Below are 144179 nucleotides of genomic sequence, written 5' to 3' on the forward strand. Positions count from 1 at the left end.
ACTTGAGAAAAGCATTGTGACAACTGCACCAGCCTTGCAACAACCTCAAATGGAAAGTAGGCTCAGGTTTTCTGACATGAGAATTGGGTCACCTCAGAGTTTACGAGGTGCAGAGCTGAAAGCTGCAAGATCTTACCTTCTGGCTTCTTGCGCTGCCGGAGTGGTCAGCCTGAGGAAGTGGCAGACTTTAAGCACATAGGGTAACGTACTTCCTTCCTTTTCACATGTACATGTACAGCTTCAACCTGAAGGAGACTTGAAGAGCAACTGCTGCTTCCCTCGCTCTACATGACGCTGTAAATTCAATCGTGTGAAACGAAAGTGATTTGTGCACCTTGAATCTTGGCTGATAAAAGGTCATAAACAAAAGGAAACAAGTCACAAGCTCAATGTGGAAGTTTGTTTTTTATATGAAATTTTTCATGTGTGAAAAACTGCAGCAACCAATAGAAAAGGCTTGGTATACATGAAATCTATATGACTTCATATACGAGCAGTACGCGAAGATGAAAAATCATAGACTGAATAATGATTTTGCTGATCCACACATTCAGATGCACACAGTCACGGACGGATTAATGAGCTGAGCTCAAACAGCTTCTCTTCATCTCCAACTAAACGCTGAAGTTTAGCGGCTGCCTGAAAATTCATCTTCCCAGGAAAAAGTCACCAAATGGCCGCGGAGGAACAAAATGACAACAGAGATGTAAAATCACTCCAATGAGGTTACAAAATGGAACGAAAGACACAAAACAACCAGAAAGAGTCCGAAAAAAGACAGAATAGAAACAAAATCTTAAATAATTCTCCAGATCTGAATTTTTCTTATCTGTGAAGAAGAAAAAACATCAGTAATTTCTGTTTACCACCAACACCGAGCATCAGAATAATAATAAAAAGCAGTTTACTCGAATGATCCTTAAACATTACAGCTTTCACCAGACTTGCTTTACCCCCGTGAGGTGTAAGTTACGCTCATGATCTTCAAGGACTTTTTTAGGAGATCAATTTTCTGAAGTCTTGATTGTTCAGGGTTACAGCTGCCTCACGTGATCAACAGTTATTACAGCTTCACATCTGCTGCTTCTAGAAGAAGGTACATCAGGCTGCTCTCTTATAAAAGCCTCGCCAGGGTGGATGGATCACCGTGTTGAATTTGGCAAAGATTTTATGCTGGATACCCTTTATCTGGGCTTGGGACCGGTGCTAGCTTGTGACTATGCGAATGTGTTAACCACAAGACCGCACACTACACAGTTCACATGACCTATGATATATTTAGCAGCTATTTTAGTATAAAACACCAGGGATCCTTGCTAAATGTAAACTTTGCTTTCAGTGTTCTTTGCAGTTGCTTTATGTCTCTCTGTGTTGGAGAAAGAAAAGGCTTTTACGTGTCTGAGCCCAGACTGGCTCAAACGTGTCTCATACAGTAATCCTTCCAAGCATACAGCATAGGCGCACATTTAAAAGCTGAATAATTCATTCATTTTACAAAAAATACCAATGGGTGTAAAAAGAAAAGAAACACATACAAAAAAGAAGGGCAAAACATATTCATGCTAGATGTTTTTCCAGCTGCTGCAGACAGCTCCCCTGATGTGTGGCAAGCTTCACTCAACATAAACAGTTCTTCCATCAATAAAAACTCTCTTTTCCCTTTAGTTTTATTCCAGTTTTCCAATCTGGAAATGGGAACCCGGAAATACTTTGGAATCATTTTATTAGATGTGATGGTGTCTTTAAGCTCCATTCATTATTTACTTTTTTTTTTTTGTACACAATCAAAATCAATAAAAATTTATTTTAAAAATGTCACTTCAAATAATGGATGGAGCTTAAGAATGAGTTCAGTCTGAAATGAGGGAAGTCTATAAGTAAAGCATCTGTTAAACCCACAGTTATTGGGTTAACTGTTTGTCCATGTGGGCAGACATCTGCACACCAATATGGCTTCCTCTGCCAGTTAAAGCTTCACTCGATAAAGTCTGTGAGTTTAATAAGTGTGTAGAAATGTCTTCATCCGCAGTGTCTCTTCCACTGATAACCTGTCGTGGTAGAAGCTGAGTCCGGTAAGGAGCTCGATGTCTCGCACTCGAGCGGTGTGGAGCTTCAGCCAGTCTTCCACCCACGTCAAGTCTGTCCCATTCTGAAGAAAAGCAGAAAGTGGGGGAGGCGTATATTAAAATTATGCAGTATTAAGAAGGGTCTGACAGCAGGTTTCCACAGAGGCAGACTGAAATAGACAGTGCAGAAACATGTGGGACGAATGGTGTTACTCACAGCGCAGCTCTCTGTGTGGTCGGGCCTGTGGGGCATGATGAAGGACCTGGCCTGGAGTGGACCTGCACAGTTCAGAGGGCCAAAGGTCGAATCCCCGCAGCTGGTCAGGATCACAAAGAAATGTGTCGGGATGGGAGCCTCGTTCCTGCAGAGATGAGAGATCACACGTAATCAAAGTGCTGCAATGGAAAAATTGAATACCTCAGTTATAAAGCCTCAGGTTAAAAAATAACCATCGGGTGTATTTTAAGTCCGATTTCTCTCATTTTACATCTGAATAGATTTTGGCATAAAAAACATGGAAGGATGGGTCCATCTTACTTCATTTCAAGAGTTCAGTGTCTTGGCGGTGTAATGATGAAGGGGATATTTTTTGGCACACTTTGAGTATCAACTGACAGAAGTTCTCACTCCCAAAGCATAACATTTTACGCTAGGTGACAAATCGTTGGTATATTATGCTTTCGGCCACCCAATGCGTCCTTATATTACGAGTTCGGAAATATTAGAAATAGGAGAACCGTTTGGAATGAATCTACACATGTACGTGTATTTGACTTTAATCTAACACGATTAAGGTGGTGGTGAACGTTAGGGATAAGGTTATGATTAGGGCTGGAATACACGGCTGGAACGTGTGTTACTGCGGGAGCGTCGTTCTATTCAGTTTCATCCACAATCCGGCGCGTAGCATAGGAATGCGGAAGGTCACCTTTCGCGTTCCCATGGAACGCCTCGGGACGTGACAATTCGTCAGTATATTACGCGTTGCGCAAAACGAGCTGCAACTGAGCAATGTTTAAACACCACAGCCTACCCGAGTATTGTTGCAGACCATAGCCATACTTTATGATCACAGTGTACTATCTTCTGTTGGCTGCTTCCAGCAGATCAACTCAAACTGGTTTCCTGATCATCACCTTGAGTTCACTATACTCAAATGGCCTCCACAGTCATCAGATTTCAATGCAGTAAAGCACCTTTATGATGTGGTGGAACGGGAGATTCACATCTCTGACCTTTTTAGGTTCTGAAGGACATTTCACCTTTTATTTGAAAACTGAAGGAATCTTTCTCAAGAAGCCTTTTTGGATGAACTGGCTTCAACTCAAGTGCTCAAGACTTCTTAAGAATTGTCTGCATGTTGTATAACAAACAGTCACAAAGCAACCCACCAAACGTCATTCAACTCTCATTGTTTCCAAATCTTGATCTGAGTATAGGAGTATATGACATCACATGTTCCAGCCAGCATGAAGTATTTAAGCAAAAACCGAGAGCTATTAAAGGGGAATAGCCAAATTTAGTTCGGCTGCAATGTGTGCTACTGCGTGAGCTATGAGTAACCCTCAATGTAACCCATGGGTTTCTCAAACACTTTCTCAAGGTCTTTTGAGTTTTTGGACAATTGTGCATGTGAAGGCTGCATCAATTCTTTAATTCAAACAAAAACGATGCAATGAGTTCATTTATGCACTTAAATTAACATCACTGGGGGGTTGGGTGGAGTGAGGGTGGGGTGTATTGAACCAGTGCACTAAGCTAATGTGCAAAATGAGCGCGTCAGCCTTTAGGCACATTAGGTATAATATGCATATACTGAGACATACAGATAAAATATATTATAAAAATTCAGTAACTTAAGCATATGGCCAACACAATGCATATACATATTTTGTTATATATATAAAAAACACAACTTTTAAGAGTCTACACTGTTTCTTCATTTTCTGAAACTCTACAACTATTTCTTAGTTTGGAAGAGAAAAAACTGGAGACGTTTGAAACCCACGTTTGCTTATCAGTCACTACATGTCCTCCTCCGAAATTATCATTCTCTTATCACAAACCCTTCTGCAGAAGAAAAAGGATACCTGATTAGTTTACCATTAAATAACAGCTCAGAGGGATTACTGACATTGTGTTCAATGCTAACAGCTAATGCACCATTACATGCAGGAGGCATTCCTGGTGTACACAAACAGTCATGCAATCTTCATTTTCAGATGCGTTCCAATGGACATATAAGCTAGGATATTTTGTTTGGCCTTCCTTTGGACAGGAGGCAGGAAGGGCAGAGCTTGAGTTAAGCCATGTGCAAATGTTCTACCAAAACTACCAGGGATGTTTATGTAATACATTGCATTTTAACATCAAAAATTTAGTCTGGATAAAGCCTGAATGTAGTTTGTAAACCCTGGAAATTAATGTCTACAGCAGCACAGGTATTGCATCACTTTAGAATTCCCCATCAGATCTCATCTAATTGAGTGTGCTCAGCTGCCTGGACACTGATAGTCAGTTTTACACATGAACTATGTGCTGTGTTTCTTAGATTTTATCTGAGTACCGGTTTATCTTACGATGGCTTTCTGACATTTTATTTAATTATTTGTTAATACTTTTGCTGTGTGGATCCATATAAACATTAAATGTCTGGTGAATGTTCTCAGTTTGAGGACACAACAGTGAGACTCAGTTTGGTTTGGGAGAGGGAGCTGCCTCAGGCAGAAAACAGAATGACCATTTTTTAGTAGGAAGCTGGAAAATGACTAATTAGTGGTGTTGGGTGTAACTCATTCTAAAGTAGAGCACTAATCTGCAATTAATCTGTAATCAAATTACATTTTTCTGCTTTGTTTGCTTGCTTGTTCTTCATATGTCTGCATGACTGGTGAAAAAAGTAGAAAAAAACAAAACAGAAATAGGAAAAAAAGGCCAAAAACAAACCAAAGGTGTCCTTTTCCTGCACGTCAGCTACCTGAACCTGACCTAAATTGCTTGGAGGGTGAAGTAAAAATAAATAGTGGGCTCTCCAACTTCTGATTAGTGGTGATTAATTTAATTTTTATTATGCAGAAGGACAAGAACATGATGGTAAAGTGCAAACTGTGTCCAGAAGCATCCACAGTTAAATAACATAACACACTTTATGTGTGTGCCCTCATTAGAATATGGATTTGTAACACATTGCTCACATGCACCTCACTCAGGAAATACAAAAATCAAAATTGTTGTTCATGTGTGAAGATGAATATTGTACTAATGTTCTCACTATTAGAAATCCTTCTTGATTTGCTTCAGACCTGCTGTGTCTGCTAGAGGAATAAATGAAAATGTCTACATAAGCATTTTTGCAACACAGTTACTTTCTTAAGAACTAACTTCAAAACGAAACTGAAGTTGCAGTTTTCTTTGGAAATCTTTCTTCATTGGATTTACGTCAAGGCCAAATGGAGACTCTTAAAAGTGAGTCACCACTTAAGTCTTTTTTTAATAACACCTAATAAGCAGTTGTAAAGCACAATAAATGAAAAAGGCTGAATTTAATCAGACCATTAAACTGTCAACATAAAAATATGCAGCTTCTGACAACCAAATGACTGAACTGCACAGTGTAGCAACAGTAAATGTTATTTTGCTTCTGTCTTACCCTGATATCTTTTTTAATTCATCGACGTGTCCATCATAGTCTTTATCGAATATTGGCCCGCTCATGACGTTGACTCCGTTCAGCTGCTGTGAATATTTTGGGAGGAAGACGTCATGGAAATGCGTCCAAACGGCTGGGAAAATACACACAAAAAAAGCTTTAAGTGCTCCACTGTGTTGTACAGAAACATCACTTTATTTTGCTTTTTTCCCCTGCATGCAACACATGCTAAAGTAGGGTTGCCAACTCCCTGAAAAATAAATAAGGGACACCTCGTGGCCAGGGCCGGGCGACCCAGTTGTCTTCACCCTTCCCAGTGTGGTGAATTTTCTAGCTCTTTTTTTGTGTGTGAAATTCTTTTTTTAACCATTTGACTTGAAGTTGATTTAAGTAGATGCATATTCTATTCTTTGTGATATGAACACATGTGAAACAAATGATCATTTAGCCATTTATTTTTAGCTCAAAATGACAACATTAACACAGTAAAACAGGTCTCTTTCTTAAACAGAAGCCTGTCATGCTTAACTTTTGAGAATATAAGTAAATCTTTCTTTAAAAGAACTCTGTCCTGCTTAACTTAAAATAATAGAAAGCAATAGAACAATAGTTCTATTTAGTACAATAGGCTTCAGTTGAGGTATTATTTCAGCTTTTCTAATGCTAATCAGCTTTTCAGCTTTTCTAATGCTAATCAGCTGCTCCCGTTTGAAAACCCGCTTGTTGCCATGATTACGCATCATAACTCATCATCATTATTCATCTTTGTATTACTTTTATGTATTAGTCATCAATTTGTTGTAATCATCTATCCTTGCAGTCGTTTATTACACAAAATAAGTTATATTATCACACTTCTGGCCACATAGCGCTGATATTCACTGCACATGCCCATATTACCTTTTTCCAGCCAGGTGTTTTCCTTTTCCCATTCTTCCCTTTCTCTGACGGGAACAAACATTGCTGCTCTAATGCTGGGCTCACACTGTGCGATTTTTGGCCCATTTTGAGACGATTTTTGAGTGATTTTGGCCTTCATCGTGCGTCGTGTAGTATACGTGGGGTAACGAGAAGTGATTAACACCTCACGACCAGCTCCCGATCATCAATCGCTCGTGAGTGTGTCACCGCAGCCGCTCACACTGCTCACGCGCAAACACGTAAACGTCGGTGAAATAGACGGAGCAGCACGGCTGTGCAGCGTGTGATCTGGACACAAGCGATGGAGGCACAACTTGTAGAACTTTGGAAAGCTCATCCGAGCCTTTTCCATGTGGCATCACAAAATTATCACGACCACAACAACCGTGAAAACAGTTGGATTTATACTGCTGCTCAATCACAGCTGCCTGATCAATGTTTTTCATTAGCAATTTAGCAAAGTTGATGGTGGTGGTGTGTCTGTGTGAGTGAAAGACAGAGAGAGAGAGCGACAGATTTTCTGCTATAACCTTAATTTTATGGAGGCACAGTGTGAGCTCTCAGGTCGCATCAGAGCATCGGGCCGTATAGTGTGAGAGTACATCGTGACCTATGAACTTCTAACCCCTGCGAGTCAATCGTGCAGTTTGAGCAGGAGCTGAATAACGCGACTGAAAAAAATCGCACAGTGTCTGCCCAGCTTTAGGTGTACTGTCATCCGAGACTTGCACCGCAGTGTCGGCGTTTGTTTCACTGTTGGCCATGCTTCTTGTTTTGGTCATCTGTTGTCTTCCGGTATTTTCTCCGTAAGCGACCTTTCCTCGACCAATGAGATGAGCGGTAATCTGAATTGTCATACTCGAATTGTCATAAGTGTGCTGTCAGCTCATTGGTCACAAAGCAGGAGAGGGGCTGGGAATTATGTTTTCAAACAAAGTGTTAATTCCATAAACATTTATAGACTACGTTTGATTCTCACTGTATTACGGGACAAAGTGCGTCCCTTATTAGCTCAATACGGGACGTGTACTTTTGTTTCTAAATACGGGACGATTCCGTTTTTTAAGGGACGGTTGGCAACCCTATGCTAAAGTGTTTGTCTGGTCTTCCTTCGTGTTTTCCTCCCTTCTCACTCGTGCAAAGCCACCAGGGGGCAGCATCTCCCAGCTGATAAACATTCTGCAGCTTGTTGTCAGGATAAAACTCAGTTCTGCAATATCTTAATCACCCAGCACGATCTACAGGTTTCAACAGTTCTGGGTTGGCTAACTAACCACAGAGTGAAATTACCAGACCACCATGGAGGTACATATTCTTTCACATATGACAGATGATTTTGTAATGCTGTAAAGTACACTGAGAGCAAGTTCAGGCTTCATAATCATGTAATCCAGCCCATTTAAGTCATCTCTACATAAAGGATGAAGTATGAAAAGCAGCAAGCACTGCTCCCACTAGGTTATATCTGGGACTCTCCACCATTTGTCCTTAGAACTGAAGAAGCTTCTCGGATGAGAGGTGAAACGTCTTCAAGCAACTTAAAGAAGTCCAGACGCTTTTCTTTGCAAGCTCCTTTGACTACGATGACCTGGATGACTGAGAACCTTCAAAGACATATGAGAGCAAACCTGCACAGATCCTTGACTGAAGAACCTACATGCGCTCCTTTGTGGAGCACAGTGTGGTGAGTCACTTTACAAACATACTGACTTTCTGCTGAATCCTGCTGTAAGGGAAACACACAGCATGCAAGCAGGGAAACTAACCCTGGAACTGTTCCACTAACTAAACCTTCGATTGCGTTTTACAGAACAAGCTCAAGTAAATTAGGGCGGCGAAGTCCCACATAATTACATCAGTTAGATCTCTGGACTTGGGATGGGATAAAGTATAGCTTGCTGTCAGCTTTCAAGCAACTCAGGATAATTTGAAGCAATGGAAACTGGCAAACCGCAATACCTGCTGTCTGAAAACTTGAGTGCTTGACCCATTTAACAAAATCGAGCCTGTCTCAAAGATCCAGAGAGCTGTTAAGCTGACTCATTCAGTTGTGACAGATCTTTTAAGAAATGTTGAACTTGTGAATCACTGCTGGTCTTTTTACCAGTCTGGGTGCAGCTGGAAAGTTAGAAACAAATAAGCAACTGACTCACCTTTAAATGCAGGGAACATCGGTGCCATGTTGCTCGTGATTAGAGAGTCTGAAACATTGGCACTCAGATCTATAGAGGAAATGAGAGGTTAGGACAAACTGAATTTGCTGGGCATGGAATTTGGCTATGGATTAAAACTTAGATTACATGTTGTGAAGACTGATGCGTCTACTGTGAAACTAAAGCATAGCGATTTACTGGCTGAGAAAAACATTTACAAATTAGTGGAGTTGAATGCAGGCAGATTTAGGGCTTCTTTATTACATCTCCTGTGACTTATTTTAATTTTAATAATCACATTGATGTGGTGTCAGAAGAATCGGAAATTGTTTTTTCTCATGCTTGGAAAGCTGGCGTAAAAGTCGGCAGGAGCTTCCAGGATCGCTGACTCAGACACATGGCAATGAAAGTTGGTATTTGGTTAATTGTAGGATTTTAGCCCTGCGACAGACTGGTGACCTGTTCAGGGTGTACCATGGCAGCTATGATAGGCTCCAGCCCACCTACAAAGTAGGCCTGGGGGAAAGGATTAGCTAGGCTGGCTAAGCGTTCGACCTTGACCTTCATTGTTAGCATTCAAGGTCAAAGTTGAGCTTGGAAAATTTCTTAAAACTTTTCAAATTTTCCACTAATATTTCTTAAAATCTCAAGGTTTCAGACAATTCTGCTCCAATCATATGGCTACAGATAATAAAATACACAATTTTGGTTTGTAATGCTGCAAAGTCATAGTTGAAAGGTCCCACCCCTCCTCGTGAAAAACAACAAAATACAAAAAACCAAGAAGCAAAAAAACAGACTGATCACTCAGCATGTAAGAAGAACATCATAAAACATCAAAGTTTTGGTATAGCCCTTGCCCTTTGGGGGGAGCTGTACCCTCTTGTGTGCTCTTGTTTGTACTGGTATTGGTTTGCCCGGATTACAACAGAGCTAAAACAGATTGTGTTTAAGACTTGTTTAAGCACTGATCAGTAAAATACTACACGTCACCTTTCTAACATCCACATTGATTCCACATTCCAAACACTTAAACACACCACGAAGGGTCATGTAGGAGCTGCAAAAGGCAATAGCACCCTGAATGGTTACCAGCCTGTTACAGTGCTAATGCAGAAAGCGAGACAACCACACACTGACAAACATACAGCCAATTTAGAACCACCAATTAGCCTAATGAGCAGGTCTTTAGACTGTAGTGGAAAACTGGAGGACCAGGAGGTCTGAACTGTGGTGAGGCGACAGTGCTAATGACTGCGTCTTACCTCCAGAAAAAGTGAAAGTTGTTCACATTAAAAAGTTGCTACATTAATTCACTCAAGAGAAATTAATTGATTAATTAATCTGCTATCACTGCTATCGCTGTGCTCACTTTCTACCAGAACCAGAGGCAGATCAAAGGTTTCATGTTGGCCAGCTTTTTCTGTTAACCCTGGAAAATCTACCACAAACTTTGTGTATTCTTGTCTCTGAACATCCAAAAGACAGATATACAGAAACAGATAAATAAACATTCAATCCGCAGAGTGTCACTCAAGAGGAAGTGGATGCTTTTCTCTCACGCAGCTGTGAAGCATATGTTTGCTCTGTACGTGAAAATGTGCTCTGAAACATCTCGACCTGACTTCAACACAGGCTGAGAGGGATGAACTGTCTCCCTCAATACCACACACATGCAGGTTCACAAACACAAACACTCACTGGGGGGATGCAGCAGGCCATAGGCAAGATCAGAGTTGTCTTTGTAGCGCAGACACTGCTGGCTGTTGTTTGCTGGGATGCGTACGTCAGCACGGACACACGCCTCCAACTCTGGGCTCAGAGGTTGCACTCTGGTCTGAGAGAGAGAGTAAGAGGTAGAGAGAGCGAGGATCAGTCAGTGTTGACAGTATAAGTGGGAGTCCAGACTAAAACGCGAGTGTTGTGTAAGATGGTTTGGCTTGGTTTTTGCTCTCCATGTGTGTATAGGTCAGCAAGGGCATTGCTCTGATTCTGTGCGCACAGCTCCCAAAAAAACCCCCAAACCAATAAATCACTTCCATCCTCTGTCACAGAGGGGAAAAAAAGACACATTTGTTTCCTCTTAAATTCTTGGTAGCACCAAGGGTTATATCATTTTGGAACCAGCTATGCAAAACATTTATATAATTTCAAAGAATAGAGTGCTAAATAGAAACAATGAAAGAAAGACATTTTTGGGTATTTCCATTTCCCAGAAAAAAGAGCAGCTTTAAAATATCCATCCTCTTCCACCTTTTCAATTCAGTGTCGCAGGTGATGACACGATTCACTCTGGACAGGTTGCCAGAGAGACAGTAAACCATTGGCACTCACATCTGCATGTCTTTGGACTGTGCGAGGAAGCTGGAACACCCGGAGAGAACCCACCAAGCATGGGAGATCATGCAAACTCCACACAAACTCGGCACCTTCTTGCTGTAAGGCAACAGCACTAACCACTGCTCCACCGTGCTGCCCCGCTTTGAATCACATACCGTTTACACCATGTCTACATAAAGATGCACTTTTGTGTTTTTAAACCGCATACAAAAAATCTGGGCAATCCCCCAAAGCGGTTTGGCCTCGCCCCAAAGACAAATCAGCACGAGTACAATGAAAAGATTTTCTATTTTCTTAAGAAGGCAGCCCATCTAAGATGTAAGAATTATTAGACATAAAACGGGCAATAAGTCAATCAAATCAAAGTGCCAAAAAGAACTAAACTGTGGAGATGTTTTAGACAGACGATGGTGTCGGGAAATTGTTAAAAGAAATCTGCAGTTTTTCACTGGTAAATTTTACAGTGGAGCCATAGTTTTACTCTTTACTGAGATTAAAGTAACACATAGTGTCAGCGCCTGTATGAACAGCTCGTGGGTTACAACATATACAATATACTTGTGGAAAAGGGGTTTTTTTTGAAAGGAATTTTAAATGAGATCTTGCATTAAGCTAGAGGCCAGGGCCACAGATGTGAACTTGTGTAAGTATCTATAATAAATGAACAGCAAATTAATATTTAATTGCATGTAAAACCATTTTTTTTTTACCCTTTACTTTTTTACTATTATTCCTCTTTGTCATAAAATACTAAACATTACGACTCTGTCCAGGAAACATCTTGGATGATATCTTAGTCACATTGTCCTTTTTTTTTTATAATAGGCAAACTAGCTCAAAACTAGCTTTTCATGGAAATGCTCAGCTTTGACAAGCTGCAAACTGAAGTTCTGTGTGGGTTTACAAGTGTGATGAAGATAATAGTGCTCAGTCACAAACAATCTGCAGTATGAGGGAAAAAATACAGATGGTACAATAAGATTCTCTGTTTTACTTCTATTGTTTAGATAGAGCTTCAATGGCTACTTCCTCTCTTGCACCATGATTCAGACAGTACAGTAATAGTCTCAAGTCTCCCGGGAATGCATCACTCTGCTTGAGGTCATAATTTACACTAGAGCTCAACCACATAGTGACAAAGACAAGAGAGACTTGAACCAACATGAGCAGAGAAGATGAGTAACAGCTGCTCAGAAAAGAAATTCAGATACTAAACAGCTCTGTGCAATCTGCTGCCAAACCATAACCACAGAAGAAATATAGCCGGAACGACTCAACTTTACAGGCTATGTTTAGAGATAAAAGCTCCAGCCAGCGGACTCACCAGAGGCTGAATGGTATAGGATACCCAGAGGGGCATGAGCCGGTCTTTGCTGTATCCGCTGAGGTAGTTTAAGTGGTGCAGCAGACAAAATGTGGCACCTGATTGGATGACTCGAGGGATGCCAAAAGGTTCGTGGAGGCGACGCAAGCTGGATTTCTCACCTGAAGAGAAGATGTGTAATGTGTATCAGACAGAAGCATCTCTAAAACCACCACATGTGCAAAGAAAAGTGAAATGATTCTCACTTGAGCTCAATGCCAAGAGATTTCCGTTCATTTGTTCCACCTGAAAAGAAATTCATCTTGTTAGCATGATTGTGTTAGAAATAGCTAACACAATTTAACCACGTATTCAGTATATAAAGCTCTGATGTCAATGAATTTTTTAAAGCTCATTTTTTGTACATATCCCAGCTTCTCTAGTTTGAGAGTAGGATAGTAGTACTTCTATTACTCCATGCACTTCACTATGTGTTAATGAACTTCATCAGAAGAGACCAAGTAGTAACCACTGCCACTAACTACGAATCAAAAACCATAAATCCGGCGTACACCAGAGGCCTGTATTATTGATCATGATATGGGGCTTAGTGAAGTAAATTCAAGGCTAACTCTGGGTTTTCCAGCCAACATCTACACACCAATCAATACACTGGAAAATAGTTTGTCCATTGCTGGAAAAGTCTAGTATTAGGAGGGCTAGATACTTTTTATTTCTCTGATGACCTTCAATCCAGCTTTTTTCAATTTTTCTGCAAGCAGGTTTAAAACAATTCTATTGCTCTAAAAGCTGTTATACAGCAATATAATCCAAACACAAGACTTCATTTAGCACAGTCAAAGATGAAAGAATAGGGGTTAAACACACCAAACAACATCATATGTTAGCTTCAGAACATGCAAATGCAGTTATAGTCAGATCCCCGAGCTCTGCTGTGTTCTCTCCTGGAGAATTCTCATTTTTCGCTGTGCACACAAAGAATGATTAAGTGAAGCACCAAATATAACCACCTAAAAGTCCACAGCAATGCCACTGTGGATAGAAACTAGTCCCAAAATAAGCCTGAATGTGTGTTACATGATCTTGTGATGTAGGAGTGATGAGCTGTTCTGTTTATTTACAAAACTCTTTGAAATTATGACTCTAGCAAAAGGCCCACATGTCCCAGTTATCTACCACCACAAAGCACTCATAAGCTGAAAAAACGGAGAAGAGCCTCAAATCTAACCAATGCATATGCATGTAACTGCACGCAACTACGATCTGTAAAAAGAGAACGCCTCTAATAGTTTTATATATACAGAAAGCTCTTGTATTTTATTAATGTGCCCATAAATAAACTTGCATTTGAGACACAACCTAATGTGCACATTTGTGGAGCTTAGTTGTCATGTATAACTGTGTAATACACATTTGTGACACTCAGACAAATATGCAGTGGGTATATATGTTGCTTTAAGCTAAAACCTAATGCTAGCATTAGCAATAAAATCCTTTAAAAACATAGATGTTTGGCAGATCTTTGTATAGTTTAATGGGAGTTTACTGACAGAAAGAATATTTCATATAAAAATAAGTTCTAGACTAATTTAAATGTTGGCCAGGCACTGGTCCATAGCTGTCTAGTCAAAGAAAATTTTGTGCCCATCCATCTAGTAGGTTGACAATAATCTTAGGGTCTTTAAACCTATTAGAAAACATTCAGTGGGTCCCATAAATGGCTTTAAAAAATTCACAACATTTCACTCTAGTTGTAAATATATTTCATTCTTGACATTTGCATCCAGAGGCCAAAAATAAATCTGGTTAGCACATACCATTTCTGTGGTTTGGGATTCACAAGTGCACTGCAGGTTGTCAGAGGGGAAGAGCACATTAGAGTTACAGAGGATGTCGTGGGAGAGCTGTGCTGGGAGAACTGGATTATGGACGGGGTGCTTCAGGAGGTGGTTCAGACTACCGTGGGTCCCGTTGTTTGGAGAAGGACGAATGCCAAGAAGATCTGTTTGATAAGAGAAGAAAATGATTAATTAAATGAATGAATAGGACACATCAAATAAGACAACATGTCAGTGTATTTGAAATTAAAAGAAGAGTCATGGTTTCAAGAACAACAAATCTTTACCAAAGTTATCACACAGTACAATTATAAGAGTTCAGCGACTTATACAAATTTGCTTTGTTTCAAAGAGAGTGAGCCTTAATAGTCAGTTTATTATGTATGTTAAAAAAATACACCAGCAAAGAGTAAATCTGCCTAAATTCTACTTTTTTAAAATTGATACTGCCTGAATTAATGGAAGATGAACACACACCTATTCTATTTTGACCTAAAGAGCCACTACTGTAGCCGGCATACACCGTATGGTTGTGTGTTCAGTTTGATTCTGACTTAGAGTACTGAAATATCCGGGTTACTCTATCTTGTCTTCAGTCTGGTAGATATGGTTTCCTTTTTCTAACACTTCTTTATTTTGGAAGTAAAACACAGACCTAAAACTCAGTGCAGACGAAGCATACCTGCTTCCTCTTCTCAAGTGTGTTAACTTATCTTTTAAAAATAAGCAGCTGTTTTTATCAATTTGATGAATTATGGGGTTAGTAAACTATGTTAGGCAAAGTAATAAAAATGAAATCAGATGACTTCTTGTAGACTTGCTGACTTGACTGTGTCTTGTGGACATGATTCATATGATGAAGCGATGGAAACTAATTATGTCACTGCAGAAATAGTTACACGTTCAGCAAATGCCCCGAGCTCAAGCCATTGCTGCTAGTGTCACATTTATCTGCTAAATACGTAGCTGCAGCATGCTTACCTTAGACAGAAAGTCAGCCTATGAGCATGTTTAGAGCTCACTGATTGAAACATTATATCTCCTGCAGTTTAAGACTATGGCATCAATTTAGAAGGTTTGTGAGGTGGACTAGTTCTCGGCTTTGATCGGTAATTCTTGTAGTCTCCTCAGCTCGCCTGGCAACCTCAAAGGGCTAACAAAACTTCAGGGTACAAGAGTAAAATAGATGTTCTCATTTAGCTCTCAGCATGAAAGTCAATGAGCGAATATGTCTAACGAAAAAGAAACGATAAAGAAAAAATATTAGGCTTCGTTGCAGGACAGGAGAAGAATGTGCAGTGAGCAGTGTGAAGGAACAATATAACTTACCACACATGAGGTTATATAATTCAATGTTCTCAAAAGTTGGCACAACTGTGCTGTGTTTAAATGCTGGACCGTAGCCAATGAAGATTGCCTGATGGAGACAAGCAAACAAACAAAAAACCAGGTAAGACTTTCATTAATTTCTCTTCAACCTGTAAAATAAACAAGTGCGTATATTGAACTATATGATCTACAGTTTGACAGTTTATCAACTTAAAACCTTTAAATTGTTTTTGTACAACAAAAAGAAATCACTGAACACTTTAATTAGATAACGCATAAATATTTGAAAGGAACTAAAACAGTAAAATGACCTTACGTAACCTCAGAAGTGAAGGGCTTCAATTCTAGGAAAGCCTTGGATGGATTCACAGATATTTGCCTATGATCTATTTCAAGGGCAGTTTGCAACTTTCCCTAGCTGTGTGCAGGCAGGCTGGCAACCGCTTACACAAAAGTTGACTTTTCTCGACCCTTTTTTTAGATCGGTCTGCAGTCTTGTAAGCTAATTATACTGAGTCAAATTCCAGTGTAAACCACGGCCGGAAGCATAGACAAAAATACCATAAAGACTGACATTAAGGTGGCAGACAGAAACACCTTTCTCAATTAAAACAAACTCAGTCAAAAGTTGATTGTGTAGGTGGAGAGAAATCCACACAAAATGTAATTACGGTACTTAGGTCCGGGTCTAGACATACCTAATGCATATGTTTCCTTTAGATTTGTTTCACTACAAGTACAAGCCTAATTCCAAAATCTGTGAGAAAACATGCTAGGGCAGGGCCGTGTTTACCGCTGTGTAGCATCTGCTCTTCTTTTAACAACAGTTCATAAACATCTGGAAACTGAGGACACCAGCTGTTGGACTTTGGGGAGAAAAACATTGTCCATTTCTTGACTGATATAGGATTCTAGCTGCTCAACAGTCGCGATTCTTCTTTGTCGTATATTTGTCTCACGATGTGCCCAAGTTTTTTTTAACCGGTGAAGTTCTGGACTACAGGCAGATCAGTTTAGCACCAAGAGTTTTTTTTAAAGCTCATCTATTAAGACATTACATCGTGCTTTATTCTGTAATAGCTGTGGTATGTAATTCAAAACCATCTTTCTGAAATATAGAAGCCCTTCCTTGAAAAAGATGTCATGGGAATGAGAGCAGATGTTGGTCTAAAACCTGTATATAACTTTCAGGACTGATGGTGCTTTTCCAGATGTACAAGCTTTGAAGCGAGCACACATAGCAAGCTGAATGGTCCATCTTCAAAGATGACAGTGCTTTAAACCTGCCTTCTGTTCAAAAATCCGTCTATATGCATATTTAAAGCTCACTGATTAAAATAATATATCCTATTTTTTTATTTCCATAAACAAACTACAGTATAAAGATCATGTTGGACTAATTCTTAGCTGTGATCAGTATATGTAGTCACCAAAGCTCGAACATTACTTAAAAAAGAAATCCAGAACAAATCTAATATTTTTGAGCAAACAGCAGAATATAACAAGATAGTTTCTTTTTCTACAATTGCAAACTCATAGCACGACTTGATTATCCAAACATGTGTGTCAAAACATTGTAAGATATGTGTGAGGTATTATGCGATGATTAAAATGGGAAAACCCACTGTTACAAGGACATCTCTGACACAACTCTTTCTGGGTATTGTGGCAAAGTGATCGTACAAAATGATCTGACTGGTGCTGTTAACACTGATCTATCACAGACAAAACGTGTATCACACACACACACACACACACACACACACACACACACACACACACACACACACACACACACACACACACACACACACACACACACACACACACCTTTAAATTAAATTCCCCTGACCTGCATGTTGGTGAAGAGGTTATCAGAGCCGTGGAATCCGCCAGTGCAATACTTGATATCGCTGCGTTTACTGAGGAGAGAAAATAAAATTTATCTGAGGGAAAAAACACAGAACAAAATAAACTCTGGAAGTCACTAAACATACTTCCCTTTTAGGTGTAACTGTATATTGTGTCTGCCAACATTTTTGGATGATTGCACAAATTACATTCAAGGAAGCATCAGCAAAAAATAAAAATAAAGATATATAATATATGTCAGCTTGTTTCTTAAAAAACAGCTCTGCTAAGCTAAAAAGGGAAACAATAAAAAACATTCTGTTTTATAAAACAATATAATAATAATAATACGAGTCAAAACATCACACCTACATATTGAGGCTGCATGTAAGCGAATATACACAAAGGTAGTCCAGAGATGTTTAGTAGAGACATGAACGTTGTAGTTACAGCTTAACATATATGCTTGTATTCTCAGACTCATCGACAGCAGAATGATCTAGATGCAGGTCAGCATGACGTGTTGCTTTACGACAGGAGGTTTACACGGCCATGAGATTTCTATGATTTAATTTTACATACAGTTTGTTGTTTAAGTTAAGTTGTTAAACCAAAATGCACAAATTACATGCCTGTAAACAAAAATGTTAACTTAATTAGGTTAGAATTTAGCACTAAACTAAGCCTTTAATAGGACTAATAAAAAGTTTTCATGCAGCCCGACCTGATGAACTAACACATTAAAAATTAAAGAGAGTATCACTAATTGTTTACTTACAGTGCTGCTTGCCAGCCTGACTTCATGTAGAGGTGACCCCTCTCTATGCGGATGTTTTTAGCGAAGTGCATTCTTTTGGGAAGGTTTTCTTTGAGGTACGGCCTCATTGGCTGGTCAACGGTCCTGCACTTCAAAATGGACACAGACAAGGGGAATCAACACACAACAGAGAGAGAATGGGACTGTTTGACTTTCCAAGCAAGCAGATAATCTTTCATTCTTCTTATGAATACAAGAGTCCGATCTGGAATATTTCGCATACCGACAAGTTCTTCACCAGGCCCTCATAGTCAACTGAAAAAAGAAACACAGTACCAAGTAAGGCATGCTAATCTCCTACAAAGTGGCACAGAGTAATGATATAAATCTGGGAACAAGGGAATTCTGGTGTTTTTAAACAGGAACTCACAGGAAGAGTAATCCTGTGGGAGGCGACTTGGTCTGATGCGAGCAGCTGGGCCTTGGATTACAGTGAAACCAGAGGTGTCTTTCTGGAAATCTGACACATATGATGCCCTTTCACATGAAGCACTCTCCATGCCTGTTGAAAAGAAGTCATTTCACTAGGTTGTCTTCAGCAGGGCAACAAATGACACAGAGAAAGGCACCAGAAGAAGTTCTTAAACAAAACCTTATAATGTTTAAGAACTGTTTAATGTTGTATAAAAGCTACAAAAGTTTGTAATTCCTCTGAAATACAAAGTTTAAAGCTTTCCTCAATAAAAGGGGAAGATTTGTGGCGTACTTTCCATTCATTTCTAGGGATTCACAGAGCTTAAGTTTGCATTGCATGCAGGACGTGACATTCAAAATGACAGTGTAACATGTGTTGGCAATGTCTTTGGGTGTGACATGAGCACTCCAGCTAATTGCTTGTTTCTTGCCTTGCCAAGCTAGGGACTACCAAATACTAAAGTTAAAATTAACATCTTCTCTTGTAAATGATATGAAGCTAAACCTTTAATGAAGAACAAAATCTGTTCATGGATTTTAGAAAATGTACTTCTTCTCTTGGAAGTAATGTCTTAGATGAGGATATCTGGGCATCGCCCTGAGCCACATCCACTCCAACACACTGATCTTGAGTGTGTAATTACTAGAGATGGCACGATACCACTTTTTTATGTCCGATACCGATACCGATATCATAAATTTGGATATCTGCCGATACCGATATGAATCCGATATAGTGTTTTTTAATCAACAAAACTGTTTTTTAAAATATCTTGCTGCATTTTGCAAGTCTGCAAGTTCATACTCAAGTTTAAAACAACAACTACACTAAAGCTATTCTGTTATACCTGTATACAAAAAAAATATTTCATAGTTCAGCAATACTGATCAATCTAATAAACTTAGACCTACACCATCCTCCCTATTCTGGTATTTTAAAGAGTACTTAGCGTAAATATTAAGCAACCTAACTAATAGGGTTCCAACTCCCAGCAACAACAAAAATAAATAAATAAAAAATAGGGAACCACCCCTCACGCGCCACCTCATGATGCTTAATCGACGTAATCAACCTTAATTTGATGCAGTGTGAAAAAAAAATGCACAGAAATCAATTCTTTTTCAAGAAATATTAAATAGATTCAACATCTTTCTTCAACAAAATTGCAGACTGCACAGATGGTACCTTCCCAAAGGAAAAAGTACTATAGCTTACTAGGGTATATATATTAGACTTAATAGTCACTATATACAGTAATTGACTTCTATTCATTTTACATCAAATTAAAACTTTGGGTGTCAGATAATTATTTATTAAAAGCTCGACATTTTAAATGAGAATAAGAAAGAAAAGTATGTCTTTGTGCCCCCTTTTCCCAGTTAATGCCCTATCGGCCCCCCTGGCTAAACTTTGCTAGATCCGCCCCTGCACAGTTACCAGCCGTCAGCTACGTAGAAAAAGATCCTGGAGTAGAAAGTAATATTAAATAAATTCTAACAACAGCTTATCAAGCTTAAACGTGCTGCTGTTGTTCAGCCGCTGGTTTCCTCTTTCTGGTGCAAAGTGGACCAAAAACAAACAAGAGAGACAGACTCGCGACAGAAAAGCCGATCAGCTGATCATTTAAGCAGTTTCACGATTGAAGTAGCAGCCGGAGAGCGAGAGGCAGTCGCTCGTTAAGCTTAACGTGGGAATGCTTTACAAACATTCAGAGATGGACTTACACACGTGCTTTACTTCTCTCGGGGATAACTTTGTCGGAGATGAAATGCCAGGTTGCTAGCGAAGCTCCAAATGCTATCCAGACCACCGACAGGTCCCGCATGCCACAGCCGCTCTATCATGTGACGCATACTGCTCCGACTGCTAACGTTCTGAGGTGAGTTACGGTGTGTTGCAAGTTTTGTGAGGTGCTTTCGTGATATTTAATGGATCGGATTACATTTTTTATTTTTCTCCGATATCCGATCCAGTAATTTAGGTCAGTATCGGACCGATACCGATACGTAATATCGGATCGGTCCATCTCTAGTAATTACAGGGCTAAACATCTGGTCTCCAGCCATCCAAAGAAACCTCTTTCTCTAATACTGAGAACATTTTACTTAGTTAACATGCACATGACTTCTTTATTCAGTTCTTCAGTGGCAGCGGTCTCCATTCTTACCGACAGCAGGTACACTAACTGACAAACTGACATCAAGACTCAAAATAATTTCACTTTGAACTGCCAACAAATTAAAACAATTTCCAAGTCTCCTTATTATGGTGTGTAACAGTAACATTTAATGTTTTAAGGTATCCAGTTTAAGGTTTCAGAGCTCTAATGTGCCTCATTCATCTTAGAAATGAACAGGAACACCGAGGATGCTCTCAGTGATAAAATAATTAACTGGAATCAAAATGTTTGACTATTTTGTGTTTCAAATCCTAAGATTTATGATTTCTTGCAGGATTAATTGCTTGTCAAATTGCAGAAGTGTTCCATTTCTGCTATATTTCGGTCTCCATGTTATCATCATCAGCTGAGGACGTCACTAACTGGAATAAGAAGCATGTGGAATGCCCCTTTATGTGAGCGAATGGAAAGAAAGCCTGGCTATTTTGAATTCCATTTGCAATATACTGCTCAGTTCCTCAAAAATGCTCAAAATATGTCCATTTGTATTTTAGTTAACACTTCAGTGAATCAGTCGTTTTCAGTATTTCCATCAGAAATTAAGCCACCTGCTAGCTTTCATAAGACAATGCTTCTTTTCTTTTAAAGTGTATTTCAGTTTAAACTGGTAATTTTCGGTCTCAGTCATCCCATGTAAACTGTATCCCAGCTGTGGAGAGTTGATATTTATCTCACCGTGGTCAGATGCGACTATTATGTTGACACAATTGTGCAGGTTTTTTGCTTTTAGGCCATCCATCAGCATGCCCAGAATCCTGTCCACCCTTTGCAAGGCCGGAACGATCTAAATGAATAACAGAAGTTCTAACAGAGTTAAAATGTTACCACGACTGGAACAACAACACTGAGAATCACTGTGCTTTTGCCATTCAAACGCCCTATCAACAATGTGTTTTAGATAAATATTTACCCAGCAAAATGAACTAACAGATTTGTTACCATAAGAGACGATCTTGACTATTTGAAGAGGTTGGACTTAATACTTTCAGTGGAATAAAATAACTATAAATAAATGAAAATAGAAAAACAGCATTACAGGTCCTTCGTTGTGCAGGCCGCAGTAAGCAGAGCTGAGTAGACCTCCCTTTCACCAACCACCACTTCCATCTCACCAGAGAGCTGCTAAAAAGGTTTTAATTCAGCTGAGAGACTCATAATCACTTCACAGCATCCTGATTTTATCCCAAGGGCCTACGTTCCAAAAACACCACACTTAAAAGGCATCAAGGAGTCATTCAGGACAGATGCCAGAATCAGGTGGTTGGTCAGCTAGCAACTTAGCTTCTCTTTAAACTGTTGAACAAGACAAGACATACAGTTCCAAAAAAAACAAAACCAAATGCAATCAGCACACTCACTAACACCCTTCTGCTCAAACAGTTTGTTATGGACAAACTCCCTTTAGTGCAGATGTCCTACCAAACAATCCATTGTTCACATCAGCGTCGAGTTCCCTCAGTTGAGGAACAGTTTTCAGTTGGTGCCCTAATCCTGAGCTTGGCCGGATTTCATGGATACAATGTGGTAAAATCTGTATATTTGTTCATCTGTATATCTGCCCGTCTGTATAGCAATATACAGCATCTGTATGCTATACAGATCATCTGTATATCTGTATACAACAGTACATTTGTCTGTAGTTCATCTGTATATTTGGTCTCTCTGTACATAGTCTGTTCATAACTATTCCACCATTTATACTACCCTTATCTGTATATATCACTATATCCATACATTTAGTAGCCCTCTGCTTATCTGTATATAATTGCTCTTATTGCACTTACTACTCTTGCACTTAGATGCAAACTGTATTTTCTTATCCTGCATTTATACATGTGTAATGACCATAAAGTTGAATCCTAATCCTAAAATGTGTTTATCCTAGTTAAAGCAGTTAAACACATTTTTCTTCTTCATTTTGTGCTTAATTTGCCGCTCACCAGGACCAATTTACACTAGCAGGAGCATATTAACTGAAACCCCAGGCATACATTACACAACTGAGTGAACCTGTGATTGTAAGGCATGCTCAGTCAGCTGACGAACACTGTCAGCACACAAATTTTCCATACAGAGCTTTCCTCTAATGATGTTCCCTTCTTTTACCTAGTTATTCTTTTAGGTAATCAATAACCGGCTTATTAATACAGGCAAATAACTCACCTGCGTACTTTCTGGCCCATAGTAATGTCCTGTTGAATCAGGTTCATCCAGGTATAAAGTGTAGAAGTCAGGTCTAAAGACAGAAAGCCAACAGTTACGAGTGATATAGAGAGTTTCCTTATGGGAACTTACAACATCATCTTTGTTATCATAAAGATGAACATGAACCTTTCTCCCTCAGGTAAATTGAGCCAGTCAAGCAGTGTTGACACTCTCTTCTCAAATGCAACAGACCTGTGGGACAAATGTAATTTATGAAAGCATCGATACAGCACTGCATTGAGCTACATTTTACACTTCATTGGCATTGAATCAGAAGCTTGCATGGCATTGCTCTTACTTGTCATACATCTTGTAAAAACTTGGGAGGGTGCCATTGATGGCTACATCAGAGCCTGGCCAGAAGAAAGTTGCTGATTTCAGCTTCTGATAGATGGCCGTGAGCCAGACCTGACGAGAGAAGTTAGGTGAGATAGAGAAATGAAAAAATGTATGAAATTAATAGAAACGAGGAGGAGAAAAGAGTGCCATCTAGACTCTATTCTGAGTGAGTTGCAGTAGAAAATTGGATAATTAATTTTCAGTACATTGCGGCACCAGTGTTTAGTACATCAAGCTAAAAGCGTAATCCCTCACAGCCCTGTCAAGTCAGAAGGCAACCTAAGAGTAGGATTTTATTCTAAATGAATACCCATTAGATCTGCAGGTAGATGTATTAGTTATGCAGCTGTCTCCTAAACATTTGGCTGATGCACTTAGCTGTATTGGTTCAAAAGTCATTATGAAAGAATTCATTCCTATAGACTAAATTGCTTGACAGGGGTCATCCATCTCTTCTTCCCTCCTGAAAAGCCATATTGCAGCTGAATTGTGTAATTTCAAGAAGAGCACTTTGTCACACACTTGAGAAATGAGATTTAAGAGGCCTCTCATTTAAATGAAAACCACAAAGCATCTAAACAAGCACCACACGCAGCCCTCACAAGCTGTCACTTATTACGAGCTCAATCCATAATTATAATCAAGAAACTCCTTACAGGGAGAACTGATTCTCAACAATCAAACTTGCTGACTGACTTGTGTCGTTCATAGAAAGCAAATTACATTGTGATGAACACAGTATTTCTATTTCTAACACATGACTAGTGCGCTGACTTTTGCAGGACTATGAACAACACTGTCTAACTGGGATTCTCAGATGTGTGAAATAAACAGTATTCCCGAGAGCTACATTTTTGTGGCCATATTCAACAGAACCTAAATTTCCTTAAAAGGATTTGTTATTAGCAGGTTTTACTTTTGGCCTCTATGAGCCTGAGCTTTGCTGTACTAATTTACCACCTTTCTACACAACAGATTCACTTACTGGTTCTCCTTGATACCACTGGGGGTTCAATTTCTCATCCGTTTTCAAGCTGAAGAAAGCATTTTGTTTCACATCGTACATCTTGTTGTCCACAATCCCATGAGACTCGGGATAAAGACCCTGCAGGAATAGAGATAAGATAAACCAAGTCACAATGAGCTGCTTTGATTCTGTGGCTGCAGGGATTTAAAGGTGATTACCTCTTCTCTCACCATCTTTCAACCCCAAATATTACAAGTAACCACAGCAGTTTATCTTAATTGCAGTGTCTGATTTCAACCAATAAAGGTGGAGTCAACGTTATAAGCGTCTTGCTGGAGTTGTTCTCCGTACGAATGTAAGCCATTAGGTCTCAACCATTCCTACCATCCTGTGGAAGTGTCATTTTAGAAAAAGCAGGATGTTTACACTTCTTTACAAACAGATTTAGAGTTTGAGCTTCTCTTACTCTAAATGTCTGTTCTGTCTGTAACAATTGAAAATAAAATAAAATAGATACATAATAATAATAAAGGTCAATTAAATGGACCAATATGGCAAGGCCATGATGATGCACTTGGTAAAGTAAATCTGCTAGGCATCTTTCTTGGCCTTCAGACAATAATTCTGATGGCTAAAGATCCAAATGGGACAGGCAACCCTCCCCCCCCCCCAAAAAAAACAAACAAGCAAACAAACAAAAAAAAATTTATGTTTTGCTACTTTATTCTCAGTCACATCTGCTAGCAACCAAACTAAACAGAGAGGGGGTGTCACTGACCGGTGTCCAGGCTTCTGTGAGTGGGGCCCTAAGTACTTGGCTTCAAGCACAACTGAAAAAAGTTTAATAACAATAACTACTTAGTCACGGTTTCCGCGTTCACAAACAAGTATAATCCTGGAATAAGTCTATTAACTAAACCAGTTATTTTTATAGCTTTAAAGTGGACATGAAACACTTCATTTATAAAGGCTAATTTACATCATTATCAATTTACATCATCATCTCAAAAACTGACACAGATGTAAAACTGTCTGTGAAGCAAGATTTAAGAAATCCTATTTTTAAGACATGTTTATAATCTTTCAGTACAGAGCGTAACGTCACCGGATTGGTTGGTTTCTTGTAGTCAATAGACTTACATTAGTTTATGTTAGCTAACTAGTTACAGAACCGATAACTCAATGGAAAGCAAGGTGACTAAAACTAAAAATCTGTTTCAAGTGATCACTTTTGTGCTGCCTCTGACTGCAACAAAGAGTTTTATGTTAAAACTAAATTTATACTTTTCACTTTCACTGCCTCTTTGTTGTTTGGCTAGCTGGACTCAAATGGGAAAATCCAGCTGTTAGCTGTAATGTTTGGGTTTGTAAAGCATTTTATGAATGAGCACTGTGTGGAGGAGAGCCTTCAGATCAATCAGCCGTATTTTATGCATTAAACTAGTCTGTCTTTTCCCAACACATCCAGACATTTTCCAACATCACAGGTTTCTTAAATCCAGCTACACATACAGTGTTACATCTTTTCAGTTTTTGAGAGCAGGGGTAGTGTAAATTAACCTTTATACATCAAGTGTTTCATGCCCACTTTACATATATAGAGAATAATCCCTTTCAGTTCACTGACCACTGAAACCGAGGCATACTAAAGGCACATTCACACCTTTATTCAGGACTCTAAGGCTACGTTCACACTGCAGGTCGTAATGCTCAGATCCGATTTTTGGATCAAATCCGATTTTTTTGTCTGCTTGTTCACACTACAAATAAAATGCGACAGCAAACGTGCTCTAGTGTGAACGCTCAAAGCGGCCCGCATGCGCAAAAGAAGACGTCACAAACAACGTGTTCCGTTTAGATCTAGACCAAACAGTATTGTTTGACTGATGGCCCTTAATATAAAGACTTCGGGCTTCACGTTTCCCAATTTTTGCTTTAAGTTATTTTGTTATTTACATAATAATGTAAATAACCTAATAATGATCCTTATTGCTCTTTTAGATAGGAGCGGTGCTTCAAAGGATAGTTGCAGATTTCTGTCAGAATCTGCAGATTATACAGTACAAATAAAATGTTCACGTTGTCTTCCCAACAGTTTCACTGACATCTACACTGGATGGCCAGGAAGCGTTCGCGTTGTCTTCTCGGGCGCTTCTCGGGCGCTGATAATTGGCGTCTGTCTTGTGTCAGTGACGTAAAAGATGGATTTAATGCGACATGACCGTTCACAGCAGTCGCTTTCTAAAACATCGGATTCAGTACCACATACGAAAGTGACCCAGATCGGATTTGAAAATATCGGATTTGTGCCGTTCACACTGTCATACCATGATCGGATATGGGTCGCATAGGGTCAAAAAAATCAGATTTGATGCGCTTTTGCCTGCAGTGTGAACGTAGCCTAACTGTAACTACTAGGTGCTTTTCCTATCATGCTGACTTACATGCTGCTGGCTTTGGCTGTGTAGTTTTCTCTTAGTAAAATATGCCATCTGCTCCCAGTAGACTTGTCATATGCTACAAAAACCATGTCTTATATGACCATATACTGGGTTTCTTAATCACTGCTAGATTATTGGCAGATTAAGAAATCCTGGGAAATGAATAACCAGTAATGTCATGTGGGTATGTTGAACGTGCTTTGTAGTAAGTGCCCCAGGTAATTGGGTTGGTCAGATCACATTCAAACTGCACACAAAACTGCTCTAAAGTTCATTGGAACAGTTACAAATTACAAATACATCCTTACACAACATGAGTTATTCATCATCACTGACCAAACACTGTTGCCCAGCAAACCTGTTTGTATTTCTCAATGAACAAAAAACACTCACAGTCACAATGGTGTAGTGGTTGGGAAAGGTCTTTGTGGGATAAACAGGCCTCAGGTATGGTGTTGTAGTTCCATTATTTCCTGCAATGTAACAAAGTCACATTGTTACCTTGAGCTGTAAATCGTAAAGAACTGTGAGACAGGCGATGTTTTTGACTTACGTAACTTGCTGATAACAGGCATGTGACTCGCATGTTCTTTCAGATACGCTGCCCGGAAACCGTCCAAAGACACCAGGATGAGAGGAGGCTTTGAAAATCTGGACAGGAAAAACATCTGATAAATACATTCTCTAAGGGGACGCTGACCTGTGTTTATCATTAATAATCTGGAGTCATCTTTCCGCTCCTTCTAGTGCCAAGTTTTTCTATAAGCAAGTCTAATCACACAACAGCATCTTGAAATGGCTACAGTCAGTCATTCCGAAGCATTTTTTAAATCAACTTTCATATCATAGCTCACTGAAACATAAAAACTGAACCAAATTTAAGACAAATGAAAATTTAACTGACTTTACTTTTCCATCTGTGACATTTCAATCATCTTCTGTCCTCCTATCGGTTTCCTTTCAGTTCAGAAGTCTTTCAACATCATGTCCCTTTCTTAGAATGTCTGCCCTTTAACATTGCTTTGGTGTCAAGCCACTGAGAGCAAGAATTAGACCTGTGGCTGAATGCGCTGTACTATGTAGCAGCGCTGGCATTAAACCAAAACAAGCTAAAAGTTGTGAAACAGACCTGGAGAAGGAAGAGTTGGTTATGATTTTCTGTAGAGTTGCAAATATGAAAATGTCTTTCATTTTTTATTGTAAATGTAGAATAAAATCATCAATAGAATTCAGAAAATCATATAAAAATAGATACAATTAAAGCAGTTTATTGAGGGTTCTCATGTGACATCATGCGGACATAGTTTAAAATTTGTCTGCCTCTGATTTATAAAGCATGTTTCACAGATAAAAATCACAGAGTGCTTCACAATAAAGCCAGAAAACTCCCCTGAAAAACATAACACTGGCCAGTTTGCGTACTGGTCGTCTATTACTGGTATTAGCTGTGTAGTTGTAAAATGTGTAAAAGTGACGCTAAGTGGAAATAGGGAAGGTTCAACTTCAAAGTAAAATATGTGCTTTTTGAAACTGCAGCACTATGGTAGAACTTTTATGCTGAAGGCAAACTTTCTCCATTTCCGGTTTGCATGTCACTTTTAAAAGTTTTACAATAGCTCCGAGAGCAAGCCCATCACACCCATTCAAACTAGCAGCAATATGCTAGTAACCAAAATAATCATAAGAAAGATTTTGCCAACCTGTCAGGAAAGTAAAAGTGTGGTGTATCCATAGAAACAATAAAAAACAACACTCATATAAATAGACATTTGTGTGTCTTATTGTATTTTTCAAACTAAAATAGCTTCATCTGGAGCCGCAGGACCATTTTTCCACAGTCTGACGCGTCTGTCTGAGGTTACTCCCTCGCCAAGACAGAAACACAAACATGTGACCACGCTCTCGTGCAAACACACAGACACAACTCATCAACACATGCCTGATTACTCGGCCATTACCCCAGTTTCCATAGAGACAGTTACTTTTTCCCCAATAAAGCAACACCACTGGGAGAAAACAAGCCGTGATTCAGCTATTTACAAGATAAAAAATATGGACGTTAGCTGGGTAAGCAACCAGAGGGTGACAGAAAGGAAACTCTAGCCTGCTTTGTATGTTGATAATGTTTGCTAACAGTGAACAATGGTTTCTTCTCAGGGAAAATGTGGGTGATATGATTAAATAGTTCCACTTTCAGATCTGTGATATGTTACAACTTAGGATTCAGACAGAGGAGGACCAGAGCTGATGTAATCCAAAGGAGTCCAGGTGGAATTTGTGCATTCAATTTTATGAAAAGTAAATCTGTTTTCACATTGCTGAAGCCAAACAAAAGTATTATATTACCCAGAAGGACACTGTGGCTGACTGACTTCCTGAAAGGGCCCTTCCATCCAGACTTCCCCTCCTGTGAGAAAAGAACTGTGTTACTAAGGAAAATTGAGGTTTTCTATTTAATTTCAGCACACTTTTTGGGTTAAAGCAAATGTCAATAAATAATATATATTAACATGACACAGTGACCTTGGAAGGTAAGTTACTAGAACTGTTTTGACAACCACTTAGATCCTCAGTTTAAACTCTTACAGATTTTAAAACCTTTCATATAAATAACGGAATCTATGTTAAACCACAAAAGGACATCACCTGACAAGCTTTGAGGATATAATATGATCCCATTTGGTGGACAGCAACTAAAGCAATCTGTCAAGTTCACCCTTTAAATGGCACTGTTGAATAATTTGACTACCAGTGAAGAGGATGTGTAAGTGCAAAGTGACATTACTTTTTCATCCACATTTACAAGAAGACCGGAAGCATTTCGAGACAGAACACATGCTACGCTTTCATTTTGCCTCGGAGAAGATGAGATCACCATAGAAACAATCTTGGAAACAAAGAAGTGAAACATAACACGTTGTAACCTGATGTATCCACACATGCACTGAAACCCCTCCCCCCCAAAAAAACGTCATTATTTCACTTTATCTGATAAGTGAAATATATACAATGATGTTTTAAGAATGCATTAATTGGTTTGTTACATCAGGGAACTACATAACCTGTGAACACAACAGTACAGACTGCATTCAGTGCAACCTTTTTAGCCCTCAGCTGTTTCCTTACATAACAGGGCTTTCATGATATCACAGTTTCACTTCATGTCTGTCGTGTTGGATAATGACACCAGTCAGGAAAAAGACTCCAGGTTTGAATCTTGCTGTTGGCTGTTTAAGTGTTCTGCAGGAGCCTGCATGGGTTTCCACCAACTGATCGAAGTCATGCATGTTAATTTGATTTTAAATGGGCTGTAGGATGGGAATGTAAGACTGTTTTCCTCTCTGTGTTAGCCTTGTGACAGACTGGTGACGGCGTTTATCCCGTCTCGTTATCCTCAATTCATGGTTATTATGACACCCCAGAAGAAATGAGCCTCATTTTCATTAGAGCTCTTATTGTGCCTACTTGATGCATTTACTAATGAGAGGGTCTGTATCAAAGACACACAACTATTAGGTTATTCTTTTGATGGGTGGATTTGGGTTTTACATATTTTTACATGTTCCATTTGTTGCTGTTCTTTTAACTCTCTCAAGCCTAACCTGTCGCTGGCATCAGACAGGTGTTTTGTAACCCTCTTTTCAATATCTGCAACTCCCGTAACTCCTGAACCATTTGCTTGATTGAAATAATTGCAACGGTTCCTGAAAACAGCGACTCTGCGCTTTTCAGTGATATTAGGGTTATTACGGTAATCCCAGGCACGGTGTCTTAGCAGCTCCGTGAAGAGGAAGGTTGGTCCTCCCAAAACAACAAAAAACACAAAGGAAAAAAGCCGTCACTTGCTCTTTCTGCTGTGAGAGAGGCTAATACAATACTGTTGTTTATGCATCAGTAATATATGATTATCTAAGAGAGAGCTGCAAGAACAGCACTTCCTTCCTGTGTTATGTAGAGACATGTATGACAGAAAAAACCAAATATAAGTGCTGCTTCCTGGAGCTGTTAGAAAACAAAAGCAGCACTTAGTTTGGGAAAGACAATAGACAGTAAAACAATCATAACATTTATTCTAGTTGTTGTAATCAAATGCGAACTGAGAATATGCCCTCAAATGTTGTAACGGTCTGCACAGGTTGATAAGAAACCTTCCTTACTCAAGGACTTTCCCGCAGGCAAGGCATCACCAAGCAGGATATTTTGAGTCACCTCTTTAACCTTTTAAACATCTGCCTTCCTTATGCATCCATCAAGTTTCCTGCTGTACTGACAGGGCATACGACAGAGGGAGCCTTAGCACATGGGTGAAAAATCCTCTCCTCGCTGCGTCGGGGCCAGCTATGTGGTTTGGACTTAACACGGGGATGCTCTGTCTCAGGAGACGGCTTTCTATGGTGAGTAATCGACAAGTAATCGAAAGGTTTTATGTTAACTGAGGAGAAAATAGAGTGCAAGTTAAAGGGAAATGCCACAAGAGAGAGAGGACCCCACCCAGGCTGGGGACTGCTGCCCACAGTCATCGCCGCTGCCCCCTAAATTGGAGGAGCGTTTTGGCATGGTGGTTTTCAACAAAGAGCGTACTGACACTGCTGCCCACGTCTAACTGGGGCGAATCTATAGCTGCAGAAAACATTCCTCTGTCACTTAAGAGGGTATTTACGACTTGTTTTGCAACCATGGACAGAAAAAACTAGCCTGCACCACCCTGACAAAAACATACGCTCAACCTATGCGGCGTCTTGGGGGTTAACTTTCACCTCTCTGTCTCTCTTTTGCTGCCTGGTTGGTAACTTTATCCTTCTCTACTGCTCCTCTAAATACTTCAAGTCTCAAGTTTCTGGAGGATCTGCAGCGGGATGTTAGGTGCTATACACAAGAGTGTGGAGCCTTGATTGTTATTTTACCAAGTGACAACCGCACCAAATGAGTTCTCGCTGAATAAATGCCAGAAATGTAACCTGAGATAATCTGTCTCACGCTCTTGTAGCCAAAGCACTCTATTCACTGTCCATGAGGAGTGAAAACCATGACTTAGACAAAGCTCAGACAGAAAATGTATTAATGTGGTACTACACAGATTTACATGTGAGTGAAAGAAAAAGCAGGTCAGCACTTTGACAGCTGCATTTCGAAGGTCAACTCTGAGAATTCATTAGGAAAAGCAATTGAAATCCTCGTGAATACAGGGCGCTGAGGTCTGTATTGACATTCTTCACATTTCCAACACCAGCACTTCACAGACTATATATCTACTAAAGTAAAATTCAAAGATATCCTGCAGTAACAGACTTATGCGGATTGTTGTTTTGTTTCCTGCGCAGAAGGATGCACATGTGTGTTGCAGTGACACGAAGTCCCGCTAATATTTTCATCTTGTACCACTTATTGACAGCTGCAGCAGCAATATGTCTGGATATGCACCAACCAAAGGAAGAGGGACTGCAAGCAATCAAACGTGGCAGTGAAGAAATGTAGCTTTTCTTAAAACTGTTTTTGCTGTTTTGAGGAAGAAGATACACTTAACTTGTTTATTAAACCACAAGAACATGCATAAAGCTGTTTGATGAGAAACAGGGGTGTTAAATAAATACATTCTATTAGTACTATGGAATATAGCCAGTCCCAGGCTCACTTGGCGCAATCCAAGGTGACCAGGCCAACATTATACCAGAGGCAAAACAGTTTCTTTAAAATTAAAATGTAATCCAAGCTGAATGAAAAATATGCTATAAATGAAGCACAAATCATGAAGGGGGAAGAGGGATGGGGGAGGGGGATTGGGGACTTTTCCAACAGCCATTGGGCAAGAATTATGAAAATGAGGAGGTGAAATGTACATTAATTTAATGCTGGTTAATTAAAACAGTCAATCTTACCTGATCCTTTCTCCTTTCTCAGAAAAATCACCACAGCCAGGATAACCACCAGTAAACACAGCAGCAGAACCTATAACCCAGAAGATAAAATGGCAAGATGTTTGTTAAAGCTGTTAGAGATAGCAGCCACTAATTTCACATTGTTTATTTTGAACTATTTGAACTTTGAGAAAAGAAAAAGGTTCAAGCACTACAAAATCTCGTCTCTCTCAAGAGAAGACACAAATTAACAAAACTAAATCACGTCCACACTCAAAGCTTCAGCTCTAGAGAGAGCAGTGTTGGCTGTTGTACAGCAAGTATTAGATGGGATCCTCTTCACTTAATGACTAAATCATGCTGTTATTTTGCCTCTTAGCATCACTAACACGAGGCTGACATTACAGGCTCTTAAAATAATATTAATGGACCGATCATGAATAAATTTGTTGTATCCACAGTTCGCAGAGGAACCCAGCTGACTCGCATGATCCTCTTAAATTTCCAAGTTTTCTTTTCAAAAAATGTGATGCAGCTGCAGATGCAGACTGAGAATCACAAAAACAGCCAAGCTACGAGACGGTCAAGAACAAACGGGCTCAGTGTTTCTCTGTACTTCACTGTCTTCAATTCCGTTTAAAAACTGTGTCTGGAAAAAATTATTTTATTGAATCGTTTATTTACACTTTACGCACCAGAGACAGCATGCTATTTTTCCCCAGATCCTCGTCCAACAGGGGGAAAACCCCTGATCGGATTACAACTCTGTGTGCATTGTTACTAAACTACAATCATGTAAAAAAAAGAAAAGAAAAAAAGAAAAAACATACAGAGTTTGACGTCTCCAAGTTAAAATAAAAATGTACATGTCTTATGCAACTTTGTTACTTTTTTACTGTTAAGAATTGGCATTTGGGACCTGTTGAATTACACTAGGGTGGCAAACACTACTCGATCACCATGCTGTTGTTTTCTGTATACTTCTAATTATGCTTACATTAGCTTTTAGCTCAAAGCCCTACTCCATTACTGCAGCTGAAGAGGTTTAGATACGTTGCTTTATTCAGTTATCCTTCTACCGTCCACCGAGACTTCCATCTGTATCCTCACAGGCTCAACTGTTGATTTTAACAATTTCCACACCATCTCCATCTGTCTATATATTAGTCTCAGCTCTCTGCTGTTGGAAGTAGTGATCCAGAATTGTTTTTGTTTGTTTTTTTTAAAAATCACAACCTTTCTGCCCCAGGACAGCAGCTCCCTGGGGGCGAGTGGTTTGTAATTAGATGGGTGTTTCAAAGATTACTTTACTTAGAAATGACAGTGTTTACCAGGGTTATCACGGATGCTGATTTTGAACCGTCTGCAATGCCCCAAACCAGGCCAGTTACTCATTATGGCATTACAAATCTTCATTTTAAATGTGTCGCCAGATTTTAATATTTATTATTCTGGTAAAATTGTGCCTTGCAATCACAGTTTTTAAAGAGTATAATATGTAAGTGCGTTATGGCTCATCTCCTTTTATTCCTATGACCATCTTATCACCTCTCTGCTGGGAACGCAGCTGCAAATATTTCCTTAGCACAACACAAGTCATAGTTTAAAGCAAGTCTCTTGTTCTCTGGTGTCACTTTTTGCTGGCACAAAGAGTCTAATTTCCTCTCAGAACTGATACGTTTTTAATCTTTTCACACTGTTTCTGTAGTCTATTACTTTTAACTGAAAGGGGGAAAAAGCTAAACTAAAAAGTTCAAAAAAACAGGCTTAAAGTGGAAAAACATAAATTCTTCCTGGAGGAAAGATTTTACAGAGGATTTACAGTTTAAACAAACAAATCCTCAAGCCAAAACTAGTCCGATCCTCCCAAGCTAGAAAGCTACAGCAGTACAGCAGGAGTAATCTACTTAGTGTGATTCACAAGAGCTGGAATTCCTATACAGGTATGAAAACGCACTGCTGTATTTGGTGTCTGGGTACGTGCACTTATTTTCCCCAGCTATAGGTGAAAAAAACTGTAAACTTGGATGGGCTTCACAGAAATGCTTAAAGACGGGGTCTCTGTGGGTTGTGAAAGTAAACAGACTGTCTGGTGGAAACCTACTGGGCTGCCTGAAACACGCTTTAATATTTATTCAGACCCCCCACCATGACCACCACTCATTTTCCATTGTCTACAAGAGAATGATGTAAAGGTTCTGAAATTAAACTACAGATGAAAGTCATCTTCGAAGTGGACATCAAAAAAAGGCTATCCAAAGACACAAAAACTCTTTCTAGGGAAGTGTCATTCTAGTTCAGGGGTGGACTTAGACACAAAAGCTAAGGGCTACACATCAAACTGCCATCATGTGTGGCCTTATGACATGCACAAAGCTGAAAGATATGGTAGATATGACAAGCTGCTCTCGCATAAGCCTGGATCCTTGATCCCAAAAAAAATAACAACAACTCTGCTACTTTTCTGTGTTAATCAGGTGCACAACTGCACAACTGAAGCAATCTAGCTTCTCAGGCAGCAGGGCAAAAGAGGAACTACCATAGAAAAAACAGTTTAAGGTGGGTGGAGTTTGAACAGATCTATCTGGTGAAGGAGTGGTAGACATTCACTTTATTATTCATTGTCATAAAGTGTTAGTGGGTACTCAAGATTGAGCTTTTACTTATTTTTGAGTTATTTTGGGGTTTTAAGACATTAGGGATGTATTGCAAAGTAGTTACTGCACCATTTTCTGGTAAACCCATTGAACTAAAGCTTACAATCTGCACTTAAAACACATCTTGATTGGTTTAATTTAAAATCCACTGTGGTAGTGTACAGAGGCGAAACTACAAAGTCATGCTATTGTCCGAATTGTCGTGGACCTTAAAAATGAGACCTTGTGTGTGTCTAATTGGTACAAAGCAGACAGCATCTGGTTATTGTGGTGTCGAGCTGAAGGTCGCAAGTGAATAGCTGAAAGGATGCGCACATTCTCAAATGACTTCTTTGACATGCAGTTTATGCCTCAGTGATGAAGGAGATCACGAACATTCCAGACATGTTTAACTTTCCACTTCCAACTTAAAAAAAATCACAATTTATTTCACTATATTACAGCAAGAAACATGTTTTTCTGATATGACTATGACCGCAACAATATAAAACAAGTCCATAAAACATAACGGTATTTTTCTTTACAATTGCTTCAATTATATTTTTTTCTGTAAAGACTGAAACACACTCCAGATTTAGCCTCCACAAAGACTAAGTGTGGTTAGTTTCAATGCCCCGAGGAGCTGTGAACAATAAAAGCTGCTGTTGTTTTCTGAGACGTTCCTTCTGTGATAAAAATACTGTTCTGGAGAAAACAAAGAACAGACCCAGCAGATTAAAATGTCCATTCCTGCCAGTGATGGAGATAGCCAAGTATTGCGTCAAAGTTCGCACAGCCTGTCTTTTGGTCGACATATTTTTAAACCTTTAAGTTATTATTTTTCAGATTTAGACTAATAATTCAATATACATATTTACCAATGCTACATTATTACAGATTACACCTTAAAGCGCTACCAAAGTTTTGATCTACTGGCCCAGATGTGGGGATGTTACTGGACACTGAAGATTATTGATCAAGTCAGAATCTTAAAATTAACAATGTGTTTTGTAAGAGAGTCCAGGGTCAAGATGGGCCGGTTTAAATGAGTCTGTTCTTGATGGTAGCACAAGAAGAACAGGCCAAGCCGTGACAAACGTCCACATCCACCTTCTTTCACTGTTTAATTCAGGTTCTTGGGCGGGGTGCTGGAGCCTACCACACATTTCATAAAAGTTAGAGGTATGTTACACTTTGCACAGATAGCTAGTTTATCTCAGGAACTGCCAATCAACCCAACACACATCTTCATCAGTGCTGACTATCACAGCACTGTGCCTGTCTGTTTGTTGAACAGTCTTGCATTAGAGTAAAACAAATATTGCTCAATTATGTGAGAAACTAATTGCCCAATTAGTCAACGTTATAAATAATTATAGTTATAAACAACTTCAGCTACTACCTGTGCCTCTGCACGGTAACATCTAGAACCACTAAAACTACATCAAAACAAAGCGCTGGCAGGACGACTCATTTTCCAGCTGCCTGAATACACCCAGTATTTTGCTGAAACGACACTTTGGATCAGAGTCAACGTTGTGGGGTCAGAGCTCCACCCAGCCCTGCTTCACACTAACAACTGCCGGTCTTGTCCACCTGCAGAGAGCCTGCTGGCCTGTGTCTGTTTGCAGTGGAGTGAAAACATTTAGTTTCCACGTTCACGCTGGCAACACTGACAGTCTCGTCTGTGTGGCAGCTGTGAATTAATGACAGTGTGAGTAAACAGTGCAGAAATGCTGACCCGAGGATGTGGTTTTTGATCCCTGACGATGGTTCTCTTCCCCTAGTTAAACATCACACAGTGCCAGTTGGGTTAACTGTCTAATGTTTGACAAAAATTATACATTAAAAAAAAAAAAAAGGACTACTCAACAGGGCCCAAAATGACGCCTTCAAATGTTTTTTAAACCCCAGAATCCAGTTTGCAATTATGAGACAAAAGAAAAAAGATGGACATCTCTTCATTTCAAACAGGGACAGATGATTTTTTCCCCCCAGTATTTCTTCTAGAGGACAAAAGACAGCAGCTACTTATTAATCAATAATATCATCTATAATAATAGTGTCCCTGACACTTTAAGGGCTTCCCAATTTAAAAGTCACATTTAAGACCATGCAGTAATATGAGTGGCAGGAGCTCAGACAAATACATTAACTATAATGTGTGACTTTCACACAGCGAAGTCAATCGCTCAAAGTTGCCCTCCATGCTGCCAAAGTGCAACTGAACATACCCCAATAATGATTTTACGGCGGGTACTCCTTTTATTCTCATTCATGCTCCTCTGACTCTCCACCTCTCGTGTCCCAAATAAAGACGCTGCCTGTTTCGCCGACCCGTCCTCTCCTTTGGTCACTTCCATGCTGCTAAGCGCAAAAAAACAAAAACAAAAAAAGGACGCCTGCCAGTGCTTTCCAGGTTGAACTGAGTAGCAGGATGGGATGCAGCTCTGAGGAATATATAGAGGGGAAATGCCCGCCTTTCTGACGTCTTCAAGTTTTTGCAAAGTGGCTACATGTGTTAGATCTAAGGGAGGAGGAGGAGGATCCAAGACTAATAAAAGCAGAGCAGAAAGCAGAAACTCCCCCTTATTCTGACTTATTTTCCTCTAATGTGGCGATGAAATAGTACTTTACCCACTTTAAAGCCAATCAGAGTCACTTTAAAAGAAAATAAAACCCAGACACATTCAGAATACGCATGCCTCAGACGTATTATCACGTCTAATTTCTTTGATTTAGGACATTGACTCGAAATAAAAAGCAAACACAGATACAGTAATTACGGACTTTCTATGAAATCCATTATAAGGTCGTGGAGCTGCCACCATCTTGTGGCCAGACTTAAGTGGTGCATTAGGTTCCAGTTCGAGGGTTGCGTCCCATGCAAATATTTAAATTAATTTTTTAAAAAACCCAGTTCAACACATTTTCCTTTCCTTAAATAAGAATCTAAGGCTTTTGGCTTGACTATAGTCTTATTTAATTTCACTTACCGTTGGCAAATTTGAGCTTGGCGTTAGTGACTGCTTGCTAAAAATTATCCACTGAAGGAGAAATAATCCACTAGAGGGCGCTGCTCCACCTCTTCTATTCTTTCTTCTATTCAAAAATAATTTGGTCAACAAAAAGAAATAACAGCCGATTACAAAAGATATTCGGCCTCATATGAAAACATAAATAAAATTTGTATTTTAATAAATTGTAGTCCTGCTAGAAAAAGGTTTGCATGTAGCATAACAGCATTAAACTCCTTTAATATAAACCTCAGGCAACCAGAGCTATTTTCAGAGTTCCTTCCATGAGCTCTGTAAGCTCTACTTGGCTGGTTTAGAAGCGATGTATGGTAAATGGCCTGTATTTGTATAGCGCTTTACGTAGTCCCTATGGACCCCAAAGCGCTTTACACTACATTCAGTCATTCACCCATTTGGACACACATTCACACACTGGTGATGACAAGCTACGTTGTAGCCACAGCTGCCCTGGGGCGCACTGACAGAGGCGAGGCGACCTGTCTCTGAAAGGTACCTGGTGTTCATCCGCCCCATATGCCCACCCCTATGAAAAAATTCTGGAGACACCATTGCATACAGATCAGTCTTATGAAGTATTTGGGTTTTTCTGGCAAAAAGTATTTGCCAGAAAAAAATATTACAATGGAAAATATTACAGTGGAAAATATTACAATGTAGTAATTAGACATGGAAAATTGTAATAAAAGTAATAAAATAGTGACAATTTCAGAGTTTTTCCAGCCTTTCCTGTTGAAAATTTCATACATAACACTGTGTGACCTGGACTTTACCTATACAATATTTACAATAACATCTTTAAGAGCAGTTGTCACATTGGGCAAATACTGATATTAGTCAGTGAATGACACTTAACATTCATAAATAGTGCTGCTTTTCGCTTCCTATCTTGCCAGAGAGAGTCATAATAATGCACACCCTCTTATGTGTGCATTAAAGCTATCTTAGCTTCACACATTCTTCTTGTTCTTCTTCAAAAATATACTAAGGTCTTCTTTTCAAGTGCCTCTTAAGCCGAGCTGTTTTGCAGCTTGGACTTATCGGCCATCTTTGGTGCTTAATGGTGTTTATTAAATAAGCTAATCCTGCCAGAAGTTTTGTAGATCCCATCAAAACATTTCATACCAGCAATTAGCAGAGGCTGTTAAAAGTAAAGCATATACAACTGGTCAAAGTGTGAGTGCAGCCTTTGGAAAATCCAAATAAAACTTTGTATATTATGTTGCTGTATCACACACTAACTTTTGACCATTCTGACCTAATGAAAATTTAATTTGGATCACCCCATTGCCCATTTAAAGTGTCAGGTGCAGTATTAACTGATGTCGATTCTTAGTATCCTCACTGCGATTTGCTTCTACTCTAACTAAATACAATTTAAATGATTTAACAGTAACACAAAAGCATGTTTTTGTTTGCAGGAAGCACTTAAATTCACATTCTCTAACTTTGAATCGATTGTTATGGGCACTTGCAGTTTATGCATATATATCCAAGCACACTACTCTGTGGTATTAAAGCATCCACTATATGGTGCTGTTGCAACACTTTCACAGTTATAATACATTTGGTGTTTGGTGGTAGAGCTGTTTTCCTGTCACTATATGCAGTCATATAATATGGTTTCTTTCACATCCAGCTGTGTCCAGTTGTATGATCATTTTTTATCACATGTGGCTGGTGCCCCTGACCTCTGACCCCTGTGCTGTCTTGTACTCATAAACAGCCCAGGGCTACATGTTCTCACTGTCTGTTTAGTTTTGTCTCCCAGTGTGTGTTTGCATGTGTGTGTGTGCGTTAGCTCCATAAGCCTGAGTTTGTTTTTCATTGTAAGCTATAGGGCTGTGCATGCATGCCCGAATGTGTGTTTCATGTTGTTGTTACAGTGACTGTTTCTGTGTGTGTGTTCTGCTCAGTGAGCTGCGTGTCTCTCAGCTGTGTCTCCCTACAGCTGCCCCTGACTCAGCTGGATATTACAACATGACCTTTAATACTGACCTACACATTTGGCACTTAATGTCTACACGATTCTGGCCTAATGCTCAGACTGACAAAATAATCCAAGTAAACCCTTTTGTTGTGCACTTTGAGCTGCAAAGTATTTGTCATGGTAATCATGGCAGCAACCCAGAACATTTAGACATGTAGACATGATCAAAACTGAACTCAAATGGCTTCCACAAAGATCTGAATCCAATAGAGCACCTTTGGGATGTGGTGGAAGAAGAGATTCCCATCACGGATGTGCAGCTGACAAATCTGCAGCAGCTGTGTGACGCTATCATGTCAGTGGGGACAAAAACCTCTGGAATGTTCCCAACACCTTGGTGAGTCCATGCCATGAAGACTTAAAGTAGTTGGAGAGGCCGCAGAGTGCACAAGGAACTTTGTCTTTAATGAAAGAAGGAAACAATAGTGTATGAAAGTTTAAAGATGTAAACCTTTTTAAGGGAACCTCTTGAAAGCAAAAGGATGCTTGGCTAGCCATCATCAAAAGGAATTTTGTAATAAAACAAGAAGAGTTTGACTTATGTTTTGCTTTTCAGTTGGTGGAACCCAGAGACCAAATAGTGGGCCTGGGCACTTAAAAGGTTGCAGAAAAACTTTGTAAAGGTGTTCAATAATGACCAATAATGACATCCATCCATCCATCTTCTTCCACTTATCTGAGGCTGGGTGTCGGGGGCAGCAACCTAAGCAGAGAAGCCCAGACCTCCCTCTTCCCAGCCACCTCCTCCAGCTTCTCTGGGGGAACACCAAGGCGTTTCCAGGCCAGCTGAGAGATATAATCTCTCCAGTGTGTCCTGGGTCTGCCCTGGAGCCTCCTCCCCGTGGGACATGCCCAGAACACCTCACCCAGGAGGCGGCCAAGGAGCATCGTTGTCAGATGCCTGAACCACCTCAACTGGCTCCTTTCAATGTGGAGGAGCAGCGGCTCTACTCTGAGCCCCTCCTGGATGGCTGAACTTCTCACCCTGTCTCTAAGGTAGAGGCGTTAGCTTACAACGCCAACTGTCTGCCATCTATAATCCAGTTTTGAGATCCCTTTCCAGACGCCTTAACGTCCACTCACATCCTGGGCCATTTGACCTCAATAAATCACATCATAGGGTGGGGCTAGGTTTCACTGTGGGTTCACCTGAAACCTTGGCTGATTGTGACCCACACCCATTTTCTTTGCTTTCCAAGCTCCCTAGACTACGATGACCTGGATGACTGAGAACCTTCACAGACAGTTAGCAGAGTGCTTTGACAGATAAGCAAGCGGCAGATACACAGTGGGTGAATTAACATAGGAAGCAAAACATCAAGTATAGAAGTAAAGAAGACACTCAAAGAAACAATAAAAAGACAGTAAAGACTTTCCTGTTAACAATTCTTTTGCTATTTAAACATACTATATGTACATTCAGAAAATTAAACCTTTCATTCATGTGCAACAGATTGCAGCAACAACTATTTTTGCAATCACATCGCTGAAGCAATCTGCAGCACTGAGAGCAGAGAGGAGAAGCAGAGAGGAGATGAACCCAGATAAAGCCTCGATTTATAAATAAAACACTGTGAAAGCAGCAGTTGGTGCAGTAGGTTAAAGAATTCATCAGCTGACAGTTATAAGCACATCTCCCGCCCTGAGATTTACTGCACTTGATTTATTCCTTCAACTTTGCACAATCCTCAACCAATATTGAAGTCTTCTGTCTTCACAGGCATGTGTGTCACCAACTACCTGTCAGCATTCACAGCGGAGCGCCTATGCTTTCAGTCTGAGGCCTGCTTTTGTTGATGCCCTGAAATAATGAGCACCTTTCAGAAACGTTGATATACACTTACCCACAACTGGAACACGTTGCCCACCTGGAACATGTTGACATATTTTTGGTTTTAACTGAGTTGTGATGTAAGGACAGACAGCATGTGACACTACAACATAAAACATGAGGTTGAACATTAGCAGTTTGCTTTAGCTTCACCATGTTTGTAAGATTAGAACAAATCTGAGTTATATAAGCACACTTTATTGAGTTACTGGGATCAGAAAAGGGCGAGAATAAGGTTATACACACCTACTGCACATCAGTCTGCATTATGAACATGGTGGAGGTGTGAAAGCTGGTGCAAACAGGTTTTAGTTGGATAGCTTTAACTTTTTTGAGTTTCACTTTTTCCAAATGATGCTACAAATCTGCTGAGGTTGGATGTGACACTTTAAAAAGCTTTGAAGTTGCTGTCATATTTGCTCAAGTTTTTTTTAATGTGACTAAAAGAAAAGCAGATTTTTTTTTCTTAATTCAGCACTAATGGTAGTGCTGATTTGTTCCAAGGCTCTGAAAGCTTATGTAGAGCTGCTAACATTGCTCTTGATCTTGTTATTCTTCCATGTTTCAGTTTTATGCATTAAAAATCCATCCATCAATCTGTGAAATGCTCATCCAGTTACAGTACATAGTACATAGTTAGAGTACCCTGCTTAGACCCTGGACTCTGCCTAACCTGCAATAGAAGTGCCACTTACATTCAAACCAGCAGACAGTTTAGAATCACCAACGAACCCAACGTGTATTTTTAGACTGTGGGAGGAAGTGGGAGCACCCAGAGAGAACTCATGGTAGCACACGGAGAATATGTAAACTTAGCACAAATAGACCCATGGCTGGCCCGAGGATTCAAACCAAGGACTTTCTTGCTGTGCATTAGTAAAGTTTACTTTTGTAGTTCTGCATCAAAAACTACAAATAACGGTGAAGCACAGAGGGTAGAATAAGCACAAATACTGCCCATGAGAAGGGACGTCCCCCAAGTTTAAGGCACACATGGGAACAACACACATAATCTGCACATTTCCTCGGGGTTAAACAAGAATGCTTTCCCTGTGGAAGACCAGCGCTAGTACAAGATGTTCTGTGTTCGTCTTACGTAGCTTTGTGTTTCAAAATGTGTGCATTTTCACAGGTGCGTCTCTGATTGTTTGAGACAGCGTAAAACCAGAAAAAGACATCTTCCAGTGAGGAAAAAATCTCATGAGGTTAATGTCAGATGAGCTTTCTGTCATAGACTGAATATATTTTGGGAAATGAACCCCTGCACAGAGAGAACAGCGGGGAAAGAAATGTACTCTGCACAAAGTGACAGTTTGGGACATATATTAGCAGACCGTGGTGTGCATATGTCTCTCCACATATAAATGTGTCTGTGGAGGTATTATGGTCAAGGGCTGCAGCTGCAGCCCTTTTTTGCCCAGGATGAAATTCTATCATGTGGCCTGCCAACTCTACTCAAAGGTAACATGTAATCTTTTTTTTCTTTCTTTTTTTTACACTTTCTGCAAGCAATAGTCAGTGTTCTTGTCTTTTGATCTTGGGTAAAGTTTTTTCCAATCCAGTCCATTAGATGGCTTTGGAAAATGTGAATGAAGACATAAATTTCTGACTTTTGACTGCAATTTAACAGGTTTTAGAGCTTTTACTACTGATAAAAATCTCCCCCATGGCCATTCACAGTACAAAGTATTTAAATGATAAATTTCTTTAATTTTTACACACATGGTACAGTTTAAGATCAAAGAGTCCTACTGACAAGTTTCTTTTGTTTATTAGAGCACCCTTTTTTTCATGTAGAAAAACTAAGATTTACTGTTGACTTTGTGCTTTTTGTCTTATATTAAGATATTTCATTGATTAAATGTGTAGTTAAACCTTCTTACACTGACAGAAATTTGAGTTTTACCAGTCCAGCCTACATAAGATCAAAGTCAACAATAAGTAATATGCAAGTAATCCACGTAGTTCAAGAATTCAAGTTTGAGGCTCCGTTTAAGGCAGTTTTTCCTGGGAGAGTAATATCCAAGCACATGACTTCTGGGGCAGCCAATCAGACCAAAGGCTAGAAGATGAAGTCAGTGAAGCTAATACTGCTGGTTTCAGATAGAGGATGACCTGGGGGCTGCACCAAAGCCAAGTATAAGATAAATACAGATGCATTTGTACTGTGAATCATGCAAAGCTACTGGGGTATAGTTCAAAATGATGAATATAGAGTATGTAATGTACACAAGAGGTTAACTTTAACATGTATGTGTGTTCAAAACACTGAGGGGTAAAATAATGGGAAAGGAATTGTCCTAGAAAGCTCCTTCTGCTCATTGGCTGGATTTCAGTGGGAGAAATCGTTCATTACTCCTCCAAGCCATCCTCAGCTTCACGATCATTAATATTAACGATCATGAAATGAATGATGCTGACGTAAGTAATGCTATTATTGTTATTAAACATGGAGTAAACTGAGTCTGAAGAAGTCAGATGGGTGAATATTGAATCTTTTCTCCAAAGGGAAATCAACTTTCTGGGATTTGCTTTTCTGGATTATTGAGGATTCATCAGGACATGTTGGAATGATGTACCATAAGGGACAACTGAACTAAAGTGCAATTAGTTGCACACAGCAGAGAGCCACTAAGTGTTACTTGGACCCACAGTCCCATCGACATGTTATTAGGTACAACAGAAGCACTGACATTTTTTTTTTCTGTTAATAAGATACAGTGACAACTGCTAGTCATACAAATATTTCTCTGTTTCTCTCATTTTTTGACATTAGATTCACTATGAGTAAAAGTAGAGGAGGCTGTTATCATTGTGCAAGACTGGTTATAGCAAAAAACAATCATAAACAAACAACATAAAAGGGAAAATGTACATATGTGATAACAGTAAGTCAGACACTTACTGTTAAGACACTAGGCCCAGGATCCTCCAACAACCACTAGGCCCAGGCTCTTGCAGCAGCCACTAGGCCCAGGACCCTCCTGCAGCCACCAGGCCCAGGATCCTCCAACAACCACTAGGCCCAGGCTCTTCCAGCAGCCACTAGGCCCAGGACCCTCCTGCAGCCACTAGGCCCAGGATCCTCCAGCAGCCACTAGGCCCAGGCTCTTCCAGCAGCCACTAGGCCCAGGATCCTCCAACAACCACTGGGCCCAGGCTCCTCTAGCAAGGCACCAACAAGTAAATCGACAGTGACTTCAATGGGCCATCACAAGGTAACACCAATCTCACCCTTTTCAAAATGCCGCCTAAAAAAGCAAACCCAGGAGTTGAAGAGGAGTTGGAGGAGATTAAGAAAACGCTTAATTTCATGTCTGAGCAAAGTGGCTAAACAACAAGGTATGTTACATGACCTAATGGATGAAATAAAACAACTAAAAAACTTGATAAAGGAGAAGGACAAGAAAATAGACGACTTGGAACGGCGAATCGAGGACCTTGAACAATACACAAGAATGGATGATTTAGTCATAAATCAACACCGAACCTACGCCAGAGTAACAGCTGGCGGAGGTAAAGACGGTGAAGATGCCCCGGTAGAGGAGCTGCAAACACTTGAACAGCAAGTGATAAAATTCCTTCAAACGAAGAATGTAAGTATTCAGAGCCATCATATCGCAGCATGCCACACGCTCCGATATTGAAGAGGAAAACTTTGATTATGAAAAGGACTGTCAAGGAGGTTATTTTGTCACACACGCTGAGAAAACAAACTTCAAAATGTTTAACTATGCAGAGCACAACATGCATGACCCTGAAAGTAACATTGACCCAGATAACCACTTCTACAATAACAACAATAATACTTGTGAGTACTATACAGACGACCAATTCAATATGAATATTAAAATGGCAAATGCATTGTCGGTCATACATTTCAATAGTAGAAGCCCGTATAATTTTTTTTTCTAAAATTACAGAATGTTTAAGTAAGTTAAAAAAGTTTAATATAATTGCAATATCAGAAACATGGCTCGATAATGAGAAAGTTAGTGAAATGGGACTGGAAGGATACGAATTATTTACAATGAACAGGGTGAATAAAAAAAGGAGGCGGCGCTGCTTTATATGTAGATAAAGTTTTGAAATGTAGTCTGATTGAATGTATGTCAAGCACCATAGATAACGTATTGGAATGTGTCACTATTGAAATCCATGTTGAAAAAGCTAACAATATAATTATAAGTTGCATCTATAGGACACCAGGATCATGCCTTGAGACATTCAATGAAAAACTTGCTGCTATGTTTAGCAACCTAAATGATAAAAAAGTGCAAATAATTTGTGGTGATTTTAATATAGATTTGCTAAACCCAAATGGACATCAGAAAACAACAGATTTCATCAATACAATGTATAGTAACTCCCCTTTCCCTGTAATTATAAAACCAAGTAGAATAACAATTGATGCAGCTACATTGATAGATAATATATTCACAAATAAAATTGACTATGAAATAGTAGGTGGACTTCTTATAACTGATATAAGCGATCATCTTCCTGTTTTTGCAATTTTTCAAAATTATTTTGGGATTAAAACTAAACAAAAGAAGCAAACATTTGATATGATACAACATAGAACAACAAGAGCCATTGCTGCCCTCCAGGTGGACTTAAAGGAACACAATTGGAATGAGGTTTTTGCAAATGAAGATTCAAATAGTGCGTATGATGCATTCTTATCAACTGTAATTTCACTATATGAAAAACATTGTCCTTTAATGAAAATCACTAGAAAGCATCACAGATCAATAATTTAATTTAGCAAAAGAAATTCCAGAGTCAAGAAATAATAAATAAATAAATAAACGTATTACTCAGAATGTGTCCTGTAACTCATAGAGAAATAATTAACATTTTGAAAACATTTAAAAATAAAAAGTCCACTGACTGTTTTGGTATTGACATGATATTAGTTAAAAGTATTATAGAATATATAGTGCAACCTTTCGCATACATTTGTAACCTGTCCTTTCGAACTGGTGTGTTTCCCTCACAAATGAAAATAGCAAAAGTTATTCCAATCCATAAAAACGGAGAGAGATGTCAGTTTACCAATTATAGGCCAATATCACTACTCCCACAAAATTTTAGAAAAGTTATTTGTTAATAGACTTGATAAATATATTGAGAAGCATAATCTCCTAAGTGATAACCAATATGGTTTTAGAGTGAAAAGGTCCACTTCGATGGCAGTGATGGAACTTGTAGAAGGGATATCTAATGCAATAGACAATAAGGAATATACTGTTGGTGTTTTTATAGACTTAAAAAAGGCGTTTGATACAACTGATCATTCTATATTAATGAATAAACTAGAGAGATATGGCATAAGAGGGATAGCATGCAAGTGGATGAAAGGTTACCTGGATGACAGATGTCAATATATCGAAATCAACAATGTAAAATCTAAGCAGTTGAAGGTAACTTGTGGTGTTCCTCAGGGCTCTGTGCTGGGCCCTAAATTATTCATATTATATATAAATGACATATCTAGTGTTTCCAAACTCTTAAAATGTGTATTGTTTGCTGATGATACCACTCTGTATTGCTCAGGTAAAAACCTAGAACAGCTTCTGACTACAGTGGAAAAGGACTTAAATATATTAAAAAACTGGTTTGATGTAAATAAGTTATCATGAAATATAAAGAAAACAAAATTGATTATTTTTGGCACTAGACAAATGAAAAATGTATCTAAAATAAGGGTTAATGGAATTGAAATTGAAAGAGTACAAAAATAAATTTCTTGGAGTGATAATTGATGATAATCTGAGTTTGAAGTCTCATATAAACCATGTGAAAACAAAAATGTCAAAAACCATTGCTATTCTCTATAAAACAAAGCATGTCCTGAACAAAAAAACATTATACACACTTTATTGCACTCTGTTGCTTCCATATATGACTTATTGTCTAGAGATATGGGGTAATGCATATAAAACGAACACTCTTCCTATTTTCAAGTTACAAAAAAGAGCTATAAGAATTATAAGTCAATCAAATTGTATAGAACCAAGTAACATTTTGTTTATTTATCTGAATAACCTGAAATTTTGTGATTTAGTTGAATATAAAATGGCACAGATAATGTATAAAGCACAAAATAACTTGCTTTGCCTCAGTACTCAGAAGCTGTTTAAAGTTAGGGAGAGTCAATATGACTTAAGGAGAACAGATTTCTTTAAAAAAAACCAAGATATAAAGCAGAGATGTGTTTCTATTAGAGGAGTTAACCTGTGGAATAGTTATGACAGTGATTTAAAAAGGTGTAGTTCATTTTACTTGTTTAAAAACAGGTTTAAAAATAGAGTATTAGAAAATATATAAATCAAGAATGAAAAGAGCAAAAATAATAATACTGAAACTCTTGTTTTGCTTTGATGTAGTTACTTATCTAAGGTGGAAAGTTTTTTTGTTTTGTTTTTGTTTTGTTTTTGTTTGTTTGTTTGTTTGTCTTTGCTTTGTTTTATTCTTTGCTTCGAGCCCTGTGTACAGGAGCTGCATGCAAAAATATCTTTTGTTAAAAGGGTTGGCGTAATAAGCAAATGCTTCAGCCAATACCTTTTGGCTCATATACTGGCTCAGAGAAATCCTTGTAGTTCTATGATATTAAATACCAATGGTATTGGAGATTCACTGAAATTATGAAATATGGTTTCTCATCCAATTAAATGGTTTATGCTCATTGAGGTCTCAAATTACTGATGACTGCAACAGTTAAAATGGGGAAGGTTAATATGTGAAACCTTGGGATACAAGTATAAAAACCACTATAATACCTACATATTCATCTATGTTTTTCCCCCCACAATAAAGATGAATTACAAGTTAAAAAAAATTTATGAAATAATTTTATTCATATATGTCACTGAAAAACATCAATGCGGGTACTTGCCTGTATCTTGTGATATTAAATTTATGCAGTTTTCTTATGGATGAGATCTGAGGCATCAGGGTTAACGATGCCTGCTAAAAAATATTTCTGTACGGGGCTAAAATTATCAATTGAGAATGGAAAGTGAGTGGGGAAAAAATCTTTTAAATTGGAGGGTGTCTATCTTTTTAAGTACAGTCATTGATGAAGGAGGATGTCTTTAATTACTTCAATTTGAGCTGAATCAATCTCTCAGAGTCAATGTATGACTTTTCTCACTTGAGGCTGATGTAATGAGGGTCAGGCCCTTTCCTTCTCAGGTCTATGAGAAGGAAAGCTGGTGTCAGGGCGAGTGCGCTCCACACTGGAATATTCATACAGTGTAGAGCGACACGTGTTACGTAATAACGCAACAGACATGTGACAGGGTTGATTAGAGTGTGTGGTGCTGATGTAGGCAGCAGGGATGACTTGTGATGAAGGACAAAGGCTGAGGCAGACAGGAGCATGGCGGGTCACTGATGATGTAAGCGTAGTTGTAACTGTATTTAACACAAGTGTTATCTTAGCTGAGGAGGAGAGGACAGGGAATGCTGATAGAGAATTAATCACCGGCTATTTTTGTAATCAGATTTCTGTTGTCAAATAATCTGCACTTTATGTAGCTCAGCTCTATCACTATACTGTTTGTCCTTTTTTAATAAGAAATCAATTATGTCAGGTTCTTTGATCAATTTTTATTTAAAGAAATGTGTCATCTTGTGCTGTGTGAGGTTGTGAGGGATTTTATTTGTATATGTGATTTTTTTTTTTTTTACATTTATAACCAAATCCCTCCCAAGCTAACAAACCCAATCCTTTTCCAGATATTGATTAAACTCTTAAAACTCATGTCTTCGTGTCAAGAGCTTAGACGTAAATTAAACTCTACACAGATCTATAAATATGCTGATTTGTCCCCACCTCCTGTGAGCTATTTGCATGTAGCCTGGCCTGAGTCCCTCTGAGGGGCTCACTCAGGGGATGAAGTGAGACACGAGTGTGTTTTGATTGCAAGACTTTTGCTTCTTGGTGGCTTTGGTTCACCTCTGCGAGCTGGTTTCTTTGTTCTTTTTAGATTGCTTCTTTTGTTTTATCTTCATGTCACTGTGCTCATCTTTATTCCAGCAGAAGATTATTTGAGTGTCTCGTTTTCATTTTCTGAGTTTTTGTTCAGACTTTCTATACTTGTCTTTGCAGTTTTATTCCTGCTTTTTTCCATAATTTTTTTTTGTGACCTTATCAAGTCTAGTTTCTCAGTAGATTTTTCCAGGGATTCTTTTTATTTCTCATGTTCTTTGTATCAACATCCCGTCTGTCTTGTTCTGTTTATTTATTTATTATTTTAGCTTGGTTCCTTTTTATTTCCATGTCTCGTGCTTTGTTGTCAGGAGTTTGTATTTAGGTTAGGATTAGTATCCTTTGGTTATTTCCTGTTTTACTTTGAAGTTTTGTTTCCCGTTCCCAGCTTACAGTTTCTTCTTCTTCTTCTTCTTCTTCTTCTTCTTCTTCTTCTACTACTAAATTTATTTACAAATCACCCATCAGTGTGTATAACTAGTCCTAACACTCCTTGCTCAGTGTTGCTATTATGTACAATGGATATCTGTGTGTTTTTTTGATTATTTTCATGTTGGTTTAAGATAAAATATCTCCCTCTGCTGTTACTAAGACTTCTGCTGGCATGCCTATTTCACGTTTTGCAGAGGCAAAGTGTGAAAGTTGAAGAACATTTACTATCAGGTGAAGAACATTTACTATCTTGCCACAATACAAAGTTCTACTTCAGGCTCCATCCTGCAGGAAAAAGTGGCATCGTTACAGAAATGGGACTTTCTAAGGAGCACAAGAAAGAGTTTTGACCAAATCTGATTAAGAACCTACACCCTGTTGGGGATCAATAAATTATTATGCAGGTGGTTTTAATCTTGTGGTTTATTGCTATATACTGCCTGCCAATAGAGGTCATTCTTGGTAAATAAAGTATACTTGCAGTATTTCTGTGTTTGGAATCCTAATTTGGGGTCAGTAAATTGCCCAATTAAGGAGAAAAATGTTGGAGAAAACAATCAATTTCAGAATTAATTGTTTATAATCTAACAAAAAGCAAAACCGAAATAACACACTTCGTTCATAGCGAGATTACCTTTGACCCATATGTCATGGTGGTACAGCCCAATCAGAACAAACTTTCCAAATGTCCAGAGGTCACAGATGAAAACCAGTGAACCAAAGTCTCCTGACCAAAATATTCACATTAATGTGCAATGTGACATTCCTTCATCCTGCAGAGCCGAACAGCTGTGTCTCAGTCACTGGGGTGTGAAGGCTAATAAACAGATTCTTCTCTAATTGAAGGGGTATTTGGAATAATTACAAAATGACAGCAGGGGCAGTGGCAGAGTCACGGAGGCAGAGCAAATGATGGGAAAATGAGAGACTCTAATTGAACATCACTGGGAAGCTGAAGGCCATGTTAAACCCTTAAATGTAAAGGGATGGAGGCAGCTGAAGGGAGCCACTCCCAGGTTGCTTTAAGGCTGGGAAGAAGGTGGGGATTGAACACTTGGGGCGGGATGGCTGCTGTCTCCCTTGCATTGCCCTAATGATGTCCTCGTATCATGGCATTATGTAACGTGTTCTCCAGTAAAGTTTAGTCAGCCGAGTTGTGTGTGTCCAGGACTTGTGCATGTAGATGTACACTGGCAACACAGCTGGAGTTAACTGCTCATTGAAATATGACATCAATTAGCTCAGGCCACTGAAAGCACAGATAACAAATACAACCTGGCAATAAATAAGTAAATAAATAAAGATTTTTAACAGAAAACAAAAATAGTAAAGCTCTTCTATTATTGTCAGTACTGTTTACTTCAAGGATCGGCCAGTAGAGGGTGACTCCTCTGGTGTTAAAGAAAGAGTAGATTGACATCTTTGCAGTAGCCCGCAGTATGAAATTTTTGCAACTGCTGAAAAAAAAAACACAAAACGAAACAAAACATTTTCTGCCATTCTTAAGTCATAAATCAGGTTTTTATTTACTTATGAGCTATTGCTTCTTAAATTTACACAGCCTCCTGCAGCTTGTTGCACACCTTCCTGACTGAAGAATTATAAAGTATCATTATGTATAGTTATGTTTTTCTCTAAGTTTTTTTTCTAATTTTTTATAACCATTACTTTAGTATAAGTAGCAATAAAACACCTCATCTTACTAACATGAAACTGTAGATTATCAAAAACAAAAGTAATTACTCTGCATAGAAATGTTCCCTATTGGTATGATATAGATCAACATTATAATTGCAGATTTAAAGAAGTAAAAACATTTTTAAAATAAATCACAGCTGAATTTAAAGTCTTTGAGCCTTGTGATATGGGTAATTGTCAATATCTACAGGAGAACTGATATGGATTCCAATGTAAACACAGTGAAGCAGACTTAATTCTACTTCCAGAGACCGTAGCCAGATGCGGCCACAAGATGGCAGTGATTTAAAGAATGGATGCCAACAAGAAACTCTGTGCGTTCCATCTGAAATTGGAAATCAGAAGCTGTGTCCCAATTCCGAGGCTGCATTTGAAGGCCGATTACGTCACAGTCAGGCTGTCCAAATTCGAAGGCTGCTCTAAATGTAGCCAACAAATGTGTCCTTCATTTCCCCGGATTTGAAGGATGGGTCGGGTGTATCCTTCGTGGGCAAACCTATCCCAGAATTCAAAGCGTAGCTCAGCCAATTCCAGTTTCTAACAATGGCGTCAGCTACTTAGTTTTAATATTGTCTTTCTGCATCAAAAACTAAACTTTTAAGATATTTTCAGGCGAGAATGTAGCTGTGTAAACCTCAAACATCTGCTCAATTTATCAAGACATCACATATTTGCAAAAGTGCTCAGACGTTTTCAGAGAAGTCTGTTACCCACCAACTCGATAGCTTACTGGGAGGTCAAGGCTCACTAGAGCCGGAGAGGACAGCGAACTCCCGGCACATCGTTTTCAGACCCCCACCCTGCGGTCTTTCGCTACTCAGATTAAACATGATATGTAAGTCACTCAGATAACTTAAAAATGTTATTGTTTGACTTTTTTCAGTGTTTTATTTGTTCTTGAGTAAATTGGTTTGGCTGAGATTATAGTTTCCACAAAGCTGAATAAACGTCAAACAGAAAATTGATTAAACAGAAGTGTGAGATGGTAGAGAATTTACTCCAGTCTCCTGTTATATTTTATGGAGCAAGGAGCAGAAGGCTGAGTTTATTAAACTCCACCGAGACAGTTGGTGACGCAAATCTGTGGGCTAGACCGTCCCATTTCACAGCCTCGCACTTCCGGCCTTCTCAGTCTTCGGAGGACCCGACCCTAATAGACTGCGAAGGCCTGGTCCTTTGAAGGATGTAGCCTAGGAATTAGGACACAGCTAGAATTTCACATTCCTAGTTGCCTTCACAATCCAAGATGGCAGTAGTGCACGCCAACCTTTTGTACCCCACCTTTTAATCTGTGCAGCCATTGTTGTGCAACTGGAGTCCTGTGCGACAAGAGAATGCGAATCTACCTCAAGGCGAAAGTCTACAAGTCAATCGTGCGCTCAGTGGCGCTGCACGGGTCAGAGTGCTGGCCAGCGATGAGCAAGCACGAGCAAGTTCTTCACACCATGGAGATGAAGATGCTGAGGTGGCCCCTGGGTCTCACACGACTCGACCGAGTGATGAATGAAGATGTCAGGAAACTTTATGAACCGCTAGGAAAGAAGAAGTCATTGTTGTGTATTTGTGACTCATTAAATAAACCATACACAGAGAAATGACCAGTCACTGTCTGTGAATGGGATGCAGTGATGCTTTGAAGCACAAAAAAACAACAAGAAAACCCCAAGCATTACGCTGTATTACCAGTGATATAATGGCTCTATCTTGCTAAGGAGCAAAAATCCTGTCAAAGTCAAGATGAGGTTTGCCAACTTTTTTAGAAGGTCATGGCACTTCTTCCTGTTCAGATGGAGTCACGCACAGCTGCCTGCTTACCTACCTACATCTATTGTTTCTCCTACTTAACTTTGAGTGAGTGCTCTAAGATCATCAGAGTGCCTGTGCACATCACAGAGGACACATTTCAGAGAGGATCTCCTCTAACTGAAGACCTGTTTGAGTGAGAGGGGATGACTCACAGGTAAATCAGTTTAAAGATGCACAGCAAATATGGTGTGACTCATTATATCTGGTGTTTTCCCCTCTGTCTCCTTGACTTACTAAGTTGTGCAATTAGTAAATAGCATTTTGCAGTATAACATCATTCACTGTGCGCAGTCGGGAGATTCCGTTTAAAGCTGAGTCATTAAAAAGTGTTTACAATTTAGACATTGGTATTAAAGACCCAGAGCCTAGAATAAATAAAACAGCTGTGAATCCATGTCTAATGACCTTTAAATCTGTTTTTCTTGGTTGATATTTGCCATTAGGAGCTAAAGCAGTGTGGTTTTTAACATTTCTGAAAATCCATGATGTTCAAAGTACATCAAAGCTCTGACTTCTGTGTGGAGCCTCTTCAAGATCACAGTAATGAGGGTTCAGTTTCGATGCCCTGCTTAAACTGCCGCAGGTCAAATCCTAACACGGGAAAACTTTTTATGACGGGCCCATAGCTGCAGGAAGTGCTCAGACTCATGAAGATGTATTGGTGATTAAACAGCGGAGGGCGAAAAAAACCCTGATCAGCCTGCAGCAGGTCTGCAGGACTTTGCAGCTGAGGCCAGTTCTCAGCTTAAACATAATAAAATACAAAATAAAGAACACCAACCAAACAAGCCTCACATTAAAACTGTTAGTGTTCTTAATGAATTGTCAAATCTGATTACGTCCATAATTTATTTCTTTAGAAAACCCTCAAACCTAGTAGGTTTTATTTTAACTCTATTGTTAGATGTTCATGTTTCTAATATTTTAAAGCATTAAATTAATGTATAGCTAAAATCAGTTTAGTAGTAGAGGGAAAGAAAAAAGTTCATATTATATGTCAGTGTGATATTTAATAGTACAAGACTATAGCATCTGTGTGTTTTTATAGAATATTTTATTATTTAACCCTGAAATAGATAAGTGGAAGAAAAAGGATGCATTTAGCAAAAGTTATTATGTAGACCCAAAATGCCGGACACCCTAGAGGCACATCGACAAAGCATAAATAAAAGAGGAAAAGGGCATTAGATAGAGAGCAACAAATCTCCAAAAGACAATGAATTGCACAGAAGACCTTGGTAAGAGCATAAGGTAAAATGCACAAGAGGGTGAAAAGAAGTTTGTGTATGGTGTTTGTTTATTTGCTCATTTGCAGAAATTCTAAAAAGGTTTAAAAACAATGTGAAAAGACAATCGGACAAAGAGAAAGGCAGTGGGTACAGTTAAAGTGTCAGTTGTGCTTATGAAGATTCCTGAGTGATAACACCAAGAAGTATCTGCATGGCAGCCATAATAAACTATTCAAATTCTCTCCGCTCTTGGAAAATCTTACCTGCAAACCATCATCTGTAGCAACAAGCCAGCATTTAAGGGCGAACCCAAGCCTACTCCTTGCCAGATTTTCTGCTACCTTATCCTGGTGAGTCAGGGCCCAAGCACTGTTAGACCTGTCTAAATTTCTCCTCGTGTTAACGTAGTCTCTCTCCTTGTTTCCCCAGTATCCACACCCTGGTTCAGCATTGGACCCCCACCCCCCGAACACACACACACCACCACCACCACCACCTTTTATTGCGTTTACATTATTTTAATTATCTTGCATTCTTTATCGAACAGGTGTCTCCATAGTGTAGTGGTTAACAGATTTACTTGGTCACAAATATCCTCTGGTGTTGTATCAGGATGAAGAATAGTTGAAAGTAGACGACTGGTCTTTTTTGTCCATGTTCTAAATACTGACTATAATAGGCTACATTAATATAAAATATAATCCTTTCAACTATTAGTTTCCCAAACCCATCAGTTTGTAACATTTATTTTGCAATTAAAGATTTTGAGAGGGATAGAAACCCTGTTACAAGATTTTACATTGTGTTAATCATTCTTCTTGTGTACACATGATTAAAATATTATAATACAATAATATAAAGCATTGCTATTCACAAAAAAATATATATATTTACTTATTCTGTTAAAGTGCAGGTACTTTTAATCAGGTAATGAGTCTCTACCTTTCAAAGAGCATTATTTAAAATACAGTTTTTTCTGATTGCTTAAGCACATGTTATGTAACTATTGGCTAATTTAGCAAAACTCTACACACAAATAAAACAACCTGTCACCCAATAATCAAAACATTGTAGTTCTCTTGCAAAAGCAAACACAGCTAGATTAACTCTTCACACCTTCGTAAAAATGGTGTTTCCGTATCAAACAGTACACACAAGCCATCATCTACTAAGCACACAATGCGCCAACTGCACACTGATGGTATGAATACAAAACACATCTGGCTTTTGCTTTCTCTGTGCACAAGGTAGGCTATGTCAGTTTGAGCTCATACTTCTGTCATAGATCCATAAGCATGGAGGGATCCAAACTTCAAGTACTGGTGTTTAGTCAAACACATCAAAACAAACACAAGTGTTTATTTCCAAGTATAGGATTATTTGCAATCGCCATAATGACTATATGGGTTACTTGGTCTGCAGTGAACATGCTTCCTCTGCCCCCAGCATCTGGTCATCTAGCAATTCTGTAAAGTAACAATTTCAGTATTTTTACATCAATGGTATTGGTGTGTTTCTCATTGGCATATGGCAGTGCTACAAATCTTTGTGCGAAGTGACTGTACTAACAGATTCTCATTTCAAGATGTCCTTATGGTACTTGCTACAGTGTAGCGGCTCGAGTTAGGCTGGACCCGTTGGCCAGCTACCCTCAGGGTCATTCCACGGTTGATTACATGGTCCACTATTGTAGCTCTGATGTCATCAGCAATTCTATTTCTTACTCTTCCTACCCTTCCTCTCCCCCCTCCTCATCTTCCTCTCCCCCCTCCTCGTCTTCCTCTTGCTCCTCCTTGTCCTTGTCGTCCTCTTCGTCCTACTTCTTCACCTCCACGTCCTCTTCTTCGGCCTCCTCTACTTCTCACTCTTTCTGCTCCCTCCATTGTACTCCGCACACACAGCTTACCTGTATTGTAGTGCTTAGGCTGATTGCAAAGTGAACTAATTATCTAAAAAAGTTTTCACATGTGAAAGTGTGCCAGACAGTTGGCAAATTAGTGTTAATGATAGCCATACATGTGTATACTTTTGCTAGGAGTGTGTTGGAAATTTGGTAATTGAGTGTTGTGCAGTGAATTGTGCCTACAGTTTTGCAAAGTGTGTGTTACAAAATTGCAAACTGAGTGCAAAGCAGTTTTTGAGCTTTTAGTTTTGCAAACTCAGTGAGTGGTTTTGCTATAAGTCTGAATAGTTTTAGAGATTGTGCTACAGGAATCACAGTTAGGGTTTAAGCATTCAGAAAAAACTGTAAAAAGTCACAGGTTTGATCAAAGTGTCATGGATTAATTGACGTATTGATCGGCTGAGGCAGCACTTCGGTTTGTGAAGGGAGGATTTATTCAGGCTCAGTCACGGTTGACTTGACTGACCTGTTTATTGAAGCCAGAGCTATTTTTAGCCTGGCTCACGGTGTGGAACTTAAGATTGGCCAGAATCTATCAGTCAGTAATCGAGGCAGCGACGTGCAGTACAGATGTCATGGTCTGTCACAGGCTGGCAGAGATAAAGTTAGAGATACAGAAAGGTCCTCGAGTTCCTGACATGCTGTGTGTTATTTCTCAGAAATGGCTCACTGGGGAGTTAACAACTAGTCTCACATTCACACAGAAATAGGCTTTATATAGCTAAAAATCAGAAGAAATACAACCACTTTGTTCCCTGAGAAAAAAAAGCTATTCCTCTTGCTCGGTATGTCTGTGTTCCTGTGTTAAAACATTTATTTGAGGCAGCGACGTGCAGTACAGTAATTTGTAAGTAAAAATGAGCATTATCAAGATTGCTCGATATCCCTAAACAGTGGCTGCATCTCCCGCTGACGTACAACCTGTCAGAGAACCACTTACTGGAAACCAGTGACTCTGGAGGTCATCAAGTTTGGCCCAAGTGGACTTTTCACTTGACATTTTGTCCGTTTGTGTTTGCGTTATTGCCGTCATGATTTCTGTCTCAGCTTAAACATTATTTACTTCTCGCACACCTCTTGCGGCTAAATTACCCCTCAGTCTAAACATGGAATATTTCAGTAATGCTGAAAACTCTGAGGAGCAGCTTCTGGTTTTGCCTTGGCGAGCTGGGAAAAGCTGGGGTCAAAGAGCAGACTTTTGAGTCTTTATTGGAGCCGAAGAAACAGCTGGATACTGTGGAAATGTTCTGGTGAGTCATGTTGAAAGCATCGGTTATAGATGGACATGAATCCTTGATGCAATAAAACCATCTCACAGCTCCCAGCAGTGAATGTGAATGAAAAAGTTTGTTTGTTTTTTTTAAACCCCCAGCTGCTCTGCTGAAGTAGGTCAGTAGTCACCAAAAGCAGCTGTAGTCTGTCAGGAATTCACCTGATTCCATCTTAAAAGAAAATGGGCTGCACTATGTTTCTATGTCCGATGTCTTTTTTCTGGAATTGAAGTTTTTTTTTCAAATTGTAGTTTGAGCGTGGAACTTCATTATATGGCTAAACTAACAATTATTGTCCATTATTAATGAACCTGATCATTACTGCCTGTATAATTCAGGTAATAGACGATACAATTGTGATACGTGTTCATCAAAGCTGAAAACTGAACAAAAAAAAAAAGTTTGGTGAAGAAAACAGCTTGGATTTTTTTTAATGCTCTCCATGGTTCCCCCTTTTTAAATCTTGCCGGCTTAAAATTTAAGTTTCTACACAACTTTAATATCCCCCCCCCCTTTAAAAAATGTAGTGGAGTAGTTTTACATACAATATTTTAAGCCAGGCCTCTGCAGCAGCCTTCAGGTATGTGGGTCCAGTGAGATATACCATTTCTTGGTTACTTTTAGAGTGACATAATTAGCAAGGAGACAGGCAAAAAGATGTTGGCACTGAAGTACTGCTTTTATAATCTGTATTTTTTCCATGAATAGTTAGTGTAGCTATGAAACCTGGAAGCAGAGTACTTGCAAGATTACAAAAACAGAGAGAGAGGCGATACGTTGCAATGAGTGCACAGCATGCTGCTACAAGTGCACAAGATATAATTAGTTCTTTATTGTTTTATGCAATAAAGATAACTTCCCTTTTACTTTTGGCCTAAACCAGCCAAGCAGAGGTTTTAAAAATAAAAACAATAAAATAAAACGACACTCTTTTTGTTCATGTTCAGAGGATATTATGACTTGTATCCTAAAAGTTTTGCAGGGGTAAGGGGTTGCTTTAGGTAACAAAACCCACATTGTTTAAAGATCATTATATGGTACTTTCAGCTTCTCTGGTATTTCCCAATTGGTTGCGCCAGTGGATGGATCAGCATGTTGATTTTTGATCAGGACTTGGAACTGGCACAAGGAGTACACTAGCTTGTGGCTCCTGAGGCTGTGTTTGCGTATTCCTCTCTGTCACATTTAAGGTGAAAGTGCAAATAAACAAACTCATCTCAAGCCAATGCAGAGCTTTTCAGTATTCATCACAAATTCACTGGCTGACGTTTTAAATCCTTCATATATGCTTTTGTGGTTAGATTTCAGCATGTACAGAGAGATTTTCAGATTTATAGTAAATCAGGTAATAGATCATACTATACATTTCTTCTTTTAGCTGCTCTCTTTAGAAGTTGCCTGAGTTATTCATTCACCCTATCCCAAACATCCTCTGTCCAGCCAATGCTCTGCATGTCCTCCTTTACTACATCCATGAACCTTCTCTGTGGTTTTCCTCTTTTCCTCCTTTTTTTGCAGCTTCATCTTAAACACCCTTTGTCCAATATTTCCATCATCCCTCAACTGTGCATGACCAAGCCACCTTAGGCCTGCCTCTCTAACTTCGTCTCTAATCCGTTTGACCTGAGCTGTCCCCCTGGTATGTTCATTTCTAATCTTGTCATTCCTAGTCACTCCCACCTAAAATCTTAGTATCTTCAGCGCTGCCTCCTGTCTTTGTGTCGGTGCCACTACTTCCAAACTACACATCATAGCAGGTCTCACGTCCATCTTGTAAACCTTTCCTTTCACTCTCGCTGCTGTCCTTCTGTCACAGATCCCCCCCTAACACTCGTCTCCTCTGGCTCCACAAGGCAAACAGATAATTCTCTAAATATTTCCAAACTGTTATTGATTGTTAAGTAGCATTTTTTTTTACATTTCATTTGTATCTCATTAAAAATTATTTTCTATAAGAGGTTTTTCTTTAGTGAGAAGTAAACTCTTCACCTCTCTACTAGTGCCTGTAAATCCTGTAAAAACATTTTGCATGTGGATGTCTTGGGTTATTTATATTTTTTTATGATAAACAAAGTAAAAGGAAAAATTAAATAGTCAAAATCAAGTTTTTTTTCGTTTTTCCTTTTTTCTTGGTTCGCATGTAACGTTTTTTTTCTTGTAACTTAAATACCTTAAATACTTTTTTAAAGTGAGATTATTTATCCTCCATTTCTTTTTCCCTAATGTGGGCATACATTTTTTCGCTGTGCTTCATTAAAGGCTGACGTTTTTTTTTTTTTTGTAGCATTGGGGCACAGTGTTCTCAGTTTCTCAGTGAGTCCACAGTATTTCATAAGGAGAATTAAAATGGGATTCATGCAGTCGGAGAGAGAGTGTGTGTGAGAGAGAGGTGGGATGGATGCGTGGAGGGGGGTGGGTTGGTGGGTGAGGGAGGCGTGGTGCTGAATGAACAGCTCCTCGGCTCATAAAGTAATCAGAGAGCTCCTCTGCTCCGTCAGAGCAGCACAGCCATGAGCCAGCCGAGTTCCCCGTCCTCAAGACCCGCTCTGACACTCCGCCTGTCCCCCTAACACACACCACACCACCATGAAGAGGCAAAACGTGAGGACCCTCGCCCTCATCATCTGCACCTTCACCTACCTGCTCGTGGGAGCCGCGATCTTCGACGCCCTGGAATCTCAGGAGGAGACGACCCAGAGGATGGAGCTGCACCTGAAGAAAGGGGAGCTGCTCCAGACATTCAACTTGTCCTCGGAGGACTTTGACGAGCTGGAAAAAGTGGTGCTGCAGCTGAAGCCGCACAAAGCCGGCATGCAGTGGAAATTCGCCGGCTCCTTTTACTTCGCCATCACTGTGATCACGACAATAGGTAAGAGAGCAACTTCTTAGATACTCTGCGGAAACTCGGACTTTAGTTTGACTCTCGGTTATTGCACAAAACGAAGAAAATTCGTCTCGACTATCAAATAAACCTGTGGAGCAGTTTTAGATTATTGGGAGTATAAAGACAAAACGCGATTGAATATGAGGGAGGAGGTACCCCGATTTAAGTAATTTTTGTCCAACACTGCTGATCACATTAAAATATGATCACTGCACAATGTCCTGGTCTAATCAGTGATAGCACAGATGAAAGAAACAGAGCATAAAATATCATGTTATTTAAAAACATATCAATGCAACAGGTTTATAATAAAATAGATACAGCCAAATCTGCCAGGAGACATGAAAACCGAGTATTTTAAGAGTATATGAAGGTAGCATGTGTGTGTGTGTGTGGGGTGGGGGGGGGGGGGGGGGGGGTCTTTAACCATAAGGGTTTAAATAATTTATATTTGTTTTATTCATAGTTAGGGAAATATACTTAATGTGATTGCTACATTTCTGGAAGACTACTGAGGGGCAGGCTCATCCGAGAGTTGTGCCTCAATATCACCAGTCCTTATGAATACGTGTGTGAGGAAGGTGGGAGAACATTTGGAAAACTTCTGCTGTCAGGAAATACCAAAGGTAACGTAGGAGTGCTGTGCCTGAATCAAAAAAACAAAAACAAAAAAGTAACCAAAAAGTCAGGTTAGAGCTCACTGGGAAAGCAAGCTTTGGATGTTACATCAGCTGGAAGTGGCCACATTTATTTTGAGTTCCAGCATTATAGAGGATCATTTAAAAGTCAGATTTGAAGCCAATGAGTGCGTAAACGTTAAGTGCAAACTTCTCGCCAAAGAATTCTTTTGCTCACAACTTTGTCATTAGACATGAGCTTCAAAAATCTGAAAATCTCTCTGTACATGTTGAGACACAATATGAAGGATTTAAAACTTCAGCCAGTGAATTTGTGATGAATACTGAAAAGCTCTGCATTATTGGGACCTTCATTTGCCTCTTCATTTGTGCTCAAATGCATTTCTCCTGTTCCGAAGGGTCCAAGGACAACACCACAAGCCTCTTTACTCAATTTTTATCAGGCTTGAAAATTAGCCTGTTTGCTTTAGTGGTTTCACTGGAGGTCAGCTTTACTCATTTTCCTCCATAGCACTCTCCGTGCTTTACTCAGTCTGACATCATATCAGAAAAATGGAACTAAAAAAAAACAACTTTAGTTACTGTAATGAATCAAATTGTCTTGTGATCTGAGGCCAGGTTTACATCAGCTCATTTTGCTTTTAAAAGAGTTATAACCATTTGTTTTATCATTATGCTCAAAATAGCCATGAGAAAGTGCATCAGAGTGAAAGGAGGGGTGGTATTGATGCAAATACAGAGAATTATCACCAAATTTGCAGCTCCCTGCAGCTTTAGCACATCCTTCACTGTAAATCTGTCTATACAGTAGATTACGGCTGCAACAGGTAGCTCTACTCAGTGTAGGTTCTTTAAAATGCAATTATACCCATTGAGAATGATTGAATTCCCATTGAGATCACAATGACATCTTTTACAGGAGAGAAAAGTCGAGGTGGAAGTTGCATACAATCACAATCACTCTACAAAGTCTGGATTTCCAGGTTGTCAGTTCAGACAAAATATCCTCTGTACAAGGGGGAAAGTGAGAAAATGCTGGTTTCCCCACATAATTCACGCCATAAAACACACAGTTAGTAACTTGTGGATGACTATGGTAGGTCATTTAGCAGCTGATGAGTCACATACTTCCCCAGTGATTTGGTAGAGACATAAAACAATGATAAAAAGCAGCGAATGTTAAATAAGTTAAATATTTAGAAAAGTTAAAGCACTGTGCAACAAATTGTTGATCTTTTTTGATATTGCCTGAATTTTCAAAGAGTCTTTAAACAGTCCACTGTTCACAGACTTAATGCTTTTCCCTGACATACTGAAATAGCAGAAGTAATGGAGCAATTGATTAGCTTCTGTGTGAACCATGCGTGCACTTAAAGGCTGTTTTAAAACTGCACATTTTGCAATTAAGAAAAACAATTGTACTACCATAGTAAAAAATGGTTTGCATATTAATATATACCAATAAAATGTTTCATTAGATACTAATAATTCAAAAACCATATCCAATATAAGTCATAAACCATAGTTCTTAAACAGATAAGCTACCTCTGTTACTAGACAGCGAAAGTGGCAAATTCAGATTGTTTGCTCATAAAGTCATATTTTTATAGATTACACCACCTCATTTATTTCTATACATTTTTTAAAAAGGCTTCACTGTCTCCCTACATCACATTGTCCTTATCTGTCAGAAGCTGTTCTTATCTTCATCTCCTATCTGAGTCTTCCTCCTGTATTTAGTGGCCGGGGCAGCAATGACTATTGATCTGTGACTTGTAACCCTATCAGATGCAGGCAACTAATTGCACACTACCCCAGCCCCCGGGTGGCTGTAACTGCATTCTGTAATTGCGAGCCTCGAGGCTGCTACAAATACAGTGATTGGCGTTTCAGTCTGCCATTAAGTATTAATGACAACACCAGAGCCTCGCTGTTCCACTGGACTCCTGGCACATGAAATCAACAGTACGGACACTGTACTGTACACATAATATCACGCAGCCGTGGCTTATAGCAAAGTCCAAATATTGCTTCAGGATATGAGAGTGGAACGCCTAATTTGTTAAGCTGAAGCGTAAAAATAGACAAGAACCTCTTAATTCCTCGCTTATTCTTTGAATCTATAATTAAAGTCATTTTCAGAATGAGGCCTCAGGACTTTCCGCTCCAACGCAGGACACCCCCAAGGACCAGAGAGCTCAGTATGATGTGCAAACAGCTCAGTATCAAGAATAAAATGGGGAATTTTCCATGTCAACTGCCAGCTAGCACATGACAGAATCAGTCCCTGCAAGCCATAATGATAATTTAAGATAAATCAATGAGCCACAATATTAAAATCACTGAAAGGAGAAGGTAATAACAGGGATCATCTTGATACAATGTAATGTTGTGCTAAATACCCCAAATGACTTAAAAACATTTCAAAGACTTTGAGTAATTGACTCGTCTGTGAGATACACCTTTAAAAGCCCAGTACATTAAGTTCCCACCCTGACCTTCAGGAAAAAAAGGCCCTACAGTCAGAACACTCTTCAAGGTCCTACATCCAAGCCATGATTTAGCATCACAAGGGGGAATTGCACAGTATTAGACAGGTGGTTTTAATGTTTTGGCCGATCCATGTAACTGACAAAGGCAGGAGAAGCTACAGCCAGTAAGCACACATCGTTTTCTAAAAGAGAAAAGGGAAGGAAGAGGTTGGGGTGTATATTTACTAACCCAACTGTGGGAGTAATATGGAATCAATGTGGGATACACCTCTAAGGAAAAAAATAAATGAGCTTTGGGCAAGAAAATGCTCTCTAAATGCCACCTGGGGAGCGCCTCTGCACGATTTCGAACTGAGTATTATAAAATGTGGGGGTTCGCGGGGATCTGAAACAGAGTCATCTTCCCTGTATCCTCACACCAGGGGTGAACTTCTTATCACTGCCACACCACAGGGCAAACCTTGAACTCTACCAGGCAGAGGACTGTTACATAACAGAAAGAAGGACAGGGGCATACAATTGGAGGTCATGAGAAGCAGTCGTGGGCAGATGGCCATCATATAATATGTTGACTTACACTATAGAAGTCTTTGTGTTACAAGCAATATGATATCACTGTATGATTACACAAGCCAAATTAAACGGTTGGTTCCCCGGAATTACGCTCACACATTCACTGAATTGACTTTCACTGAATCCAGACAGAATTCTGCAGAAAGAAAACAAATGATATTTATTGTTCTCACAAGTTTGAAAAACACATTTAAAAAGCAAAAATAAAAAACTAAGAATTTTTCTATTAGTGTTGTATGGAAGGCCATTTCCGCCACAAAAATAAAAGTATCCATAACTCGAAATTTTGACTTACTAATTAAAAATTTTGAGAAAAGTAACTAGAAATTTCGAGTTAGCTCTGCCAATCAGTAATCTACGTGAATGACGTCATTTTCCTGTAACCCGGCAGGGTATGGTGCAGAGGAATGCACACTCAAAACCAGATCGCAACAAGTTGGCCCTTTCAAGAGTACATTTGCTGATAGTAACACCAAGTGATTCAGCTAATAACACAAGGATTTCATTATTTGTGAAGCCCCGCTGAAAATACTCAGCAACTTGTGCATTCATGACTGGCTATAATACTGGTAGCTTAGCTGTAGCATTTGTAGCTGAGGGCTTCAGCTTCCAGGTACCAAGGAAATGACATCATTCACGTAGATTACTGATTGGCAGCGCTGAATCGAAATTTCAAGTAACTTTTCTCAACATTGATGTTTTTGGATGTTTGATAGAAATCACATTTGGTGTCACATATACAGTGAAAGCTGCTCACATCGCAGATGCACAAGATGTTCTTCAACACTGGTCCTGTGATGCACAGCAACAGACAGAGACCAATTTCTGCAAACTACAATCTTTTAATCAGCCTAATCAGGATGTTGTAGTGTCTAAATGGAACAGAAATGAAATCATCTGGCACCGAACCACAACAGCAGTCGCATCAAGGCACTTCATTCTGTAAGATAGTTCTCCTACAATAATAGAGAGAAAACCCAACAATCAGACAACCCACTTTGAGCAAACACCAGGCGACAGTGGGAATGAAAAAATACCTTTTAACAGAAAGAAATCTCCAGCAAAACCAGGTCCAGGTAGGTACTTTGCTGTGACTGGTCGTGGTAAAAAAGACAGCAAAAGTAAACAAAAAATCAACTGACCACACAGCTGAACAGACAGAGCTGTGAGTAAAACAGGACGCATCTGACCCATCACTAGGTTCAGATTTTGTGACATCACTGGCACCTCACCCCTACTTATATGGTCTTTGAAACACCGTAATAAACTTTATAATAACTTCCCAAATAATGTTTATAGGTGCACAAAATACCATTAAGCTGCAATTTTTTTAAGTTTTAGAAGATTTTGTTTTTGTAAATTTGTAGCTTTACAAAGATCTAATATTTTCATGCAAACTAAATATTAACCAACTGATCAACATTATTTACCACAATTCCTTTTTAACACTATAAAACAAGCTGGTGCATTTTAATTTAATGCATTTCTGAGTGTCAAGACAAACCTACAATTGAAATGAGACTTTTTTCTCCTTTGTTTTAACAACCCTAACACTAGCAACACCTTGGTGACATCACAGCCTGGAAACGCATCAGGCCCAGCTTTAAGGGCTTTCATTGCAGGAAGTAGTCATGCTGCTCTTTGCACCAGTCAGTGTTTATAAATCCAGACAGCTTCACAAAAGCTAACGCAAAGCTGGATAGCATAGTGGCGTGGACTGGGTTTAACTGGGGCCTTTCTGTGTGGAGTTTGCCCCATGACAGCTGGGATAGACCCTGATAAGGATAAGTGGAAGAGAATGAATGGATAATACAAGGCTAAATTGTAATTAGATTACATCCAAGATGTATTACAAAACTGCATTTTTTTCACCTTCTTGTTCAGTTACATCCACCTAAAGCCTGCATAAAAGTGACTGGTCAGTGGAAGTGGAGCTACAGGCAAACTGCAAGGCTTCTTTTACCTCTACTTCCTGTCCTTTAAAATCTTGTCTCCTACCTACATATTCACGTGCATGACTTTATAGAGATTAACGGTATTGTTAATTCACCAATAACAATAACTTTTCTCTAGCCACTCTTTAACTACATACTGAAAAGAAAAATGTTGTTTTATATGTTCATAAAATAATTATTACAATATTTTTAGATTAGCTGTCTTAAACACTTGGACCACCTAAAAGAAAAAGAAACAAGCCTTTTCTAAAACATGTCCTATAATGGTGTGCCGTCTCTGACCCAATGACAGCTTGGACAAGCTCAAGCCTTCTCATAAGCCTGAATTTAATCAGCAATCAGTGGAAGAAATCTTTCTTTGCAGTTGCTGCTTCCTCTCTCCAACACCATCATATAAATAACTACAATTTTCTGAGGTGATATAATCATGCAAAAAGTCTCATAAAAGACGGAAAATTCAACAGGAACATGTCCCAGTAACTCTGAATAAACCGCAGACCTCACTGTGAGTTATGGAGCTGGTTCTTACAGATGTAATACTCTCATTAAAAACACACTCTTCAGTAGATCACTCACTAGAATGAGGAAAACATAACTGGAAAGAGAAGAAAAAAATATGCAGGACAGAAGAAAAATGCATGAACGAGCTAATTGAAAATGAATAAATAAAAACCATTTCAACTTCAAATTCTTGTTGATTGAAGTTTTTTTCCTCCCACATGTGTAATATCATATCATGTACCTCAAAAAAATAAAATAAAATAAAAAACCAAAACCTTGGTTGTACTGCTATGACTCACTTGGTCAAGCAGGCAACCCATACACCGTAAGGCTAGGTTTGAATCTCCACTGTCCTATCTCAAAAATAGTTAAAAAGACCCCCCAAAATCAACATCTGTATTTTCTTTTCATGTCTTTCATTGGGCTATGTCCACTTCGGTCTGCAAACTATTTTCTGCAACTGTATTATTTAGGTGAATGATGCAAAAAGTTAGTTTTTATTTTGCATTTTCAGCAGAAAATTCAATATTTCAAAAGAGGAAAAAAACTAATAAAAAAATAAGCATCTCTTTTCCTCAGGATCATCTAATATCTAACCCCTGATGTCATTAACCTTCGCTTTGGGCTCATAAAAACATTTTTCTTTTGAATAGGATCTAAACCCACATGTTTATAGTTAGAAAACCATTACTTCAAAAAAAAAAAAGAGCATGTTTTGCTTGGACTTTTATGACAGTGAATCACCTCTTGTTAAATAGTTCTTGTATAAAGATCATTTGGCTGTTTGCCTATTGTTGATTCAGTAGACGTGAGCTCATTGTCTCAATAGAGACACATCATCATCTGTATTCTTTAAATCTTTAATCTTCTGAGGAGAAAGAAACTGAATCCAAATGTGTGCGGGACATGCTGTCTCTACTAGTCATTATAATCCCAAGATAAAGCCTTGGAGTGTTAAGGAGAATCCCCTAGTTTGTTTGCAGGACATACTCTGCCATCACATTAAAAGTGGCTTGGATCACAGTGCTGAAAGCCCTTCCAGCGCTGGTTTAGTTACTCTGTCACCAGCAGTACATCAGTTCTTGATGTGCTGGGCAGTTACCAAGTGCGTAAGCACATTAGTGTATGCATGTGACGTATGCTGCTGCTTAAAATGAGCAGGCGTGCTCAGCAAATCCTCTCTGGGTCAATGACTCTAATGTTTCTATATGTGGGCTGGAACTGAATAAAATATCGGATCATTTCTCTATCTCCATTGCTGGCAGCAGTTTGATTTGGCAGCAGGCACGAACCCGTCTTTTAGCTGTTGCATAATTACGCACGAGGGCACGTGTTGAATTATTAATGCAATTAATTACTTACATTAGAATCACCATTATTATTCAGTCAGCTTAAGAGGTTAGTGCAGTAAGTGGTTGAGTGCACAAAGAACGTAACTCTCAGTGGATGTTCCTCGTGGGCGCACCGAGACGAATACTTCAGCTCTTCTCAGAGGAGAGCGGAGAAAGTGTCGGCTCTGGGAAGATAAAAGAAGGTGAAGAGACAAGTGAAAAGACATCAGCAAAGATAAAAACAATTATTTATGTATTTATTTATTTATTTTTGTTTGACAAATAGTAAACTTTAAAACAAATTTTTTTGTTAATTTTGAATTTTACTCCACGTTTCAGTCCAGAGGTGTTACCAAGAAATCATTTTCCACCTGTTTTCTTCCGGTTTTCTTATTCAGTGACAGTGGCTGGAGCCTGCCTACATGAGGCGCACAAATACCTACAACTTAAAAAAAATGATTGTACCATCTGCAAGGCTAATGACTCAAAAAGTCATTGGTGTTATGGCCGATGTGATCCCATCTTAGTGTTTGACATGTGCAGTTCCCACTCATTTTGTAGTGAAAGTTTTAACTGAATTCCTAAAACATCAATATGAGAATAGAAAACTGGATGCATATCTCCGTCCACTAGTGTTATGCAAGCTCCTTAAGGTCCAAACTCTCTGTGGGTGCCACTCATGGATGAATTAAGGAGAACTGGATACTAAAAATGGTGTCTGCTTGCTTGAATGAAAATTGTTCGCCTGGAGCCCAAAAAGTTTCCAGCTTTGAGGTTTGCTTGTGCAGCAAACTGCACATATGCATTAGTGTTTTCCCTCAGTGGCCCTGAGTGTGGGTTTCTGCTTCCTCTGCTGGCTTTACGTTATGACGCACTAGCATTTATATAGTGCTTTTGTAGTCTTACTGCCCACTAAAAGTGCTTTAGAATACAGGCCACATTTAGTCATACATTTCATTCATACTTTATTCTATAGTCATTAATGACTTCATCTACCTCACGTACTTAATGAAGTTAGTATGTGAGCTAATGATATCATGAAAGAAACAACGTTTATGGGGGGAGAAAAAGAAGAGTAAAGATGCATACTGTATGAGTGTGAGGGAGGCTATACGGTAGTTGCCACATTACACCCTTCTGGTGTTTTCACTGGCCACAATTTTTACCCATGTCAACTAAACCAAGTCATAGAAATTCCTGGCCTGCATCTGCACATACCTGCAGACTTAGACATAGACAAAATTCAGGCAGTCCTGCTGCAGCAGATGTACAGTATAACATCCAACACCATGCAGGCTTTCTTTACGAACATTTGTGAAAGAAACGCTCATTCTAAACAACAACTAACTTCCAGTGTAGTACTGTAATAGGATGCCACCAGTGCAACAAGTCAGTTTGTGAAATTTCTTCCATATCAGACATGAGTTTCCGACCTCCTTTGGCATTAACATCAGCACAAAAACTGTGCATCAGGAGCTTCATGGCATGGGCCGAGCAGCTGCTGTAGATGGCAACCATAGAAAATGGTTTGTGCAATTAAAAATAGGATGAATTATGAGTAATAACTTACAGTTTTTTCTGAATGCTTAAACCCTAACTGTGATTCCTGTAGCACAATCTCTAAAACTATTCAGACTTATAGCAAAACCACTCACTGAGTTTGCAAAACTAAAAGCACAAAAACTGCTTTGCACTCAGTTTGCAATTTTGTAACACACATTTTGCAAAACTGTAGGCACAATTCACTGCACAACACTCAATTACCAAATTTCCAACACACTCCTAGCAAAAGTATACACATGTATGGCTATCATTAACACTAACTTGCCAACTGTCTGGCACACTTTCACATGTGAAAACTTTTTTAGATAATTAGTTCACTTTGCAATCAGCCTAAGCACTATAATACAGGTAAGCTGTGTGTGTGGAGTACAATGGAGGGAGCAGAAAGAGTGAGAAGTAGAGGAGGCCGAGGAAGAGGACGTGGAGGTGAAGAAGTAGGATGAAGAGGACGACAAGGACAAGGAGGAGCAAGAGGAAGACGAGGAGGAGGGAGAGGAAGATGAGGAGGGGGGAGAGGAAGGGTAGGAAGAGTAAGAAATAGAATTGCTGATGACATCAGAGCTACAATAGTGGACCATGTAATCAACCGTGGAATGACCCTGAGGGTAGCTGGCCAACGGGTCCAGCCTAACTCGAGCCGCTACACTGTAGCAAGCATCATAGGGACATCTTGAAATGAGAATCGGTTAGTACAGTCACTTCGCACAAAGATTTGTAGCACTGCCATATGCCAATGAGAAACACACCAATACCATTGATGTAAAAATACTGAAATTGTTACTTTACAGAATTGCTAGATGACCAGATGCTGGGGGCAGAGGAAGCATGTTCACTGCAGACCAAGTAACCCATATAGTCATTATAGCGATTGCAAATAATCCTATACTTGGAAATAAACACTTGTGTTTGTTTTGATGTACTTGAAGTTTGGATCCCTCTATGCTTATGGATCTATGACAGAAGTATGAGCTCAAACTGACATAGCCTACCTTGTGCACAGAGAAAGCAAAAGCCAGATGTGTTTTGTATTCATACCATCAGTGTGCAGTTGGCGCATTGTGTGCTTAGTAGATGATGGCTTGTGTGTACTGTTTGATACAGAAACACCATTTTTACGAAGGTGTGAAGAGTTAATCTAGCTGTGTTTGCTTTTGCAAGAGAACTACAATGTTTTGATTATTGGGTGACAGGTTTTCTTATTTGTGTGAAGAGTTTTGCAAAATTAGCCAATAGTTACAAAAAATGTGCTTAAGCAATCAGAAAAAACTGTAATGACAAATATGCACAAGATGAGTATCCGCTATGCTTTTCTAGCACATGTGCATGTCGCACCAATTCAAATTCAAATTCAAATTCAAATTTTATTTGTCACGTACACAGTCATACACAGTACGATATGCAGTGAAATGCTTAGACAACTGCTCGTGACCTAACGAAAAAAAAAGGAAAAGGTTATGAATAAGATAGGAAATAAATATGAAAAATTAAAAAGGGTAAATTTAACTAGGAAGGAATAAAATATAAAAAATTAAGGTTAAAAATGAAATAACTGTACAACACAAATTAGAATGAAGGGTAAATTTAACTGGGAAAGAATAAGATAAAATATATAAGTTGAAAATAAAATAACTGTACAACAAAATACACAATACACAGTATAGAACTATATAAGAATGTATGATTTACCAATTTACCAGATGCCCATGACAAACTAACAAAATAACTCAATGACAAAATAAAGAATTTATTTTAAGTGTCAAAATTTATGCAAAATTCATTTTCATATGGATTTATATGCACAAACTGAATGCTTGACAAAAACACAATAAACATGTAGAGCACACAGTCTTCTGTGACAAGTCACGTGTCTAATCAGATTCAAGAAATCCTTTTTTAATCACATTAAAAAGGGAACAAGCTTTATTTTGGTTTGCAGCCTTTTTCATCCTTCAGGTCGCTTTGCACTTTATTAATAACTAATCAAGATCATGTGTTTTCTCTAAATTAAGGGGAAGAAGACACGTAAGATGACAGCTGTATTCCATATTAACACTTGAATTATTTTTAATGCTGTTGATACATAAATGATTTTTAATGAATCCTTGTTTTTTTTATTATTTCAAAATATCAACGTTGCTCTTATAATGAGAACTCCCGAAACACAGTTTTCAAATGAAAAATAGTCAAATATTATAAAACTCATTTACAGCAAATAAAGAAAGAATAGTTATAATCAACCAGAGTGGTTTTAGTTTACAGTTTAATTGAATTAGCGGTGAACTGATCCCGATGCTGCTGGGGAACAGCTGCTATCTTTTCGGAGATTTCGGGGATAAGGTAACTTTAACTCTTCTGTGCTTCTACAGAAGGTCCCCCAAACAGAACAAATTACCTTACATAACCCAGTGTTGCACTCTGAATGTTGGGCTCTGCCCTCCAAACCTATCATGCAGACACACTTGGATGTAATGTGACATACACCTTGAAAAAAAAAGACAACCCTTTCCACTTCTCATTTTTACAGGAGTGACATAATACCAGTGTGTTTCCATAGCACATACCAGTTCCAAGCCATAAAGATCACAGCAAAAAGTGTGTATATGCATGTTAGTAATAAAACAAATGATTAGACTGAGAGTCAGTCAGACAGTGTGTTCACAGGGTCGTCTTTGAAAGCCTGAAGAGCTGAACGGATGACTAAGCTTTCTTTGTTTTATTCGTCCAGCTCTGTGTCACTGAGGTTACAAGCAGATCACAAATCTGGAAAGGAAGACAGCTGAATAAGGCACACTGGTTAATGCAGATGATGGGGTCACTGAGGGAGACATCATCAAAAAAGGAGAAATATTACATAGAAGCCTCTGTGTAGGTTTTCAAATTGATATAATGTCAACTTTTGAGTCCTCCCACCTGATGCGTCTTTGTTTTCCAGTTTGTTTCAAGCAAAATCAGTTAAATAATCTCTATTATCTTAATTGGCCATGTTCTGATGCCTCCGTAAAGTCCCAATCACTGTGAACAGTGAGTTTAGCTGAAAAATACATTTTACTCTCACTTCCAGTCAAGCAAAGTTATGTAATATACTCCCAGACTCATACTTCCAGTAGTCTTAGTATGAACATATGATTAGAAACTGTAGTATCTCATTGAGCGGATGTGGCTCACTAATGCCGAGCTCATGTGACATACTGCAATGCACATAAAAATCCCACTGAAAGAGAGATAGCTCCTTTTAAATCCCCTCGTCTCCTTGTGGTGATGCTAAATATTGTTGTATTGATCTATAATGGACTTATGGTAATGATCGATGTTTTTCCTCAGGAAGCCGCAAACAATTGTGAGCTATAATAACATAAAGCTTGACTTCACTTTGTGGTCGCTGCTAATTATCTGCAATTACACGGTTATAAGTAAAGGGGTAGCTTCCCAAACAGGTTTTCTAAATAGAGATGAATGTAATGTTTTCCCTTTTGTCATGTGCTGGTGGAAGTGATGAATTGTCTGAACTCCCACAGAGTTGGTGTTCTTTTGGTTTACATCTGATGCCACCCATTGTTTGGATGGAAAGCTTTTAGAAGCCAGAGTGGCGGGCTGGTATTTATAATTCCGTTTCAATGATTTCATGTTGTTCTTTGCGTTACCATGTGACTTTTCCCCAAAATTCGACCTGTAATTTATGATAGTGTATTTTGCATCCATGTTTAAAGCAAATCTGTCCTAACATTCTGCAGATTAAAGTGCACACTTTCTACTCATTTTCAGTTCCATGTTTTTTATTTGTGGACTCTACTGGAGTACAGTCAAGCGCTGTTCAGCATCTGTTTGTAACAAACTGTTTAACCTGTTCTCATTCTAAGCCAACCTTCTTCTGATTTGTCACCCTTTCAAACAAAACATTTAAGCAGGATGTGGGTGGGGCTTCTGTGCTTACAGAAAGGACTGTGTTCCTCAGCCATGTGCCTGAAATCCATAATAGGAATACATACATATATATTATATATAATATAATATATGCGTTTTAGAGGAGCCTGAAGCCTGAGCCCTTTGGCTCACAGGGGCTTCTTGCACATATGTGTTTTGACCCACTCTTCTTCACAAGACTGCTTCAGCTCATTGAGGTTTGTGGCTAGTTTTTTATGCACAGTGCTCTTAAGGTCACACTACAGAATTTCAGTCAGGTCGAATTCTTTGACTTGGGCTAATGATATTGCAAAATCTATTGCTTCTTTTCTGTTTTTAGCCATTCTCTTGTACATTTGCTGTTGTGTTCGGGATCATTCTGATTTTCCATGACTCACTACTGGCTAAGTTTTGGCTGCGCGAAAGATGGCCTTTTTGACTCTTGAATACTTTGGTATACAGAGGAGTTTGTGGTTCCTTCAATGACTGCAAGGTGCCCTGGTCCTGTGGCTGCTATGCTATGTTTGGTTTTCCCAACATGTGATGCTGTGCATTATGGCCAACTATCTCCACTTTGGCTTGGTCTGTCTAAAGGACCTTTTTCCAGAAGTACTGTGATTTGTTTAGATGAGACTTTGGAAACTTAAGATGTGTTGCCATGTTCTTTTCAGAGAGGCAATCCTTCCAAACAAGCCGTACTTGTTGAGTCTTTTTCTAATTGTGCTGTTATGAACTTAAACATTTAAAATGCTAACTGCCCGTGGAGTCTGAGATGTAGCTTGTGGAGTTGTTGAAGAGTCTCTGAGCTTTGTAAAGTAAGACCTTGGGGTGAATTTACAGCAGTCCACTCCTGGGAAGAGTGGACTGCTGATACCAGCAAAGTCCGCAAAACTTCTGCCTTTATAAAGGTTATTAACTGCATCTGATTCGCAGCACCTGTCTGCTACTTGCCCACTTAATTCCTGTGGTCACAGTAAGTTTTCACTCGGCTCTATATACTCTCTTCTGTTTCATATGACTGTAGGTCTGTTTGACTGTTAGCTGACTTCTTTACTATTAAAGGTAAACCAACAATCAGTTGTCAGTCAAAGATCTCTTTTCTGCCTTCGCGATATTATTGGCTGATGTAACTTTAAATTAAATACGAAATATTCAGAAATTTTAGTCAAAGTGTTTGAAAGTTGGCCAAACTTTCTCTGTTATGAATTGGGTTAAGCAAGTAACCAGCTTTTTAATTATGATGGCAGCACGCCACATAAACGAACTTTTACAAGACATTTTGCATCTAAATTTCAATGTTTCAAATTAAAAATACAGCACTGTATGTTCTTTGCATTAGTAATGAAGATGCAAACCTTTACACTCAACCACAGGCACAAACTAAGTGCATAAATACTGAAAGATGCGCAGCTGTTACTGGCTGAGGCAGGTTGTTGCTGGTTTGGATCTGAAGGAGTTAGGTCTGAGAAAGTTGATAGAAGTCACTCTCATTGCTGTTGCTGCTGCTTCGTTCACATGACCAGCCAATGTTTACCTATTGTGCGTCTGCTTTATGCTCCACTGCCTCTATGGAAAGTTGAGTACTTGCCTGACTCTCTAAACAAAACATGACATTGTATTTTTTAGACTTTATATCCCAGCAGGAGCTGGCTGGAGTTTAACCAAATAAAATAGTACACAGTAGTGAGATCTCCCACTGATTCTGTTCCAGAGTATAAATATACAGGATACAGCATGAAATCTTTTCTATATTGGGGTAAACTGGCTGTGTTATGGTTTATTTGATCAGAAATATGAACTCTTTCCTGTGTTTTTTCTCCAAATGTAAGAATGCCTATAATCTCATATCCTGCAATATTGAATTATGAGCCTCTTTCACAACCCAGAGCTTTTAGTGAGCGATGGGCACTGCTGCTCGATTAATGTCCTAATCCTTCCATTGGAAATTTGAGATTAACTGAGATGTGTCCTAGCTTCATCAGACACTAAATATGTATTACAACTCAACACTGTAACAATGTAAAGAAATATTTCAGGGTGCATTGGAAAGAATTTGTGGGATTATACTGTTTGTCTGTGACAGTTTTTAAAATAAATTCTAAATGTAAAATATTGTTGTTAGATTTGCTAATTAACTCTGTTGGGAATGTGATTTATTTTAGTTTGTCTGTTTTTTTGTTTCTTAAAGTCAGGGACATGAGAAAAGCCTAACTCAGACCTTTGTGGGGAAATCTACATTATAACTTAGGATGTCACCGGAAAACCCTCCAACCTTATGCTTTAATCTTCCACGTAGTCAGATCTGTACCTTCTCAGAACTCTAACTATACATCGGGTCCACGCAAGCTACAATGACTAAATGGCATGGAAGGTAACAGCGTAGGGTTAAAAAGTGTTTCGACTTATGTTGTAAAATATAATATGGATTTCCTGCAGAAGTCTAAATCAGGCTAAATGCCTGGAGTCAGTCTTGATCCAGATTTGCTCTGAATTCAGGGTCAGATTCTTTACCATTGCGGGATAGAGCAAAAGTGGGCATGTGTATGTACCATATATCTTCAAATACACATGAAATTAAAATGAGAACTATAAGCAGAAATTTGTGTTTAATTAGTTTAAATCAAACTGTGATTTATCAGAGCCTCCATGTGGTTCTGAACGTAATAATCGGGTGAGGATCAAAACAACTGCACCAAGACTATTTTGAGATTCCAGAGACACTCCAAAGCAGTTTGTTTATGGTAAGAATGCCATCTGACCTCAGTCAAACCCAACTACTAGCTGTACGCAGGAAGTTTGAGCTAAACACCTTCCCATAGCCAGGTGTGCTTAGCACGTGTGCTGCCTCCTCTGCACTTCACTGTCTTAGACTCAGTGTATCACAGTTTCTTAAATTTCATATCAAATTCATTGTCCACAACACATCACCTGGTTTCTAGGCTTTCATTAAGCTGAAGGACACAACAGCACTTTAGTCTTTGTCAGATTTGTTATCCCAACCTCTGGTCAGGCCCATGGCGCATCTGTTTATTGAAAACATATATCTGTGTTCCTGCGAGTCAGCTGTCTTCAAAAAGTGATGCATTTGTGTTATAATATTTCCTCTGAATGTCTTAAATATACCCCTGACAAATACTCTCCATATTAGAATAATTAAGGAAAGGAAAGCTAACGGTGAAATCAATAAAAACTAGAACGAAACGAAATCATTTCAAACCACAGAAACTAAACTGAACTAAAAACAAAACTGAAAGTCAAAACAACATAAGAATAAAAAGTAATTAGGAACTATAAAACTATAATAACTCTGGTTTTGCCAATGTTTGAATTCAATTACAGACCATAATGACTTCTAGGAACAAGATACATCAGGCTTTGAATACACAGTCTGTGTTTGTCAGCTGGACCAATTCATTTTTTTGTCTTTTGGTCTTTCATGTTACTTAATGACAGTATTAAGAACTTGTCTTTTTTTCGTTATAAAAGACAAGGCTGCTGTTGGAAGATGAGATGTGTGAATCTCTGCACAGAGCAGACTGACTGCTTGTTAAAACTGTCACTGGGCTGCGTTCGCCGTGTTTCTCTTCTCGTGACCTGAAAAGGAAAGGTATTGGGAACTTGTGCAGACAGTTGGGTCGTAACTCCAGGTGCAATGCTGGCAATAATGCTGTGAATATTACACCTCTTTGTTTTTCTGACTGGGTATGCAATGTACAGTAGAGGCAAAATGTGTGTATTACAGTGTGCCCCCCACCCACCCAGCTGGGCTGGTTTTATTTGACCGATTGATTTGGTTTTAGGTTGTAGCACAATGTGATAAGATGCCTCTGCTTCTCTAACTTCTGTAACTGAATGCAATCATTTCAGCCAAGAAGACATCTCTGTGGTTTACTTTCTATACAACAGACAGCTGTTTATACATTTTTACTTTTGGGACATCTCAGCCTGTCTCAACTTTGTCTGTTCTGGTCATCGAAGTTTGTGGATTTTTTGTTTTCGTAATCACTGATGTCCGAAAGCCATTAAAACGTTCAGTCACATATTTCCAGGTGGTATAACAGACATGTCTGAACTAGCTGCAACCACACTCACTCATCGCTTCTGCCAGAACATGATAACGGTCCTTACATGACATAGAGATGGATGCACACTGCATACTGTTGAAAGAATCTGCATTTCTAGGTATCTGTGCAGTTATATAGACTTCATAAAGATTACTTGTAGGACAAATCTGCTATGTTCTGGTAGCATAATTTGTGCCATTTGGGCAGTTTAAACTTCAGATTTTTTTATTTGCTCTGCTACCCTTCTCTTAATGATTCTATAAGTGAGATTTAAAATTTTAATATGGCAGCACAGATCTATTGGGTATTAAAAAATAAAGCGGGGTAATGGGGTCTTTAGCAGAGAATGAATTCGTACTCCCTTTGTGTTTATAGTTATCCACAACATCATGCCAGGTTTATTCACATAAGTCTCTCAGTTTGAGCCTGTTTATAAAAAGTGTGAACATAAAACTGAACGCTTGATGAAAGGCTCCAGCCAAGAGAGTTTAGATTGCAATATAAAAAAAGAACAAAAACAGTATTTTATTCGTGTCATTTACCTCATTTATATGAAATCTTTTCATGTAGCTCTGTCTCTGCAGCTGTTCCACTGCCTTTTGTTTCTCCATCCGAGCTACTAAAAGCTATAAGCGAAGGGCAAAATATGGAGATTGTAGAAGACTTATAAGAAAAACAAATGTATTTAAGAACAAAAGAAATGAGATACATAATCAGCAAATTGGTGATGCAGTTAGTTTGTAGACTTACGTATGCTGTATAAGTAAACCAAGAAATAGAGTTCAAACAAAAAGTACATGGGACAGAGAGAGTAGTTGAATGCTTAGGACAGGATGTACTGGCGGTAAACCAGTGACAAAATTTACTCTCAACCAGGGGTGGGGCAACTCCAGACCTCAAGGGCTGGTGTCCTGCAGGTTTTAGATGTGTACTTGATCCAACACAGCTGATTTAAATGGCTAAATGACCTCATCAACATGTCTTGAAGTTCTTCAGAGGCCTGCTAATCATTTGATTCAGGTGTGTTGACCCAGGGTGAGATCTAAAACCTGCAGGACACCGGCCCTTGATGCCTGGAGTTCCCCAGCCCTGCTCTAATCCATCCACTCCCCTCATCTAGCCACAAAACTTAGGTTAATCTAGAGGCCTGGGAGCCATGCACAGTTAAACAAAGAGCAGAGGAGCGCAGCAAAACAGCCGTAAATACATATGATGATGGTTTGCTCAAGAATTACATTTTAACCTTGCAACCTGAAAGTAATGATAAGCAGGGAGCTGGTAGAAGAGAATCTGGAGAGGTGGAGGTATGATCTGGAGAGAAGATTGAAAGTTAGTAGAAATAAACGCATATATGTGAATGAGAGGGATACGGGCATAACAGTCACAAGGAGTAGAGGTAGTGAAAATAGATAAGTTTAAAATACACTATATTGCCAAAAGTATTTGGGCGTACTTGAGTAACGTCCATCCATCCATCCATCCATCCATCCATCCATCCATCCATCCATCCATCCATCGTTTTCCGCTCTATCCGGGGCCGGGTTGCGGGGGCAGCAGCCTAAGCAGTCTAAGCAGAGAAGCCCAGACCTCCCTCTCCCCAGCCACCTCCTCTAGCTTATCCGGGGGAACACCTCGGCATTCCCAGGCCATCCGAGAGATATAATCTCTCCAGCGTGTCCTGGGTCTGCCCCGGGGTCTCCTCCAGGTGGGACATGTCCGGAACACCTCACCCAGGAGGCGCCAAGGAGGCATCCTTGTCAGATGCCCGAACCACCTCAACTGGCTCCTTTCGATGTGGAGCAGCAGCGGCTCTACTCCGAGCCCCTCCCGGATGGCTGAACTTCTCACCCTATCTCTAAGGGAGAGGCCAGCTACCCTTTGGAGGAAACTCATTTCCGCCGCTTCTATCCGCGATCTCGTTCTTTTGGTCACTACCCACAGCTCGTGGCCATAGGTGAGGTTAGGGACGTAGATCGACCGGTAAATTGAGAGCTTCGCTTTTGCGCTCAGCTCCCTCTTCACCACGACGGGTTGGTGCAGTGTCCGCATCACTGCGGCCGCAGCAACAATCCGTCTGTTGATCTCCGGCTCCCTTCTCCCATCACTCGCGAACAAGACCCTGAGATACTTGAACTCCTCCACTTGGGGCAGGAACTCATCCCCGACCCGGAGTGGGCGCTCCACCCTTTCCCATTCTTAATCCATAAGGTTTAATACGATGTTGGCCCAGCCTTTACAGCTACATCAGCTTCAACTTTTGTGGGAAAGTTTTCCACAAGGTTTAGCAGTGTGTTTATGGGAATTTTTGAACATTCTTCCAAAAGCACATTTGTGAGATGAGGTCAGATACTGATGTTGAACAAGAAAGTCTCTGCTCTAATTCATCCCAAAAGTGTTCTATTTGGTTAAAGTCAGAACGTTATTTCTTGACTGGACTTGTTGTGCAGGTGGCATCCTGTCACGGTATCACGCTGGAATTTATTGAGCTCCAGAGAGCAACCCAAGCACCGCTCCATTTTTTTAATCTGCCGCATCGCATTGAAGACACAAGTGTATGATTGTGTTGGTTTTTTAACACCATTTTAATTATATTCCAGCACAAACTTTGCAAATAACACTTGACAAAGTCTTGGCTTCCGATTTTGACGACTTCTCTTCCTGTGTCAGCGCTTATGCGGCAATATTGTCTGAGTGGCGATACCTATTGTTCAGGAGAATACCGCAGCAGCGGGTATAAATACAAGTGACTGTGAGATCGAGGTTGCAGTGGTGAGCGAAGCGAACATTTGTGAGTATATTGGCACCTTAATAAGAAGACAGGACAAGACTTGAAATGAGCACATCAGAGGAACAGCTCAGGTTGAGCAGCCTGGAGAAAAAGGTCAGTGAGGCAAGATAGTAGGTTCATGGATGTAGTGAAGGAGGACATGTGGAGGGTATGTGTAACAGAGGATGTTGCTCGGGTTAGGGTGAGATGTAGGCAGATGATCTGCTGTGGAGATCTATGATGGAAGCAGCTGAAAGAAGACGATGATGGGAAAGTGGTGGCAAAAGCTGAGCTGATGTTATTGTCTTCAATTAATATAACCTTTCTAGCTGTTAATGAAATACAAAGGGAGGGAAAGATGCAGCTTGTTTGGTTTGAAATGCCAGAACTCTGTGGTGGCTGCTCTCTGCACCTTTAAATCTACTGTCATGTCGCTCAAAAGGGACACTCATTCATAAATTATGTAATGGGCACACAGAAAAAAATGGATGGATGTTATGTTTATTGTCTCTGTCACATGGTTAAATTCAAGGACAAAAATTATCTGATGCAATTGTAACCATAGATTTGGATTAAAAATGCATCGCAAAGAGCATGTCTGCCAACTCTCAAGCACATTACAAGCAAATGTTCCCTTTTCATTCCCACATCTGTCACGTAAAAACAAGCCTGGATACACACATCTGCAAGATGGTTTTTACAAAATCAGATATTAGCTCTACGGCATATTTTCAACCAAGCTACACGTTCATTATTTTAAGGGACCTTAAAAATAAAGATTTGTTGTTGTTGACTATTTTTAATTGGTGAGTTCTAGCAGGAGTCCCCACAGGCTACAAATTCAATTCAACAATACTGTATATCTTACAAAAGATTTGACCTCTCAGAAATTTGAATGCGGATGACGTCCAAGCTTTTGCAGTTCATAGGTTATGAGCATTAATTTCAGAAATCCATGCAAAGCATTTCACATGAGTTGTCTGATAGGACTTGCATTGTGTTTATTAAATTTTGCAGAAATGTGATGGATAGCACTGACAAAACGTTTGGACAGACACTTTCTCTCAACCATGCAGAAGAAGCAAAATATTACAGCTCGCGTTCGGCTGCAAATTGCCTGTTTATTTAGGACAGAAATGACTAAAATGCTGATGAGAAAATTTCATCCCATAGCTCATAATGGCCACTCTGGTATGAGTGTGCTGCGCGTGAACCCTCTATAACCCATTCCATAAACATTACTGTACAGAGCCATAGCTAGATGTAGGATATGATGCATGCAAAGCTAATTCAATCAAGAAATCAGGAGCAAAACAACATCAGAAAACCAGAAATGATCTACATCTAAACAAATATTTCACCATATCATTTGTAATTACCCTCTATAGCTCTAAAAGGTCTACATCACTATCACACGACCGCACTATAAATCTCCCAGAGAAACACAGTGCCATAAAATGCACCCCTCACACAGATTTCTCTGTGTAATGGTGGGAGTGTTCATGCCAGCTGAGCCCTGATTGTGTGCCCAAAGCAGTGAGCTGTCTCTCCCGGCACCCAGCGATGGTGGAGCCCAAGTAGCCTTAGCTATTTTTTCCCCCCTGGCCTCAGAACATACATGTGGCAAAAAAAGAAAGCTCTGTCCATATCACACATAGTAGGCTTCTCGGCTGTGCGCAGTGCGTCCAAACACTGATGTGAGCGCTGAGAAGTTAATACTGCATGTTTATGGTTCACACTAAAAATGAGAGCCGTCCACGCCGTTCTTATCATAACAACCTGAAGTGATTTTTCTCACAATTCACTGGCTCCTGACGGCTCCAACTTCTCTGCATCCAGAGAGGGGGATTGTGTTGAACGCTTTGGTAACCCGGGTGTTGTATTAGTTTTACGCTACTCCAACTGGCTTTGAGCGCTGGAATGATTCAGTCCGACAGAGCCGAGCGACTGGAGCTCGCCTGGCTTATATACCGTCTCCCAGGGGAATATGTTTTCCAATTTGTTTCCAGCATCTGTTTAATCTCTCAACAAGCCAACCTGGATGAAGTGGACTGTCACACACCGGGGCGTAATGATAATAACAATAACAGTGATAGGTGAGTCATGTTTACCCCCGAGGGCTGCGAATGAAACATGAGAATATGAGTACACATTTAATTTCCATTCAAACAAAAAAAACCAACGAGAAAAGAAAAAAAAAACCCACAAAAGAAAACAAGTGTCCTGTGAGAACCGTGGGCTAAAACAACAGACTGCTATTTTCTCTGGACTAATCCTAATATCACAGCTGTCAGAGTGTTTGCTCCTTATCTACATGCTGGTTTGTGCTGGTGGAAAATGGTGCCAGGGCATTTACACCTTTGAACTATCAAGTTACCTGATTGGTGGACGACATGCACACTGACAACAGCGACATTCATACCAGCTTCTTAGCAGGTTGCTGTTCACCTGTCACAGTTTTCAGGCATTTTCACACCTATAGTTTGATAGCTCTGGTCTGGATCAGTTGATGAATTTCTAAAGCTTTTCCTATGGTTTGGTTTGTTTTCACACGGAGAAACAGCCAAGTGAAGTCCCTTCAAACCAATATGTCGCTAAAAAACCACATGAGAATAATCTGTCCGCTTATTGACCAAAGCGTGTCTGGAGCAGGAGCAACAAAAGTAAACACAATAAGAAGGTGCTGTGTTCTGGACTATTGGAGAACATGGAGAATTTACATTCATTTCAATGCTAGTTGTTATAACTTCTGCTCTTCTATTCTACTTCTGTCAGTGCGCCCCAGGGCAGCTGTGGCTACAATGTAGCTTGCCATCCCCAGTGTGTGAATGGGTGGATGACTGAAAGTGTAAAGCGCTTTGGGTTCCTTAGGGACCAAGTAAAGCGCTATACAAATACAGGCCATTTACCATATATAGTCTGGGATACCTTGCTGCATCCCAGAATACAAAGCAAAGTTGTTTTTGTTTAGCTCAAACCCCTGACAGTTGGTCTGGACTGCGGTCAGACCACAAATGAAACACTCTGCAGTTTATTTGAAACCACACTTAAAGCACCTCCTCCAAAGAGCCTCTGTGTGGTCGTCTTGGTATGCGCCCAATCAAATATGGTGTTCACATCTGCGCAAACGAATCACACCAAGGGGGAAAATGAGCCAGAGTTTGGGTTAAATGGACTAAACACATCCTTAGACTGTTTTTGAGTCATCGCTTGTAGAATAACAAACACGAAAAGGTTTCAAATAAAGAATAAATAAATAAAATATAATAAATTGTTATTTAAAAAATGCATTTTGGCAGCACAGTTCTTCTGTTAAAAACAGTTTCAGAAGTATATCAAATAAGTGAAAATTCCTACACGTAATCCTAATCCTTGATAACTGTCTATATTATAATATTAATACAATATATTATAATATAGACAGTACAAACAGGGACGTTTTTTTTTCATTTGCTGCTGAATTAGTTTTTTTTTTGCAGTCTATTTTGCAATCATGTCTACAGGGTTTGGTTTTTGTATTTCTTTTTGAGCCTCTGCTTTAGTTTTATTACTTGGGTATTTCTTATCAGTTGTGATCACCTTTAGGTTGTTCCAGTGTTTCCTGTGTATTACATTGGGGTTTCTTTGCCTCTGTGTTTAGGGGCTTCCCTTTTATTTCCTGTTTTATTTTGATAGTCTGTCATGCTTGAGGTTTACTTCTTCATTGTGATTGTCCTGATTAGGTTCAGCTGTGTCTTGTTTCCCTTCTGTTTCCAATTGCCAATGAGGCATCAGTAATGCCCATTCCCCTTTGTCTTTGTAATAGTGTCTCTTTAGCCACCCCAGTGAAAGCTTTTTTCCTCCTCCAGCTGAAAAAAACTAAACATTTTTTGCAGTCAATTAGTGAAAATGTTGGGTTATATTTTTTAAAGTCTTAGATGAACCCTAACCATAACCCTCCTAAGGCAATATTTCAAGATAACTCTCTAACCAATTTTGAGACAATAACCTGAAATTTTGACTTATGGACAGCAAAAAAATAAAAGATTTTAGTGGTGTTAACAGCTTCCATATTCGCCTATATGCTACCTGTTCATTTCTGGAGTTTTGGTTTTCAATTAACTTGCATTATGGCTTTCAGTGATGTGGACTTTGCAGTCAGTCTAAGTAAAGTTCAGTTTTGTGTGACCAGTCTGTCTTTAAATTTGCAAACTCTGACAGCTTCTTTATTTTTGTTTCAGTATTGGACATGACTGCATTCTCAGTTTCTCATGGCTGCAGGGCACAGAAAAGTTGATAACAAATATTTTGTCATATTGTGTGGCGCAAATCAAAAACAGAAGCTGCTGTGTAGGTGCAGCGCTCACTGATCTTTTGTTCTAATAGAGAAGAAGCACGATAGACACATACCTGGGAGTTTATCACTACATTCAAAACAACAGTCTACTACAAAGCAAGTTTAACATTGTCAGAGTTTCTTTGTGTTAGCTTGCTTGACAGAATCCCAGTCAGAGATAACAGGTATCAAGTTGGTGGTTATCAACTTTCTTTGTTAACCCAGGTTTCCTGCTCGGGCTCTGTGTGTCCTCACATAAAATGACGCATTCTCCTTTTAAGCAAAATGCCAGAGGTGACAAAATTACAGACATTCTGTGCTTAAGTAGAAGTACAGATACCAGTGTTGAAAAATACTCCAGTGAAAGTTGAAGTGCTGATTCAAATTTTTTACTAAAGTAAACGTGAAAAAGTACAAGTTCTGAAATGTACTCACAGCAAGAAAGTAAAAAGTAGCTCTTTGGAGGATGTTTCTAACAGCTATTTTTGTGCAAAGCTTGCTGAACCTTGTTCTATGTTAATGTAATAATTAAATAATATCAGTAGAAGGGCATAAAGAATTTGAATACATTTGCTTAGCTTGAATTATTTATGTTGAACATGAGCAGAGAAAAAGAAGGAGAGTAAAAAAGCTGTATTTTCTTTGCCCTTAAACAGGAAAACAAGTACAGTCAGGAGTTAGAGTGGAATTCAGGGAGTGGGGGAACCCTAAAAACAGTTTTAATGGCTCAGCGTGGGGGAAGGAAGCACAGCTCACAATAATTTCTATTGAGAGCTCCAGTAGATTTTCTTAAGGTACAGACCTGCTGCCCTTTGCAGATTTAAACACCTGAATTCAACCAGATGTAAACAGATGTTTCATGAGTTGTCCTGGCTGGTTTCCATTCTCAATACCGACAGTACACTGTTTATGCTGTCTTTATACTAGATGGCCACTGTGCACCAGTCACACACTGGCCTTTACTTTAAATCCATCACAGTACTGCAATCTGTTTATCCTTCACTAACCTGCAGAGGATTTTTATGCATCCTTATAATAACACAGTTAGTCTACCTCAATTTGTTTTGCAGCACATTTCACAATATGAAAAAGACATGTCACATGTTTACACCCAAGATCTGATTTAAAAACCTCAAGCTTTAAATTTCCAGTTTATCAAATACGAGTCCTCACCACCTCTTCTTCCTTTACTGCCCTGTCTTTCTTATCTTTCTCCATCTCTGAATGAATTTAGCTGTTTCTTTTCTCTCCCTGTGAAATACAGCTAGCAACACACTGTGCGACAATCTTCACACAAGCAGTTTGTGTGTTTGCTGATGTTTGTTAAACTGGTAGAAACGTTGCATTTGGAATTACCTGCCAGTTAAAAAATATTACTCCCTTTATCTTTGCAGCTCCTTTTTCTTGCAAGATACTGAAGTACCTGAAACATAACTTAAAGACATTTGCCGTTTTTCTGCTGTGGTGCCAAATAAATAAAAGGAAAGAAAGCGGGTCTAATGGTAATTAATTAATATTAATAATTTTAATTTGATTAAATTTGATCATCACTGCTAAGTGGTGAAATAAACATATTTACACAAGGCAGTAAAACATATGAATGCATTTATATGATCGCTCAGTGCAGTCTGTTTATTTCTAAACTCTAAACTGCATACACATTGACATTAAAAATTACTCAGTGTTCAGCTCTTTTGCTATTGGATGGATAGCTATTCTTGGTGATAAATAACAAAGACTTGGGAGTAAATTATGATTAAACATAAAAAATGTATCCATTTTCTGCATCACCATCTGAATGCAAATTCCAGTAACAGTACAAAGCACAGTTTGCACTGCTGTAACTTTACGTCTGTGCTTCATTTGGTGGTCACTTTCAACTGATAAACTACACTCTGAACATAGCCTGCTTATGTGTTTTTAAAGTGCTATATAAATAATCTATGATGATGATGATGCTTAGGATCAGGTTGTTCAGCATAAATTATCCTGGTGATTTTACCACGTAAAACGACACTCAGCTTGTGACAATAAAATGTAGAATTTAGGCTCAACGTACCTCCCTAATGCTTTAATCTCACTTTGTTGACACACTTCTTCTGGATGGTCTGCTTAGACCTGGTAGGGTCTAGGCTCGTAATACACTCTTTTGCATTCGTATTAGATAACAGCGATGCATGACTTTGTCGCACTAATGATTAACAAAGTCGGCCTTGCAACAAAAAATATAGCTGTTTTAAACATGGATGGTGCTGTGAGATGAAATTCAGCCCAACAAGACTGATTTCACTATCTAGTGACATGAAGAAGTATTCAGATTTAGTTGAATATTGCTATCTTTCAACACCAATACAACTCAGGATGACAGAAATATTTTCTGTTCTCTTCAAAACATTTACAAATCCGTGCTGAAAATCTAAACATAAGACTATGGTATGACTAAGTATTGGTAACTTTTAGCATAAACTTGTTAGAGATCAAAAAGATCATCATAAAATGACTGAAGGACTTTATTAAGGTGAAAAATCATAGTTTGTGGCACAGTGAATACTCTCTTACAGTTTTAGATGCTGTGCTGTCATCGTTGGATAAAACAAACAGTTATAGTTGCGTAGCAGATCAAACTAATTTTCTGTGATGGATTGAAATAGGAAAGAGGAACTGTTCTCGTGTGTGTAATGTTTAAATAATTCATTCATCAGCACTGGCTGTTTACTTTTTAATTCATTTTGTTCACATAATATATGCCCATTCTTGCTGTATCAGCCAAATATTTTATCAGCTGGACAGTTTGATTCTAATAAATATAAAGTGTAAACTGGAGTGAAAACTGGTTTTTGTTTAACGCACTGAGTTTGTTACATTATAAGAATATAAGTCAAGACAGGATTTAAACCAAAAGTGGTGTTTTCTTCAAACTAGGATTCACGATAAGTAGTATTGACTGCCTGATGTATGGTATCAGGCAAAACATATTAAATGAAACACATGAAGTCTGGAGTCCAGCTCTCCAAGTAGGTTATCATGAATGCCACGGAGCGATTTGCAGATATTATGTGATCCAGCAGATTGAGAGGGGGTGGGGCACCCTGTCTCTTTGCTCCAGCCATATGGGCTGCCCGAGGCAGCAGTTACCTCACCAAGGTGACAAAGAGACCTGACAGTGAAAACTGGATAGTCATTCTGTAGCAGTTTTCCAAAGTTACTACACTTGCAGGATTTGATTAGGAACATTTATTGACATGTGATGCATTAGTGTACATTTTGCAAAGGCAGGTCAGTTCAAAGGGCTGAACACCCTTCTTGTTATAAGACCAGAAAACCTGGACGAGCAGGGACACTCGAGTGTATAAAATGATTGAATAATAAAGAAAAAACAACCAGAGCTGCCCCATTAGCACACTGTCAGCCTGACTTGACTTGATATTGAAAACCTGTGATATTAAAAGGTACACCTAACCTCTAACACACACATTATATTTGCCTGTCATCTTTAACTTAACAAGAACAAGTATAAAGAAATGCAGTACAAGCTCAGAAAATCCAATAAACATGCTGCACTTGAAAAAGACATTTGTTGCTGATAAAGACTTTTGTGCTCCCACAATTTTTATTGTTTGGCTTTTCCAGCCATTTCAATCGAGGTATTGAATCCCTGCTGCGAATGACAGCATGACTCTCTTATGAAAAACCATTAAGCCAAATGCTTTTTGCTCTTTTGTTCAGATTTATCTGTCAGTTTTGCACAAGAAATATAAAATAATCACAAGATAAACAGAACAACATACTGTCTTTGCAGAGGCACACAAGGAATAGTTAATTCTTTTTAGGGTTCATATAACACCTTAATAAGATCCATTACATGATTTAATTGCCTCTGGTCATTAAGTCAGGTGCCAGCATTAGTCTTGTGCATCACATGACACGACATATGATAGTTTTACAATGTGGCAATGAGCCTGGTCGACGGCTCAGCCAGGATGTTGATGGGCAATTGTGTCTCCAGCCGTTGTCTGACGACCACACATGCTCCTATCTCTGCGAGAGTGCTGTGATGCACCCACACATTCTCTCATGTGGGCTTGTGTTTGGAAATGTCTTTATCAAATTCCATTTTAAAAATGCCTCTTGAACTGCTGAGATCATCAGAGGACAGCAAATGGAAACCTGCTTACCTCTGACAAGTTAGTTTAACACAGGAGTCCTTTTCTCAAACTGCACCTTGTAAGTCACAAGAATGAAAAGTCAGACTCTTTTGCCATTGAACTGTACTGAAAATTAAAATAAAACGCAGCTAATGTTTGTTCTGGTGCGTGCTTAATAAGGAAATCCTATAAGGTTGAGTCTGTTCAGCTGGATGTATGCTTTTCACTTGAATGAAAGATTTTTCTCCCAGTATAAACGCATCAGATGAACAGGATCAACTTTCTGGTAATTAAACTTTCTTTCCATCTGATATCGCTATTTATGTATATAGAGCGGCTTCTGAGTTGCACACATCATTGGGTGCCATTAAATTCTTGCAGAAGAAGTAAAGTTAACGACATGATGTGACTGTAGGGGCACCGGTTCTGTCTTAATCAATAAATCAAGCGTGTGGCATGGATATGTGTTTGGCATTTTTTCCTTGTGCCTATTAATCCTGTATCAAGCCCCCACACTACTGTTCTGGTCTTGGCTACTCGCATAAACTAAAAAAAAAACCCCCAAAAAGCACACTTTGAGACTTGACTAATCAATAGTTATAAACAGTGTATGGTTTAGGCATTAAAACTACTTGGGAAAGCCCACTGTGCAGGGTGGACCCCGACTCTCACTCTGTGGTAGCTGGGATAGGCTCAAGCCACCCTGCATATGGATAACTGGAAGAGAATGGATGGAACTAGCTTCTGTTCAGTATTCTTGTAAATCATAATAATGGTTCTGGAAAGATGACAGAGAGGTGGCCTACATAACCAAAAAAGGTTCACAATCCTTTAAAAAAGCCACAGGTCGGGACTGGGTCCGATGAACATGGGCACAGTTTAAGTTGTTTACGTAGCGAGACACGTGTCATTGCACCTCCTCGTGTTTCTATGGCCTCTTATTTAGTTCTGAGTTTTTCCATATTATCTTTTTGCTTTGAGTAAATTGATCTTTCTGTGTTATGTTCCAGACCGCCCCCCTCTCCGTCTGTCAGTTTAGGACAGCATCTGCTCCCTTTGAACAACTGAACCAGTTGAACATGAGCCAGAGCGAGCACGCGTATATCACTGGAATCAGGTGACAGAGGCAGGTACAGGCTGTAAAGACAGAGCAAATACAAGACTGAATTAACAGCTGAGGGGTCAGAATAAATAGATACAGAAGAGGATAAAGGAAAGTCATAAATGCAGAGTAAATAAATGTGAAAGGGTAAGCAATAGTCATGGAAACATGATCGCAAGACAAACAGCAGCTATTTTCTAACAGGGCATTCAGCTGAATAAAATAATACTGCTGTTCAAATAAACATAAATCGAAAGAAAAGTCAAATCATAGCAGTCTTGTTATGTATTTTGTTTAACACGCTGGACTAGACAAAGCCCCTCCAGTGTGTCAGGATCAACAACCATGCAGTGTTGCTCAGGTTCTGCGGTACATCTGCTGCTTTAGCTGTCATCGCACGTGACAAACACAAAACACTTTTGGAGTCCAAATGGATCAAAAGGCATTTCATAGTGTGTGGATTATAGCAGTCATCTCCTCATTCACACTTGACCTAGTTCCTAGCCTAGATGTAAGTGTGTCTGTGCTTTTTATATATTCCACAGAAAATTGTCCTCGTCATCCTCGCCATCGACACCTGTGAGTAAATGTACCAAACCTGTGATTCCCAACCTTATTTGCATGTCAGGACAGTATATTGAACTAAAGTTTGTATTTCTGACCTGATGCGACCGCTTTAGAGGGGGATTTGATTATTTCAAAATATTATACCTCAACTGTTTGTGCATTATTGGTAGGTGTACTAGCGAATCCAGCTCAACCATTGCAGGGGATGGTCTTTCTTAATTAATACTGTATGAGCTATACTTAATGGCTTATGCCAAAGATCCAGTTACACAGGTCTAAAGACCAATCAGTGCCTGCAGTTTGTATGGAAGATCCTGACATGTTTGCATACAGTTACCAACTACTTTGCAACCAGTTTTACTGAAGCGGCAGCCAGAAACCTCCAGCAACCAGCCGGGGGATACTAATTGTTTTCCTATTAAACGGTGGCTCCACTGGAGTTTCTAAAACCCTGTTCTTACCTAAAATTGTGCCTCCTTGTGTTTTTTGCTGTCCTTTTATTAAATCTTATTTAGTTAAATTACATATTTGTTTATTTCACTAAAGCATTCAAAAAGGTTATAATCACATATTACTCTTTTTAAACATTACTAATTCATTATTCATTACTTTTATCTTTCCGGCTAGCCAATTATCCACTGCTCTTACTGCCCACTGAAAGTCACACTCTTAATTGCTACATATAAATCTACTTTCCAAGCCTTGAATAAAGCCTAGTCCTAGACTGAAGAAAACTGATGAAGACTGCCATTGAGCTCTAGGATTCGGCTAAATCTATGCCCGGGAAACTGAGCCATAACACTGAGGCATACCTCTCAATGTAAAGCTGTTTTTACAGTTCTAATTGATATTTTATCAAATGGGTCGAGCTTTTCGACATTCTTCACTTCCTGGCTATGACTCGGCCCAGACTCATTCAGCAGTCAGATCGTGTCATTATTGTGTAAATCTCTGCTTGTTTTGGCTTAATGCGTCATTATTACCGGCATCGATGCTTTGCACGACCCAGAGAATTTGTATCTATTCCCAAAAGAAACTCTTTGAAATTCCCGTATCATATTACACAACATATTCTCCCTTTCTCCTGATTTTTTCACTCTCCCTGCCCACACAGGCACACTTTTAAAGCAGATAGCCCAAGTGGAGCACTTGAAACAGATGCGTCTGTTATTTGAGTTGACCTCCTAAAAGCGTAGAAAAGAAATCCCAACTCGAGCTCCTACATTAGCCACGACTACAAATTAGAGACTTCCTCCCACCTAAATTAAGACTTGAATGCGTCTGTACTTCTTTAATAGCCCTTTTTAAATTCACAACAATGCTTCAGAGGACACGATACAGGATAAAGTCATAATCTGTCTTACTTTTAAGTGATATTTCTTAACCTTGAATTTCTTCACTTCCCGTCATATTTCATCCCTACTGTCCTCTTCTGTCCTCCTCTCCGCTCTTACCTCCGTGTTGTGTACAGTGTTAGTGTATGTGAACCCATTTAAATACAGCTGTGTTGTGAGATTTAAACAAGTCCATATCCACTGTGTATCAGGTACATAAATCACATGATTTTTTTAATTAGCTAAGCCTCCCAGAGATCTCACACTCTGCTTGGAATGCCTTGCTTACTGACCTCATGGAAAACTGTGGCCTGCCAAGGTTTCCTCTCATATCCCCTAAAAAGGAACCTAAGGAGTACGTTTGGAAATAGACGCTGATAGGGGTTTTTTTTTCACAGTGAAAGCAAAACATATGACTTGGATGTTTGGACACACACAGACACAGCCACAGTGCTTTCTATTGTGGACAAAGGCGATTTGGCAGATAGCGGATGCTGCGGCTGTATGGCATGATAGTGAAAGGGTTTTACTACGAGACAGGTATATTTGGGGTACTGGCAGCCGAGTCGCAGCTCTCACATCTGACGCCTGGTCGCTTTGGTCTGAACGCTTGTGTTTGGGCCTCAGCTGTGTGCTGGATGAAAGCACATGCTCCCAGGCCCACACAGGGGTAACCAAGTTAAAGTGAACCCAGACAGACGCTCTGCCAATGCGCTGTCTCCTCTGGCGTTACATCAGATTGCCTGTGATGAATACATCCCGCATCACCCACTTTTTCTCGCTCGCTCTCAGCGGCTGGACAGGCTCCTTGTTCACTGTTGAAGCATGTAATGACAGCCTGATTGAAGAGATTATTCTCACTATTTCACAGTCAGCTGACAGCATCATCTGAATAATGTAGAAGCTGACAAATCTGACATCATTATCAGTATGTCAAAGTACAGCCTTGCAAAGAAATCTCAGTTAAAAGGCCAGTTCATTATGTTGTTGGGTGTTCTGAGATCTGACGCTACTACCAGTCAAAAAAGGCTATGATTTTTACAGCAATGGGGAACTATCGTCACCCGGGCAAGCGGGTGAGCATTAACTCAAGAACAAGGTGACATAGGAATTTCAAGTTGATGCCATAGGTGCACCAACAAGTAATCTTGGATGTTTTCAAATCTCAGTGACCCTGACTTCAAGATCAGAGGTCCAGTATTCTGAAAATCTTGACTTGAGGCCAGGGCAACGTAGGATTTTGAAACTGATACCATAAGTGTGTCTGCTAGGAAGCTGAGGGGTTCCAGTGGCTATCGCCAGTATTTTAATTTATTAGCTAGAGAAATACACTTGTTCATTCACACACTGACGGCAGTGATTTACACGACTAGTCATGTGTTGTACTGTACAAAGGAGCCAGGGACTCTATAGCTGCCAGTCAAAACTGTTATTTCCTGCTCTGCCTCTCCCATTTGCAGGATAGTGTTGGTTTTTTGTTTTGTTTTGTTTTTATAGGCACCTTTTTAAGCTCTCTTCATTGAGCATGTCCAGACAAATAACACCTGTTGATATGTTTTGGCTTGAGTTAAGGTTTATTTAAGGTTTAATGGGAACCCATCTATCGTCTGATGACTTTGCCTTGAGATGACAAACAGTGTTTTGGGGCTGTGGCCAGCAGATATCAGGGCCAAGACTTCATGTTCTCAGTTTACAAATTTTAAAAAGCTAATTAAAAACAAACAAACATTGAATTACTTTATTATTATTAATTAATTTTTTTAAACCAAGATTTCATTAATACAGTTTTTAAACCAATAAATAAAGTGAAAAATGAAAATGTTGCATTTTTAGTTCTATAATTTCTTAAATACAAATGAAAAAGAAAAGTATAATTACCAAAAAAATAACAAACGTTAGTACAGATTTAAATTATACAGTTGTTCATGATGTCGATTTGAGCTCAAAAATGTCTCTTTTTATAGTAAAATTTAGCGACCCCTAATTTAAGCTAACTAGTATTGAAAGCAAAGGAAATGTTTGTGGTCATTGGTAAAAAGAAACATTGAAAGAAATGATGTCACCACCCAATTCTCGTTGGGTTCTCATTGGCTCTGCTTTGCGAGTGACCATGATTGCTAAGCGGCATATCAAAGACTACGTTTGCGCAAATTAATTTCATGTTGTGTGGTCAAATGTTTGTGCATGTTGAATGTTTTTCCCCTTTTTTGTTGTGGTCAGTGCAGTACTCCTGACATTACTTTGATTTTTTCTTTAATATGACCTAAAATACACTGCCTCGTAATTATCATTGAACAATAAAAAACTTTAGACCACACATCAGCACAAATCCCTGTCCTAATGAGGACACACATACTGTATGATCTTTCTCTTAGTATTTAGGTATGAACACAAAGCTGACAACACAAGGCAAAGATGAAAACCAAGAGAGAGATACTTTAAAGTGATTGCCTAAGGGAGTCTACTTTAGGAACATGAACAAATAGAAATGGAGGATGCAGCCAGACTTCTCATCACTGACTTTGTTACCTGTTGAAGTTCAAGGTCTGGCTCCCGGGCTGGGGTCGGTATTCACTCAGCTTTAATATCACTCCAGGTTCTTGGCTAGCCTACAGCCAGCATGCTGTGCAGGTGCTTGCAAAGAGCTGAAGTTGTGTTAGCAGCATAAAGCAGTTGTTTCTGTCCTGGATGCAGTTTGCACTTTACCATCATGCTCTCTTCCTTTTGTGCAATAAATTAAAAGCATTGTCCATATCCACGTTGTAGACCGAACCACTATCCAGTTCCCAGTTCCCGTCTCTTGCGACTCCTGACTTAACACTGCGTGCATTAAATCAATATTGTTTGTGTGGAATACTACTTTTAAGTACTTGAGTTCAGCATTTAACTGTTGCTGTCATTATCTTTGGACAAGAGGGTTGAGATAATCAGCTGAAGCCAGTGCTAAAACCCTAGGTTGGTTAGCAAGATGGGTCTCTCATATAAATTGGGATGCTTTTTGGTCAAGATAAAGCACCCTAAAAAGCAAATATAGCCTTTTTGGAAAGACTGAACAGGTGATTTGGTTGACAATTAGTCCAATTATTAAATGCTTGACAAGTGAGAGATGTATGTGTCTGAGACGCCAATTTCACTGCAATTGTAACCCAACGCTCAGAATATCTGCTCCATTGTCTGTTTTACCAACACTCTCACTTGCAATTTGTCACATAAGGATGCCTGGTCAGAAACTCTTTTTTGTCACCCTTTAAAACTTGACCCATGAAATTGCAAGAGAATTCCCTTTAACAAACAAACAAACAAACAAACCAATCATCAGGCATTTTTGTTTTTCAGGAAAAGTAAGTCCCACTGATAATGTAGAGGTCAAAAATCTAAGACATATGACACATGTGACACATTCACAATAACACTACTCGAAGCATTAATATCTGACAGCTATGGCTGCTGATCAAAGATTGGTATGTGAAACAATAATTTGCTAAATTAACATCAAGAAGTTTTTCAGAGGGTTTGAAGCAAATGATTAACACCATAAACCCATCAGGAGTTCATGAATCTTACTTGATTCATGATCTCAGTAAACATTTTCCTTCTGGACTCTTTATCATCAGAGGAGCCACCACTGAAGGCTATTAATACAATTAATGCAGGTTTTCTTCAGACCTTCTCTAAAGTCACTAGTCACTTTATTAGGTGCTCAACTGCTTGATAACATGAATATTCAATCAGCTGAACACATGGCAGCAAATTAATGCATTTATGTATGTTCAAATAGATCATCAAAGGTGATAAGGAGACTGTAATATGGCATAGTTGTTGGTGCCAGATGAATGGTCTGAGTATTTCTATTGGGATTTTCCCCACACAACCCTATTTTCTCCTAACTGTCTAAAAAGGAGAAAATATCCAGTGAGGAGCAGTTCTCTGGGTGAAAATGCCTTGTTGATGTCAGATGACAGAGGCTGATAACCAGACTGGTTCAAGCTGTTAGGAAGAAGATGGTAATTGGAATAACTACTTATTAAACCAAAGTATGCAGAAGAGCATGTCTGAATGTACCTGTTTAACCCTGAAGTTGCTGTTGTCTACTAAAAACAGGTAACTGAGGCTACGACTCAAACCGGCTCATCAAAATTGGACAACAGAAGACAGAAAAAAACATTCTGAAAACATTTCTGCTTTGACATTTGGATGGTAGGGTAAAAATTTGGTGTAAACAACATGAAAGCACAGTTCAGGCTGCTGCTGGTGGTATAATGATGTCAAGGATATTTTCTTGCCACACTTTGTACCATAGTACCAGCCAAACATCATTTTAACAGAATATTAGTCTTGTTGGTGACCATGTCCTTCCCGTGACCATGGCCACAGTGTACTCATCTTCTGGAATAAGGCACCATGTCACAAACACATTAGGTGAACATGACATTGAGTTCACTGTACTCAAATTGCCTTTATGGTCACCAGATCTCAATCCAATGGAGCACTTTTGGGATATGGAATGGGGTTAGGATTGGGACGATCAGGAAACGAATCTGTGTAATGCTATCGTGTCGTCCTTCTTGAGTCTGTGCTACAAAGAATTAAGACAGTTCTGACAGCAAAAGGCGGTTCAACTCAGTAATAGCAAGGTGTACATGATGTGTATAGCGTATATAATTTACTGTATGGGAGGAACAAATGGAATCTTAGAAACTGCGTCCACTTCACATCTTTATCTTGGCAATCAGGTTGGAGCTTAGAGGTGAATTTCTCCTCATTTTGTATAAAATTAAACATTTTCAGCATATGAGAACTCTAATTTTTCAGGTCACTGGAGTTACTTGAAGTCATCAACATGCCTGAATGTATTTCTTTGAAATCCATAACTCATTTCAAATAAATCAAGCAAGCGTGTTTCTGTTTTCCCAGTTCGTGATTACACTCACTCACTCACTGTAAATATTCCACTAAAACTGGTCTTAGAATTCCTGCCTTTCACACACACACGGACATTACGCAGCAGCTGTCAGCAAGGCCTTGTGGGTCAAAAGCCAAACGGAGTACTGGAGGGAGGTGGGAGTACCAGTGCTGAGCTGGAGTGCTTGTACTGTATAAACAATCGTGAGGTCGTCTGGAGTTTGAAGTGTCTGTGAATGACAATTAATGGGGGGGCTTTAGGTCCACATTTTAGATAAGAGTGGAATTGTATTTGTGGGAAATACAATGTCATAATGGCCTTTTAATGTGCCATCTTTAGGTGTTATTCTTCGAAAAGTTTGATGCTTACAAGTGGAGAAGACTTACAGTTTGTTGGGTCATACAATGATGTCTTTGGCCAGAGTCAACGAGAGATGAAAGCGGGCTGCGGGGAAGGCAAGCAGATTGGGCTGCTGCTCAAATACAGTCTGTACCAAGAGGATGACATGATGATGATGTGTTTATTTGCACACTTGTACAGAACATTCCCCAATCTGCTCAGCATTTCAGGGATGGTGTAAACGCAGATAAGGGTGACGTCACGCTGGGATGCCTCCTCTGGCCACCTGTACATTGAAGAACTAGGATGGCCATATACGGCTGAATATTGTGATTGTGTCCAACACCTCAGAGCACACTTCAGCTTTGCAGAAGGAATTTGTTTACAGATCACGACCGCATTACACACTGACAGCCATTCCCTCTCAGCGCAAATTATTACAACTCTTCTAGGTATGCTGCTTCAGTAGGTCTATAGAAACAGGTGGTTTTTGTATGCACATCCAAAGCTTTTTGCAGTTTTTTCCACTCATTCACTTTTGGGTAGTTCAACACATAGCTAGATAAGAGGCACTTCCTCCCCCCAGGACTCATGGGCTGGGTGTCAAACTACTCAGCCTTTTATGGTGCAACATGACACACGAGATAGGCGGGGCTAGAGTAATGCAAGGCATGTCAGGATATCATACTTGTAGCTAGCCCTCTGAGCATCTGCTGTGTTTAGCATGTTAGTCTATATATTTACAGCATGTTTCAAACTCCTTCCAAAATGCGCATCTTGTATAAATACTGTAAGGCTTTGGTGTTACACTGTAAGTGTTTCCTCTCAGCCTCTTGTTCCCCCAAAAAATTAATTAAAAAAATATTTAATTTTGACTACAGTTATATAACCACACCTCATCTTTAAGAAGTAATTTTGGAAACCCTAGTAATCATTTTTCTTTTGGGAGGTGAAACAGAACCGAGATGACAGAAGACGATCTTAAAAGGGATCGTGTTGGCAGAATCTGACCGATCACAAACATGGGCGGGTCTGTTGGTAGCAGAGCAGCTAAATTTCACAAATGATTTTAAATTAGAGAAATATAATAGTAAAAAATATGAAAAAGTTAAACATACATACCGCTGCTGCAGCCAGATCAGCAGTTTTTATTATTTTACCTGCAGCCGCGCTAGAGTTTCATAAACTGAGAGTAATGAATAAATATAAAAGACAGAATTAAACTTTAGGCTTAAGGTAAATGCAAATTCAATACAAGGCTCAAAAGCACAAATCGCTGCTTTAGGATCATGTGTTTATACTTGTACAACACAACAAATTGTTGTAAAACTGTTTGGAACCAACAAGAAAAAAACAACAACAATAATAAAGTTGCTTCTAATAACTTATATTTATTACTGAACCTGTTCTGGGAAGCACAAAGACTTTTAGATGCCCTTGATGGGTCTTTCAGGATCAGTGATGCCATTTTCCAGAGACCTGATTGCTCAGTAGGCAGTGATTTCATACCTGCTGATTTCTAATCGAGAGGGTGACCGCATCTAGAGCAGATTAGGTCTGCAGCATAAGTTACTATGACAATATACCCTGGCAGGAAGTGAACTGCTGTTGTAATACTAAAAATTGGATAGACAGAAATCATGCATCGTAGCGCGGGCCTCTGTGTACTCACAGTCTGTGAATGACATCGTCTTTTACATGACAGACATTAATGTTTTATTTTGGTTTCTGACCTTTGTTTATTTATTGTTACATATTTTACTAAATAGTTGTTTTAAATTTTATTTAAGTAAGATTTTTCTAACTTTTTAGATAACAATCTTTTATGCCACACAGTAAATAGGATAATATGCTAATTTTGTCAAAATATTAGCTTAAAATCTGAAATAATTCTCATCACACTTATTAAATAGACCATTCAAATGCTGCACATGCCTCTAGAACACCTTAACATGCTACCCAGCAAACAGCATCGTTTCCTCACACTGAGAGCTTCTAATTTATTCAGTAATACAAAGAAAAGAAAACCAAACCCTCCACTCATTTCACCTTTGTCCCTCAGTCTTGTGTGAAACCATACACACACATACACAGAGAGAGACTGATGAGTGCACTACCAAGTTTGGTGCTGCCTGGGCTTCAGGATGCAGAGATGTTTAAGGACGTTATCAGTTGCCTACCCTAGAGAGTGTAGTGCTGCCACCAGCATCTAAGTTACAGACTCCATATCCTGAGATTTTGGATCTTTTTACATATATGGTCGCATATTGTGAATACACGTTACCTCTGTGGTGTATGCTGTGGATTAGTTGCATGCAGCCTATCCTTACAAATTACTGACAAAGAGCCCCTGATAAATGCACCACCTCTTTGAGAATCCCTTCCCATTAGGTGAGCTGATGAATAGGTTGTGCTCCTCGTCTTGCTGGCGAGAACAAATTGTGCCTGGTAATCAATGAAAATTTAATTGAGTGACAGAGAACTGGAGCCCTGGGAGCTGCATTTATGCCATTCTTTGATGTATTTTCAAAGCCCGTTTTGCCCCTGCCTAATTAATCAGCGTAATGAAGACTTTAGATGCAGTTGGGAAAGCGGTTAATGTTTTGTTTAAGGAGCAGGAAGGAACTGTATACACTGAATTGTTATCTGTAAAGGCAAACTAGAGTCATAAATGAGATATGACAACCAGCACCAGTTTTGTATTTGCATTGCTACAGATGAGCAGTGTTGGAAGGTATCAAACATTTAATTTGGAAAATCTGATCGAGGGTTAATATGGCACAGCACTGAATAAAGCTGTGCTCCCATCTGCTAAAGTGAATACGGATTAAAAACTGTGAAATGAATTACAGGGTAAAAAAAAGCCCAAAAGTATTACAGGCCAGGATTGAAATCTTGAAATGAAACCTCCAAATTACAAAATGTTGGCAAGGCTATCACAGGGGAATATTTCTCTCTGCAGAATGATTTGTTTTGCAGCACTTAAATTAGCACTATCCTGTTGCTAGAGGCATTAGCTTAAGCGACTGGCTGTAAATCCTGATTCTGCAATCAGAGGCAGCATCGAGGAGGGTCTGAGTGTATGGTGCACCTGTGTTCTGCTGAAATTCATTAGCCTCCCATGCCAAATAAGTATTTAGAAAACTCTTATCTCCTTCCACAGTTATGCAATTTTCAGATTTTCTTTCACATGATAATTACAGGAATTGGGTTACGAGACAATCAGCCTCGGGATACGGCAAAAACCTTCAGTGCTGGTTTTCTATCATGCAACAATCCCAACACAAATTGAGAATCTGAGATAATTTTAGCGGGGGATTAGTGTCCCACCTCCCCCATGATCAATCCATCAAATATGCATAAACATTTGTGGCAATATCTTCATGACGACACTGCCAATTTGGTAAATGGCCTGTATTTGTATAGCGCTTTACTATCCCTAAGGACCCCAAAGCGCTTTACACATTCTGTCATCCACCCATTCACACACACATTCACACACTGGTGATGGCAAGCTACATTGTAGCCACAGCTGCCCTGGGGCGCACTGACAGAGGCGAATATGAAACTAGATCTTTTCTGGATTAATACTTCAGTTTCAGACAGTCAGGGGTTGTTCAAACAAAACCTCTTTATCTTCTATCTTCTTCATCCTGTCTCATGATAACTTTGTCACTGTTTGGGGGCCTTTTCGAAGATGATTTTGTCATGTGCGACTCTTCACTCTCTCACATGGTGATAGGACTGCTGGCGTTGTTGCCTCCAGCTCCCGTGTGCGCCGGTGACGAGTGCCACTGTCACTCTGGTCATCCTCCTGTCTCGACAGGCCACATGCTCTTTGTGACAGCTCCAAACAGGCCTACAGCTCAACTTCTGTGCTCACCTGAGCATACACTGCCCTGCTTACTCCATGATGAATGATTAATCAGTGCATTTATTTATTTTTACTTACAGGTAAAAATCTTAAAAATCTTTCCCAATTTAAATTTGGCCATTCCTTTCACCGTCATCTCCCTAATGAGTTCTGCAGCATGTTCCAGTACTCCTATTTTTAGATCCCATCTTTTGGGAGTCCCAAATGTGACTGCTGCACATGCATATTTGCGATATGTACGTCTATTATATATCTATTATAAAATAATTTCCCCCAGGGATCAATAAAGTATTCTGATTCTGATTCTGATTATTATGTCAAAACAACAACCCTTCAACTGAAATTATATTTTGAGGAAAAAGAAAGAAGTCACATGGAGCCAAATGTTGTGAGCTAGTTGGATGGTGAGAAACCTACCCTACTCAGAATGCAGAAGTCAAGGAAGAATTTTAAGTGTAGAATATTTAAAATAACAAAAACTAAAAGCACGCAATGCTAACTGCCAGTCTACAGTAATAACATGTCCACAGGCATCACCGTCTTAAACGAAATGCTCAAGAAGCCATCGTAACAATGACTTTCTTGTCACTTTCCGCACTATTATTGCCTTTAACTGGATTTCCCAGTCCATTTTGCCACTTCCTCCTTGTTCCATTGGGGCCCCACCCTGGTGAGTCTCTGTGATGTATCGATCCCACTGTGCCAACTGCTACGCTGGACTCCTTTTATATTGGGTGACTGAGCAGGTGTAGGTCATTCGTTGAATTATGGAGATGCAGGTTGGAAGTAGTACAATTTCTTTTAATAAAAGCATGCAAATAAAAGAATAAGATAACCTTTATTCGTTCCACATGTGGGAAATTTGTTGTGTCGCAGCAGAAAGTGGACAGTGCAAAGACACAGTAGCAAAAATTAAGAAAAACACTGGAATAGGATAAGATAATAAGAATAAACAGAACAGAATAAAATACAACATTGTCAGAAAAAGACAACTGCGCTTAGGTTTTACTGCACATGTGTGGATGCGTGTATACAAAATATAAATAATCAAAATCAATATTAACGAAACCCACAACATAACATCACAGACAAGATAAAATATTAAAGTTCCTTCCACACTATGACAACACTCCTGACTTTTTCAGTGTGCTGTGAGTGACCACATAGTGACACGATGGCACAAGGCACAGCTAAGGTCATTCACAGCATATGGATGATACAAAACGCACATTCACAGTCTCACCTACAGGGATGCATTTTACCCTGCACAACCCTATCAATGTAAAAACAACAAACACGCTCCTGGTCAAAGCTGTGACCTGATGGCGCCTTCGCCAGGCTTGGACATTCCAGACTTTTCCACTGAAGACTGATGGTTGGTTAGTTTGTTGAAATCACATATGCACATGTGCTATACTGCAGCACCTCAAAGAGGCTAGTGGCCACATTTAAATCAGGAATTATTTTTTATTTTTATGGGGAGAGCCACAAAACCCTGTGTGTCGCTAACACTTTAGAGAAAGAAACACACTCAGGGATTTCACCCCAACATCTTTTCTTGCACTGTGACTAATTATGTTAACTTTCAATGACTTCTTCTTCTTTTCTTCTCTACTAGCAGTGTGCGGGGCCTGAGGGGACAGTAATAAATAATTTCAAATGCAGAAGTAAGTTTGAGCTGCACCTTCTGAAATGAAAGTAATAATGAAAATTTTCCTTAGAAGGTTATGACTTTAATATATATGCATAAAAAGTAACACTGAGATGGAAGTTCGGAGGGATGGACTGACCATATGCATTTCTGATTAGCAGCATTTGTTGGAGAAAAAGCAAGTCAGTAGTCAGTTATTATAATAATGACAAATGCACATGACTGATTACAAAACTGTACAAACGTCTCATTTCATTACATTTTGATAGGAAGATGAGCCCGGGGATCGAACCGGCGACCTTCCGGTTACAGATATGCTTCCCAGAGAGTTAACAACTTACGTTGTGTCCTTTAAATGGTTTATAAAACAGCAACCAGTTTGCTTAGTTAGCTCTGTAATCGCTTACAGAAAGCAAGAGAAAAATGGTTCTAATAGGTAACATTACAAACTTAGTTTTTAAAAGATTAACATTATAGACGGCTGAAATAGAGAGCTAAATGTACTGAATAAATAGCTGGCCAGATAACATGGATAAACAGCTAAAAGTGCTGATTAAATGTTTAAAATCGTTAATTCAAATTATTAAACTGTTTAAGCAGTTTGCTAGAAGTAATGGCTGAAAGCAAATAACAGTCACGGAGAACAGCTGGAAAAATTATTGCAGGCCTAATGGATAAACTGTTGAAAGACCTAAAAGTAAATTATTTAACCATCCCAACCAATAAGTGATGGAATAATAGTACGTGTGCTGCACCAGGAATGCTAATTTTATTCAAGTTTAAAAGCACTCCCGTGCAGATATTAAGCTCAACCTAAGGTCATCATTTGTCCTGAGACTCAGTCTCTTACTTAGAAAAGACTGCAGTCAGAGGTAATTTCTCTGTCTTTGGAAAATGTGATAAATGTCTTTGTGGGGATGAGATTAAAAATAGGCAAAGCCACAAAGAAGCAAGATGTCCTCGCACTCGGAGAACAGGTCAGGTTTTTCCTTCTACTGAGAGATCCATCAGTCGTAATGACTCTCATTTTGGCGGCACAACTGGGAAAGCTTTAAACATATTTGGCACCAGACAGACAGATGGTTCAAACGCACGGATCAGCACGGCAAAAGAACCAGAGCCAGAAGAATTAAATCAACCCAGGAGTAATTACATTCAACTATTGGTCAGCCCGTTCCACTTGCCCAGCCTGTTGTTATCGGGGACGTCATCTTTCCGTCCCGGCGCGCAACAGGTCCTCGTATTGGGAACATATTTCACGCTGTAATGATGTTGCTTGCGAGGGAGTCATATCCTGCTGGGCAATAATAATGAGAAGATGATGTTATGACACAAAAGGCTGACAATTAACCTGAAAATACATCCTGAAATTTGGGAGCTCCATGCTCTGTATCTTTACAAAATCTCTGAGTCAGGCCATAAAGTAGGAGGTAGTGTGTGCTTGCAGGTCATTTCAGTGAGTACACATCTCCCTGACAGTATGTTTTTACAGTAAGTGGTTTATCAGCTGCTCTCTGTTTTATGGGGGATAAATTACAGGAAAATTTTCTCCCACTTTTTGATATATTTTGTGCCATAGATACTTTTTTGGGGGGCTTTGACTGTTAACGGCCACAATGCTAACGAGTTTCTATACCATGTGGGGCAAAAAGTGGTGTTATAGAAACAAACAAAAAGACCGGTATGTTCACACTACCCTACGGTGTCCTGTTTATTTGATCTGGAAAATGTTGAGTCCTAATTAGGTGCAAATGTACTCATTAGTTGAAGCCACTCTGCGGACACCGATTGTCAATGAATTATTCAAGCTCTCTCTCTCTCCTGTACACGACATCAATACTCGGCTCTTCCCGCCACACCGCTGTGCATTCTCATCTCCAATTGCATACTGCCGCTGTGAAATGAAGGGTTTTTGAATTCATCAGAAGAGCTGCTCAGAGAATACAAATCATTCATATCTTTCCTGCCTCCAGCCTTCTCTTCTCAGACCCCTGTCCTCTGCACTGCAGATTTAATTAGTTCTGCCCCAGTAACCCTGCTTCTTTCTCCCTTCTTCCCTCAGGTTATGGCCATGCAGCCCCGAGCACAGATGGAGGGAAGATGTTCTGCATGCTTTACGCCCTCCTGGGCATCCCTCTCACCTTGGTCATGTTCCAGAGCGTGGGTGAGCGGATCAACACCTTTGTCAGGTACCTGCTCCACCGCCTGAAGAAGTGCCTTGGAATGAGGCGCACTGAGGTCTCCATGGTCAACATGGTGACCATCGGTTTCATATCCTGCATGAGCACGTTATGTGTGGGCGCAGTGGCATTCTCCCACTTTGAGGGGTGGAGTTTCTTTCACGCCTTCTACTACTGCTTCATCACGCTCACTACCATCGGCTTTGGGGACTATGTGGCGCTGCAAAATGAGCACGCTCTGCAGAAGAAGCCGCAGTACGTGGCCTTCAGCTTCATCTACATCTTGACAGGTCTGGCCGTGATTGGAGCGTTCCTCAACTTAGCAGTGCTGCGCTTCATGACCATGAACGCCGAGGACGAGAAGAGGGATGCTGAACAGAGGGCTCTACTGGCACATAACGGTCCGGCAGGCGGACACATCAACTGCTCCGTAGATCCGGCCTCTCCTTCTTCCACGCATTCTGGGTTTGTCGGCGGAGGGAGTGCGATCGGAGGAAGCGGAGCGGCAAGCCGGGGTCTGCGTAACGTTTACGCTGAGGTGCTTCATTTCCAGTCCATGTGCTCCTGTCTTTGGTACAAAAGTAGAGAGAAGCTGCAGTACTCCATACCTATGATCATCCCCCGCGACCTCTCCACTTCAGACACCTACATGGAGCAGGGAGAGGCTTTTTCCAATCCCCTTCACTCTAACGGCTGTGTATGCTGTCTGCAGCGCCACTCGGGCATCAGCTCAGTGTCCACGGGGTTGCACAGCATCAACACCTACAGAAGACTCAATAAACGCAGATGTTCCATCTAGAAACCCAGAGGACTTTGTGCATTTAGATGAAGTCCCACTTGAAGTGAGGGAGAGCCCTCCTACTGTGGTGCGAGATTAGTTGTGGACACCAAGGGAACTCTATTTGCATCCTGAAGAGATGTTGGACTCTAGACGTTTGCCTCTTTCTGGCACTGAAGAGGATGCATCCTTCAGACTCCAGCCATGTATTTAACTTCCATTAATTAAGCACAAACCATTTAGCGCTAACATTGTTACTGATGTTACAGAGAAATGACGCTAATGGTTGTTTTAGAAGCATTCGTTACACAACTATTGCTGTTAGAAGACAGGGGGAAAAAACCACGTGCATCTCTCTGCACCTCTGAATATCGAGTATCTTAATATTGAACTCAGTATTTTCTGTGCTCATGAGGCGGAACTTTGTTTGAATATGAAAAGGGACAAAATACACTGTGAGACACACTTAAGTAGGGTGTACTAACTGTATAAAATCCCTGCCAAGATATATTTTATTGAAACAAAAAACAACTTAAATCCACATTTTCCAAAATAAATCTTTGGTTGTAAGGAGTATGGTCACTTCAGTGAAATTAAAGCTTGTATATATTTGGACACTAGTAGGTGTTATTGAGGGAAAACCTATTTTTTCAGTGAACGTTTAAAAGATAATTGATCTCAGTGTCTCCTGTGTGTCTACAGTTCAAGTTTAAACCAAACTTTCTGCTCTGCTAACTACTTTATTTTCTCCATCCATGAGATTAAACCACCGTGTAGGTGCTTAAATGACTGAGAATGATTGAGCAGGTTTGCTGAAGAACATTTTGGGGATCAAACCTGCGACAGTGTCTTCAACCACTAAGGCCTCCCTGACAGCCCATTCAGACTTCACTGCAAAGCGCTGTGAATTTCTTTTGCAAAGTTTCTTCGTGTGCATCAAACTATCTTATGTACATGTTGCTTGTCATATGTTTTCATATAGAACAACTGTATTCCCATAGTCTAAATCAGAGCATGCAAGCTCACTTACGTGTAGTGGAAAGGCATTACTCAGTGCTGCACCTTAGAGGACTGTCGTACACGCTTTCATACACTGGAGAACCATTTTTTTAATGGAGTCACATTATGTTGGCGATACACCCCAATTAACTCCTCCCACTTTACTACACAGAAATGTTGAATTCAGTACCGATGGCTGAGAATATCAGGCGTCCACCTCACTTACTGATGGCCTCACAATTTGCACCTCATGCACTTATGGAGTCTTTGCTCCAGCCCCGTCTAAACGCACTTGGCTAAGCTAGCTGAGGCCTTTATGCAGTGCTCACTTTTGCTTCAGTCCTCTCTGAAAGAGTTTTCTTACATAATCTTTAGCTTATCATATTTTAGTTTAGTAGTTTTACTTTACAGAGTGTCACATTTCATCCTTTTTTTGTACTGGAATGTTCTCATTAACTGCAATATGCCTGTTAACATTGTTCAGCATCTCTTTTGAACCGAGTGATGAACAGTCAGCTTTGTGTGTTACTATACATTAACATTATGTTTTTTCTTTAACTATAATAAAACATGATTTAATTAACATGGCTCTCATTTATTACTCTTGGACAGTGTCTTAAATTTGATCTTGATGCTTTTGGTGTATTATTTTAATTTTTAATCATGATATTGGTGTCGATCCAATACCAAGTAAATACAGATAGTAGTGTTGATACCAGTACTGATACCTTTAACCTATAAAGGCAGCTTATATATGGGAGAGCAGTGTCTCGTGATTTTTGAGATGAATCATCATCACTTGAAAATTCTGCTAACACATTTCAATTACCAATAAATCCACACAACAAAACATACTTTCCAGCTTTACATTTATTTTGAAAATACATGTAACGCAATTTTTTTGTGTACAGCAGTAGAGGTATATTTTTTCATTGTATGGACTACACAGTCGCATCATCTCCATTCACTCCAATGAACCTTTTTCTATTTTTTGTTGCAGTAATGGCGGATCATGGAGCCTCATAATAGTTCAAATCAATGCATTCTATTCAAGAGCTCTGGTTAAGTGTCCAGACAAATCCTCACATATTTTACTGTATGTATACATATTGATGTAATCACATATACAGTTGTATCTGGTATGGTAATATAATAAATCAATATAGTTATAGATTTATAATTATCAAAATTTGACAGTTTGTTGTTTGCTGTTAAATACTGCCGTGACAAACCCAATTCTGAACGCTCGCTGACACAAGTGACTTACTCAGTGGCTCTGGGTGTAGCACCATATACCATTCTGACACCAAATTCACCATGTAACTGCCAGTGGCATCATTCAACAACCAATCACAACCAATTGGGGAATATATATTTGGTCACACCAGTGTCTAGGTTTGCGTTACTTTGGCCGAATAAAATGTAGTAGTTGAATATATTTATGTTGAAAAATATACCTTCATGAAAGGAAACAGAAAACTACATGAAAAATCAAGAAAGAGCAAGTTAGCAACAATGCTTTTATTCTAAATGACACCCATAGGATGGAAACGCGCTTAGAAAGACGTAAAAAAAATTGTTTAGCAGTTAAACATAAATGTAAACAACGTGGGATTTTAAATATTTAAAAATATGTAAATATTTTATAAGTGAGGAAACACATTCAGCATATTATTTTACAATTAAAGGATGGCGGTCTGTGTAAACATAATCTTTGTTTGTTTACAGGAAATCTCCCGCGATAATGTTAAATAATTTACCAGTTCAGATGATTTGTCTAAATGAAAACATAACCAAACCCTTTCCACCCTCTGAAGACAGATGTTACGTGTTGCTTTTCTTTGCTTTTGTATCAAGTTTTATAAAGTTGCTTAGAAATGTGCCCCTAACAATGCCACATAGTGACTTTTTTTTTTTTTAGTTTTAAACATGACAAGCTGTCTTTTATTTTGAAAAATTAAAGCACTTTACCCAAAAAATATTACCCAATTTTTCTGCAATAAAAAAAAATTCTACACCCATCTGTGTGCATATGGTTAAATGTAACTCATAGCAAATGCTCAAATCATCCAGCATTAGAGCAACAAGAGACTCTGCTACACATACTCTGGTACAGCCTCCTGGGCAGCTACTGTATGCATGTTTTTCTACATTTATTCAGTATTCAGTGTGTTATAGATTGCAGGGGAAGTCAACACTCATTGTTCTTTGTACCTTCCAGGGATTTAATAATGAATGAGATGCCCTCAACAGTCACAGTGCAGATATTCATTGAGCTGAAAATTCCTAACAGCACAACAGCCGTTTTTTCTAAACCCAAAGAGAAAATATTTTACATATTAAAGTTGCTTCAATGCAGAATGGCTTTAATAAAATATGTATTTAATGCATCATAAACAAAATGCATTAGCTTCAGGAAAAAAAAGGCCTTTAGTTCCTGTTTAAGTTAAAGAAATTATCTTTTTCTATCTTAATTTGTTTTCTAGTATTTTTGGTTGTCAAAGATTTTCCTACTTTTGTTTCTACTTTGTGTTTTATCTCAATTTTGGCTTTATGGGTATTCAGAAAATAAGAGTACATCCAGATTTTTTTAAACACCCTATGTAGACAAAGCCTCAAATTTTTAGACAAATCCATTATGTTTAATGAATAATAAATCTATGTGACCCATGTTGCAAAAACTCCCTGAATCTGTATTTGACTGCCACCAGTCCTTTCATCACGACTAACTTTTCAGCCGTGCAGGCTTCAGTGACATGTTACATAACCAAAGTTAGGATGGGGTGACTTGCAGTGTATTCATCCGTTTTGAAAATTATTATATAACTGTCACAGTCACACCTTCACAGCTGCAAACCGTAAACTCTTCCGCTCCACTTCCAAGGAGAAAGTGCACAGATGATCAGCCGAGATCTTCTTGTTGTTCGTTACTTTCCATCCTTTAACCCTGCAAGTACTGACCTGCAGCACTGCACTCAGCACCACTCTGCAGTTCAGCAGTTTCTCTATACCTTGTCTTTATGTTCACATCACAGCATAAAAACACAATCAAGAAGCTGCAGCTAATTTAGAGATGTAGAGGTTTTCTTTTCCTTGTTACATTCTTTTAAGATAATCTAAAGGGTATATAAAGGGGTTAACGTTTACTAAGCTGCTTTTAGGTCTCAATTTCTGGGTTCTTCCCTTCCCTCCACCTTCCATGTCACTGGTTGTGGTTCAAGTCCTGCAGGCAATGGATGCCTTCCAGGGCCTACATACATTGGCTCTCCATCCAGTATTATGTTACTGTCCTCACCCATAGACCACTTTGAGAATGCAACATTCTTTAAGACATAAGTAATACATTCAGATTATAGATACAGTGGGGCAAAAAAGTATTTAGTCAGCCACTGTAAATAAAGCAAGTTCCCCCACCTAAAATGATGACAGAGGTCAGTAATTTGCACCAGAGGTACACTTCAACTGTGAGAGACAGAATGTGAAAAAAAAATCCATGAATCCACATGGTAGGATTTGTAAAGAATTTATTCGTAAATCAGGGTGGAAAATAAGTATTTGGTCAATAACAAAAATACAACTCAATACTTTGTAACATAACCTTTGTTGGCAATAACAGAGGTCAAACGTTTACTATAGGTCTTTACCAGGTTTGCACACACAGTAGCTGGTATTTTGGCCCATTCCTCCATGCAGATCTTCTCGAGAGCAGTGATGTTTTGGGGCTGTCGCCGAGCAACACGGACTTTCAACTCCCGCCACAGATTTTCTATGGGGTTGAGGTCTGGAGACTGGCTAGGCCACTGTGGAGCAGGGAAATTATTTTACTGCTATTGTTAAATAATTGTCATCATTACCATTGCATTAATAATATAATCTGGAGTTTATATTGCATTCAGGGGTTGAACAGTGTGTGTCTTTCAGAAAGGCTAAAAGTAACAGGACAGGAAACAGGCTTGGAGAGTTTTGCAGAAGTGGAAGTTATTTTGAGCAGCAGGCTAAGACGAGGCTTTAACAATGTAACAGATAGCTTTAAGAAGGCCTTAAGCAGTTATGACTATTTTATACACAATGCATATCTGTGCTTATTTGAGTTGATGTTCAGGTTCATTAATGGTCTTAAGCTTCATCTAGTGAGAGTGTCTAGATGATCCATGCTGAGGGAAAACTAGAACATAGAAGGAATTGCAGTACATGCTTACACAACAGTTCATTTTAATATCTTTTATATGTTCATATTCTTGTATTAAGCTTTTAGTAGGGGTTCTTGATTAAAACATTTATTTAGTAGAAGACATACACATAGTCTCAGTGAGCCTCTGGTCTGGTGAAAGGTCAGAAGTGCAACAGGTAAATTGAGAAAGAGCATGTGAGGTCGTGACACACACACATGAGTTAAATTTATTTAGAGGAGAGATTAGTCATGTCTGGTTGTAACTGCAAAAGTGTCTCGGTAAAAGAGGAACCGTCCTTGTTGTCTCGGCAAGAAAGAGGAACAATTCACTTTAAGACAAGAACGGAAAGTACCAGCCATGAAAATAGAAGATGATTTTCTGGGTGAAAAGTCATTTTGGTGTTGATCTGATCTATGTATAAAATGTATCTGTGACGCATGAAGGGGCGTCAGTAAATCAAACCCTGATGCTATAAAATATCTGTTCATGCTTTGATTAAGTCGAGGACTACTGGCTGTCTGCGTACAGAGTTGTCTTCCCACGCGTGTATTCATTAAAATCATTGTTTGACCAAGAGCTTCTGGACCAAGGGTGGTTTGTACTCTCCTTCCTCAATTTTGAACCTTAACATTTGGGGGCTCGTCCGGTGGTTGAGGAGGGAGGATTGGAGGTGTAGACGGTGATGTATGGTCCGTTGTGGTCAGACAGGCAGGCGTGACCCGGCAACCAAACTGAGGGGACAGGCGCCTTTAAAAAGAGGTAGGCACAGGCCTGTTGATTTTATCCGAAGTGTGCTGAATTGGATGATAAAATTAAATGTCTATTCAGTAAAAGTTGCCGGTAAATGTCTGCTTTGATTTTGATGAGAATCTCATGACAGTACTGAGGATTTAAAAGCAGTTGGACTGCTGGTAATGATTGAATGCGGTTGGACCGCTAAAAGGATTTAATACGGTTGGACCGTGGTAAGCAGTTGGACTGCTCAATGATTTTAGTATGTTAGGGAATTTGGTTATTTTTTGGTTATAAGGTTGGACCTGCTTCAGTCTTACACTTTGTTGGGTGTTTTACTGTTGTTCCAAAGTATTATAAATTATCTTAGAACGGAACCGTGGGGGTTCTAGGAAGCGCAGAGCCCGGAGGTTACGCTCCCTCCTTGTCGTGGACGCGCGACATTGACCTCTCGGCGAAGAGGGTTAGTTCAGTGTGGCTTAACTGTGGGGTACAGGGCATCCTGGAATAAGCTAGTGGTTGGACCACTCTACCGTTTGGAACGGTACCTGCGCTTTTTTGGTCAGCAGAAGTTGGACTTCGGGCGTGTAACTTTAACTTAACACTTTGGGGTAAGCCTTGGCTGTGAAATGCCAAAAATAGAGCTTCAGGCAAAGTTTGGGTTGGTTGACGCTTTTAAATTGTGTTAGGGACTTTAGAGATGAGGCCAGAAACTGTTGGACAGATACTGGTTAATTGGTCGCAAAAAACTCAGGGAGTTCACCCGCTGGGCGGTTATTTTAAATTTGTCGAAATTGTGTAGGCGCTAAAGCTGACAGATCTGACAGTGGTTGTAAATATAAGATGTCTTTGTAATATAAAATAAGAGATCTCTGTGTGAAAGGAGTCTGAGGCAATGCTGGAGCTATTTTTAGACGGAGTGTGTGTGAGTGTGAAAATGCAAATTAGTAAGCAGTGAACTGTTTAAGCCACAGTTGGTTTTACAAATACTGCTGCAAACATTGTTGAGTGTGTGTTTAAGATGCCATTTATGTTTATTAGAGGACTATAAATAAAGTTTTGAGTTGCCGTAGTGGATGTATAGTAATTGACTGAGTTTGGATGCAGATATATAAATATATTGAGTGCACTGTATATACTTAAGACTAACACATTACTTTCAGTAGTAACTTTTCTCCAGCAATAGTTGCTGGTGTGGTTTATTTTTTCAAATTCTTGTGTGTGCGGTGAGAATTAATGGAGGTTTCAATTTTTCGTTTGTTTTTTTTGTTTTTGACTTGCTCTTTTTGATTATGACAAGCATGTCTAAAATACTATAAGGAAAGTGTGTTTTGAGTTATATTCCTCAACTCTGGTCACACTTTAAGTGTGTGAATGCGGTGACTAGAAGGTTTTGAATGATGAATAAAGGTGTGAGAGGTATTTCTTTGGTGATGTAAAGTAGGATGTTTTAAAGTTTGAAAGTGTTTTAATTTAAGAGATGCATGAGTGATGTTATAAGAGTTTAAGTTTATTTAAAAGGTGTGTGTGAGAGGATTATGAAATCATTGTGTGAATGATGCTACATTTTAGATCAAAAGTTAGTAGAATTACAGAGGGTTTGTAGATTGTAAATACAAAATAAGTTTGATTAGCCTGCAGAAACAGAAAAGCAGCTTGAGCTGCTCTGAGAAGCTGTGTGTGTGTGACAGGAAGTTACATGCGCATAAAAGGAAGTGACTGTGACGAGTGAGCACCCAGAGAGAGAAACAGATGAGTTCAACTTTAGGCAGACAAAGCGAATGGAGGTTTTGAGAAAAGAAATGAAAAGGATATTAATTGTATGTTTTAGTGTGTCAACACAGATTACAGATAAATAAAGGTGGACTTCTCTCAACCTGGAATTTTGAGTACGGCGCCAAAACCACTAGAGTAGCATAATTGGGAGAAAACAGGCCAGATTTTGGCTTAAAATTTTACAGCTTGACCTCGCACTTGTCCCCATCCTGAGAAGAAGCTCAAAGGACAGTTAATCTCCTGATGAAGACCAACAGAACATCGTGGACTTGAGAAGAATTAATAGCAGGCAAAAGACAGTGCAACTGAAACCACACTGACGACACCAGCAGCAGCATGTAAGGAACCACGAGGTGGAAACATGTACTGTAAATTACAGGCGGGGCAGTTGAACAGTGGGATAATGAACGGTGGTAAAGCACTGGACACTGATTGTCAGATTTGCCATGCTTGGAGTAATCTTGAAAGAGATGACTGAGAGGATCAACAGAAAAGAAGAAACCACGTGATGAAACATGCACGGTGGACAGCAGGCTGGTAAGAACAGTGTGACATGACTGTTTAAAGGCACTGAATGTGGTATTTTGCCAGGCTGGGACTTGATCCAAAAGGAAAATACTGAAGAGAAACAGAGAAGAAACAGACTGTGTTTGCTGGAATTCAAGACAACAAAAGGACACTGAGAGAAGAGGACAGTGACCAGTGAGAGGCGAAGCCGGACGAGTTCGACTGTGAGAATACAGGGTGTAATTAGGATTGAAATGAAAGCCTGAACTCATGATGGTTTAGAGATGTCCACCGTCACAAACAAAGAGGTAAACAAGAATAGAAAACATACATAGACAAAGTGTTACATGTGAAATTATTTCTGGAAAGAATCAGAAGTGAGATAATTTTGAATTAAGAAATCAGGGAAAAGATGCATGAATTAAACCTGATTATAACATATAGAGGCAATGAAGAAAGCAGCTTACACTCACTGAACGTTAACAAAATACATAGGAAAAGCAATGAAGACCTGCTTACACGTATATACATGACATAAGTTGGGATTTCTGACCAGAGAGAGGGAAACGGGTAGTTTAAGTACTTATGATAATAATGAAAATGTCTCAGTTGTGTTTCTTTAGGGGCGAAAGAGACCTGGATCAATTCTCCCCATGCAGCGGTCGGAAGAAACCTGTAGGTTAACTTGACTGGACATGCCAAGGCAAGTTTCTGGTTGAATTGTTCACAGCGCCATGTCTCCATAAACCTGACAAGTGGGCCCTAACTTCTGGCTGAGGAGCAGGAATGCTGTTAATAAGGTGGGAACTTAAAATTTGGGTTAGCAAATTTGGGAAAGACAACTGACGGCTTGAGTGGAGAATTGTGCAGGAGTCTGACACACTGCAAAAGCAACATATGCAAATTCACATACACAAACAGAAAATGCATTAACCTTATAAAGACAAGACAAGCTCATGGAGTTTAATGCATAGACACTGATTAAACCTGGCTAAGAACACAAACATATGCAATGAAGAACAGCTTGCTATTTTGTATGAATGATACAATGGTGTGAATGTTTAATAAAATGCATTTGAGTTTGTAATTGAGGAATAGAAGAAGCCATATGACAAAGGGAGTGAGTTATGTAAACAAAAAGTGATTAAAGTAGTTTTAAAAGAGTGACTTAGGAGTGCTCTCTCGTACTGAGTGATCAAAACCAGTGATCACTGTAGAAAGAAATAAAATAATTTAATAAGGTGGTAATGTTTAAACATATGTTTCTGTTGTTACAGCAACTCATTGAGAGATGACTCAGTATGCAAATTAGTTGGAGTGAGTGGTGACGAAGGAACTTCCTGTGTGTGTGTGTGTGTGACTGAGGAAGTGACTTTCAGGAGAGGAAGCACGGCAGACAAGAGGAGTGCAGATTTGGGTGGGAAATAATTTATAGTTTAGTGATATGTTGTTGTAAGGGGGTCTTATGCTGAATGTAAGTATGTTACAGAGCATAAGGGGGTGATTTTTGTGTGCAAATTGTGTGGTTTTAATGAGACTTTCGGTGTATTGAGGAGGTGAAATTATGTGGTGGCAAAACTTTTGTGTGTTTAAGGTTCGGGTTGTTGTTGTTTTTGTTTTTAATAGAGGGAGTTTTAGGAAACATGGACATGTCTAAAAATTGGGCCCATTATTTTGTAACAGTGCACTTAAAGAAAACCTGCCAGGTGATTTTGTTTTGTTTTTATGAGCTAACAATCAGCTCTATTTTTTTTTCATTTCTGTTTTAAGCAGGCCTGCAACGGTGAATAACGGCGCTGAAAATTCTCGGGAGGAGCAAATATAAGGGGGCTTTCCAGATTACAATTGGCTGAGGAGAAAGCTACCTGGGGACTATTCAGGTCGTAAGTAAGTCCCTGTAAAAAGGATTTTATGCGAGTCAATCCAGTCCAAAAGCATAAAGAAATATTTTCCTATGGAAAATAAAAAATGACTGAGCTCATTTTGCTGAGGGTGGAGAATCTGGCGTGGGACGCTCCACTATTAGCAAATATATGGTGTGACTGCATGTGAATGTGTGACTGGATGAAGGTGTGGATGAATACATGTGGACAAACAATTTGCTTTTACCAGAGAAAATTTCTGTTTTGTTGACTGGGGTTAGATTATGGGATTATAGTATATTGTTGGGAGAATGCCACATGTTAAAGGGGAAACATTTTGATGTAACTCAGTTACCATTAATTGTAGAAACACATGACTGATAATTGTTCTGTTTTAAGTTTATTTGTAAGATATAGATTGGAACATGAGTGGGCAATACTGAGCATTTTTAAGTTTTATATAGTATCTTGACACATGAAATGTATCAAGATAAAGGGGGGTTTAGGGTGTATTAATTTAATTGTTTAATAATTTAGGATCATTTTAGGACTTTTGGGGTTTTTGATCATTTGGATATGGTAAAACTGAAACTGTTATTTTTAAGTTAAGGTTAAAGGATTAAAGTGAACTTGTCACGGTTTGCGGGGCAAGCCGTGTGGAGTTGTAGAAAAGGACCCAAAAGGCGGCAGCTCTGGTGCAGGTGAATATTTATTTACAACGGTGGGCACAAAACAGCACTGGTGGAAAAACAAGAAACCGGAAACCTAAACTGGGTAAGCTAATAACACAAACCAGAAACGAGGATGCAGGGAGGTCCGGGGAAATACACAAGAGACGCAGGGAGACCGAGGGGAAACAACACAGACGAACCAGCAACTACCATAACAGAAGACACAACTTAAATACACCCAGAGAGCACGGGGAGAACACAGACATAACAGGCTGGGGGAAATATGGAATAAACACAAAGAGAGACGAGAGCTCATAAATACACAGAGGGGCACAAGGGGGTAAGAGTCACAAAGGGAAAAAACACTTAGGGAACACCACAACAGGACACCTCAGAAAACCTGGCCTAAATAAGGAGCGAAAATACAAGGAACCAAGAATACTGGGCCAACATGGCCCAGGACCATGACAGAACTGAATCCTGTTTAGAAGATACAATGCCGGTTTTTCAAAGCTGTGAATAAATCTTAGAGGGAAAATTAGTGAGGGTTGAAGGAGTAGAACAGGTTTGATTTCTTTTTGATTTCTAGAAGTAGTGGTTATAATGTAGGCTTACACATACAGATATTACATAGGAGGTATTTTTAGGATAAAGGGGAGAGCTTATAAATAGAAATGATTTTTATACATATTGCATTTTTTGATATGAGTTATTGAAGTTATTGAAGGATTGCACGCGTTTACAGACACAGAGTTAAGAAACACACATGACAGTATTGATTCCAGGCAAAAGGCCTCAAATTCATTTAGCTTTTAACTGAACTTAAAGAAGGACCAAAGAGGAAGGAAAGCATATATTTTGGTTAAGTCTGATAAATTAGAATTAGAAGGTATTGTTACATTAAAGGGAGCAAATGAAATAAAAAGGCTATACCAAAAACAGGTGATAACATAGGAAATGTGAGGTTAAAATGAAGTTAACACATAGGAGTTGTTTCAAGGCAGCATTTAGCTATGATGAAATGTATACAGGAGTAATTGCTTATATGCTTAAACTTAATTGATTAAAGTGGTTGTTTTCTTTTGGATCTTTTAGAGTAGAGGAACTTGCAGCAGCGACAATTTGTGCACAGGATGTTGATGATCAGATAAGGGAAAAATAGAGCGAGCAACCGGACGTGAAAGCAGGGCTTAAAGAGTTTTAAAGTGATGAGGAACGTTGAAGAATATACATAAATACAAGTCAATAAGTTAAGAGCATAATTAGGATCATGCTTTTGATTAAAGAGTCCCAGATAGGATAAGTTAGGGAGAGGCAGGAAAAGGTGTTTTGTTTCCTTTGCAGAAGATCGATCTCGGCGACCACAGGAGGGGCGAGGATCCTGGAGATCTCGAGGCCTGCTGAACCACCAGAGAGGGACCGAGAAAACCAAAGCTTACACATGGAGTGTTCTCGAATGGGAGCTGGTTGAGCCAGAGGACGGCTAGAGAGGGTCTGAGCGAGGACACAATGTATTGCGACCTCTGGTGTTCCAGAGGTCGAGAGAGGGAGTGTGGAGCAGGGAAATTATTTTACTGCTATTGTTAAATAATTGTCATCATTACCATTGCATTAATAATATAATCTGGAGTTTATATTGCATTCAGGGGTTGAACAGTGTGTGTCTTTCAGAAAGGCTAAAAGTAACAGGACAGGAAACAGGCTTGGAGAGTTTTGCAGAAGTGGAAGTTATTTTGAGCAGCAGGCTAAGACGAGGCTTTAACAATGTAACAGATAGCTTTAAGAAGGCCTTAAGCAGTTATGACTATTTTATACACAATGCATATCTGTGCTTATTTGAGTTGATGTTCAGGTTCATTAATGGTCTTAAGCTTCATCTAGTGAGAGTGTCTAGATGATCCATGCTGAGGGAAAACTAGAACATAGAAGGAATTGCAGTACATGCTTACACAACAGTTCATTTTAATATCTTTTATATGTTCATATTCTTGTATTAAGCTTTTAGTAGGGGTTCTTGATTAAAACATTTATTTAGTAGAAGACATACACATAGTCTCAGTGAGCCTCTGGTCTGGTGAAAGGTCAGAAGTGCAACAGGTGAATTGAGAAAGAGCATGTGAGGTCGTGACACACACACATGAGTTAAATTTATTTAGAGGAGAGATTAGTCATGTCTGGTTGTAACTGCAAAAGTGTCTCGGTAAAAGAGGAACCGTCCTTGTTGTCTCGGCAAGAAAGAGGAACAATTCACTTTAAGACAAGAACGGAAAGTTCCAGCCATGAAAATAGAAGATGATTTTCTGGGTGAAAAGTCATTTTGGTGTTGATCTGATCTATGTATAAAATGTATCTGTGACGCATGAAGGGGCGTCAGTAAATCAAACCCTGATGCTATAAAATATCTGTTCATGCTTTGATTAAGTCGAGGACTACTGGCTGTCTGCGTACAGAGTTGTCTTCCCACGCGTGTATTCATTAAAATCATTGTTTGACCAAGAGCTTCTGGACCAAGGGTGGTTTGTACTCTCCTTCCTCAATTTTGAACCTTAACACCACTCCAGGACTTTCAAATGCTTCTTACGGAGCCACTCCTTTGTTGCCCGGGCGGTGTGTTTTGGATCACTGTCATGTTGGAAGACCCAGCCTCGTTTCATCTTCAAAGTTCTCACTGATGGAAGGAGGTTTTGGCTCAAAATCTCACGATACATGGCCCCATTCATTCTGTCCTTAACACGGATCAGTCGTCCTGTCCCCTTGGCAGAAAAACAGCCCCATAGCATGATGTTTCCACCCCCATGCTTCACAGTAGGTATGGTGTTCTTGGGATGCAACTCAGTATTCTTCTTCCTCCAAACAGGACGAGTTGAGTTTATACCAAAAAGTTCTACTTTGGTTTCATCTGACCACATGACATTCTCCCAATCCTCTGCTGTATCATCCATGTGCTCTCTGGCAAACTTCAGACGGGCCTGGACATGCACTGGCTTCAGCAGCGGAACACGTCTGGCACTGCGGGATTTGATTCCCTGCCGTTGTAGTGTGTTACTGATGGTGACCTTTGTTACTTTGGTCCCAGCTCTCTGCAGGTCATTCACCAGGTCCCCCCGTGTGGTTCTGGGATCTTTGCTCACCATTCTCATGATCATTTTGACCCCACGGGATGAGATCTTGCGTGGAGCCCCAGATCGAGGGAGATTATCAGTGGTCTTGTATGTCTTCCATTTTCTGATGATTGCTCCCACAGTTGATTTTTTCACACCAAGCTGCTTGTCTATTGTAGATTCACTCTTCCCAGTCTGGTGCAGGTCTACAATACTTTTCCTGGTGTCCTTCGAAAGCTCTTTGGTCTTGGCCATGGCGGAGTTTGGAGTCTGACTGTTTGAGGCTGTGGACAGGTGTCTTTTATACAGATGATGAGTTCAAACAGGTGCCATTCATACAGGTAACGAGTGGGGGACAGAAAAGCTTCTTACAGAAGACGTTACAGGTCTGTGAGAGCCAGAGATTTTCCTTGTTTGAGGTGACCAAATACTTATTTTCCACCCTGATTTACGAATAAATTCTTTACAAATCCTACCATGTGGATTCATGGATTTTTTTTTCACATTCTGTCTCTCACAGTTGGAGTGTACCTCTGGTGCAAATTACTGACCTCTGTCATCATTTTAAGTGGGGGAACTTGCACAATCGGTGGCTGACTAAATACTTTTTTGCCCCACTGTACATTATGTAATTTTAAAAAAAGCTTGCAAAAAGAAACAATTTAAATAATAATTAATCCTGAGAATGTGTTAATGGTTCTCTTTCTTTTGGCTTCTCCCTTGAGGGGTCACCACAGCAGATCATCTTCCTCCATCTCACCCTATTATTAGCATCCTCCTCTGTTACACCAACCCTCTGCATGCCCTCCTTCACTAGACCCATGGAAGTCCCGTTTCCTCCTGGCTGGCACCTCCATATTTACTATCCTTTGCCCATTACATCCACCATTCCTCCTCTCCGCATGTTCAAACCATCTCATCCTTGCCTACTTAAGTTTGTCTCCAAACTGCGTCATTGTGGACCCTTTTAAATTTGGGCAGATAACTGAATTTATGCCACGCTGACTCATACAACTCTTGGGGAAACGTGGATGTGGAAAGCATGAATTGGGAATAAAGTGAGAGCTTTTTCAACACCTTTTTTTGTGTATGTGTTTTCATTGTGTATTTGAGGCTCTTCATGAGATCATGGAACCATACTTGCTGGTCCTAGGTGTTCTCCACTCTTTGGGTGTAATTTATTTGTTTATCCAAGTGTTACGTCTCCTTGAGGGCAGGAGGTGATAACACAACAACTCTGGAAACCCGGTACAGGTGTTATAAAAAGTTTAATAGCAGTGCTCTCACAAAATAAGTAACCCAAATTCAAACAACAAATGTGGGGGAGAAAGGGACACCAAAAAGACAAAAACAAAACTTAGCTGAGGTATTATCCTACAAAAACAAAAACAGGGGGGAAAGACCCTAAACCTCAACTCAAAACCAGCTCAAAATTACATGGGTGGCACCAACCTACTTACCTAGTGTTTCTAACAAAAAGACTCTACGTGAGTAAGTGTATGGGGTCCCCAAACTTAGTCCACTTTACTCCCACCACAACTATCAAACAAAAGAAATACAGCCGAGGCACTTTACACATGTGCCAAACAATTCGAAGGAGGGAAGAGAGCCACGCCCAGCCACAGGTGAGTCTCCTTATCAAGGTGTGCCCTCCTGGTTTGTCCAATCAGGGTCTCCCTCATCTAATTAGTTGGAGATCCCCAAATTGACATCAGCCTGCAGTCTGCGTACCTAAGGGAATGGCAAACAAAAGGAGAGGAAAAGAAAACATGCAGCCTGCAGACACGTAACACCAAGCAAACAAAAAATATACATAATAAGGATTTAGATGTTTGTTTTTTTTAAATTACACCGATGATGTCTAGGTCTCAAAAACTCATGTAGGAGATATGATAGACTTGGCACAAACTGTGTTCTCTTAATAGGTTTGCAGGGATTTAATTACAATTGAGTTGACTGGCTGTACCAGAAACTGTACTGTATAGCCACTAAACTTTAACTGTGTTGTTTATTATAGACTGTACTTTCCGTCCATCATGTTTTATGGCTCAGCCCCACCAAGATAAGGTGGTTGCCAAGTGATTGCATTTAACTTTTTTGCTTTTAGCACCAATTACAAATAGTTGTGGTGACCAGCTGGTCACTCGGAGTCTGGGTGTGCAACAACCTTATCTTCTGTGAATTCAGCACAGATAATCACTGTATTATTACAAACTGATTGGGCATATTCATCAACTTGACTGATAGTGGACTGAGTCCACCTTATTGGAGTTTTATCGCTGTTTGACACACCAAAGTAGGTTTGAAGATGGCAGATAACTCAAAGGGATTGCAGCCCTGGTCCTCGTGTTTGAATCAAATATTTCAAGGGTAACAAGATCACAATTTCACTGCACACAGTTGCATTAATTTTATTTGTGTTGTTGGTCTCCAACCACTGTTTCCTGCTGTGACTGTAGCATTAATAATGAGCTCAGCTGGCCTTTCATAATTGCTTCATTTATTTCTCACAGTGCTGTGGTTGGGTCCATCATTGCTTCTTGAAGAATAAACAAGCAAAAATGTGCTACTGACGAGACAGTTTCTTAGCCTATCGTTTTCCATTTCCTCGTGTTTATCGTCCTCTATCATTCTTTATTGGCAACTGCTGCCTGACTGATTCATCTGAGAGAAGTCCAGCCCTCTTTATTTTTCCCCGAAAGTAATCATTTGTATTAATGATAAGATCCTATTACATATACAATTTGGAACGATGTGTCCTCCTTTTCGATTGAACTGTAAAATTTTCTTTTTCCCCCACACTGCTTCATAGGAATGTTTCTGGTTTGAAATCATTGTTAAAAAAGAAAGTCTAGCATAGGTTTACAAAATCTGCATGTAATGTTTGTGGTAATTTCCAAATTAACAAAAGAAATACTGACATTATGTCATTATGTTTTTGCTATGTATTTAATCATTGATGCATTTAACTAATTTATTTCTGCACTATTTGGTGAAATGGACCAACGCAATTCGGAGACAAATTTATGAACAAAACCCAATGAGTATTTTTGGGACTGTGGACACAATCAAAGAAAACTACAGAATATGACAGGAAGCGTCCACAGAGTTATGAGCTTTTCGAGGACACAAATACCATCTGACAGGCTGCAGTTCTTCATGGTTGGACGGCCAAGCTTCACAAAAAGAGCACAAGAAGACTTCAATCTGAGGTGATGCTAACATCAAGCCATTACTTACTTTCCATTACTTACGTTCATACTTTTGTGTTACATGAACATAACAAAAGGACGTATCCTTCTCACCTCAGATAACATTAACATTGTTAGAAATGAGCAGCATGTTAAGACAATACAGGTGGACTAAATATGTTACAGTGTAATTAGACAGTAGGTACAGAACAGTAATGGCCTTCTCTGCAAGGCTGCTCTACGCTGCACTCAAGAATATAATCGGCATGCTGTGAAATCCAGGCGCTGATTTTTGAAAGGAGCTGTCAGCAGAGAAAAAAACCATCAAACTGAAGCCATTTCTCAAAACATCTGAAGGCATTTGTACCTGAAAATTGGTCACGTTTTATATATTTTGTTGTCCAGCATTTATAAAAACGCTATTCCACATTATCACCTCCTTCCTTGTTCTCCCGCATTTGCTGTCACTATTGTCTCCTGAGATTGGCAACTTGTAGAATAAACTAAAATTATTCCAAAGAATAGCATCTGGATGAGTCCTTTTCAGGCATGGCAGAGCATATTCAAAGAAATAAATAAAAATGAAGAGGGCGTACGTTCACCACTAAATGTCTAGCATTCAGTTCCTCTCACATCTCAGTCGCATTGCATTGCATGAGGCCAACTCATTTTCACAGGAAGCTGAAAATACAGCCGTCTGCCAGGACCCTTATCTCACAAGTGGAAAATGCCATTAATGTCCTACTCCGCTCCCTGCTGTTAATCACATAGAGAGGAAATGTCTTCTTATGTGCAGAAAACCATCTCCTTTGACAAAAGCAGTAAGCTGTTGTGCATTACTGAATGACATGTCAACATTACAAATTACAGACACTTTCCTGTCCTTTTTAAATTTCTTGTCAGCCAGCGTGTGGTATTTAATGTTTTAAACACTTACAACTTTGGTGTCAGCTACCAAACAAGTTGACGGCTATATAGTACATGCATGGCATATGTTCAAGAGGACAGTGGGTGGTTAAAAGGATTTCAAGCTGAACCTGTTGGTGATAGTTTTTGTGCTCAAGCTGTTTATTTATTTAACAGTTGTTCATTTAATGGTCTAATTAGTATGTTGACGTGACATTTGACTTTTGATTGCCTCTTCTTTAAGAGGATGCAACCAGCTGCAAGGTGGCTTAGCTCAGTTTGGCATAAAAAACTGTCAGCAAAAGGAGAAACAGCCTGCCTGGCTCTGTGCACAGGCAACAACATCTGTCAAACCAACACCAAACTCACTCACTGACTGTGTTGAAGCCTTCCATAAACCAAAGGACAAAAAAGGATTTGTAGCATGTTAGCTTAGGTGAGGTGGGTTTTAACTGAATTCCTAGTTCCTTAATGGTTAAACAAACAAGTTATAACTACAGACAGCATTGGAGATTTATTGTGTGATGTCATGCCACATTGCTTGAGAGTTATCCACCATATTGGAAGTGGTAAAAACAACAGCTGCTTGCAAGGGATTCCCCAACTGACTAGTTGCTGGAGACTTCTGGTTCTTGCTTGGTGTAAAGATGGTGGTACACCACAAAGCTATCTTACAAAACAAAACAAATCTTGCTTTTACTCACTTTTCTGGAACACGCTACATTTGACATGCGAGTTCCTGGAACGCAGCATTATTCACTTGGGTTTAGATTGTCACCATGACTGTTAGATGCCCACAAATGATTGACAAGTTGATGTCATGTGGTTAATTGTCACATGGCTGCAAAAGGTCTGTAAATGACGAACGTATCTACTGTGACGTTACCAGTTGGCTTCTGAAGTCCAATTTGGAAGCCTCAAGATGGGCCAAGAGTACATCCCATAGAAATCCATAATCCTCTCTGAAATAAGGACAAAAAAACACATAAACTGGACTTAACATTTTAATAAAGTTGATCTGCCCTTAAACTCATCAGGAATGTGTTAGCCAACCGGGGGCCATTGAACAAAAGTTTAAAGGGGAGTCCACATAGGAAGCAGTTTGCTCGTCAGCATTGCTTTATTGCTGATGGTTGGATCCAGGCTCTGCCTGTTTAAGTAATGTATTTGCTACCCTGTCATTTGTCAGTCAGCAATATCCTTTGCTCTCACTAGTAGTCACTTGTCTCAAAGTTGTGAAGGTTTACTTTTGAGTCGCCCACACTTATTCCACCTGTTAATTCTTGATGTCTTTGAATGTCATTGACTTTCTGTGGTCTTCAATTGATATAATAAGTGAACTGAATGAAAAATTCTGCATTGTTTATTCATAACAGAAGGGTTACCTTAATTGCCTTGTCTCTCTTCAGGCTGTTTGTTGTTACCAGTTTATTGATTGCTGACAGCAGCTGTGACAGTTAACCAATGATGACACTGTTAACATCATTAGTTTAAACAGACTGATGTTTAATTCAATACAACACTGGCTCTCGTTAATACTAAATATTATTCAGTAAATCAAAGAAGATTTTATATCAGTTGAAATTTCAAAGCTTTTTTTAAAAAAAAATTTTTTTCAAATGTAAAACTTTGCTGAAAAGGTCAAAGTTGGAGGGGATTTTTTAATAATGAGACTAAAACAAGGGAAAATTTACAAGCTCATTTTCAGTGGGAGTCATTTAAAGGTCAAGATTGCACAAAGACTGACAGCGTTTTCATTCCTCCCACCAACACCTGGAGCTTTTCTGTGTATTTCAGCACATGAAATAATGACATGCTCGTCATTGTCGTGAGTAAACAAGATAACTCTGGCTTGCTATTTCTCTTTCCTCCTTTCCTGATGAATCGTTGTTTCTTGGCAAATAAATAATTCTAAGAATCCATGTACAGATGTGCATGTGTGACCTATCTGTCAAAATCAGTCACGAGTAAGTGCCTCAAAAATCGCAGACAGAATTTAATGCTACACATTTTCAAAAAAGAAGAAAAAAAAAGAACTTTCTCTTTGAAGTCAAAACACATTGGCCAGTTTCATGCTCATTTTACACCTGAATCAGCAGGACAGCAGGGCTGGTTTGAAGCGGCTGTGATGTGATTTTTAGGTAAAGGGAAAATGGCATTCAGCTACAGGGATGCTAGGGAGGGTCACATCTTATGTGAAGGTCTGACATTAGTGCTGTTATATAACTATGACCCCTGGCTCTGCCACTGCTGAGTCTGGTACAGTCAACCCCCAACCTTCCTATCTTTGCAGAAATCATTCTGCTTGCACGACTTCTGTCATGAGCCCAGCTTTCTGTCCAGTCAAGCTCTTGGCACTATCTGGGATGTTCTTCTGATCGGTTGAAGCTGCAACTGAAACGGGAACAAGCAGGAGAATGGGGCAGAGCTTTCAGAGCAATATTACTGATTTCACTGCAGTGAAACCATAAAAGCTGCATGAACTATGATGCCTAGTCTGCACCCAGCATGGAGTGGTTACACTTTATGTAGGCTTGTTTAAGCGATTATGCCTAAAAGGATTACTTTTTGGAAAAATATTGCAAGGAAAAATATCCATCACAAACAAAAATACAACATACATTATAAATAAGTTCAGTTTGCTCATACAACATATGTGGTTGCCTGCACAATTCATTTTCTGGTCAGATTTCCTTGCATTACGTGTTAAGTTATTTTGTCTAATGTATCAACTTCCTTGTATGGACGCCAAAATTTGGATTTTCATCTTTGTTTTTGTCCAAAATATTCTGAGTGACAGCTATCGAACTTCCTGCTAACTAACCACTTAAATCCTCTTTTCTGTCGAACCCTGGATGGTACTCTTGATTGCATCACCTGGGAGAACAGCTATACTGATCACTTTATTAGAGTTAAACGAAGCTGGACTCGAGGTGCCTCTGCGGTTGTTTGCTTTTGGGAGCTGAAGGAGCATTTAGATCCGTGCTTGGCTAATTATATCATTCTTAACAAGCAGACAAGCCTATGTGTGTAGTCACAAATGAGACTTTTGCTGATTAAAGTATCTGGTGTCAGTGGCTCTGTGTGAAGTCAGACATAATATATGACTAATGAGGAGGTTTGCCAGAATGATTTGATAGAAGAGCTCTGCAGCAGCACGATCAAAAGAGACATTCACAGCCATGAAACATCAAAAACCATGCACCCGAGGAGACAGAAGGCTTTGCAATTAATAATATACCCTTATACCTGAAGCTAATAACTCAATGTCTCAATTCAAGACTATGGCAGCAGGAAGAATTTTAAATCGGTTTTAGAGCATCTCATGTTTGTATGTTCTTCTCTAATTCGTTTTTGCAGGAGTCTGTGATTGGGACAGGTAGCGCCGGTTTCACTACTAATATTGTTAGAATTAATATCCAGCTTAATTTAAATTGGTCTTGATGTATGTTTTGTTCTCCTTACCTATTCTAATCTTTCTCCAGTGTCACAGTGCATTGAGATCAAAACTGAAAAAGCAACACCAGCTTTTACAACAGTGGACAACAGAGCTGCAGGGAATCTCTGTCATATGTCAACCTTGGAAACTCAACTCCACTTTGACAGCCAAAAATAAATAAATAAAAAGTTTGTGTATGTGTGTTTAACATCCTTGCCACATTTGATCACAGTTCTAATTTACACATTTTTGAATTAGGAGATAACTTCTGGTGTGGAAACCGAGAGAGTGCCAAGTAGGGACTTAACATCTAGCACATTCTTCAAGGTCAACAAAATCTGACATTCAGTGACAAGCGGAGCACCACATGCTAGAGCAACAGGGAAAACCTGCATGCAAACAAGCTGCTCTCAGCTCTGCCCTCAGGGAGATTGGTATAAATTCAGTCTTTTTTCCACTTTTGCTCTTTTTCACTTTTACCGTATGTAAATGGGTGAAATGGGTGTCATATCACAGCCTTCATAACATCATTTCAGTTGCGACCTTTTCTCTAGAAAGCTCCACTGAGAGCCTTGGAAATGTTTCTGACTTCAGGATGGATTAAGATCAAATTTGCAGTGCTGCTCTTGTGTCACTTGTGATTAGGTGTCCTCCAAGAAGATCTGCAGGAAAATTGGCCAGGCCCTTCTGTACACTGAACAGCCCAGCCATGTTGTGAAGCACCTCATTGGTTAGATAATCAGTCCAGATATGAGCTGATGTGACTGAAATCCATACGCAGTGCTGATTTAATATCAGGAACAAAGAAAATATAACCTATTTCTAGGCAGTGAATAATGATGTACTAACTGCAATCACACATAATCCTGTTTTACAGCACTGTTAAGGATTACGAATAAAAACATCAAACCCATATGACACAATCATATTTTTATTACTTCATCAAAATGTCACAGTGTTAAATGGACACTCTGAGCCTTCAGCGTTTTTTATAAGGATTCAGATTTTGATGAAGCTTCCTATGACCATAGATATGAAACTTTTGCATTCAAAAAAGAGGATCTAAGCATCACCCTTTCAGCCACTGAAAACTCCCCCCCCCCCCCCCCCAAAAAAAAACCCCCCCAAACAAACAGAAAAACAAAAACAATCAGCAATATTAAAACTACTGAGAGGCATTGCACCCTAATCCCCGATAAGCCCCCACCAGTCACAAACCGATCATGACAAACAGGGGAGGCAACTTCATATTAAATTTTAAAAAAGAAGTGTGAGTTTATGAGTTTGAAATTGGTGAAATCGTGCAAAATCACAATCCAAATATCAAACAAAATACCATGGCTGCCAAGCACCAGAAACTGGGCTCTTTTACTTTACTTTACTTTACTTTACTTTACTTTACTTTACTTTACTTTACTTTAAAATAATCGCCCAAGTGTTGCTGAAGTACGAAGTAGTCATATTTACTTTAAAATGCACAAACAGCAGACAGACAGGGAGGAAGTTAGTAATTGAATTTTCTAATTTCCCACTGCAGATCAGAGAGGACTGTCAAGTGTTCTCATAAGAAGAGCCAATTAAAATCAAATAATGGATTCATAATACATGATTAGCCCAAAACAGCACCACACCTCTGAGTTCTTAATGTGAAGTGGATCTGATGCAAAATAAAGGCGAATAATACAAATCCAATCCCTCACGTGGAAACCAAAGGGTGGATTTTCTTCAAGTACTATTTGCTCAAGGGCCTCTTCAGGTCACTCAGGGACTTGAGAGAGCCCCGGTTCTGGCTACTAGAACAATGAGTACTGCTGGAGAGAGATTGCATAACCAGTGACATCTCTCAGTGGCTGATACATAATCACGACAACTGTCCTGCTGTGCTGCTGATACAACAGATATTAGAGAAGACGAGTGGACAGGCGAGACAGAGGGTCGCAGGTCAGGACTGTCTGTGTCAGAGATTCGGGGGGTTTTTATTGTTATTTTAAAATATGCAGCATTTTATTAAAAAATGGCAAATGGCATTTTTTGCCATTAAAAATGTGCAAACCAAACAGTAAATTTGCTGTGAGAGAGGAAATGACACAACCTTTAGTTTGTGTGCCATTACAAAAACCATGAAATTACGCAAAGATTTTACTTCTAATTTGCATTGAACACACTTTAATGTAATCTGTCAGAACAGATAATATTAAAGCCTGTCCTCTATGATCTAGTCCTGGTTATGAAAGTGGCCAACTCAGATTATCGCAACTCGCCTTCAGACAAAGAATCTGTACCCACGGCCAAATATGGACGAATTTCTGATCTCACATGTGTTGCTGTTAGCCCTGCTCTAACATGCAAAAGCAGTGAATAATGCTTCAGACATTTAAGTAGGTTTAAATAGGCTTCCTAGAGTTCCAAAGTGGAAACTTAACCTTTGTTCTTGAATTAACTTCTGTGTTTATTTGACCTTTCACTCACTCATAAGATTTCTCATATGGAAAGAATGATATTTAAAAGCATGGCTCTGTCTGGAAGTCTTCTTCTGCACAATTCGAGGTATCTGTTGTATTTTCCATTCTCAGTATTCAACGCTCATGCAATAAATTTCAGTCCAATAAACTGATGTTTAAACAATGTCAGACTCTACAACACAACTAAAGCACAAGCCTAAACCCTTTTTTAGCGCAACTAACTACACTCAATAATAAGGAAAATGACACTGACATTTTTCTGAAAATAACTTAAATATGTTGAATTTAATTGGCCCAATCAGAATCATATATCATTTGTGGAAAACACCGAGTGAAACTTTGATGCTGATGTGCAGTCTTGTGCCGCCGTACAGATGGTACTTCATGAAAAGAGGAACCAACTGCATCAAATACAGTATCAAATACAAAAGTGGAAAAGTATTTTAGACCCACTACTAAAGAATAAACTCCATTGAAGTAGAAGTAGAAACACTGGCATGGTCTTTAGCTATTTAACCTAAAGTGAAAGTATGACTTTTACTAAGTAACTGAATCATAATTATTTATCACTGCTGGGAAGAGGATTTATTCTGGAAAACCTACTTTCAGTCTTTTTAAAATTGTACTTGAACTTTAGCATTTAACTGAGGCCTGTGAACATTGCACAGCCTGACCTTGATGTGAATTTGCTGGAAAGATTGTTCCATCATGTTAACGTGCACCTAAATCCAGACCAGACTGCCAAAACTTCTGCTTTCATAGAGGTGCTCACACTTCCTGATTATCAGTTTTTCAAGTGGAATTGATTAACATGGCGGCGAGATGGTATGGCGTGGACATTCTAAAACTGCCACAGCGTCTACAAAAATGCATCGACTGAAATGGTGATTATGTAGAAAAATAAATAATTCTTCAACCTTTTAAATTATGTAAGTATTATAGAAAATAAATGTTTTTTTGAATTTCTAAATAAAAAATAGGAGACTTTACTTTTGGGATTGTCCCCGTAGTTTGTCACAAGGCTTTGTAGAGCAAAAACACAATACCTCAGTAAATTTATATTTTATTATCTTCAATTCTAGGTCCAGTACATCTCAACAACTGACTCAAGGCACTTTATATTGTAAACACCCTACAATGGCAAGAAAAAAACTCCAAACATCAGACAATCTCTAATGAGCAAGGACTGGGCAACAGGGGGAGGAAGAGCTCCCTTTTAGGAAGGAGAAGAGGAGAAGACACCTCCTGCAGAAAACTGCAAAAAGAAGAAGAAGAAAGAAATAAGTTGCTGAAGTTTTAAAGCTATTAGCAGAAAGTGGAGCAGAAGTAGAAAGCAGATCGATGTAGAAATAGTTAAAGTATCAATACATTGACATTACTTGAGTAAATGAAGTGAGAAGTGATGGACAAACAATAAAGTTTCATTATTGAAAAGTTAAAAAAATACTAAAGTAGTTTACCAAGTGAATGTAGAGATGGTCTGAGTGGTAGTAATACTAATAATAAGAGAGGCATCCACTTTAACAGATCAAGTGATATTAAAAAAAAAAACACTAGCAGTTTCTATTTAATCTAAAAGTTTTAAAAGTATGTGTCAGGGTACCACTGCTCAGTAATTAAAAACAACAACTTGCAGTTCAGTCCACAATGACACATTTTTGCCTCATTTACATGTTTTAAACTGTGAAAGAGATGAAGAGGTCTGTCCTTTCCATCAAGCGTCATACAAAAGGCTCTTCATGATTAAAGCTGAGTTAGTACTGTATGTCAGCAGCACACGAGTCGTGATGGTTTCCAGCTGATGTTCTTTCCAGTTCCACCTTACACTGAAAAAAAGGCCATGTTGGATTTACTTGATTCAATAGTGGACATTGGTTGCACACAAATGTTTTGCTTTGGCAGAAACTTAAACAACTGAGTTAAGTCAACACAACTTTTTCATATTCAGTAAACCTGTGCATTTTGTGTTCATAAAACGCGATTGAAACATGTTCAGATGAAGTAAGTTGAGCTCTTGGAATATTTTAATCCTTCACAATTATGTCATTTTATTTCAACACTATTCAATAACTTTTACCCCAATACTACTTGGTCACTTAAATACTACATGCTGTCTTCATATTACATAATGTTCAACAAAGTCTAAATCCTGGTTACCATAAAAATTGAATGGGTCTTCAACAACTACCATCCTTCTATCTTTATCCTGGTTGCAGGAGGGCTGGGAAATAACCCTGAAGTGATGGGTTACAAGGCAGGGTACACCATGGACAGCTGACCAGTCTATCACATAGAAACAAACAACCATTTACACTTACATTTACAGGTAATTTAGAATCACCAGTTAACCCTAACTCTAATAACTGCGGGAGGAAACCAGAATAGCCAGAGAGAAACCTGCAAACTAGCCAGAATGTGGATTTGAACACAGAACCTTCTTACTGTGAAGCAACAGCACTAACCACCATGCCAACAATCTAGGAAATGTAGGAAAGCTATGATTTCCTGTATTTGATGCAGAATTTTTTTGTTTTTGTAATAATACACAATAAATAGCAATAGCATGAGCGTGGTGTGTGTGTAGTTGCCTGCCTCTTATAACTCCAGTGATTTTCCTGCAGTTTGAAATCTTGTGCGATCTTGTGAATTTCATGAGTTTAGCAACTAACCACTCTTCCTAGATTGTATCATGTCGTCTCAACAAGAACAAATTAAGTTGTTGAATTTCGTACAGATTCTTCATGATTTAATTACGTTCATAGAAACATGAAATTATTGTGTTCAAATTACAAGTTAGACTTTTTTAATGTAACAACCACCCAATTTACTTTTTTTGGTATACTAAAAAAAGTAGAGGTGGCTGCTCGACTTGACTGAGATGGATGCCTTCCTGAAACCACGATCTAAAGAGCGCGAGTCTGAAACCTGTGCAGTGTCGCGGGATTTAACATTGATATATTATTGACTTACTTCACTTCAACATGATATGAACAATTTAATCTAGCCTCTCTGCATATCATGTAGTTTCTACACTATGTAGTTACACTTAACTTTAAAGCATGAGGCAATTGTGTTAAATACACGCAAGATGCTTACGTAAATCCAAGTGCTGGCCAATCCCTTTTTTTCAGTGTAACAAACCGTTCATCCCAGACAGCGAGAGGACCCTGTGGGAATATCTCTGTCTGTGCTGGGAATAGCAGTTATTGTTGTTTTTAATGATTCACAATGATTCCTGGCCTGTTCCACGAAGGTCGAGAAAGAGCTGTCTAAGCCATTATGTTCAGCCGCACAGAAAGCAGTGCACATGCAGGGTTGTGTTTACACTTCATTCATCCAGGTGAGCTTTGTTTGAGGACTGTAAATGGATTCCAAGAGAGGCTGCGTAGATCCACTTCACCTGAGCCCACTGCATGTGAAGGAAGGCTCAAAGTTTAAACTACTTTCACCTGGGGAGGGCTCAGTCATTGCTTTATTTTTCCTGTTATAATTATTGGATTAGGTAACAGACAATAAAAACGATTGATACTGTCCCAGTAGACAAAATGACCTGGAGATAAATATAGCGTTTAATCTTTCTATTTCTGGTTTATTTCTGTCTCTTAAATGAGGTCACAGCCTGCATCACAACATATTCCTATAGCTCCATAAAGTAATGAGATCAAACTAGTTCATTAGTCTACTTATTGACTGTGGCAAAATTGGTATGGATTTCCACAAGGTGATAGGGTTAAGGGATTGATTAAGTGATAGTGCTGAAAGAAAATGAAAACACAGACAAAAGCAAATAAATTCATTCATTCTGTTTCTGTATTGGATAATACACAAACAGTGGTACTGCTGATCCAATCTGTTGATTCAGTTAATTTAATCAATATGGCTCCAGCAGTCAATCTTTACAGTGTAAGTGCAGATACAATGCAAGTTGTTTTTTTCTGTGTTTTACATAAAAAGTTAAGACTTTTCTGTCCTTAAAACAACTGAAAAAGACACATTAGGCAGAAGATTACGCCTCCAGTCGCTTATTTTAAACAGCCAGCCCTTATCGTGTGCTAGGCCTTTTTCTTTTCCCGTTACAGTTCACAAAGACTTCAAAGAAACAGATTTTGCTGCCCTAAACTGTACATAGGAAACACCATAAACCAGCAGTGGGCGACGTTTTTCCTCAGAGGCCTGTACTTACTAAGATAAGGTAAGTGAAGGCCCAAGCTTTAAAACAACTTAAGTGAAACGTGATGCACATAGTGCTGAATTATGCTGAACTCCATGAATTTTGGCAGGTATAGCAGGTAAACCTGGGTCTTGGGGTTCTGTTTTCATTAGAGATACAGCTATATGCTTTTAGTGATATGCTTATTAATACATGAATAAATATATTCAAATATTACCCACTGGGCAGTTTTACTTAAATCTAGTTTAAGTTCTTGTTACAGTTTTTTTTAGCATCACTTTAAAACTAATGTGTTTAAGTGGGAAGTAGATTTTGTTTCTGCTGCAAATATGTTGTCCAGAGAGGATTTACCTCACCATGGCAACCAAGAAAAAAGTTTAGAAGAATGTGGAAAAGTGATTTTTCTGAACCCGAGTAGTTTTTATTGCCGAACCCTGACCAGGTAGCTGGGAGGTAGTATGATCATTGCTAACCCCATCTGCCTCCAAATACAGAACTTTTTACCCCCTTAAACGTAAAATGTATTAATTTCATGTGCATTGGCACAGATTAGTACATTATAGTCCATTCACATGAGAAACTATGTCCAAGGACATGAAAAAATTTTTATATTCATTCCCAGAACGATGAAAGAGTAGAGTAAAAGTCATGAAACTGCCATATCAGTTTGTGGTTTGAACCCTGCCATAAGCAGCTTCTTTGGTTTGTTTGTATTCAAGAAGTTTCCGTATTTGGATAACAGAGCGGAGTGGTGAATTCTCTCTAGCTTGGTTATCAAAGTGCATTCACAGAGTGTGGGTGTCACACAGTGACGCAGATTTCTCTGCTTTGAGTCCAGTTCAGAGAGTTGAACTTCTGAGATGTAGCAAAGACCTAGCGGGTACAGTCAGCTGTGTCTGCACCAACCTGTTGCCATCCTTATAGAAGCTACACCCTTAATCATTCATAATTTTAAGCCTTCATAGAATTTAAACAGGTGAATGACTTAAAGCTCATTCCCTGTAAAGTTGTTATGAAGATGTAATTTAGTTTTTTAGTTTATGTCTTGTACTACACTGTAAATACTGTAAATTTAGTTAAATTAAGTTTAGAACCAGCCTCAAGTGGTGAATCTAGGAAATTAAGTTTTTAGTGAGCTTCATCTTCAACCCTGCAGATTATTATTTTCAAGGTCAAGTTAGATTTTGTGACCTTTTGCAGTCAGGTATAGTGAGCAGTAAAACAGAGCACAGCCTAATTAATGGTTTGAAGATGTTAACATATTCTATGTTATAAAAAAGAAAGCCAAAAAGTTACAAAGAAAAGCAGCCGAACACCCAGGAAAAAGCAGGCAGATGAGAGATTACAGATCTTCCTTACTGAACTTTTGCGTAAGATTTCTAACAGAAATCAAAGTAAACACTGAACAGAAACAAATAACAATTACAGGCTGGAAAAACTCAAACATGTCCAGCATGGCATAATTTAATAACAGCATGGTGTAGGTTAAAGTAATTGCTTATATGTTTATTCATTTACTGTTAATTAATTTATGGCTGCCGAGTGCAAGGCTGTAACAGCTGCAAACTTGGACTCTGAAAGAGAGACACTTGTAGGACTTTTCGACCAGGCCACAGTAAGTTTTGAAAAATCAGCTACAACTCTAATACATTTGACGTAATAGAAATAAAGCAGTACAAATGCTATGCTCACGCATCGGGGCATGACAAAGCTCCATCACTACAGCGCGTGCCCCATTCAGTAAGCTTCTCAAAATAGCATCAGATTGGATTTTATTACCTGATCCAGCTACAGCGACCTCCAGGGTAGAAGAGGTTTAAGGGCAGGAACAGTTGTGACAGCCAATTTTGATTGCCTTGTTAACGAAGTGATGTTTTATGGTTAGTTATTTAGAAGGAAATACAATATCTGCTTCCATTGCTCCATTCATCGCTTTGCTACAATCAATGTGATGTTTTCAAATAAGGCATTAACAATGAAAAGCATCTGTGAGGTTTGCCACAGCTAGTACAGGAAGAGTATAAAACAACAGATCCAGCCTCGCAAAGCATCAATTGAGTGTTTACATACAGTACATTAGGTGAACAACCAAGGTTGATACTGATTGATTTGTATCAAGACTTTTTTAAGTCAATAAATATTTCAGATAATTTAATGTAATTTAATATTAAGTTTGTTAGTAAGTATAAAGACTTTTTGGGTGATTTAAGTGATTCTAAACAGAGGTCAAAGTGACTTTCATGCTGTTTCCAAATTACAAGAATAATTTTATTACTTATTTTTGATTGCAAGATTAAAAGTCATCTTGTCACATAAAGCCTTATTATCATGCAACATAATTTTTTTTAAGTAAAAGGAAGACACATTGTCAACCTTGGACTCATCACAAACCTCATTAAAGAGGTTTATTACTTATTATGCTTCTTGAGATTCATACAAGTAATTATGGTTTCACTATATTAAATATCACATACACATCACAAAGCAAAGAAACCAACAATGTAATAAAATTATTGAAACGAAGGAGAAGAAAAGAACCGAACAAGAGTGAAACTAAAAGCAGTCACATCCTAATGATGGCAAGCCAGAGAAAAGATCAGGAAGTAAAGCTGAAGCAGGACACATGAGAAAGTTATCCTTCAAAGTAAAACAGGAAGTGACCAAAGTCAAAAACGCTAACAGTGAGACATGAAGACTAACACTGAATATGATGACAGAGAGAAGAAAACACAGAAGCTGTCAGAAGTTTTATTCATTTGAAAAAGTGATTTAAAATGAAATTTTGATATTTTATTTTATTTTTTATTTAAAATAATGCAAACTTTTTTCTTTTTTTCTTTTTTTCTTTTTTTTTTTACAGTTTTTTTGTTTTGGCTTCAAATTCATTTTTTTTATTATTATTTTTTATATCTAATTTGCCATTTCACTATATTGACAGGTGAACATTGGTAATATACTGATATACATTAAGGTTAAAGCTCTATTAAGGTGCAACGGCATTTTAAGGTAGGGGATCCTATTTCAATAGAATATACAGTAATGACTGGGCGATTCTTAGATTTCTTTACAGAGTTCAGAGATCTTGCTGCTTTGCGAACTACCATCCAATCAGATAACACTATTCGCTGTTGGTGGGGTAATTTTTCCCCCACCTTAGTGTATATCAATATGTTACAAACTTATTTGTTCTATAGTCCATCATGGGGTAATCAGAAACCATCTTTCTTAACTATTGGTGCTAGCTCCTTCACGGGATCGGTGGCCATCTTCAAACAAAATGCTGATTTTTAACTTGTAACGAACGTGACACAGGAGCTGTCAATAATTAGTCTACACCCCTCCCCCTTGATGTACACCCACAGCACAAAGTTAGGGTCAAAAGACTGAAACTGAAAAAAAGGACCTGAAAATGTAACAAAGAGTTTGAAGCCCCCCCCCCCCCCCCCCCCCATACTGAAACTAAAAAAAAAAAAGAAAAGAAAGAAAGATAAATAATTTATTATGAAATACTTCATTTGAATAACATTTTTAGATGTTTTATTTTTAAATATCAAAACGCTGAATTTCACTTGCAAAAAACTTTTTCAAATTAAGAAAACTTGACGCTGATTATTTCCATTTTTGGGTGCTTCCCTTCTGTTGGGTCCTCAAGTTTCCACCTTTCATGTCATTGGCTGAGATCTAAGTCCTGCAGCTAATAGATGCCCTCCAGGGCCTATATAAGTGTCGTGTGTTTTGAAAGTGAGCTGTTAGCCTTTTGCTTTGTTTGTTTGTTAAGGTTCATGTTCCCGATTACCTTGCTTTTACTCATCACACTTGATCAATTTGCCCCTGTCTTCTGTTACATTGACCAAAGGACGCTTGTAGGAGAGCTGCCAATCATTTTTCTCCTGTATTTTACTGGTTTCTTAGGGATTTGAGGTATATGTTTGTAGCTTTTCTTTTGCCTCAGTTAATCATTTGATGGTGTTGTATTTCAAGTTGGGTCTGTTTATGTATGTGTGCGTTGGCCTTGGCTCTCCTTGAAGCTAACTTGTACTTCATTGATAACATCCTGGCAATAAATCTTTTCAGACTCAAACAACCTCCTCATGTTTCTCCATCTAATACTATGCTACTCCCCTTATCCCTAGATCAATTTGTGGATGTAACACTCAGATTGACTTATTAATTAAATAAGAGTAATCAAATCAACAAATCAAACTGACAAATGAGGGCCTCTTTGACTCAGAGTTGATTTCCAATTAATGGACAACGGGGTTATTCGTTAATTGGGAGATTGAATGTTCGATCCCCAGCTCCTCCAGTTTGCACTGCAGTGCCCTGGGAACGATACTGAACCCCGGGCTGCCCTCATTTGCATTGCATAAATGTTAGATTTTTTTTAAAGTGCTAGGGTGAATGAGGCACATAGTGGAAAGTGCTCTGAGTGTTCAAATACAGCAGAAGCTCTGTATACAGTGGTGTGAAAAACTGTTTTCCCTGTTCCTTTATTACAGGTATGTTCTCATTGCCCAAGCAGTATAAAGAACTCTTTATTTTTTTCATTCACGGCAGCACTTGAGCAAATTTACGATAACTAAATGTTAAGTGGTAAGAGCCAAGAGGTTTTACTGCTGTCTGCAGAGAGAGGAGAGATGAGACACTTCACAGGGAGTCACTGAGGCGATGACTCCTTGTTCTCATCAGCTGTCTGGGAAGTCACCAAGAATTCTGCAGCAAATAGAAGCTGTGAAAGCTTGATTTTCTCAGGCTTTTGGTGTGAGTCATTCCAGTGAGGATTGTCCAAGTAACATTAAAAATGTGAATCTAGAGCCTCAAATGCTTAACTTTACTGTAAGTTTTTTTTTTTTATTAAATGACACTGATCTTTTATTCAGAGGTTTAGAAAAGCCATAGATTGACCTAATATGGGACAGCATCCTCATGGAAAGTGGAATGCCTGTTCTAATTTTAATCAATGTGAGGCCACAAAGGGGGGGACACACTCTGGTCCCAGTTTGAGTTCTTAGATGGTCTGTCTGGTCTTTGACTCCACCTGCTGGTTACCCATGGTGCCTGCTCTGCTATGTTTAGGGACCCTAGAAAGCATTTGCCTTAAGTGCATTAGCTGGAAAGCAATGATGAATCAGATATGGTAACATGAGTGAAAAGAGGGATTTTAGTTCAAATGATATGCTGCTTCACCACTATGTGATAAAGCTGCAGATATCAAGGACACTAGACTAGTATTTAACTCAAATATAGTATACTGGATGTGTTTAATGACTCAGCAGGATACTGTCTTTATAATAAATTGAGTTACCTTATACAGTTCCTCAAACTTTACACACAGTGCACTAAAATCTAGGAATGCACCACATGTTCTTATTTTTTATTGGTTTATTCTGGCTTTAGCAACAGGGAAACAGCAAAAACACTATGAAAAAAATGAGAAAAATGTTTTAAAGGTCACATTATATGCCTGTTAACGATCAGAGTGACAGACCAGATAAACACTGGTCACAGTTTTCAGTAAATGCCATATGAGTAGAAGTTAGTAACTGACAACAGTGAAAAGCTAATGTGTCAGTCCAGACTTGAGCCTAGAGATATGAAAATTCAATCATCTATATATCTTCCATAGCTCACCCTTCTAATCTGATCAAAGTCAAAGGTTGAGAGTATAACTGTTTTTTACTGTACTGTGTGCTTAGAGCCACCCCTAATTTCTGTATATTTTACTAGGAAAATGGCAAATACTGTAGGTGCAGTGATTTATTGAACTATGTGCAAACATACATGGAAGAATAAACAGTACATACAGCACAAACAGAGTTTGTACAATTTTAACAACCGTGAAAGTGAAATTACGACCACTTTTTTCTTTCTTTCTTTTTTCTCAACCTAGCTCGAGCTCTTTTAAGAAACTTTCATCTAATTTCTTCAGTAGTCTTCAGGAATAGTTCTCCATGTTTCTTGAAGGAAATTCAAAGCTCTTTTTTGGATGCTGGCTGCTTTTTGTTTCATTCTCTGTCAAGATGATCCCACAGTGCTCTGAGGAGGCCAGTTCACGACTGATACAATGTTGCGCTGTGTGTTTTTCTATCAAGGCATGCTTCTACTGCACTGGCAGTGTTTTGGGGACCACTGTCAGGCTGAAAAATGAAGCTGTGGCCAATCAGATGTTTTTCAGATGTTGCATGGTGGATCAAACCCTGACAGTCATTTTCTGTGTACATAATTGACAATATCTCCAACACCACTAGCTGAAATGCAGCCCAAGCCATGACGCAGCCCCCACTGTGTTTAAGAGATGGCTGTAGATGTTTACTGTTACACATCTTTCCTGATCTACTCTGTACATATTGACAACAAGTTGAACAAAAAAAATCTAATTTGGATTCATCACTCCATTAGGCCAGTTGCCACTGATTTTCACTTAAGTTCTTGTTTAATTTGGCATACCTCAGCCTTTTCTCAAGGTTTAATGGCTTAATGACAGCCATCCTTCCACTGAAACCACGAATCAACTGATGGTCCAGATACATGTCTCAGATCCTGTGTCACGTCTTTCCTGGAGAATTTTCCTCCTTTCTTAACGTTATGACTTTCAGATTCTGTTTTGTGTTTTGGGCCTGCCAATTCTTTTGTCCTCCACTTGTCCAGTTGCCTTTAAAGGGACATGAAACGCTACACATATAAAGGTTAATTTACACCATTGAACCCTGCTCTCAAAAACTGACATAGAGTTAACACTCTCTGTGAAGCCAGATTTAAGAAATAAGTGCTTAACGTTTCAAAAAAACATGTTTAGCGCCATCTTCTGTCTGTAGGGAACGTGACGTCATGTCGTTGGTTGGTTGCGGCTGACTTACTTAATTTATATTAGATAACTAGGGACAGAATTGATTATTCAGAGGAAAATAACAATACTAAAACTAAAAATCTGTTTAAGGGGATCCCATTTGTGCTTCATTTATACATCCACTGAACCATCTCAAACTCTTAAAGTAGGCCTTTTCACTTTCATTTTTCATCATCAAAAGAAATGGGTTGCGTAATTTCCGACGAGTCCTGAAGGTAACACAGCTATAACTCTCGGCGGTCAGCTGACGATGAGCTGTCATGTGACGTTCATAGAGCGTGGCTGGGCAGAGTAGATCAAGCGGAGCGGGTAAACAACAGCGGTGTATTTCACCAAAACACAGCTCGGTGGTGTCCGTTTCCTGCTCGTCCCGGTCCATCCATCGTCCATCATGGCTTGGACAAAATACCAGCTGTTCCTCGCGGGACTAATGCTTACAACCGGCTCCATCAACACGCTGTCGGCCAAGTGAGTAGATTTAATTATGTTTTTCCCTACCCTGTCGTGTGTCTACAGTTACTGTAGCTGGAGCTTGGACCCAGGAACCGACCTGAACTACAGATTTAACATAAAATTTGAAGGGTGGTGGTGCCCAGTTAATTGTTTAGAGAAGTTAATAAATGTAGTTCGTTTATTGCATTTTCTTACAGATTGTTAACGTAGAGCTACCCCGTTAGCTAGTAACAATAGCGTCTCGTTTCCTTGTTAGCTTGTAAGCGGCTAACATTAACATATTTATCAAGCTGTGAGTTTGAATTATAACTAGACTTTCCTGTTTTCATGTGAAACTAAACTGTGGGGGGACGGTGAGATCACTTATTTCCTTTCCAAGTAAAGGTCGGGCTTCTGTCTGCTTCAAAAAGGGGAATAAAAAGCAGTTCAACTCATTTAATTCATCGAGACATAAAAATAACGTCGTCACATAAAAATAACTTTGGTCTATTATGTCTTTGATTTACACGTGTTTCTTGCATTTGGTTCATGTTGTTTCAGCAGAAACTGCATGATACATATGATACACAGAAAACCTGCTGAGCAGCTGCACTCTCTGGTGTTTATTTAATTGTATTTTTCCTTGGGTGGTATGTAGTCTCTTTTGTATGTCTGTGAAGGTTCTCAGTCATCCAGGTCATCGTAGTCTAAGGAGCTTGGAAAGAAAACCGTCTGGACTTCTTTAAGTTGCTTGAAGCAACTTCAAGAACCTCAACCTCAAGCAACTTAAAGAAGTCCAGACACTTTTCTTTCCAAGCTCCTTAGAGTAGTCTCTTTTGGTTCCTGCTGATGAAGTAAATAATTCATGATTCATTTGAAATACAGAGTATTAACATTACATTTGTTTTAAATAATACTAGATATCAGTACATTAACATTACAGTCAACTCTTGTAGAAAAACTTTTAGATGTGAGGTATCAGTATTTCACTTGCTTATCATCAGACAGACAGTGTTTATCACATGACAAAACCCGAAAGCATTTGAAAACAATGCAAATGCTTTATCTGCCACTGTAACCAAGGAGCACTGCAGCTGTGGCTTTATCACTAAATGTAGTTAAAACTAGACTATCATATATTTATATTTGCAACCTGTTATTGTTTTTGATCCTAGCTGGTTTTTAAAATATCAGAAAACAATAAAAAATGCTTCTTAAATATTTTAAAACTGCAAGATCTTTTAGTCTGTAGCCACATCAGCAAATGCCCAGCAACCCCCACCAAAAATAAATGTTTTTTAATATGTTATATGTTCATCCAGATGAAGCCCACAATCTGAAATCCACTGGTTTAGCGGGAAAGTTGTATATGTAAGTGTGGCTAGAGTTTTGACCTCCATACTGTGGAAGTGGTATAGAATGGAAAATTGTCCAGAAACCATAATTCTGCGTATTTTAGCTAAACATTTAGCAGCTGCTGTCTGCACTCTTGTTGTTGGTCTGATTTCCATCATTCAGCAGTCCATACGCTTTTCTATATTTAAAAAGAAAAACTGAATGCTGGATGATGGAAATCAATTTTCCTAATTTGATAATCAAAGTTGGGTTAATAAAGGTTTTATGTGACTTGAGAAGCTTTGTAAAAAATATCTACTACTGCTACTGAAAAGCAGCTCTCGACAGGATGCAAAGATTTATCTAAGAAATGCAACTGCATGACATTATTTGCTTTTGACTGTTTAGAGATCACTCTTCATTTTTAGATAACGTGTCCTCCTTGTCTGCTTAAACATTAAAACGTATACAGGAGATAAAAGTAATATGTCCACAGATTCAATTCAGATTGTTTCAATTTTATTCATATAGCTCTAATCCACAACAACTCGAGATGTTGTCGTGATATTGTAAGGTACAGTTGATAAAATATTATAAAGAAACCCCAAAAATCAGACAACCCCCTATGATCAAGCACTTGGAAAATATGGGAAGTAAAAACTCCCTTTTAATAGGGAGAAAACTCGTAGTTCTTGGCTTGGGAGGGGAGCCATCTACTTCAACCAGTTGAGTGAGAGGGGAATGATGTAAAGAAAGCACAAGTGGGCCTGAAATCAAACCCTGTGGGACTCTACGTGCCACTGAGGACAAAGAGAACATTTGCTGAAACAGAAAACCTCGACTCTTTCAAATAAATCAACTTAATGTTGCAGTCTTTTTATCAGGACTGCCACAACCTGCTGAGTCACCCACTGGCTGCTAAATAATTAAATCACCAGATATATTTTTTGTCCAGTAAAGACAATTAACCAATTTATAGATGTCTTTAAATTGACCTTTTTGCTCAAAATCCAATCATAATTAACCATGTTTATCCCGAAACACTGAATAATTGCTGTAAAATTCTGTTTTATTTTAACAAATTAAAAAATAAATGTTCATTTTTATAATTTTTGCTACATCCGGCATTTTTGTGTATTTTATTAATGGTGCTCGCAGTAGTATACTGTTTGTGTATGTCAATTTATTAGGGGGAAAAAA

At 39.1% G+C, this 144179-nt stretch overlaps 3 protein-coding genes across 3 annotated transcripts in view; 2 read left to right on the top strand and 1 right to left on the bottom strand.

Annotated features, from left to right (window-relative positions):
- Window positions 1-392: 392 nt before the first annotated feature.
- enpp1 (ectonucleotide pyrophosphatase/phosphodiesterase 1) lies at window positions 393-37833 on the bottom strand. Its single transcript, XM_085381648.1, has 23 exons — window positions 37561-37833; window positions 32712-32781; window positions 29182-29242; window positions 27389-27486; window positions 27229-27308; window positions 24413-24532; window positions 23387-23496; window positions 23215-23280; window positions 23047-23119; window positions 21559-21667; window positions 18660-18791; window positions 18513-18544; window positions 18251-18378; window positions 17474-17543; window positions 15622-15709; window positions 14272-14456; window positions 12700-12739; window positions 12455-12615; window positions 10492-10627; window positions 8791-8859; window positions 5717-5849; window positions 2284-2428; window positions 393-2149 (listed from the first exon to the last, which is right to left on the bottom strand). The coding sequence occupies exons 1-23, from the start codon at window positions 37687-37689 to the stop codon at window positions 1997-1999; spliced, it is 2388 nt and encodes a 795-aa protein (XP_085237774.1). The 5' UTR covers window positions 37690-37833; the 3' UTR covers window positions 393-1996.
- A 23172-nt stretch (window positions 37834-61005) lies between these two features.
- On the top strand, window positions 61006-107829 carry kcnk3a (potassium channel, subfamily K, member 3a). The gene is made up of 2 exons (XM_085381598.1): window positions 61006-61389; window positions 105481-107829. The coding sequence occupies exons 1-2, from the start codon at window positions 61107-61109 to the stop codon at window positions 106395-106397; spliced, it is 1200 nt and encodes a 399-aa protein (XP_085237724.1). The 5' UTR covers window positions 61006-61106; the 3' UTR covers window positions 106398-107829.
- A 33641-nt stretch (window positions 107830-141470) lies between these two features.
- slc35f6 (solute carrier family 35 member F6) overlaps window positions 141471-144179 on the top strand; it is an 8407-nt gene continuing 5698 nt past the window's right edge. Inside the window, exon 1 of the mRNA XM_085382939.1 lies at window positions 141471-141680. Within this exon, the coding sequence (XP_085239065.1) occupies window positions 141604-141680 (77 nt within the window). The 5' untranslated portion in view covers window positions 141471-141603. The remainder of the gene's footprint in view (window positions 141681-144179) is intronic.

This window comes from Rhamphochromis longiceps, linkage group LG15 (genome assembly GCF_057381845.1).
Source record: "Rhamphochromis longiceps isolate RC_006_pf linkage group LG15, R_longiceps_female_GT1.1, whole genome shotgun sequence".
Lineage (NCBI taxonomy): Eukaryota > Metazoa > Chordata > Actinopteri > Cichliformes > Cichlidae > Rhamphochromis > Rhamphochromis longiceps.

Excerpts from the sequence above, each read along its gene's own strand:
- enpp1 (XM_085381648.1), bottom strand. The coding sequence starts at position 37,689 with ATGGAAGTGACCAAAGGAGAGGACGGGTCGGCGAAACAGGCAGCGTCT. Across the intron at positions 12,740-14,271 it reads AATCCCAAACCACAGAAATG|GTGGAACAAATGAACGGAAA; the intron begins GTATGTGCTAAC and ends ATTTCTTTTCAG. Across the intron at positions 12,616-12,699 it reads TCTCTTGGCATTGAGCTCAA|GTGAGAAATCCAGCTTGCGT; the intron begins GTGAGAATCATT and ends TCTTCTCTTCAG.
- kcnk3a (XM_085381598.1), top strand. The coding sequence starts at position 61,107 with ATGAAGAGGCAAAACGTGAGGACCCTCGCCCTCATCATCTGCACCTTC. Across the intron at positions 61,390-105,480 it reads CACTGTGATCACGACAATAG|GTTATGGCCATGCAGCCCCG; the intron begins GTAAGAGAGCAA and ends TTCTTCCCTCAG.